This window comes from Aythya ferina (genome assembly GCF_964211825.1).
Source record: "Aythya ferina genome assembly, chromosome: 4".
In the NCBI taxonomy this organism is placed as follows: domain Eukaryota; kingdom Metazoa; phylum Chordata; class Aves; order Anseriformes; family Anatidae; genus Aythya; species Aythya ferina.
In genome coordinates, this window is record NC_140300.1 from 29926211 (window position 1) to 30048106 (window position 121896).

At 40.2% G+C, this 121896-nt stretch overlaps 2 protein-coding genes across 7 annotated transcripts; both read right to left on the reverse strand.

Moving 5' to 3' along the window:
• Positions 1-5243: 5243 nt before the first annotated feature.
• Positions 5244-11329, reverse strand: COX18 (cytochrome c oxidase assembly factor COX18). The gene is made up of 6 exons (XM_084518028.1): positions 11063-11329; positions 9673-9773; positions 8749-8912; positions 7702-7814; positions 6544-6651; positions 5244-5730 (listed from the first exon to the last, which is right to left on the reverse strand). Exons 1-6 carry the CDS (start codon positions 11315-11317, stop codon positions 5557-5559), a joined length of 915 nt encoding a protein of 304 aa, XP_084374154.1. The 5' UTR covers positions 11318-11329; the 3' UTR covers positions 5244-5556.
• Positions 11330-13359: 2030 nt separating this feature from the next.
• Positions 13360-98922, reverse strand: ANKRD17 (ankyrin repeat domain 17). 6 transcript variants are annotated; one of them, XM_084517870.1, is made up of 34 exons: positions 98354-98922; positions 62116-62269; positions 61352-61508; positions 58973-59120; positions 58535-58682; positions 57448-57681; positions 55477-55571; positions 49633-49870; positions 48911-49102; positions 48420-48529; positions 47528-47615; positions 46364-46491; positions 45799-45942; positions 45133-45235; positions 42858-43613; positions 35703-35848; positions 34488-34599; positions 34160-34305; positions 32877-33019; positions 31976-32189; positions 30714-30889; positions 29724-29886; positions 29046-29141; positions 27787-27903; positions 26816-26987; positions 25548-25995; positions 24405-24560; positions 24044-24193; positions 21894-23542; positions 19841-20038; positions 18600-18848; positions 16779-16954; positions 16281-16445; positions 13360-13946 (listed from the first exon to the last, which is right to left on the reverse strand). In XM_084517870.1, exons 1-34 carry the CDS (start codon positions 98669-98671, stop codon positions 13887-13889), a joined length of 7749 nt encoding a protein of 2582 aa, XP_084373996.1. In that variant the 5' UTR covers positions 98672-98922; the 3' UTR covers positions 13360-13886. The 6 variants fall into 6 exon arrangements, with proteins under 6 accessions (XP_084373996.1, XP_084373995.1, XP_084373998.1 ...); XM_084517869.1 differs by having other exon boundaries at positions 35703-35851; XM_084517872.1 differs by lacking the exon at positions 98354-98922 and adding an exon at positions 83106-83466 and having other exon boundaries at positions 35703-35851.
• Between the last annotated feature and the right edge of the window lie 22974 nt (positions 98923-121896).

A 121896-nucleotide genomic window follows, 5' to 3' on the forward strand; every position in this document is an offset into this window, starting at 1 on the left:
GAGTTGTAACAAAACACCACATGCACATGCTCCATATTAATCTATGCAATTATCAATTATTAGAGTGAGCTTTTCTTAAGAAACAAATTAAGAAAAATGCATTTATTAGTTAAAGGAAGAAAAGGAGGATCAAAGACACATGACAACCTGTTGTTAACTGATACCTACGTAAACGCTGAGGATAGCAGACTAGGAGAAAGATTCCAATAGAATGGAGCAATCTCCTGTGCGTTCTTGCTAAATGGAGAAGTCTAGAGTAATATATGTAAAATGTAGTTACTGATTTTTGATTTCATCTTGCTTACTAGTTAAAGATTAATAGCATCCTGACAGGTGTAAAAGAGCAGTTTACCACAGCTTTCAGATATGCTTCAAAACACTTTCTGGAAGAATCCTTTATTCATAGAGTTTCGAGAGAAAGGGACAAAACTAAGATCGTGGCATTGGGGAGAAAAGCTACAAGAAGAAAGGAGGGTACATAAATTTATGTACTGAAGTATACATATTCTAAACAAAAAATATTTTATTCCCCTTTCCAGCCGTCTCTTGCTTACTAAGGGCTTGTAGTATCTATAGTATAGCTCTCAGATAAGACTGAAGTATTTCTGAGGCATGTGGATTTTTTCAGCCTAGAGTGGAACGTTTACTTTCTTGACTTATAGTTTATTTTACAATTTCTCCTGCCTTTAACAGCTTTCAGACAGTTTTGTGGCTGAAGTCCATGAATCTTCTTTCATGCCTAAGGTGTTATTTAATAATCCCCTTTTCTAGATTTTTCATCCATTATGTTGGAATAGAAACAGTCAATTTAACTTATTTATGCTACTGTTTAAAGGTCAGCTTTATGTTGTTAAGAGATCCCAGGGATGAACAGAACTTGCTTCTGCTTTTCAGAGGGCTGTTTTTTTTGGCAATGCTAGGGAAAACAATTTAGAAATTCCAGTGCTTTTGATTGTGTTAAAAGAATTTAAAGAATTTGTGCAGCAAGATCTACTAACTGAATTTCAGAAACTATACATAAATTAAGAAGCTTTATTTTTATTTTACTGAAAGCTTATTACTAGGGAGTAGTTTGGCAGATACTTGCTGCAATGCAGAAATTTGAGATCTAACTCTAAACCTACCTTCTCTTAGTTTAAAGCCATTACTCATTGTACTATCTATCACTGCATACTCCCTAACAGCGTCCCTCCCCAGCTTTCCTGTAGGCCCCCTTTAGGTACAGGAATGCCACTACAAGGTCTCCCCGGAGCCTTCTCTTCTCCAGGCTGAACAACCCGAACTCTCAGCCTGTCTTCATAGAAGTGCTCTGAGCATCCTCACAGCCCTCCTGTGGCCCTCCACCACACCAACCTACATTATACCTGAACCACTGCTACATAATTTAGAAACAAAAATACCAGTAAAAGTTAACAGTGCTTTTTTATACTGGAAGAATTAGAATTCCCAGTCTGTGATTATCATCACTGTTTCTGCTTCACAAACAAAAACATCCTTAGTTCCCCTAATCTGCTGCCCCGTGCCAGGCAGTGAAAGGACTACTCTGCAGGATACCCTTGCACAGTTCTCTTGTGCAATGCTCACTCTGTTTGTGATGAATCACCTATGTACCTGTATATTCTGAGAGTGAAAATACTTATAGTGAAACAACTGTTCCTTTTATCCACTTTGTTCCTTCCTGTCTCTTTGAGGGACAGCTATGAAACTTGTTGTATACAAAACGGCTAACATTTCTGACAAAGATAAAACAGTGGTATCGCACAAATGCATGCATTTCCAAATAAACAGAAGATACTGAAAATGCTGGATTCTCCAGTGTCAGCCTATGCAAACTGGAATGGGCAAAGACAAAGTTCCTCTGTGAGTGTTTGATGATAAAACCAGTTTTCCTTATTTATATAGCTATTTCTTGAAATATTCTGCCTGTAGGAGTTGTCAACTTGTAACCACACAGGATTTTTTGTTGTTTTGTTCTCTTTTTTACATTTAACCAACAGTGTCCTGAGAAACACCTAATTTTTTGCTCTCTCTTCCAATACAGAGATTCTCCCTTATTTTACATACACTGAATACTAAATTGCCAGAACAGCTACAAACTTGACTCAACAGAGCTGGAAGACTAAGTTTTGTCACCTCAGTACCTGGAACAGTTGAAACAAGCTGCATGGTACAGTTTATTTGCTGCCAGGAAACTTGCAGATCTGCAGAAAACCAATGCTCAGTGCACTATGGAATTTATCTCCAGGTTCTACTTGACTTAAATGAGTGCCTTCCCTGAGATGCATCTTAAAATAAATTCCTGTCACATTACCTCTTAAATTTGAAGAATGATGCTTTCCTCAATTGCTGAAGAAACCCAACTTGTTATCTTCATAACAATCATGTTAATACTAAGAAATCCTACCTGATCTTTCAAAGAAACACATTCCTCTTTATAAAATTCTTCCTGTCTGGTCAGCTGTACAAACCACGAGCTGTGCTATGCTCTCCACAGTGATATATCATAGTTTCTTGACTACGGTCTGCTTCTGAGGAACCACTGTTTCAGTTGTCATATTTACCCTGTGAAAAGGACAATCAAACATTGTATGCCTTGCACATAGCTCTCCACGTGTTAACAGACTTGAAGCTCCTTGGCCAAAGAGTTACAAAATTCCTAAAAGCGAAGTGGTGAATGGTTGAATACTTCTGCCTCATATTCGTTTGCTTCAAATAATATGCAGAAATATTTATTTTTTTCCCCAGTTTTAGGCTGAACAGTTTAAATTTTGTTCACCTTAAAACCATATATAATAATTTTTCAACATAGAAACAATAGTCAAAGCCAGTACAATGTCTCAACTCCTTTTCAGAGAGGAAGAATAATGACATTACCAGCACAACATAGCTTCAGCCTTACTGGACTTCTACCCAGTAAGGTTAGATCAGGGGACTGAGAATGCACACATGAGAAATGAATTCATATTACAGACTGACTTCTAATCAAAGTAAGGAGCAAGGACAAAAAAACAGTTCACTGCTATTTTCCAAACCCAAAATTACAAGCCAAAAACTATAAATATCTCATAGATATGAGAAAGCGTACTTTGCAATTTAGTTGGAGGAGTAAATGAGACAAAAACAATGAATATGTCACAGAGAGCACTGGAGCTGATCGGAATCAGCAAGCAAGCAGAATTCTAATTTGCAAAGCTGTGAGCATGGCTCAAGTTGCCAGGTGTCCATTTTGAAAATGTTGAGAACTGCTCCAGCTCTACTCAAATTGTGCTGGTCACAGTCCCCAGGTATTTTACAGCAAAGTGTAGGAAGCAAGTAAACCACGAATGTGGAGTAATTCACTTCCTGAGCACTTTCCTGTAAGTGTTCATAGCTTCGAGTTTGGGTATAGTTTTGCAATGTGAGATTTGAAAACACTCAAGACCTCTTATATTTACTTTCAATATGCTCATCTATGGCCAATTCCCATTTAATCAAACATCTTGTCATCCTTCTGCTTACTCTTCAAGTCTTTATTCATTTCTATTTTTTTCGTGTTTATTTAACAAATGCTAAACTTACCACTTGATCTCACCATCACTCAGAAAAATCACACTCTATACTACCTTAGTAGAGATCTACTACAAAACAATTATAAACCCATAATGAGGGAAGAAGGGCCTGCTCCTGCCATCTTTAGTTGCATGAGACTTATATCACTAAGCAGAAGAAAATTATCAGCCAGGCCCTTTAGGGCTTATACCGTTGCCATTTTAGTTGACGAAAAGCTTCCCTTTAGCTTTAGCAGTAGCATTAGTAAACTCACTAAATCCTGCTATGCTATTTGAGTTCACAAAGTATACCAAACTCACCCATTCTCAAAATCTGTGAGCAAAAATCAACTGCAATATCTCACCAAGCTTCATTACCTTTTTTTCCATTCAGCCAGGCCAGCTAGCATTGTGAAGTGAGTCACTCTCCAACATTTAAAATGACAAAACCCCATATGTTCATCAACCAACATACAAAACCTTGTAAATGCACCTTCTTACTGTAATAACAAACCTACTTGCCTGTACCTGAAGAACTGCATGCATGTTTGCACACAACAGTACAACCTCTGATTGAAACCTCAAAAAGGAAGGAAACACCTTTTTGGGAAAGGAACATTATTATAGAAGACTAAATTCACCATTATTCTTAAGGAAACAGTAATAGTGTTAAACAGTACATTTACAAGAACAAGGACACTAGAAAAAAATGGAAGAAATAAAAGAGAAGACTCCAGAGTCTTTCTGCCATGACAAAGGCATGTGATCACTGACTTCGTACTGTTGTCTGCTGTCAGCACTGTGCTCCATTTGCTTCTCTTTTCCCAGAGACAAAAGGTTTTGTCTGACAAAAACAAACCAACGAAACAAAAAACCGCCACGGGTATTTTTAAAATTACTTGCTCTTATCAAAGATTAATGAGCAGTGACTTGAGCAGTTACAACATGAATTATCTTGTTTCTGTTGTATGACAACCATATGACAGCAAAGAAATAAGCAAAGAAATATTTTGCTTTCTATCCTGATTGCTGCTTCTGTAAGAAAACATTACCGGACTTGCACAAACTTCTGTGCAAAGGAACATCAGTGTGCAAAGGCTTCATCTACTAATTTAAATGTGTGCAGAGCAAAGTTAGACGTAAACATAAATTAGCCCTACAGGAAGCGCTTACATATAATTACACAGATGCTTACATTAAAAAAATAAAAAAAAAGCACACTGAAACACAGGCCCTTTGAGGCATAAAGCATTTACAATTTACCTTTAGAACTTATATTAGAATAATTGATGTACAGTTGCATGAAATATTTGGTTTCTTCTTTATCAAGATGCTACTTGCATCATTTTAGTAGGTAGGGCTGCTGTTACTCAATTTTATTCATGAAAAAAAAATCAAAACCATAATGTCATCACGCAACAGGTGTATACCAGAAACAAGACACTTACCCTCCTAACTCCAAATCTGATGCACAGACTGCTAATGACCTAGCTTACTTTGGTTTGCAAGAATCATCTGTCAGAACTGTTGCAAAATGTCACATTAACCACATAATTTGACTCTATTTTCCAATTGACTCTGATTACCAGTCAACGTGCATCCACGTCTAAATCAACAAACCAGTAACTACACCATGTCAGCCCATCTACTCTTTCTCTTCACCCTAGAATTCATAGTTCAATAGTCCACAGGTCAGATCAGCTTCACTACAAGAAGGCAGCCTAAATAAGTCACGATTTTATTCAATATTCATCTTCACAATTCCTTACAACAATTTAGGTGATGGACTTCCATCACCAGTCCATACTAATTGCAAAATCAGCATCCTCAAAACCAAACTTCCTAATAAACATAAATTTGTGCTGATGAATCATTCCTTATAGCCAGAAGGTCAGCATTTCCTTTGTAAAATAAATATATTTCAGCTGCAGCACTTTACAGTAAGTAAAATAAGTACATCTCAACAAAATACCACTTCTCAATTACACATGCTAGCTTTGTGGGACAGCTCTTCCAACAGCTCAAAACATCATTTCTTAAAACTGTATCTGGTAGTCAAGGCAGACACAATATCCCTGTAAGGAGTATCCGAGTCAGATTTGGTCCTTGGTATGCAACACAGTCGGCGAAAGGTCGGAGAACGGAGCAACAGGTTGTGTGAGAGTCCCATGAAGCTGGAGGACAACCAGTACAACGCCATGGACTGCAACAAGACAAATACTGAGTTCAGCCACCCTAGATGCAATGAAGACACTACAAATTCAGGCAGCTCTTCACAAACCACAACCACAAGTTATTCCTAGTTATCAAAAAAAATCTCACCTAAATACACTCCTCTCGATAACAAAATCACTTCCATTTCAAAAGTATTTTTCACTCTCTCTCAACTCTTCTGGGAAAAAAGTCATCTACACTGAAGCTTGATAACAGTTTATAAATTAATTCATGGCCAACTTGCGTAAACACCTGTGTTTCAGACTAAATAAACCTGATCGGCCAACTGTACACATTGTTTTGCTAACCACTGCAAAAACATTCAGAAGTAGAACACTTGATAAAAATAAGAAGTGTTCTAACAAGGATATGGAAAATTTCCAAATCTAAAAACTAAGCTGTTTTCCTCTTACAGTAAGCAAATACATATCAGAGCTTCATTTGCATCTCCTTAAAAAAGCACTTCCTCTCATTTCTGGAATCACAGAAAGCATGCTAGCAGTACTGAATTTTATATCAAGCCTAATTTGTGAAACTGATGTTTAGAAACTGTGATTTTGTATATTCTTCCCTTTTGGACAATGATATCCCAGTGTGTAAATAATTCAAATGCATACTTAGGCAGAAAGTCTTAGCTGTTTTAGGGCACACTATAACAAAGACCATTAAATAGAGAATATTTTATATATATATAAATGGTAATAGAGATCTATCACACAGACCAGTGATTTGGCCTATTTCATACGTTCATAGGGCCAAAAGTCACAGGTAAACGCAGACACCACCAAGTCTCTGTACTTACTGAGGGGACCGTTGCAGCAACAGGGATCATTACTACTGACAACACTCGAAAGAAATTTGTAGCAAGCTTCTGGAACCTGGAAACTTCCATTTTTTGTGAGGCAAAAATCTGAAGGAGAGAGAGAAGAAGCTCACAGTAATAAATAAAGTATTTGTCTCATGTTAGTTGTTAAAAAAAAAAAAAAGAAAAAAAAGAAAAAAGAAAATAACAGTAACAGCGAGGTTTCCTGTAACCTAGTACCCCTGTTCACATATTTTCATTTTCTCATTATCCATTTCAATTAACAACCTAGTACAATCTTTCCTTTGTTTCATGTTTTATGTGATTATTTATTTTTGTAAAATAATTGTATTGGCCTATCAAAGTACCCATCTAAATCATTTCAAGGGAACATCATTTTACACAGCCATTGTGGCACATTCAGAATTTCCAGCACCTCGTCCTCAAGAACAGTCCTCTGATAAAGGGCTACCGAGAGGAAACAGATCAAAACTGGTTGATGGGTAATCAAATGAAAACAAAATCAAGTCTACAGTCTTGTATTCTCATAACACAATCTTAGTCCATGTGACACAGAAGACAATGGAGGAAGAATAAAATCCAGTTGGTTAGTCTGATGAGGACAACTAACAGAAAGAGTTAAAAACAAAACAAAAAACACATTTCCATTGAAGAAGAAAAAAAAAGAAGACTACTTTCTTCATTTTGTTTCTATTCACTCCTCTTCCCAGCTATCTTCCACCGTTCTAGATTTTTCAATATATTAATTAGAACAAATAATATTGTTAATTTTGACTACAAGGTTGAAACAGTTTTTTTCAGAGGTTAAAAAAGTGTTTTTTGAAGCTAAAAACCAGGCAGCTCATTAGAGAAGTCTTTTAAGAGCAACTTCAGAGCTGACACAAAATTTTACTGAGGCTCAAGTCAAGTAAATGAGGTAAATCAGAAATGTCTCAGCAGAATTTTTCACCTCTAAACGAGACACATGCACATTCAAATACATGGAACAATTAAGCTATTTTTCAGTTCTGCATTTAAAGCAGTCATAATCTGAAGCTACCACGATGTTACTGTGTTTTAAAAACAAGTAATATTGTCTTAAAAATCTGAAATGAAAATTATCCTCTTGAAATCATTCTGTTTATTCCACCAACATACCTCCACTATCAGCAAATTCAAAAGCCCAAGTGAAACTGGCAAAATCCACGTAGAATCTGGTGCTGTGAGGTCTGTAAACCACAATGTTCCACCTGTCGAAAACTGTTCTTGAACTAGAACAAAAATGAAAAGAAGGAATGGAATTAAGTATGATTTTCTACCTCAATTTTAGTCAGAGCCGTGCCAAATATGGCAGACAAATCACCCAAATTTCTAGGTGCACCTTATTTATGTAACAAATGACATTAAAAAAAAAAAAGCCTTTTGTGTAAAAGATCACATATCAAGGCAGTCTGCTACCAATACAAAGGAAAAATGGTGGGAGATGCAAGAGAGATGCAGGTTAACTCATGATAGCCACTGATTCAGGACAGCCAGTGGCTGATTAATCATCAAATCAGGTTGATCTGAACAGCCATTTTATAAGCCAAAAAGGAGAATACATGTTGTAAAAACCTACACTGACACAATCTCAACTTTTTGTACTTTTGAAGTAATTGTATTTTTCTTAATAACAGTATCACTTGTCACTTTTATTTTCAGAAGAACAAAATGTAACTCTGTCTTCAGTAAACTACAAAACAATACAAGCGTATTGAAATGAAACGTTCCATGCTGTTTTCAGAGCTCAGATCCCAATACTGCTTTTAAACAGGCATCCCCCAGATCGCAACCTCATTATACATACTGAAAGCATACGAACTGATATCAGTTAAGTGTCTGGGTCCTGTTAACACCAACTGAAACAGTTCAGATCAAAGAAAAGTGTAGGTGTGGTCCAGAAGCAAGCTCCGTGATTAAATGAACTGTAGTCTACTCTAACACAACACGTACAACGTACCTAATCGAAACATTTTCAATCCATTTTATTAGATATCTATCTATGCCTAAACTATTTTAAGTTTAAAAACTTAATACTAGAGTAGTTTTTAGATAAGCTTGTATGTCAGACTCAGGACATTATGCTCTTTAACCAACTAAGTGCCTATAAAAACAGTAGCTGAATGAAAAACGACTGTTTTGAGTGCATCTCTTCAGGCAGATCACCTTCTGAGTTCAAGGCACCAACGCTGCAGTTGCGCAAAGCGAGGGACACGAAGACCCACATCGGAATCTGCACCCACACCAGTAAGGTGGCTTTGAAGGGATGGCAGTTGTCTCGAATGTACAGTTCCGTGATAATCCTCCGTAGGTTCTTCTTAAAATGAAACCTTTTAGAAAGAAAATAATAATGAAAAAAACAACAAACAAAAACAAACAAACAAACAAACCCTCTTCCAATATGATATAGCAGAAATTCTCAAATTCTAAAATAGTAATTCAACAGGCTGGGCATGTCAACTTGACTTATTTACATGTTATGTTTGGAACACCTGAAGGTCTTTCATCTTAAAACATGCTTCTCTCTCTCCCCCTATTTTTTGCCAGACCCCATTCCTCTCAACTTTTAGCTCTGCTCCCGTAAGCAACTTCTCATGAGTTTTCACGTCATCATGCTAGAAGTGACTACAGTATTTTATTTTACAATGCTTTTTGTCTGAACTGGGATATCACTTTTCCAACACAGAGGCCATGGATCAGTTATGCAGTCTTCAATGTCCTAGCTAAGTTCTCCTGCTAGTAAATGAGGTGCAGTTCTCCACTAAGAAATGAACAAAACCACAGCCATCCAAGCCTTCATTTTCACAAACACCATAATAGCTAAGGAAAGTTTAGTTGTGAGTAAAGATGAAAGTGCCTAGATTTGGACATCTAATCAGTAGCTTCTCAGAAAATCAGAGCTAAAAGCACTGCCTTCTAGGGTATATCCAACACACACACACACACACACACACAAAGTTTAAAAAGCAGTAAAAAACACCTAAGTCTAGGGCAAGCACAGACTCTTTTTCTATAATGTTGCTTTTTGCAGGGTTTTTCACACCTCCCCTCTGGAACATTTTTGTAGGGTACATGCAACTGTCATCTTACCTGGCAACCTTATCAGACCAACCCAGTTGCTTCCCACGAACAGAAACTTCATAGCGAAGACGCTCAGAAAGTTTTTTAATTTCAGGTTGTAAATTTTCCAACTAGCTAAAGAAAAGGAAACATGTTTATGAACAGACAAACAGTTACGTGTAAGAACCACTTCCTCTCCTCACCTCATATGGATACTCATATGGATACATTAAAAACTACTGTGAAGGACAAGGCACAAATCTATGAATACCTTTTATATGTAAACAAAATAAGCATTTGAGAATACTAATGAAAAATATTTACAATACCAATCAAATATACCAGTAAAACTAATTGGGTTTTGAATTTTATTCTTAATTTTTATCTGTCTTCACACAAGGGATCGTAACAAGACACTTTATGGAACAAAAAGCCTCAAATGTATTTTAAACTCCCACAGGATACAACTGCACCGTCTCTGAAGAATAAGAACAGATTCCATTATGGAACGCTGCAATACAACTTTCGATTTTGCAATCAAAAGAGAAGAAAACGAATGGAATACTATAGAAGAAACAAAATACATAACTCTACATGAAAAACAAACAAAAAAGAAATTAAATTGCACTTATTTTGCCTTATCACTTTTTGAATTATAATCACTGAAAATTCATGTCTGACAAACACAGGTGTTTTTAAAGACCTGTCCAACCTTTCCCATTGTTATCTCACACAACATATACAGATGATGAGCAAAGACCTCATTAATTCCAAATTAACCTTGAGCTCTGACCATTTAGGTGCATCAACCTAAAATCCTCAGAAGTTGCCAAAGAAAAAGAACAGAAAAGGAAAAATTTCCTATCATAGATCTGATCGTTCCTATCATTTATTGCTGCAGGGACAGTATATAGTCTCTTTAGTAACTTCATTTTCCTCGCTTTTGAGGAAAAAAAATAGACGTTTAGGAGGTACTGAAGGCTAAAGTACATCAGACTTTTAAAGGAGCGCCGTGATCCGCAGTTGTGTTTAAGGTAACTCGAGGCACAGAGAGCACCTTTTAAATGCAAGTTGAAGCAGTTAAGCTTTCATGTGGCTACCGTGACAAAACATATTCACGTTTTTCAGTTATATTTAGGCTTTAAGCATTCAAGGAATGACAAATAAACGATGAGAGGCAAGTTTACAACTACAAAAAAAAAAAAAAAAAAAAAACACATCCGCGGGTTGCAGCGCCCCTCTCCACACGAGTCCAGTCAGCAAAGGAGACCCTGGGCAAAGGCAGGAACAGCCGCCACGGCCCCAGACCCGCATTTTTGTGGTAAAATAACAGCACCGCGCACACGACGCTGCCCCCGTTTATTATTTTTCCCACAAACAGCATCTCCTGCGTGTCCACCCCCCCTCCGCCTGGACCCACCTTGGCCAGGAGGCGGCTCTGGTGGGCGGCGAGCGGCAAGGTGACAGCGGTGCGGAGGGCGGCGCCGCCGCAAACGATGGCGGCCCACCAGGGCAGCCCGGCGGCCGCCTGCAGGGCCACCAGCCCGCCCTCCGCCCAGTGCACGGGCGCCGTCTGCGCCAGCCACCCGTACCAGCCGCCGGGGCTCCCGCTCGCCGCCGCCGCCACCACAGCGGCGACCGTTACCGGCCGGCCGCCGCGCGCCAGCCGCCACATTCTCAACGTCCGCCGCGCGCGCAGCCCGCCCAGCGCGCATGCACCGGGCGCGGAGGGAGGGTGAGGTGCCGAGCGTGCGCCGCCATTTTGGATGAGGGCAAAAGGAAGGGAAGAGGGCTGAGAGGAAAATGGCCATTGAGAAGGGCAATTAACGTCTCCCAGCACAACTGCTGCAGTGAATGCTTTTATTTGCCCCAACGTACCTCCTTCCTAGCCCCACAGTTGTAAAGCAATTGCCCCCACATCACAAAGTTGCTGCACCAGCTGTGTTCACTCTCCCTAGGTTTCCCCTTGAGTCCTGTGTTGAAATGAGGCTTCTATCTAGAGCATGGGGCTGTTTTCTTTTAAAATAAAGAAGACCTGCCAGGTCTCAGAAGAGTACGTTCCTTTTTTTTTTTTTTATTGGTCAAATAAATGCAGTACATTTGAAATATAAAAAAATGTATCTGAAAAAAATGTTCCTAGTACAGACTTGCACAGAGCCCAGGCTTTTAGTTAACAAGCCCAATGCCACAGCTGTAGCACCAAGCCTATGCTACCCTGGCCACAGTTTGATTTTCAAGTTGACAAAATACAGTACGAAACCACATCCTAAGAAACTCTGTTCGTTTGTGCCACGGAATACATTGTAGTAATAAATATTGAGCAGTCTCTCTGTGAAGGATTATTTCAGAATAAGAACGTAAATAATCCCAATTAGCACTGAAGCAGTAAGCCTAAAATTCTAGGAGAGGGCAAGAGGTCACACAAGACCTGAATGGCACTATTCTCCACTCATAGTAAGGTATTGAAATGGAATTGCAATAATTTTTCTTAACAGTTCTTCAGTTCAATATCCATTTTGATACACCCCCCTTTATACAACATACTTCAAGTGATCAGAGAGCTGGAAAAATTAGCTTGCTTAATGAGACCATCACCTAAAGGTATGTAAAAGGACATCAGTACACACAAAACTTCCGGTCTTCTCCAAAATTGCCCAGTGTTTAAAAGGCAATAGGTTTCTTTGGACAAATATTCCTCCCTACCCTCCCCCCCATTGCTTAAGTACCACCATAATACATACAAAATAGCACTTCAAAAATTCATGCCTTAAAAGCAAACCATTTAACTAATGTGTCGTTTCTTGGACAGATTGTATGTCTCAGGAGAGTAACTTAAAACATAAGGGTTGAATTTGAGTGACACAGAAAGTAAAAATAATAAGCTTTCCCTTCAGCCTTCCTCCAGAGGATAACCAGTAACAACAGATCATGGTGGTCCTTTGCTGTCTTGTGCAGAAAGACATTCAACTTGTACATGTACTTTAAGCTGTATATACATAATGTGTACAGGGATCTTGACTCAAGCTCCGCGTCACTGCTGACTGAGCCTTTCCTCACAGGACCCCTGAGTTTCTTCCCAACACTGGTGTTTGCTCCACAACTAAGCGAGGAAGGTGACAGCTACTGAAGATGACGGTAAGGAATTTTTCATTTGGACTTCCCAAGACAAACCATCTCTGGTCAGCAAGCGAGTTGACAACGTAACATGATCCACTAAAACAAAGCCACTTATTCTGAAATAAGCCTTCGTTTGGAGCCAGCTTTCATCGGTGAAGTTCTACTGTAACTGCAAGTTAATATGCAAGTTGGTTCTTGAACCAACACATACCAAGTATGTATCTTTTGAAATTACTTTTTCAGGCAAAGGAAGGAACTGGATGAGCAGAAGCTCTGGGAGCACTTACAGAACAGAAGAGGCCTAGCTGCATCAACCCAACTGTAAGAATAAGTTTTCAATAGATGCTGCAGCATGATACATTTGCCTCCTTTGCTGGGCAAGTAAGGGAGTTGGTGTGGAGACAGCTCTTAATGTGCCAAACGTCTGTTTTCTCAAGCACTTTCGGCTGAAAAGCCTTCCATGCAAGGAAAATGGTAACTCTTAAAATCTAGTTACAACTGACATATACCTCCTGAAAAAAAAATCCAACACACATTTGGAAGAAACCCTCTGATAATGCCCAGTTTTTATACTGTACTTAAATTACACAAGTAGAAAAGTTATGCTTATTAATAGTTTAATGTATGAAGGAAACATCCAGATTTCTGAATATGAAGGTACATATCTCACATTAATTTAAGTCTACATAAAGTAGAGCCTCTATACTGACATATTGAAATTTACTTTCTGCTTAGCCATTTGTTATGTAAACAATTGTACATTTATTTGCCATTCTAAAACTTCAGGATCAAGTTTACATAATTTTGCTAAATTTCTGTGTTTGCTCAGAAGCAGTTTACAGTACTAAAACCAACCAGCCAAAGAACAGCTTCAACAGAAAGTTATGTCAAAAAAAAAAAAAAAAACAGGAAAGGAAAGAATAAAGGCTAAGTTGAAACGTATGATGGTGGGGAATGGGCGGTCACAATGTTCACAGAAAAAGGTCAGTTAGTAAGTTCTTCTGCAAAAAGCCTACACACTTCAGTCAAGCACATCAGTAGAATGATCTGGGAGCACATAAACTGTTTCTGCCATTTGTGTTTTCCTCTGTAAAAAAGGAATCTCAAGGCTAGCAAGTTGATCCCACTCAGCCAAGTTGGTTCATATGCACACTGTTCATGTGAGGTGTCCAAGTTCCAGTCCACACCTGAAAAAGAAAAAGAGCTTAACTTAATATCACGTAGGAAATATTTCAGCTCAAAGTATTTCAGAAATCAAAGCCACATTGCAGTGCTTACAATTTCCACTGCACTGGGGTGAATTCTAACGTTGGACAACATAGCAATAAATCATCAAAAAGCTACCCTGATTTACTTTCATCACTTGTTATCCTGCTGCAGTTCAGGTCAGAAAAGGCTTTTGGAGAGGGAAATAGGTTTTTCATCTGTCTGCCGGTACTCATTTCACCTTGGCCACAAGTTCCATCTTGTTCCTCATTTCTACACGGTGCAAAATATACTTTCACCCAGCCCAAATGCTTTCCTCCACAGTAAAACCAAACAAATCAATAATATTTATGTCTACTGGTTCCTCCATTACAGCAACACTGGTGCAATATATATTTTACAGTGTTAGACAGGAAAAATGTATCCCTTTAGACCGAGGGAAGTAAGGTATGCCCTCAAAGCATGCCAGGTCCACTGTCACGGAGAACTAACACAGCTCTGTGCATGTGCAAGATTATTTGTGACCACAACTCCTGAAGACTTCTGGGTTTCAGAACAACAGGCTTTATTTTCTCTTCACCTCAAAGTGTTAGGATGATTAAGAACTTGACTTTGACACCTTGAATTATTTTCTCCCAGTGCATACCAAGCAACGCAGCTCTGGGAAAACTCAAGTGTAACAAAGCACAGCCACCTTTGGGGAGCAAAGGGGTTTGTTATTGTTTTTGTTCAACTAAATCAGGAGTTACCAGATAATCGGCATAAGCAACTTTAGAGCAATACAGAAACTCTGCCCAAACAGACCGACCACCTGCAACAACAGATATCGGCACCCCTGTGGTCTGCCAGAGCTGAAAGTGGTTTTGAGTAATTCAATTGAGTAATACATTTTGAGTAGTTCCCAAGCAAATAATGTCCAGAAATATTTTTGTTTAATAACAGTACAACAGAGCTCAGTGTATAATTAAGAATAAACATGGGGTTTCAACATAAGAACTAATGATAAGTGACTGGCTGAGTACATGAAGGAGGTTTGGGTCAACACCATCCCAGTACCTAAATTACATTTAATCAACATGCTTATAACCAATGCAAGATCAAAGCAACGGCCTGATGATCTGCTTCCTCCCTTTCTGTACCAACTCCCAGCCCAGTGAAGACATCATACCTTTTAAAACCTAGCAACGACCCTTTAGACCAGTCCTGGTCTCATCTGGGACAGAGTTTTCTTCCTAGTAGCAGGTATGGTGCCATGTTTTGGATTTAGGATGCAAATAATGTTGATAGCACACATTTTAGTTGTTGCTGAGCAGTGCTTATGCTAATTCAAGGCCTTTCTGGCTTCTCATGCTGCACTGCCAGAGAGGAGGCTGGGGTGCACAAGAAACTGGGAGGGGAACACAGCCAGGGAAACTGACTCAAACAGGCCATAAGGATATCCCATACCACATGTCATGCTCAGCAATAAAACTGGAGGGAGTTAGCTGGGGGTTGGGGGGTACCTTGGCTATGGAACAGTCTGGCTGTGAGCCATCATCATTGCTTCTTTTGGGTATTTTTTCCCTCCTTGTTTTTCTTTCTTATTAATCTGACTTTACCTCAACCCATGAGTGTTTTTTTTTTTTGTTTGTTTGTTTTTTGTCTACAATCCTCTCCCCCATCCCACTGAGGGGGAGTGAGCAAAGAGCTGTGTGGTGCTTAGCTGTCTGCTGGGTTAAACCATAGCAAGACCTAATGCTGTTTTTGCTTTCTGAGATGGGAAAGCTTACGTAACAGCAAATGAAGGGCTTTTCTCATAAAAGCAACCTGATTGTGTTTTTCCAAGTGTAGAACTGCACAGACAAATCATGATCATCTGAGTAAAATACATGGTTTAGGAATATCTTTTGTGTAAGGACCTGCCTACAACATCATCAAGGAAACTCATTTGCAGTAATTAACCAGGTGTCTACTCTGATTGAATAAGCAGTTTCTCCATATTCAGCTGGAATCAAACATCCTATTTCTCAAGCACAAATACATTCACAGAATCAACTACACTCCTTTAAACTGCATTAACTTATTGATGTTGATTTTTAACTTGGGTGTCAACTTGAGCTTATTTTTGGAGAGACAACTGACATTTACAAGCTGTCTGTACATGCATACAGCACTCAGTGCTGGGAGGGAGGTTAGAAAGAAGAGCAAAGAAATTTAAAGGAATGAGCAACAAGAAAAAACACTAGGTGATTTTCATACTTTCTACTTTTCTGTTTTAATACTTTCTTTCCCTTAATCTAAAAGAAAATGGTGAATACAAGATAAAAAAATATTACCGTCTGAGGCCCATTATTTTCTGTGGAATTTGAAACCATCTTTATCAGCGAGTTCCAAGATGGGTCAGCAGCATGAGGCCCATTAAATATCGGGCCTCCAGTACCATCTGCGATGGGGGCTACTGGAGGAATCATTGCATTCCCATACACAGAGAAAGGCATACCCTTAAGGGGGAGGGAAAAAGCAAGAGTCAGTATGTATTCAGAAACACTACACCCATTAAACATGGACAGTAACAAAAGGGAATTCATGTTAAAGAAATGGTCTTAAAGCAGTAATAAAAAGCCTGAATTAAAGAAAAACCTTTCTCGGCATATATTTATCACATCATGGACATTGTTGACAGATGTCAGCTTCTGCAATACTGTCAGGCCAGTTTGTGTTTTAGCTCATGCCTGCTCAACTGCACAGCGAGCAGTACCTCACATTGTTTATTGCCAGACACACTGAGGTAGAAATCAAGCAGTACTGCACACAAAGTACAAGAGGATCATTACCCCAACTTTTGGGAAGTCCATGTATCCTGCAGGAACGGGCTGATGGAATGTACCGGAAGGCGTTACGATTCCCGTGCTGTCTCTCTCCATGGCTTGGTGCGAAAACACGCCTGGATCAGACATGGGCCTGTGGATCATGTGGCTCCCCATTCCGCTGTGACACCAGTCCACTTTATCTAACAGAATGACACAGCAACAACATTAGCCTTGACACTTGCTAATCATCAGCATCAATGTTTGCACACCACATTTCTAGAAGCGGTATTTGCTCAGTTTACAGTTCGCTTGCATCCATCTATATTAGAACTTGGTTGCATGTGGGATGAATAGCATCTGAAACGGTACCTTAGTTGCTGCTGCGGAATAACTCTGCAAAGTCATTGCAAGGCGTTTTGAACAGTTCCAAATTTGCAGAGGTATCACCTCTGCAATTTTCCTTCAATTGAGAGGGAGACCTGGCATTTGTGCTAACTCTTCCTCCTCATAAAAACTCAATTCCTTGCACCTTTTATACTGAGGAAGAGGTATGCATACTATGAAGGCTATTTGCACCACTTTGTTATCATTCTTTCATGCTTTTTATCATGAACTCAGACATAGAAGTACTTTCAACAAGCAAAAAATGTCTGGTGAACTTGTATACTTATATTCTAATTGCATGAATTCATCATAGGCAACTTAGCACTGTTACTACAAATTGCAAACAACAGGCAACAACAGGCAAACCATTTTTTCAAAATAAAATAAGGAAGTTTGATTGGGGGTGAACACAGAAACTCTTCTGAAGCCATCTTAATTCTTAGCAAGAGAAAAGTCTATTCCATTCTAAACTAAATATCAAATGTTTAAGTACCTGTACAAAGCAGAAACAAAGCAGCAGTACAAAACCAAAGCTATGATACATGAAGGCAAACTTTTATACCTAGAGAACGCATAGAATCTTCATGATGACTAGCCCGTCACTACACAGATGAAGAGAACAGAGGTTAAAAAAAAGCTTTTGGATACAACCTATTTTGCATTAGGGAAAAAAACACGAGAAGAATGTGCACTGTCAGCCTATTAAAACCCTAGGAGATGTTCGGGCTGCTCAGTGAAGCAGTCGAACAGGTTGTTCAGAGAGGCTGAGCAGTTTTCATCCTCAGAGGTTTTCAGGATCAGATTGGATAAAGGCCTGAGCAACCCAGTCTGACCTCACAGCAAATCCAGTTTTGTGCAAGAGGTTGAGATGACCTCTACAGGTTCCAATCCAACATATTCTCGTGACTCTCTCCCCCTCACCCCAAATAAAGAAAAAGATCCAACAATTTAAAAAAAAAACAACACAAAACAACAAACAGGTCTCATGTAATTTGCATCCAAGAGTTATTTGTTGAGAAAAACTGTATGTCAATAATGTAAATTATTAATCAATTGTGAAATACTGAGTTCCACGAGACTATAGTTCAGAGCCTTATTTTAGTAAAAGACAAATAGCGTGACTGGACAAAAAAAAAATGAGAAGGCCTTCATTTCCTCCTCTTCCTAAATAAATCGATCCTCCAGCAGTTCATCCCTGTACAGGATGGTTTTACTTCCCTTGTTATATCTTGTTTTGAGTAAAAAGCCTTCACAACCAAGATGTTTCAAAAGAAGTTTTTCTGTGACCTTGATAAAACAAGACAAATGGATAGCAGGTCAAAGACCTTGCTCCACCTGCCTTAGAAAAAGCACATCTGTAAGATCTTACTTCATCGTCACCTTTCAGCTCCAAAGGAGAATTAGGAAAAGACAATACTGCAGCAAGCTGCAAGCACATGGATGTCTATCAACACAACGTACCTTGATTGCCACCTATACCTTCAAAGGACCAGATTCCACTATGTCCCACTGGAGCAGCTAAGTTGCTCCCGATAACAGATGGAGTAGAAGTTCCAGTTTGTCTAATACGTGCAGACCGCTCAGTCCCAATTGGAACAGGAACTTTTCTGTCCTGAGAAACATTAGTGGGTTTTTCTGATCCCAAGGACACTGCTGAGGGGGTGGGAGATGGCGCTCTTACTCCAGAAGACACTGACTGAGCAGGAGATTCTACAGAAAAACAAGTACATTTAGGAACAGCAGCTAGACCCCCCCACACATTACTATAAGCCTGTCACTTAATGTCAAGCTGTACACCAAAAATGAAAATGACTAGTTTGTTAGTGCCCTATTCATACAGCAGACATTTCAACATAATTTTAACAGTTATACTTGCAAATCAGAGACATTCAACATTTATTTCTTACACAAAATAAGTACCATGCCCTGTCAGCTAGTGGACATGCACTGCAACAGACAGTTTAAAGTCTTAACTAAGCATTACTGTGTATCAGCAATAGAGGATTTGAGCATAGCTGAAATAAACCAAAAAGGTGGTGGTTGGGGTTTTACAGTTGTTTTTCTAATTGTGAGTTGTTCTGTGGGGTTTTTGTTTTCTTTTCATAATCGCCAGTAAAACTGATTAACTTACTCCCTGAAAAAACTGGCTTTTAAGAGTTAATATTTTTATTTCCAGAAAACTCTGCTGCATAGCCAGAACTGCAGGAGCCAGTAATGGAGGAAGGTACCAGAACTTGCCCTAAGCATCTTCCCCTGAAATACATTACACAGTTCTGCTTTAAAAAACATCAAATAACTCCTCACCTGTAGGACTGGCTTTTGTAGAAATACCATTACATGATTTACACTGCTCACACTTACAATAATACCCTCAAACCAAAATCCTTCACTCTTTTTTTGCAAGGTGACTGAAAGAGTGCCATATATAGTAGTAGTCTAGTGCTAATTGCAACAAGAATAAGGAACTCCAGAAGTATGACAAAACCATAGCTACTAAAATTTTCTGATAGAAGTTTTGATTTCTAGCTGCCTGTAAAAAACATCTCAATCTGTGGCTGCCTAAAGGTTTAGAAAATATCAAAAACCCTGAAGTTAAAAATAACCAGAGCCAGAAAAGCCTACCTAAAATAGGCAGTACCAGGCTGTTTTTTTCCTATTAATACAATAGCTTCTCAACTAGTTTCTTGCTGACTAGAACTCACCATTTGATGCTGATGAACATGGAGGCAATAAACTAAGTGGGGAAAAATGTTGTCTGTTAAAATTAGCAGCTGCAGGTGCTCCGCCAAGAGGTGTCCCAGGTGCATATATTTGACCTCCCGAAATGTTTGAGGCAAAGTTACCCAGGTGTGTAGAAGAAGGTGTTACAGGAGCATAGGGTGAATCCATACTGACAATACCTATGAGAGAAATTGGCAGAAGTGACTCCCATTATTGCCAGATCTCTATGAAAAAGGTCTCTCGTGTCAGGGAAAAAACTAGGAAAGAAGGAAAACTTGTACCCAAACAGTTAGGATTTTCTGTTATTATTTTTCAAAGTAATTGGGAGTCTTAAGCTTCATGCTCCACAGATTTCAATAGTATGCATCAATTGTGCTGTACATAAATCACCCATGACTCACGTTACCATGCAGATACCTCGAATGGAAATCAGTTAATGAACACAGTGTGTCTTCTGATGTAAATGGACATCAGAAAGATAACTGTTTCATTATCTTGTAATTTAAATTTTTGTAGGTTCAAGCAAGTGTGATTTTGTACAAGGGAAAACTGAGGTAATACTAAAAATTTGACGACTTTTTCCCATACACATTTCATTTTACTGGAAAACAATTTCTATATATACACCTTGACCAACACTGAAGTGATTGTTTTTCCAATCCAGAGATCCATTTTCATTTGCTTAATAAAAAGGCATCTTATTAAGACCCAGTGGCACCAATTCTACAAGAGCAACTCACCTTAGCTGAGGTGTCCAAACTATAAGCAATACTATCCTCTTAATATTCTCAATGAAGAAATGTAAAAACAAACAGGAATTTTATGACCCAGTGAACAAAAAAGCTTTATGTCCAACTGCTGTGACAGTTGGATCATTTTCCTACTCAAAGCAATTTTTTAAGTTTATTATTTGTAGTCATAGTTGGAAAAAATTATTTCACCACAAACAGACAGAAGAATAAAATAGCACAGCAGCTGCCTCCTCTGCACCACCCCTTATGAAAATCCAACCTTTTCCATCAAGTTCTTCAGGTTATCTCCTATAAACTGATGTGACACTCCCTGACTCTACAGACATTTCCAACCTCACCTCCTGCTCCTACAGGTTTCCAAACTGTTGAGATCGTGGTATTACCATGGTCAGAGCACTGATTTTACTCAGAAACCTGATGGGCATATTCAAGTGATATATAGCATATGCATGTGCAAAAGTCCAAACAAATAAAAAAAAAAAGATACTAAGTTGCCCAAAATTCATGGGTAGTTTCCTCAAGAGCTCCTCAACATTATTATATTTACAGAGCATGGAAAACTAGCTGTTAAATTTCTCAGTTGATAAGTGAAGCTACACTACCAACTCAAAGATCCTACTAAAACAAGCACAGATGGTATGAACTGTGTGTGTACTTTCTGGGAGCTTCAGAACAAATTCTGTGACAACTCCTTGGCTTCTATTTGTGCAGAAGGCTAAAAATCTTGCTACAGAAGTCAGCAAGTCCATGAAAATATTATTTTTTTAAATTGAATTTAGTATTTAAGAGAATACACCTTCTCTCTAAGCCCACATTAAAACAGGGATTTATTTATATTTTAATCAGCCTAACACTTTAAAGAGGGCGTAAATGTTTCTGTAATCTAAGAACAACCAGAAGGTTATCACAAACCAGAATAGTTATTAGCTGGTGGCACAGAAAGAAGGTGGAAACAACAGAAAAGTGTTTTATTATCTCAGCTATTGCAGAAGAGTAGAGTGGAACGGCAAAGAATACAGCTCGACTTTTATCAAGCTCATCAGCTCCTAAATAGTTATGGGATTTGACAGGTGGCACTTAAAAGGAAGATGAACTCAGCTATGCCTACAGAAACAAGAACAATAAACTGTATTAGAGCATGCTTTCATTGCAGGGCAGACAGTGATTTACCACAAATGACCACAAAAGCTGAGGCAGAAAGTATTAAGTCTTTAAAATGAAAACACGCAGCAGTTATTAGAAGAATACATTATGAAGATACAAACACAAAACACAGACTTACCTGAGGGACTTGGAGCTGGCCTCTGTAATGGTGGCCTAAAACCTGGGGCTTTGGAAGTATCAGACTGATGTAAAGGATCTGAATTTGGCAAAAATGAAGACTTTCCTGACAGCATAGACTCTGGCGTTGTCTGAGATGAAACAACAGAACCACCCCAGAAGGCATGAGCAGACGTCGGACTGTTTTCGAACAACGTACTGAAGGGCCCAAATGGTAAAGTAGCACTGAAATTGTTACCCATGGACTTGTTTGCTGGATGGGCTGAACTCTGAGAAGCACTTTGTGTACTTAAGGTAGAAGGAAGCTGCACTGAAGAAGGAACGCTGTGGGGCCTTTTAATGTGATTAACATTGAGGACTGCGACAGAAGAATTTTGCACAGGAGCTGGATTCTTATGGACACCACCAGTTCCATGGACAGGCGGTCTGATGGCAGGGGTTTCCATCTTAGCTGCAGGCTGAGAAGACCCCATTGATGTCTGAGACATGGGATAGGTCATCGGGGCATTTGTTGGACCTGCCACAGGAGCAGATGAGCTTGTTGCCGCTAAATTGGGAGGCACAACCATTCGAGGATCTGGTGCAGGAACCTGAGGTTGCTGAAGAGGGGGTCTTGCCTCTTGCAGAGGAGTTCCCGGAGGCTGTTGATGAACAGGGTGCACAGAAGTACTCCCAGAACCTGTACTGGGCTGCCTACTGCTGGTCGAGCTGCTCGCTTCTACTGCTGGCGGACTACCCACTTCCTGATCAGATGAAGGTGCACCTTTATTCGGAGAGGTCGCTGCACAGTCTGAAGGACTGCTTCTAGAAACGCCTGCCGGCTGTGCAGGAGGAGAAGGGGATGACGGGGAAGATGCAGGGTAGTGTTCTTTGGCAGTAGGAATTGGATATGTGGCATTCGTAGCCGCTGTGCTGGTGTTACTCGCTGTGGTTGTCACCGTGGTTGTCGTGGCATTTGACGTCTTCACAACTGTGACAAAAAGCTGCCTTCTGACTGAAGGTGAACTTGGACTGCCGTTTGCAGAAGAACCAGGCACAGTAGAAGCCACTGAACTTGTTGTAGCTGTTGGACTAGTTGTCAAAGAACTTGCCGAATTCACCTGAGAACCGCTGCTGTTCTGGCTGTTATGGCGAGGCACCATGTGAGGCTTAGGTGAGTTGGTAGCTCTTGCGGGGCTCAGTGGCCTAACGGGAAACGGCCCCCACGTGGACTGAGCTGGTGGGAAAGTACCTCCAAAGTGGGTCATGGGCAACCGAGGTGGACGGATTTGCTGGAAAGTCTGAGCAGCGAGTAAAGCATGTGCAAACTGCGGAGGAGGATATGCTAATGGAAGAGAGACTTGGAAACCAGGCCGCACGTTATTCACTGGATTCTTAATGGTTTTGTGATTGGATGCTGAAGAAATTGCAGGCACGGTGAGCGCAGAGGCAGTCTGAGATGTTGATGAAGCAGCTACGGTGGTCACTTTGATCCCCACGAGAGAACTGTTAGCAGCTGTAGTGGTGGCAGGTGTTGATGACCCTATTTTGGAGTTCGCAGCAGAACTTTTCAAGCGGTTCTTTGGAATAAGTTCATCAATTTCTTTATCTGGGTCCTTAATCAAGGCATTAATCAACTGCGTGGCCTGTCTTGTTGATTCTGTGCCACCCCTAAAGAACAAGAGGAGAGGAAAACGAAAGCGCACATAAAACATTTACACACATTAAAGTACCTCAAGCACAGTATCCAGCCTGTCTTCTGTCATGCTAACAGCAAAAAAACCCTCTCAGGAGTGAGGCTGGCATTTTCTTGCTACTGACTGTTATTTAAGAAGCTCAAGTTGAGTACTCTAATCAAAAAAAAAAAAAACAAAACTGCCTCATTAGAAAGTTTATTTGTCTAAGTATGCCTACATATTTAGACATGCCCAGAACAAGTACATATCCGCCTTCTCCACCTCATCTTCAAAGGTTTCTTTTGCACAAAGGCAAAGTTAGAAGACCCATAGTTCATCTCTGTTTCCCTTCACACCATTTGTCTCCACTAGCCTAAAGCAGCATCTGTTTTTTCCAAGGGACAATCAAGTCAAACCTTTCAATTTTTCTATACAGAAGCATGTTCTGCCAAGAGAAAATCCTCACAGGAACGAACAGATGGAGTGGCCTGCTTACCTTATTGTTATTATTCTATCTCCAGTTTTGTCCTTCTGTTTGTCAATATCTATGTGTGCTCCTGTGCACTCACGTATAGCATTGATGTTGCATCCTCCTCTGCCAATGACTCTGGATATGACAGTTGATGGAACAGAAACCTTCTTGGATCTATACAAGAAGAAACAACATTAGCTAGGAAACACTTCAATGCCATGAAGAAATGGGCAGATTTGCCGCAAGGATATTATGAAGATTAAACCTACATAGCAAAAACTTGTTCTAGGAAGAACTGCATTCACTAGCCCCAGAGAGGTCTACACTAATTAAAATGATCTGAAAAGGGACATGTGAGATAAAATTAGGGGAAGGTTTTGCTTACCTTCTTACAACTTCCTTCCACCCTTCTTCCCTTTTTTGACCACGTTTAGGGCTAGCGATGGTTAGCTTTCCATTTGGAGAAGAAAGGGGAGAAGGACCAGATTTTGTGCAAGTAGACAAGGAATTACTTGTCACTTCACTGATAACTTCAGACAACCTTTAAAAGAAAGGAAATTCTCTCAATACACAGGGTCACAAAGACAATAAGAATGACTTCCTTTTGGCTCAATCTCCAGCCCACCAAAACTTCTCTTTCAGCACAAGGAACACACAAAAATTAGAGTGCACAACCCAGGTTAATAACAACACTGGGTTAAAAGTAGGTTACCATCACCCCCCGTCCCCTAGAAAGAGCTCAAGGATTTACTTGCTTTTTGTAAAGCATTTGTGTGGTGTCAGCACCCACTACAAAGTTACAACATTGCTTATGCAGACTTAAATGATAGTTGTATCCCAGGAACTGGAATTTCCAAGGAATACATTCCTACTGCTCAACACCTTTCAACAAAACACCACAGTTCGTGAAATACCAAGTTATCTCAGTGTTGAGACCTTGGGTTCTGAAAGTACCATACAGTGGCTGAAATGATACTTTGCATTTTAGAACAAGTACTGCTCACCAGCAGTTCAACTTGAGTGTATCCAAATGGGTTTGGGTTCTAGAGCTAGCACAGAGGCCTCTGCAAAGCTCTGTTAATTACACTGATACAGTACAGTTCCTCAAAAGGCAGGAAAGTACTTCTAGACTGTCTCCAGCTCAAACCTTTACATTAAAGCCAGAGTAGCCTTAGGCAAGCCTGGAAGAGGAAGACAGCAAAAAAAAAACAAGCAGCTACCACACAGCACAAAAAGCATTGCATTAAGAGGAGGTGGCTTCAACTGAGATGCTTTCATCTCCCAGTAACCTAACAGTTCTCTAAGTTTCATATCCACAATCATGACTCCCCCTTCAGAGCCTACTACTCAGTTTATAGTCAAACTGCAAAAGTTATTATACTCCTCACGCACTACAGCAAAGACACAGGGCCTTGTTCACTTCCTAACAAATAATTTAAATATGCCACGTCCGCAGAGTTAAGCATGCAACTTGCAAATGTCAGGCAACAACCACTTTAAATAGGCATACATTGTCACAGCAACTTACTTGATAGATGATTTGCCAGTAACTGCTTTCCTCTCATCCTTTGGGCAAGTGACAAGGACCGATGGTTGCTTTTTGTTGCTTTGTGTGTTAGTAACGGCTGTGGAAGAATGATTGTCACTTTTGTGGCTGCTGTTGCTATTGCTGCTTTCATCACTACAGCTGGAAATCCTCATGTTGTCACTATCACCACTTTCGCTAGTACTGCTGCTCTTAGATTCACCATTCACTTTTTCTGGTTGGCCATAGGAAATTGGGAGCTGGTCATCAAATATGATCTGAACGTTATCAGGGGCTACTTTGTTTTTCCTGTTTTTCCTTTTGGAGCTTGTTGTGGTGATGGTATTATTCCTTTTCCCATGAGAACCCGCTAAAGTTGTCCAAGTTGCAGATATACCTATGGTGGTTGTAGTGGTAGCACTAGGAGGTTCCATTGGGACCTCTGGATCATCTGATGGAAGAATAAAAAACCATCACTAATTCAGCTGGCTTGAGAAAAGCCTGTGTGGTTTTGTGTTCCAAATCACACTTGTCATGTCTAATGACTCATTAGCAACCTTAAAAGAAACAAGCAGAACCACTAACTAAGCAAACATCTGTAGAACTAGTATACATGTCATACCATGGAGCCTCTCCCCTGTTTATGGTAACTCATCTAATATTTCTTATCTTGCAACAAATGTGAAACTAAAATCAGACATGGAAGACAGTAACAGAAGCAATTACAGTACAAACCAACATGAAACCACAGAAACAAAGTTGTCAAGTATTCCTTTTTCTTTTAGCCTACCACAGTCATAGAACTATCAGTGAAGACCATTTCTCAGCACAACGTATGAGATGAAGCTTGGGACAGAAAAGAGCTGGTATTTGAATGGATAAAGAAATGGCACACATTTGGAATTTAATGTTGCTTTTTTTTTTTTTCCACCTGACCCAAATTATCATTCAGTTTGTGAGCAAAGGAGTTATTTGGACAAGTTTCAAGTATCGGGACCTGGAAGAAGAAACACACTCAAGTCTTCCCTGTGGTAAACTTAACCAGCAACTCTCACTGAAGCTTCTATCAGCAGTCTCTAGCCACACCAAGACACTGGAGAAGTCATCACGCTCATCTATGGGTTTCACAGAAAATGTAAACACAATGTAAACAAATGCAAAGCTCAGCAGGTCATAAAGACCATATTCAAGTTTTGACAAGAAAAGCCAATGAAATACTGGAAATAGAATCAGATGCATGTTTCACAAACAAGGCAAATGGTTTACATCACCTTCAGCTTTTAGCTTCTCTTTCTCCTGAGCAGCTTGAAGTTCAAAATTCTCTTTGTTTTTTGCTTCTATTTCTTCTAGCTTTCTTCTTTGTTCTTCTTTTTTCTTCCTCCTTTTCTCCTTTCTTTTCTCTCTTTTGGCAGCCAGAGCCAATCTTCTGCTTTCTTCCCGCAGCTACAAGTCAAGCACATTGAACAGCATTACAGGATGGACCATGCATTTCAAGAAATGTAGATGCTTTTTATTTACCAAGAAGCTGAACTTGTGTTTTAAGCTAACACATTTATGAAGCCAAAGCTCAATTACATGATCTATATATATTTCTACACATTTACATCTTCCAAACAGATTGTTCACTCACGTTAACAGAAGGTTAGTGTAGAAATAGAGAACACTGCACAAAATAAGCAAGTTACCTAAAATGATTTTTCAGGATTCTTTACAAAACCTTGTGCATCTCAGCAGTACAGTGCAAACACATGTCCCTTTTAAATATTAGAACATGAAATGTCTTCAGCTAGCTTGGGTACAAAATGTGCACTCATTTGACACTACACTTCTACTTAGATTTTTCTGTAACATTTTTGCTACAGTACGATGGCTTCCAAGAACATGATTAGTCTATTTTGCTTTATTAAAGACAAAACAGGTTTTAGACCTAAAATCCATACTAATGTCACTGGAAAATGCTTACTTATAATGTGTCTGAAAAATATTCTACTTAAAAATCCTTTTTTGGTACAGTACTGCAGAGGAAATTGCGTTATCAGTCTCCTGATCCAATGTATCAGAGTCAGGAAGTAAAGTACAAAGATAACCTTAATAACTATGTTCATCTCTAGACACTCCAACTACAATGATTACAAACACTCCTATAACTCAGTACAGACTTGCACAGATCTTCGGATCTTGAAGGAAGGTGAAACTGGAATTTTAATCAAAAAATATTCACAACTCCAAACTCTTAACTTGCCTTTTCCAAATCCAGCTCTTCTAAAAGAATGCTTGCATTTTTATTGGCTTCAGCAGCCTGTCTATCTTTGGCTTGAACAATTGATTCCATACACAGGTGGCACTTCTTCAGCATCTCCTAAAATGATAAAGTCCAAGAACCTTCTATTTGAAGAAATAAAACGACATGTGTTTGAATATACACTCTCAAGCTTACACTAGTGATTTACTGACTGCTTCATTACTTGCACACGAGAATTTTAAGGGAGAAAAGTTTTGCATTATGCCACTGCAGTACTATCACAAACATCCATGTTTAATACTAAGTTAACCTCTCGTAGGTAAATAAGCTGCAAACGATTCATTCATTGATTTTTTGAATGAGTAGTGACATAGCACCATTATAGAGATGGAATTGATTTTCCTTCCATTCCAGAATAAGACCATAATGCCAACTGCAAATTGTTAAAAGGGTGAAAAAGTAGCCTTCTCCAACCCTATCCCCCATCCCTTGGGAAATATTTCTGTATTACAGTGCTACTCACTAACGTATATTAGTTGGATGGCAGTAAATAGGTTTAAATGCATAGGGTAGCCAGCATCATGCAAATGACCATTGGTCACTGCTACTGGCAATAAAACACATATCAATTTAAACATCTGCCCTTCTTCACCCTCAACATGCTCATAACGTAAATTGAGCCCCATAAAGAAATATTATGGCCACATTTCTCTACCAATTGCTCTCCTTATTTCTATTTCTTATTTACAAAATACTTCTTCGCCCTGGTCATGTAGGCTGAAGGGCCTCCTAATAAGCTGTTTAAAAAAAAAAAAAAAGCTTTACTGTCAAGTATGGTTTCAATTTTCCTTCTTGCACAAGCTTTAATGTAAGCATGAAGCTTCATACTTAAGCTCACTCTCTTGGCAGAAGTTAATTAGCTCTACCTCACTGAAAAAGTCATCATAAATTCAATAGAAACATACTCAACAGGAGGAATTCAGAGCAGTCTGAGGAAAGGACATGGAGAACACTCGAAAATAAACATGAACATTAAACAACACTGCACTTACTACTCCATTCACACCACAAAGGTTTACTAAGTTACAGTGGCTGCGTGCTCCCATTTTTTCCATGCATTTTCCCCTGAACATTTTTCAAAGGAACTTATCGTTTGGCTGAAATTTGGTGTGCCAAGCTAAAAAGTATTCAAAATATCTACTCTAAAGCTGAGTAACAGTACTGTTCCTTCTGAAATATTTTCTTTCTTACAATCTTACCTTATCAGTAATCGTTGCTATGTACCTCATACATTCCGAATCTGATGGAAACTGGTTTACTTCTTTTACTAGGTAGCGCACCACTTTTACATGACCCTAAAAAAAAGAAATGGACAAGTAATTAAAGAATCTGTTCTCAAGTTGATCTTGGTACAACTGTAATTTCATATACTTCTGTATTCTATTTTTGGTAGTTTTCAAATGCCTGGCTCTGGCAACCTACATCTCTAAATTGGAAATGACTGTAAGAATCTACTACAGCACTTGAACTACACTCATGTGGAAAGAATCATCTCAAGTCAAGTTGGACTAAATCAAAGTTAGTTTGTAAAGTGCTCATCCTCTCTTGCGTAAGAATCCAAACCAATTTTTATAAGTGATTTTTCTAGTTCTATCTCATATTCCACCTCTTCACACAAATACATTGCTGTCCATTTTCTCCTCTCTGACCCAAGAGAACCAGACTGTATGATGCCCATCAAGCAAACTTCTACTAGAATTTAACACAGACACTATACAGGTAACATACATACCTGTTTTTGAACATTCAATGCTAAATATTAAAATGACTTCACATTTTTAAAAACACAGTTTGTCAGTTATGTTCTGTTTATTCTCACCATGTACGAATGATCAAGACAATATTAACCAAGACCAAAGCTTAATTTCGCATTCTACCTTTCGAAAGGCTGCCATAAGAGGAGTTATTTTCCTGTTATCAGCAGCATCCACATCTGCTCCAGCTTGAACTAGCAGTTGGACAACATCTAGATGCCCTCCATTTGCTGCCAGCCACAGTGGAGTATTCCCTTTCTTGTTACGGACATCTATGTGAGCTCCTCTGCAAAAACAAACGTGTTCAATCAAAACCGTGAATCAAATTTTAGTTACTTACATCAACTGGACTTGCAAAAAATACATGCAACACCTAAGAACATTAGGCTAATTTGATACCCACTTGAACAGGAAACATGCATCCACAGTGCTTCAGCTTCTGAAATTATATCTTTAGTTTCTCTGATGCTGTTAAGAACCTACAGTTGGCCTAAAAATCATTTTAATTCTCTGAATCTTACTGTTTGTCAGCTGTCAAAAGGTTTGCTAATTACCTCATTAACTCCCATCCATTAGTATACTCAATTCCTCAAAAACTTAGAACAACTTCTGATGTTGCAAGTGCAAGCCAACAGCTGGTGCCACTTCTTGGAAAGTGTCATAACCAAAAGTTGTTCAAGCAACAATGACTCTGAATATGCTTTGTGATCAATCTATCTCAAAAAGAAAATAATAATGTGCACATCTTGTGCTTTTTACCAATTTTACACTGCTATCTAAAATGGAGGTGTCAGGTGTACACAGACCATAAATGTGAACTTCACAAGAAACTGTTTATTTCTGACATTTACAAGTCAGGGAAACAAAAAGAAAAAGCTTAGTCTGCTCAGGCAAACACAAGAACTCGAACACTAAACAGAACTTTCCTTGATCTCTCTCGCTAAATAAAATTATGTAGCTACTAGTGGTCAACAGACAAAACCTTTCCTATTTCTTACTACAGCGTATATTGGAACATACATGTTAGAGAAGAGTACATTCAGGATCATCTTTAAGCAGCACACTTTCAAATACAGAATCACAGAATTCCAGGGGTTGGAAGGGACACAGTACCTGCTAATAAGCAGCTCACAGAATTTGTAGTGCCCTTTGTCTGCTGCAATGGTTAAAGCTGTATCTCTTGAGGAAGGTACTGGAGGAGCATTTACATCTGCACCTTTGTCCAGCAGAACTCTGCCCACTTCTGCATATCCACCAGAAGCTGCTTCCATTAATGGTGTGAGACCAGTCTATGATAAGCAAGCAGAAAAAAACAAGCAATGAGTTTGAAGGAAGTGGGTGGTACGTTCACCTAAGAGCAAGGACTAATTTCTACTTCCAGAAGCACATCTCAAGTTCTGCTATAGAGCCTCTAATTGTTACCTGGCCAAGTGTTTTGTAGGAGCAATCCTCTTCAGCTGCACTGAGAAGAGCTTTCACTGAGCAGCACTTGGGAGGAAAGACACAGTGCACAGTGTCCTTCCACTGCTACACGTTGACAGACACTCAAAACCTGCTGCTGTCACGTTATCTCAGAACCAACACAACCAATCTGATACAGATGAGGATCAGCAAAGTACCACACATGATGTTGTACAGATGATGCAAACCCCATTTCCTACCTTCATTAAGAGATCCTACATAGCAACATCCAGAAAATGCCTGGCCAGGTCAAGGGCACATTACTTTAGCAAGGATACCTACCATAAGAAAGCACTGAACAGCTCCCTCTGAGCTTCTCCTTGGCAATAACTACAAACAGGGGAAAAGGAGAACAGGATGCCACATCTATGGCACGTCTGTGTGTTGTTTTTTTTTCTTCCTCTCATTTTAATTTAGTTTTCAGTATTCTAGTAATTTTTCTACTAAACAGTCTTCCCTGCAATTTCAAAAGCTGGGATCAACAGACAGACTCACAGAAATGCAAATTTCCATTTCAATTCTGTTACCGCCATGGATAGAAGCAACTAGACAGACTAGACCATGAGCACAACAACCTGGATCAAGAATCTTGGCTTTTTGAATTGAATTCTTTTTTATCAGGTTAATGGATTACTTGTCTTCTGCTTGTAAGCACCTGAAGATGAAGTAAGACTTCAGAACTGCTTCTCTTTCACTGAGCTGCATGGAAATAGTAGGTCTTCAAATACAGCCATTATTGTTACATTGTCTTTTTGTCAGTGTCAGAAATACTGAATTGAGCTATAGCTGATGTGGACTTGGCCAGTTCTGTTCACTTCCAAGGGGCGTGCATAAAAGGCAAGGAAGTCATCAGATGACCACAGTGAAGTCAAGACTTTCAAGCATATCTTTCTGGAGATGTATTTGGTTCTTACCTTAGCTCTGTGTTCCACATTAGCTTTTCTATCAAGTAGCAGGCTAACCACTTCAGTTCTCCCTTGGAAACAAGCTAGAGTCAGTGCTGTATTTCTATTGGTCTCTATCTGGGCATTTATATCAGAGCCCATGTCCAGTAATAACTTCACAGCAGCAGTGTGCCCATTCATGGCTGCCAACATTAAGGGAGAAATGCCCAATTTGCTACCAGTTCTGAAAGAGGAGAGAAAAAAACCTTGAATCAATCACATATCTGAAATGACTTGAACAAAAAGAGTGAAAACAGAGTACTTAACCAAGACTGAAAGTCTACAAAGCAACTACTACTGAAATAACAAAAGGTTCTTGATAGCAGCTTTGGACAAATACTTCCATTTATATGATAACAGGTATGTTGCATTTTAATTGCTGTAAATTCCAAGGTCTCTCTTATCACAAGCTTAACTTTTGCTTTAATGTTTTGACTTGTACAGTGCATGGCTGAGCTATTTTCTCCCATTCAATGGATGCAAGAAGCATTACATAAATGCAAACACACATAGACAATCTTTCCTTAAAGTAGGCATCAGGAACAAAAACCTGCTCTTATTTAACCCAGAGGTAATTTCAAACCGGAAGGCAAACCAGAGCAAGAAGAAATATTTCTATCTTGAATAAAGGACAATTGATAAAATATGATATAGGACAGAAGTTATCAAAATACAGAAGAGGGAGATGGAAGTTAAGCAAGCATTAGAAAAATCACAATCAAAACCGTTCCTTCCTACCTGAAGCCTAATACAGGTAAGATAATACATTGCTTGCTTTCATGTAATAAACAGTAATTTGTTCTACTTAGTTATCAAGAAAGCCTTTGGGGAAGGGTAAAGACCATGAAGGAGCAGTGAAAAGGAAACTTGCCTGGAATTGATTTCTGCCCCAGCATTTAGCAGAATCTTGATAATGTTCACATAGCCACCAGAAGCAGCGAGGCTTAAAGGTGTGTAATCGGAGACATTCCTGTGTTCTTTGTTTGCCCCTCGAGCTAGCAGCAACTCCACCACCTGCAGTGTTTTGAAAAATAACATCTTGTTTTCTCACAAACTTGCAAATCTGACACAAATCTATCCACGGCTTTTCAAAACCTAAATATACTGTTGACATCTCCCAGAGAGAAAGCATTTTTCACAGAATCACAAAATCATCTAGGTTGGAAGAGACCTCCAAGATCACCTAGTCCAATCTCTGACCTAACACCAACAAGTCCTCCACTAGACCACATCACTAAGCTCTACATCTAAACGTCTTTTAAAGACATCCAGGGATGGTGACTCAACCACTTCCCTAGGCAGCCCATTCCAATGCCTCACTTGGGATACATTCCAATGTATCACTTGTTCCACTTTCATCCTGCAAGCATAAAACGTGTTTTGATTGGTCCTACAGAGCTGAAGCCAAAAGCTTTTTCATTACAAAACTTTGACTTGAAATCAGGTAATTGACATCTTCTGAATGGCAATAAAGAGCCTAAAGAGCTAGCAACTTTTAGTAACATTTTGTCTAAGGAAGTAATTATCTAGCAAAACCACAGTATTCTGCATCAGGTTCTATAGCTTTCTTTGGGGCCTTTGCAACCCAAACAGAAGCATTAACAGAAACACACACTTGAAATATGTAAACAAAACAAAACAAAAAAGTTATTTGTTTCTGATCACGTGTTCTAATTTTCTTCTGATGTCACAGAACACAGTATTTCTGATAACATTAAAAAGACTTCCCTTACATTTACTTCCGATCAATCCTTTGAAAAATGATTTGGTATTATCATCATTTTTAACTGTAGAGATCTACAATACACTGATAGCCTATGTCCTGTGCAGAATCAACTAGCATGTTCCTTTGGCTCCTATACGAAGCCCAATCATGCCTAGCTCTAGCTTCTCAACAGGAACATTCATCCCATTTACTTTCCTATTCATATCTAATTAAGCTAGTAAAAGCCCTATAACTAGCCCCTAGTTATAAGGTCTGTTCAGAGCTCTGGTCCAACTTATTAAAATAGAAAAATAAATTTATCACACATATTGCAATACACAACTTGAAAAATGTTAAGCTCTTCACATCTTTTTTTTTTTTTTTTCAGAAAAAAAACATTACAAAACATTATCCACAACCTGCTTTTGAAGACTTAAGTTTTACATCACCTCTTGTCTCCCTCCCGAACAAGCCAAAGACAAGGGAGTGTCCTTGGTTCTCTCCGACTGGGCTTCAATATCAGCTCCATTATCAAGTAAAATTTCAACAACACCCACATGGCCTGCTGTGGCAGCCAAAATAAGTGGAGTAAATCCTAGAATGAAAAAGGATGTTTGAAGAATATGCATTCATAACTTCAGGTTAAGTGACATATGTTAAACTATTAAAAAAGCAAGCCTAAAAGCTTTGCACAAAGACTACATGTATTGTGTATTTATTTACTGGGGTACACTGGAAGACTAGAATTGGTCTGTACTGCCATAGCAAAATACTTACCTTTCTTGTCCCTGTGTTCAATATTGGCTCCTCTCTCTAGCAGTGTTTGCACTAGTTCTTCATGGCCACCGGCACAAGCAAGTGTTAATGCGGTGTCATGATTACTCTCAGTCTAAAAGAAACAGACATCATATACAAGATAAATAATTCCTTTTAGGGTACAAACTCTGTTATAAGGCCTAATAGTCAAAATATGACTGTATCTACAACAAAAACTTTTTGTAACCTTAAGGCCCATCTACTGATCAAGTACCTCAGTTTACTTTTGTGTTCAATTTCGTAACGGGATTCCACTACTCAAGTCAACTCTGTTGGGAGATTTATGAACACCTGACAAGAACTGAGATTGCTTAAAAACAAATTTCATCAGTGAGAGCATAGTTTTAGTTTTGACTTACACTATTATGACCCAAGATAACCAAGCCCAGTACTGATAAGCATTGTTGTCTACCAAGGAGGCACATCAGGTTACGGCAGGAGCAGCAGTCTCCTGCAGAAACCAGGCCCATTGCCATGAGTGGCTAAACTAGCTAGAACTGGTTTCCCAGAGACTTCTCTCGCTAAACCACAATAATCTCTCGTTGCAATCCACAACAATCCACCCTCCATCTTATTCACCCTGCCTGTATCTCAGCCGTAACATCTTAACCATGTTACGTACAGTCTAAAACCACGCAAATATATATGCAAGGTACTATGCGCATTTTTTTTTTGATGGCCAGCTAGCTGCAATTCAATATAAAGTAGTAGCTTTTAAAGTTATCTTCTATAAATATACCTTCTCTATAATTAGAAAGGAGAATGCTCATATCCTCTTGCTAAAACAAGTACAAAAATGATTGTTTCTTTCAATACTTTTATGCTTCTGACAAGCTTAGTGATCACTGGCCACCAAGTTAAAGCACAACTGGGAAAAGCAGTGTACAAGTTGTAAATCTTGTTTTTGTCTTCAGAAATCACGCCCCAAAAGTATTTAGAAGAAAAAGAAATACGAAGTGTTTGATCATTCAATGACTTTGCCTTTTGTTCAGCTACAGCACTGAGGAAAGTGGGTTGCAACTCTCCAGAGAGTTATGCTGGCTTTCCAAAAGCAGCTAATCAAGTCTCTAGAACCCAATTCATTATACAACAGCGCTGTTTACTATATATGAATTATTCAGGATACAGAGGCAAAACAGCTACACATCTATGCTGCAGTGCCAATGGCAGGCTTACCTGGGCATCAATATCTATAGCAGGGTAGATTGGTAGCATGGCTGAAGGAGAAATGATAGGACTTGGAGTTGGCGTCTGAGGCTGGGAGACAGAAGTTGCAATGCTGTGGGTAGGAGTGTTTGACATTGCAGATGCTCTTCCACTCACTGCTGTTGAACAGAATAATTACACTTAGTAAAGGCAAAAATTTTACCTTGCATTTTTAATATGACCGTAAGCAGCCAGTGGGACCAAACTCCCACCAACGTAACTCCCCAAATACTTTACTATTCACAAATGCATATTTTCTACATGTTTATCCCAATCTTTGAGCCCTCAAATCTTTGAATTTATCAATTAGAAAAAAGGTTAACTATATCAGATCACCAAAGAAATACATAAGTATCAGATTGTCATGTTTTCTAGATGCCCACTACAGAATAGATGTACTTTTTTTTTTTTTAAATATATATATCAAAAATCTTTCCTACAAGTCATTCATTATTTGGACCAGGAGTTACATACCTTTAAAAGCTGAACTGTGAAACAAGTCAAATCAATGGTTATCTATGCTTTTTTTTTTCCCCCTTAAAACAGCTTAAGGATTCCCACGTAGAAGTGCAACTACCTCCCCCACACCCACCACCTTCCCCAAACATCACAAAAAAAGCAGCAGAGCTAGCACCAGGATGCTCACATGGCAGAACTTGTTGAAACTAGTGAAGTAGAAGCTTCTTAACAGCCATTTTGCAGAGACTTTGGTCAAAGAGGTTAGGACAAGCAAAAGGTAATACCATTTTACAGTTGATGACAGTATATCGACATGACACAAAATAGCACCAACCGCCACACTTCCCTGAAATTCATTTCATACATATAACGATTGCAAGTACCGAGGTAACTTGATACTAAAACAGCCTTTGGGGGAAAAAAATCCAGTTTTCCTTAAAGGAATTCAGTGCTTTCTCTTCATGATTTTTCTCCCATATTTTTACAAGTCTTTATCAGGTATGATCAGCAAAAGGAGAAAGTGAAGAAGTGCTATACTATTCTCCTCTCAAGCTCACAAAAGGACCTTTAACTGCAAAAATGAAAGAAATATGGTTTACACATTGTCCACACTGATTGAACACACAACACTGAGTAACCTTATTTCAGTATTCCGTAATGCCCCTTTGCTTTATCCCCAACTTTTGGGATCACATTTATTTTTCAAATAGGTTTAGTAATCAGCTGCATCCCAGATTACCACCCATGGCTACTTGCTCTAAAAATTAGTTAGAAGGGATAAACATTTTCAACAGATGTCACAAAAATTTTACCATAACATGCCTATCATGCCAACTCCCTTCTCTGCAAGGCAGCTGTGTTTTGAATCCATTACTAATTTGATTTCTGGACTTCCTATAACAAATCCCAGCAAAAAAGCTAACAAATGCCATTGAAAGGAAACAAAAAACAAAAACAAAAAACTTACTTATGGCATAAGAAACATGCCTAACCTTATATTTAAGACTATAACAAGACCCAACCTCCGTTGATGTTCCTATCAGATCACCTTTTGTTCTCATCTTATGAGAAAAAAAATCAAACTAGGTATGGATTAAAAGAAAAATGCAGATGCCGAGCCAAAGTTGACTTATGTAAAGTCAAAAACTGTGGCATACAGGAACTTCGTATTGTACAGAGCTAACTCAAGTCTCATCTAATATTATTCAGCAGAGAGCCTACTTTAAACTCATCTGTTTTCTTATGCTTGTTGTAAAGAGATATAACCTCATTAATAACACAGTAGCCCATTTGTTTCATAGAAAATAACAATGTTTGAACTCTTGTTCTCATATTTACACACATGGCCATAATGAGCAATTGTGGAGGAAAAAAAAGAATAAATTTGCCTTTCTCCAAGATCTAAGAGAAAGCTCTATCAGCTTAAAACAGTAATGGAATGAAAAAAAACACAGTTCTTTACTCTCAGATCTGGTCCCAAGGGACCAGAAAAAGATGGTAAAATGAACCCATGAAAAATGTGAACCCCGCTACAGTAGCACAAGGGATTTCTACAGCTGTTAAGGATTACCACTAGAACCCCAATATAGGGGCTGGGGAGTACGCGCTGTGTTACGCACTGCATTACAGGAGCCACTGCTAAAACTATTAGCATTTTTTAAAAAAAATAAGAAAAAAATCAAGCTAGTTGGGCAAATCAATTCAGGTAAAGCCTCTTATACCAACTGTGTTGCACTGGAAGGAGAGGGCAGGGGGAAAGAGGTGTTTAAAAGCCAAAACCTCGTTCCCCAGAGAAGAAAACCTTTATTGTACAATCCATATGCAAATGTTTTTATGAATGCTAGCAGAAAAGACCATCAATATGCATGGTGGCTTACAGTTCTCACATTAAATATATCTCAAGTGTGCTTCAGAAATAACTCACAGATATATAAACAGTTCATATCCCTGAAGTACATTTCACTGAAGTATTGTTTTTTATGGCTAACAACTTGGATTATTTTTCTTTAAATATCACCTATGCAGAGTTCTTACTTTTAACCTACATGCCAAGTGCAGTAACTAGAACCTTGACTGTGTCCAAACAGAAATATTAGATGTTCTCAATAAACCAAAAGGTTTTTACACCAGTCTTGAGCAGTGAAATAAGAGTAACCAACTAACTTTATCTTGAAATAAGTCTAAACACATCGACAGCTAAAGCTTCGTACTTCCCTTCTGCCCCTCCATCTGCTTTAGTAGACCAGTTGCAATACTTAACAAATCCTGCACTTCCAACATTAGACCCTCATAACTGTATGGCTGGGATAGCGATGTCTTCAAAGCTAGTTCACAATTCAAGCATTTTAGTATACACTTGCTTTGGTACAGGACCAACTACCAATCTTAATAACACGATGATACAAGGTAAAACTCCAAGAAGTTTAATTGTCAGCTTATACCACCCCAAGCACCGCTTGACTACCCAAACTGAAGTCTTGGCATTTGTTAAGATACTGGGCAGTCAGGTTTTTTTGTTTTTTTTTTTTTGTTTTTTTTTTTTTTACTTATTGCCATTAGTAGCATTGTTGCTCTTCATCCTGGTTTCTCCCTGGACATCTCAACTTTTCCTTAGCTCAAATAAAAAAAGGACATCGCAGCTGCTGCCTTCTCCCATAAGCCCAGCAGCCCCACCATTCAGAAATATTTCCTTACACGCTGTGTGAGTAAGCCAAGTGGAGGAAAGACAACAGTCAAGTTAACAAAAAATTTCAAAAAACTTCAAAACAAACATAAGATATGTAGCAGCTGAGACAATGTTTTTTTTTTTTTTTTCCTCTCCTCACTGATCTACATGCCCTAAAATAAAAGACATGCCTTTAAAAATAAGCCCGACATTTCACAAAGGAGTATATTTTTTTTTTTATGGTCATCAAGTTTGTTCCTTCCTTGAATACTTCCAATTTTCACTAAGTGCAATATCTTACAGAAACTAAACTCCTTATTATCTTTGTCAACCATCAAGATTGATACTAGTGTTGTCTGATTGTGGGCACAGCATTCTTTTCATGTGCTTATTCTTTATCTCCTTTACAACTTCAACAGTAAGCATATTAAAGTGCTGTTTCACACCACCATTGCAACGAGGCAAGATGAGGGACTGATAAAATAAAGTTACAAAAAATACTAGATATGGTAGCTTCTTCCAACTTGCTTTAAGGCAACTCAACAGCCTCAGTTTCTTCTCATCTACCCCCACTATCTTATACTGCCATTGCTTTTTTAGTACCTTAAGTTATTAAAAGCTATGTTCCTGCCAGCATGCTTACAAATCAATACCAAACACTTCAGATGCATAACATGCCTTGAATTACAAGGACCCAAGTAATGTTCTGAATTCTAATACAAACACATAGCATTGCTTCTATACACAAACATCTCTGCAGATGAAGCCCTAAAACCACAATGCAGTTGTGTTCTTTAATTCAGTGATTTTTTGTTAGAGTCTAGCCCATCCTGAGTATTCTTCCATGTCAAGATCCAGTCTTAAAAGGCAGGCTACCACAGGCTCAACCCTGTACAAAACCAGCTGCCTAGCAATAGACACAAGTCTCTTAACACTCCTAGAACAATGGTCTAAATGCATCTACCATCCATTTGTAAGAACAGCATAACCATTGCCAACAACTGATCATAATCACACCAGAGCATAAAAGCTTCCATCCTTATAGTTTTCCAGATCTCCTGCATGCACTGCAGATAGGATTCAATTTCGTTACTTTGCTGTGATGCTGGCTTTCTCTTGTAGTTTTTTCCAGTGTTGAGTTCCCAGTAAGATCTAACAGTCAATGTGTATTCTCTTCTCATGTATTAATTAAGCTAGTTAAAACTATCACTGACTCAGCTCACAAGGTAGCTTCCAGGAACTAAACTATCAAGCACTTCAAGATTCCAGAAATACTTTGTGAGGCTGTTCCCAGACATACTCCTTTGGAAACAGTGATCTACTTCAACATAGGGTTAGTGTTAAAAACAGAAGATGGTTTAAATCACACATCATTTCACATATGCAGTATTTTGAGTTAAGAGTTTTATAATCTCTTTTCCACTGCCAAAAACATGCTTCTAATTCACCCAGCCTCTCAGCAAGCAAACACCTTATCCAGCATCTGAAGCTGAAGAGCAAGCCCTCTGCTTGTCATTGATTCCAGCAGGATCAGAAAGGAACCCTACATTGCAACTGCAAGATTATTTACTACTTTTTCAATTTCCCTATTACTTTAAAAAGAACAACAAAACAAACCAAAAAAGCCACAATCACCTCAAAACCCTCAAGTCAGTACATTTTCCCATTGTGTCTCCAGACAACTTCTGCAGAGCTCTGGTAACACCAATTAGCTACTATAGTAACAAGGAAATATACTTTATCATCCCAGAGTTGATCTAGCAACAGCACTTGACCAGGAACATTGCTATCTTACCCTAGCCTCTCACTAATAAGAGCATTTGCACACGTGACCGTGTTCTAAAAAGTACTTAACATGGGACAATTCAGCTTGCAATAAAAACACAGATGAATACTATATAAAGTTTACTCAGCCAAGGTGTAGCATTGTTTTTGTAACTGGTGAAACTCACCTAGTGCTGCAAGCCACACATCTGTGCTGGAACTACCCTCACGTGTCTGTCACTGCCTCAGGAACAGGAGGTTTGTATCCATGCGGGATAATCTAGAGGGTTCCTATTAAAGCAGTACCGAAAACTACTGCCGAAGTATTTCGCTGCTGTGCTTAAACATTTTGTGTTACGCTGAACCCATTTCCATTCCACACTAAGTTCTGAAGCGTGCAATAAACTTGGCATCAGAGCTGTATAGTCAGGTCTGTCTGCTCTCTTGAAAATTACCACTTGGCAGAAAAATAGAGATGGAATTTCATTTGTACAGCCTATAACAGACTTCCCACAAAGGCCTTCCAAAGCACAATTTAGATCTCATTTCCAATTGCATGTGTGTGCTCATGTACTAAGAACTGAGACTAAAGAGTACAAATACATTCACTCATTGGAAGTATCTGACTTTCACAAAAAGGATGCACAAGCACTTGGATTTGGGCCAGCCGACCTAAAATCCCAGATCCTCAGTATGTTACATGCAGTTAAATACATCGCAAGTGTCTTCTAACTGAAGGTTTAAGTCATATTTAAAGTGCATTGTGTGCGTACTTCATAGCTACCCACAAACCACGTTTTCTCTCTTGAATTGAGTATCTGATTTTGGCACATATCCCAGCAGATCCACATGAGAGACCTTCAGCATCAGTGCACACTATCACGATGTAAGTAGCTTTATCTACCGTCTCATGTCTCCTGTTGGATGCGTACTCACTGACAGCTTCCAACTCTTGTGTCTAGGCTTAAACTAACACCAGATTTTCTGAATAGAATCTGTGTCTCCCGTAAGTTTCAGTGATTTTTAAGGGGGCTTTGCCCAAACATCAGAGTACTCAGTAGGAGCCTAATTTTCATCCCACAGTTTTAGAAGCCTTGTTCCAATTTCAAACAATCACCACCTGGAATTTCCTAGTTACCAAATCCTCTATTCACTGTGCACCATTACTGTACTCCCCTAATTCCTGCAGTACATGCAAGAGATGCTCCACACCTCTGCACCTTTGGGCTAGAATATTTTTGGAGACCTGCCTTTTCGCCAGCTCACATCTGAACATGCTGCATTAGTCTTACACTGTCTCCTTATAAAGGAGATTTGTTAAGACAGAGAGCATTTTTAAAAATAAACATTCATCAGTTTCACAAAGAGCACCCTAACAAATTTCAATCAAGTAACATGATTTTTTCCCAACATTCCTGAATAGTTAACTTATACTCAAACAAGTACTCAGAATGAGTAGTTCAGCCATTACACTAACAGGGGACTACATGCAACTAAAGCACATGTAAAGGAAAGCAATGCTAGCAGCTCACACTTCCCAAGTACTTAAGGCCTGTTTCATTATTTTTAGTTGCTACCTTTTAAGGCCTTAAAGCTCTGATATAACATGGACAAAAATCTCCAGAGCAACTCGAAAAACTTGGTTAGGCTAGATTTTTTCATTGACAAACCAACAATTTCCATGAATATACTGAAAAAAAGTTAATGGAATTACAGCCTTTTCTTCTGAACAGAAGTAAAAGTTTCCTAATGGTTCACTATTCAAGGCCATCTACAGCAGCTCTCATTCAAAAGACAAGCCTAAAGGTTTGCTACAAGTTGTAGGCATAATGTAGGCTCAAAGCCTATTCTGAGCACTTCAAGTCAGCTCTCTGTCAACTAGCCAAAAGTATTAACAAACAGCACCATCGTGATGTTATTCCTGAGCTACAGACAGGCTGAAAAACTTTTTATCTCTAGTATATCCACCCCCCAAACCAGAAAAGAAGTACAAATGCTACTTCTGACATACCAACCTGACAAACAGGCACCTGTTAGCACAACAAAAGGAAAAGCAACCCTGCAAATCGAAAAGTTAAAACTAATTCTCTGAAAACCTCAACACAGGGTTATCAGTAGGCTAGAGGTACTGCTGCAGAGCTAGCGGGAATACACAAACACACACACACACAAAGAAGTTGACATACCCTCAACTGGTTAAGCAAATATTATACCTGCTCGTAACAATATAAACCCACCTGCCATGATGTCATCCAGCGTGTCATTGAGCGTCTGAGCAGGGCTGGCTACCATTAACCCTTGCTGTGTTTCTGTCAGTATTCCTTGCCCCAGCCCTGCTAGTTGTGCTTGGCCCAACACTGGCTGTCCAACTATTACACCTTGCAGTTCTGTAAGATTTGCGATGGACCCTGGAGGTAAGGAACCTGCTGCCAGAGGCAAAGCTTGTGGCATCGCCAGAGGCTGAATTGGTGCAAAACCCGTCTGCGCAGCAGCTTGCTGAGGATCATCTTTAAGCAAGATGGGGTCCACTTGTTGTAATCGTGCATAGTCTCCCTCTGAGAGTTGTTCTCCTACCCCAACAGGAGTCAGTAGTCCCAGGTGCTGGCAAGACTGTTGCTGCTGCTGCTGCTGGAGCTGAATTCTTTGCGCTTTTACCTCTAGATATTGCTTTTTTAGCTGCTGCTGAGTTTTCAGCTGTAACTCTCGTTCCACTTTCTGCAGTTCCTCCAAAATCTTTTGTTTCTTCTGGATCTGTTCCTCTCTCGTTTTGTTCAGCTCCTCAATCTTCTCTTTGGTGAGCTGGTCAGCGTGTGCCAATTCCAAGGACTGCAGCTGAGCATTCTTCTCTATGGCTTCTTTTATCCTCTGCTCCAGCTCTGTCAACTTGCCCTGAGCCTCTTCTACAATGCTCTCTGGAGACTGATTGGTGATGTAACCCTGTACATCCTGGTTGTTTGCTGGCAAATGACTGCTGGACTTTTGTTTAGAAGCAGCTGTGTGAAAAAGAAACCCCCTCAGAACCAATGGAAGTGCATATGAATGGCATCCTCATTATAGAGCTACTGTTGGGATGCTAAATGCACCAAGACACAGCACCCACAGAAGGTCAGTGTACTGTAAGGCCCTCAAAGGAAACGGTATCTTTCACTATCAATTTTAAACACAGCAGTCAGATTGCAAATTAACAGTATAGATTATTGCGCATACATTCCAATAACCCCTAGGCTACGTTGAAATATTTACTCCAACAATTGTTATACTTTCGCCAAATGAAGCGATTGTCTCAAGAGCCGCTGTTATCAAGTGGTGCTACAAGATAAATGGAAACAAAAGGGTAGGATATGCTGTCTCTTCACTTGATCTTTTGCGACTGGCATCGTGTTAAGGCATAAGTGTATCGTTACAGCCCTGAAGCACAGCAAAAGCGATGCAAAAACATCTCAAGGGACACGTGACTTTGCTCAGGCCACCAGTTTTGCGAGTAGTTTAGTACGTTTTAGGAAGTACTACACTTTCTAGGAACACTGAATCCTTTCACTACAGGTATCCAGCTTTGCTCAGTTGACAAACAGTGCTAGAACCCAGGATAGTCATTTATATTTAACATGATCTAACAGGGTATGTTTAGCCACTACATTTTATCCATAGCAGACATGACTTTGGATGTGTCAAAACTCAGCTCTGCCCAGGCAAGGCAAATAATTCAGCCTTCCTGTAAGAATGAGCGATGGACTAATCCAATACATCTTTTATGAAGAAGTCCACAGTAAAACAGCTGACATGGTCTGCCATACCAGTTGGAGAAGGAACAATCTGTTAATTTTGAAGGGTGAAAGACAAATCAAAACCCAGGATTTGAGCCAGTGGCGGTGCCCAGTTTCTTCCAGTAATCCTTGCTGTATTTCCAGAACAATACAAGTGTACACACAGTATTAATTTTATGACATGCACGCCTGTATTTGCACTATTGCTGATCCTTGATAAAAAAAAAAATGTTTTGGAAGAGACTTCTAAAGTACAGAAAGAGTAAAGTTATCAAAATAGTGATATCAAAATAGATGCAAATTTAGTCCTAGGAGGAGCTAAGCCACATCAGACTAAATGTTTTGTAGCACAAGAAATTCCGCCTTCAGTCAAATTAGTCAAATCCACTCCAAGACTACTATCCTAAGAAAACACGGGTTACCCAATCAACTACCATATGGAACGTAACAGTTGCTACAAATTGCACTAGCAAATTTATGTAGGTTTCTGGGTGACATTCTGCATTAGTCCAGTATGTCAAACTAATATATATGTATGTTTTTACTTAGGCAGATTTCTTGACGCTTTGTGATTACAGGGTTAGATGACTGATACTTCATATTTGATAGATAACCAATCCTTTAAAAAAAATTGACAGTTTCCTTGACTGAATTCATTAACACTCTTCATAGGCACTACTCTGCTGTAAGCGCAACCCTAAATCTTCTAATGGATATTTAGAAAATAAGCTCCAGAACTAAGACTGACCTTTATTTCTGATGGGAAGGGTTGTGGCGACATTAGCAGGGGGTTTGTCAGGCTCCTGGGGTGGGACGACCATGGGCAGCGCCTGCACTGGTACACGAGGAGCCTAAAATGTTGGATACTAATAGATTATTTTCCTCATACACTAATCTAGTGATAGTTCAATAGAAGGTAAACAAAACCTGTTAGAAAAGCAGACTTTCATGGTAACTAATAACATTTCATACGTTTTAAATATGCTGAGTTCAATAGTTAACCATTTGAGATCGCCTGACTTCCATATGCTTGGCATTCTTCACCTAGGAAATAACTTGCCGAAGACGACTCATCTCTGTACTGTACAGTGCTAGTGCTATACTCTGGAAAAGGAAATAAGCCACAGCAGGCTACAAATATAACTCTGAAGAATAGCCTCATTAAAGCAGACTTCAGTTACTGGCTTTTTACTTGACATTTTTTCAATAATCTTTATAGAATAGGAAAAATAAAGGACTACACGGCGATGCTCAGAGGATCTTCATTTTCACAACAGCTCAGATTTTCAAAATTGACCTACAGTTCAGCACTAGATGAAATGACATGATTGACTTCTCTTCTTTCAACTTTGAACAAACTGCAACACACACAAACAAAGCCCCACAAAACAGACCATCAGCCCTTAAATCTTACCCTATTTAAATCATGGGATGGTGGGGTCAGCTGAGTAGCATCAGGTGGAGGAGCAGAAAGCAAGTTGTTGGGGTAGTCTAGAAGGTAACAAACCACACTGGTATGACCACCCTTTGCTGCCTCTATTAACATCGTTGATCCATCCTAAAAAGGCAAAGATCACACTATTAGAAAAGATCATAATGAAAACACGATAATGTTTTGAGAGATACAACAGTATATATTCAGACTTCCTTAATATTCCACCTGCAGCAAGTCCACAACTGAACTTAAAAAACAGTTGTGTTTTTTTTTCCTTTTTCCTCAACTATAACTGGAGCTCAGCCTTCAGATTCATGCTAATTAACAGGTCTGTGCTCCTCCATACACCAACTCCTACAAACACATTACTAAACATAATGCCTGCTTGTGGTTTTCACTGAAATACCTGCTCTTTGATCTTACTGATATCATGACATGTTGGGTCAGTTGCAGAGAATACAGAAGTAAATTCTCTTGCATATCTTCAGCTATAAGATGAATGGAAGACTACTTCAGAGGATAAGAAGGTAGTTGAGTTACAAACCTTCAATCTGTGTGTAGGATCAGCACCATGAGCTAGCAGTAACTCCACAACTGCCAAATGACCTCCAGCACAGGCCAATGACAATACTGTATGATCGTTGTTAGCAGTGGTCCTATTCACATTTGCTCCTTCAAAAACAGAGAGAAAAGATTATTTAAAAAAAAAAAAAAAAAAAAAAAAAAAAAAAAAAAAGAGAGACTTCAATTGGTTCTCCTCTACCAAAAGAGAAGGGATACCAAGTTTGCCGCCTTCTTAAGCACAAAAATACTGTCTTTGGCTGCAGTTTTGCAACTGCTATATAAAATTCAAGTCAAACTCTATTTACAAACTCTATTTTAGAAGCCCATTTAACCTGTCACAGTCACCAAATTCAACATCTCAGTCTTGTCAGGTAGAATTTGACCCTCAGCATATGTGCCTCCAAGAATAACAGAAACACTACCTGCACTAACATTCCAAGCCCATTGTCCTAACTGGTATGTTAGCTCATACCCACCTTCACACAGTAGGCAAACCTATTCCTTTTAAGTTTGCTACCAGTTTTTTAGAGAGTGGTATCTTTCTCTACAAATGATTCAACACACGGATCTTAGCTGGCTGCCAGCAAGCAGATTACCAGTTGCAGCTCTGCTTTTTTCCTTTACAGAGAAAAAACTACATCACACTGGTAACTTCAGCCTAGTCCTGCTCCACACCAGGAAGCTAAGAGAAATATCATTCAGCTTGTAAGAAAGGAAAAAAAAAAAACAGTTCTGAGCTCTGTATGCACACTACAGGCCCAGTGTCATAAGGCTGCGGCTGATAGTTCCGACAACATGGAACAAGTTATAATCAAGATGCTGAAACAAACAGGTGCTTGAAATTGAACTTCTGAACAAGACAGTGCTCAAGAGTTGTACCATGAACATGGCAACACCCAGTAAATGCTACAGTTGTTACTGCTTTTACTAGCAATTAGTGAGTGGAATATAACTGTTCTGAAAAGTTGTTGAAGTTTCCACTAATCTCACCTGAAACCAGAGGTGATTGTTAAGAGCCTAGTTTAAGGATCACTGAACTACTTTAAAATATTTCAACCAAACCTAAATTAAACTACTACTGATGTATGTCCCTAACTCACAGCATCTCTAAGAGCCAAAATCAAAAGCCTTTACACAAACTTACCTTTGCTAATCAAAAACTGAACAGTGCAAACGTGACCTGCCCTTGCAGCTTTCATGAGAGGAGTTCTTCCACCTTCTGATTCATGCTCCTAGAACAGATAAATAAAGACTTAGAATTCAGGAATCACAAGTAGCACATCTAAAAGGACATAATCCAACTGTTTGCTTTTTTAATTGGAAAACATCAGATGTGGAAGATTCCTTTTCAGTGCTTGACAGTCTACAAACACCAAATTTCGAACAGCACAGCATTTAAGTATATCTTGCCAACAAATGCGAACATCTACCTACCTTTATACAGGTCTAAGATGCCTGGATAAGAAGTATTCAAAGCACATGCTGGTGATTATAGATTAAAAAAGAATTTTGTCAGGCTTAACTGCACTTTTCAGTAACGTACTTGTGCACAAGCCTGGTGTAAAAATCAACTGACCTTCATTATCTTAATTCCACTATGGTACACCAAATAGATCACATCAGAACTGTCAACTGCTGCTTAAGTAACAGAACAAGTTTGTAAATGCAAGTCTTAAACCATAATCAGCTCACCAATTCCTAGCTTAGTACATTTCAGCACTGCAGAAGACAGAAAAATAGAATCCTCAATTTTGCTGTACAAGCAACCTTGAAGGGTTTAGAAATGCTTTACGAATTAACTGCCGAAGTTTTTGATATGACCTACACACTTCTAGGCAACAAAACAGTCTCATATCTGTTAGAAAGCCATCATCAGTTCTTGCTTAGTTGAAAGTAAAAAGGTCAAAAACCAGTATAAATCCAATTAAAACAATTAACACTCAACAGCAAGTTTTCAGCAGTGAACGTGAAACAAAACACACATCATTAATTAAGGTATTTCCTACTTATAATTTATAAATAAAATAATTACTTACCAGATCTGCACCTGCCTGAAGTAAGACATCTGCTACATCAGTATGGCCATTTTCACACGCATATGTCAGTGCTGTGTCACCTGTTGCTGTTGTTGCATGCACATTAGCCCCTGAAGCAGTATTAATGAGCATGTAAGCTTTATGGAGTTCATAACAGAAAATATGCAAGTATCTTAACAATCTTTTATAAGATCAGGTAGCAAAAAATTTTCTCCTTTCAGTACAACATCTACAATGTTATTAAATAACTTAACAATACTCTAGGGAAAAAAAAACACCACCCAAAACCCAGAAATTAAGTTCCCAGAAAACTTAGATAAACTCAAGTCTACGAAAGCTAAATTAGGGTCCTACTAGTACATTATTTACAATTCCACAAACCTTTGCAACCAACTTCAGTAAGCTGCTAATCAAAGTGTAACCAATTTGGGGACACGTTTTTTAAGGTTACATTAAGTTTCTACAAAAGGACTAACAAAATTACTCCATACCTGCAGCTAATAAATATTTAACCAGCTCCAAATGACCCTCCTGAGCAGCCTCCATCAAAGGTGTTGAACAACCAAGTTCTATATCAGCTCCTGCTTTAATAAGAAAATCGGCAACCTCCAAAAAACCTCCACAGCAAGCCAGAGTTAGAGCGGTTTCTTGTGTCTCCTCTGTTTGAGCATTGATGTTTGCTCCTTCAAGAAAATAAACACATATCAGAAAATACTGATTTTTAAAAGCAATATCAGCATATTAAGCTATTTATTGTTGCACAAGTTATCAGTTTATATCTCATTTCTACAGCTTCAGAAGTATCCTTCTAAAACCATAACACATCAAATCTCAGTTTCCTTTAACTACTCGGGGAACCCCTCTGAGAACTCAAAAGCGCTTCTCCACAGCTTTTCAGTAATAAAACATTATTGAGATATGCCAAGGATATCGTGCAGAGTGCAAGTTACCCACATTAGCCCTTCAGTATAAAATACCTGTCTGAAAAATGCAAAGCTGCTCTGCAGAACAATTCAGGATGACCACTTACCAAACAAAAGTATAACAAAGAGTATTTTGCTAAAGAACTGCTCAAAAAGAGGGTGATGGGTTGTTCAGAAGTTGTTCAGAAAGGAACCAATATAATTGTACTATATTAAAAAAAAAAAAACAAAAAAACAAGGAGACACATGCCTACTGAATTGTAGTTAACGGAAGGCACTTCAATAGTTACCTTGACCAAGTAGTAGTGCCACCATCTCTTCATGGCCTTCTCTAGCTGCTTCCATCAGCGGTGTGTATCCTTCATCGTTCACCTCTTCCAAGTTAGCTCCACGTTCAATCAGCAAAGCTGCCAGTTCAACATGCCCACCACAGGCTGCTAAAGTTAACGGAGACTCGAAAGAGTCAGCAGGCATGTTCACCTGAGCTCCACTATCAAGAAGTAATCTTGCCACTTCCACATGGCCGTCCTACGAAGAGGAAAAAAAAAAAAAAAACAGTTTAAGAACTCGTAACAAAAAGAAACTTGCTGTTCTTTTTCAAAGCCTAAAGAACTCACCATCTAAACTCCATCAAATGACACGTAAGAGCAACAAGTAAGGAAGTCCAAAAATATAACAAAACTTCCTTACAGTTTTTCTTAAATATTTGGATAAAGACTAAAGGTCCACTGTTACACCGGTAACTGGAAGAACTTCAGGAACGCTTTTATTGAATGTGCGTTGTTCAAAAACAGCATCAGTATACACATACTAAGCTTTCCAACTTGCAGACTGGTTGACTTCACAGAAGACACACGAGTTCAAGTGTTTGCTATCACTTTAGTCAGAGGGAAAAAAACAGCCCAGCAAGCTTGACAGTATTTTAAAAGCATACCTCCTCCACAAGAACAATACCACGATGCTGTAACACCTAGTATTTGTCTTCACTGAACAATGCAGACAGAACTGAAGACTGTCAAATGTATGCAAGGAGCAAAAATTTTAGGAAATAAGCTACCACCAAAGTGCATTTATGTTCTTTCAACAAATTTACTACTAATGAGGCAAAGCAGTGTATTAAATGAGAGTATTAAGAGAATCCACTCAATCTATTTACTTGGACAGGGGAACAGGTTGCAATGTTCTTCTTAAAGACTACAAAGCACTGTCAACAGGTCACAACGTCTAGGCTCCACGCTTCGGCAAGAAGAGGGAACTTAGATTCAACATGCAGTTGCATTATTTGTTATGCAGTATATTTTCATTTCAACACATCAGAAACACAGTTGGTCCTCATCTCTATGAGGACTTCTAGCACCTCAGAATATTTACTGATTCCCAGCTTTTGGGGAGGGAGATGAAAGAAAGGGCATGGCCTAAGTTAAACAATTTTGCTTCCTTACTATCGTAAAAAGCCATGCGCAACTACACTGCTTGTCTCCTGGCACTTGCAGAACTATTGCACTTCCCGTTTGATTTTAGAGCAGTCCGGACTTGTTTAGTCTTTTCCCTTAGAGGGAGAAAGCAAGACCATTTGTCAGGAGTTCCTCCTAGATCACAAGAGCCACCTCAAACTATGGCTTTCCCTTGGCAGCAGTCTTGAGGTACTGTTAAGTTGTAAAACTGGTTACCCAAACGGAGCTCCTGCATTTGCTTGCTTGCTTCCTTCGGATAACAAAGAAAAAAAGATTTGAGCATATGATCTTTGTCATATTTCTAGCACACCTAGATTCAGGAACTTGATGAAGTGACTTTCCAGCTGTATGCTTACATTTAAATCCTGACAATGACGTATCAAAATGCCATTAAAATCTGATTTTATTTATAACAGAGATTAATCAGCTTGGTCACTGTAGTCCAACAGCAGAAAATCTCCACATTGGTTTTCTCCAGAAGGAAGTTATGATCATTTAAGCCTGGAGTAACCAGGCAGGGAAAAGCCTCATAGACAGAACATAGGAGGGTAGCATAAAAAAAGCAGCTGCTTACCACAAACACAAGGCTCTCTTGAGGTTGTCATTGACAAGGTAAGTACATTCTGAACTCAGATTAACTATTAAGAAGCAGCCAATTGAAGCCATTGACATCCTCACCAAGAAACAGCAAACCAAAGCCATCATTACCGTCAAGAAGCTAGAAACCATAACCTTAAAAGCTGTTCCCCAGACAAAATACAAAATTGCATCTGACACATTCCAACCTCTTTATCTGAAGCACTGTATACCTTATCATTTCCAGGGAGCACAGCAGAATTTTGTCTCAGAGAAAGATCTAGGCCATTAACTAGGACATATTCACTTCTTTTTCTGCATTAAGTGACAACATTATTTCAGGGAAAACCTCCAAAACTCCACAAAGATTCTTTCCTTGAGGAAATACAGGGATGGTGCAGAATAACTCACTAATCATTATAGACTGATTTAGCTCAAGCATGGCAAACAGCAATATAAGAGTATGCTTCAAACTTTTGTACATGGACTGGGCAGTCTTGAAAATAACTCCTGGTGATTAACCACACAAGGGACTTTTATCTCTGTTTTAACAAACTTTGCAACAGGATGGTGCTGTTCAGCTCTTCTAAAATATGTTTAAAACACCTAGTAAGTGTTATTTGATCACAAAACATTGTCTGATGAATCTGCACAAGTGTACCAGGCACATTTTGAAGATCAACCGATGTGGGCAATCAGTACTCGTCCCTTACTGGAGAAAATTACATTACTTCAGTAAGAGGAAGCCCAAACTAGACAAACCTGCTTTTTGCTCCCACGAGGCAAGTCACATTGCTTAACAACTCATTTGCATTAAACCACTACTGCTGTGTATAAAAAAGCTGTTGGACAGAAGTCTTCCTGAATGCTTTGTAGGACAAGGTTCATGCAGTCTCTTAGGCCTGTATGTAAATGCTGTGCCACAGACAAATTCGCTAACATATACTCGATTCAGTGCTATCCTGAAGGGCAGTTTTCTTGCATTACTGCAGGAAAAGCATGACGAGATGAGAAGCCTCTGCTGTATTTCAGACTGCAAACTTTTTAAGTATTGCCACAGAAAGCTGCTCCTTCTGAAGCAAAACCGAAGATCCTGGTAACGTCAACCATCTCTCAGTCAATTAATTCTGAGAATGTGTGGAAATGCCCACTTAGGAAATATTTCCGGAGGAAAGATGGGACACCAAGAAGTTTTCCTATTGCTTAGGAAGAAACGGGTCCCAACATTTCTTTGAGTCCAATGGATGTGTTAGTCTGTTGGTGGAGGATCATGGGGAAAGGAGGAAAACAAAGCAAGGAAAGCTCGCTCCGCAGCTCCACAAAGTAGCAGCATTCCCTGCAGTCTGCCAAGCTGTCTCGATGAAAGACTACTGCAAACAAGATTATTTTATTGCCATGTTCTAGGGAACTAACTGCAAGCACAGAATCCATAACTATATGGCACACTTATTAATATTTCAGATTAAGAAAGAATAGCTGAAGTCCTGTTTATCTGCATGCCTTGCTTTCTAATGACTTCTTGAGAACTGCCACTGTTAATGATCCCCCTATTTGCAGTCATTAACTTCTTTCAACAGACAACTGTGGCTGAATTTAGAATCATTACTGTTGTTATTTCAGGAAAGGGAAGACGACTAAGTTAAGTTTCTAAGAAGCATTCGTGGCAGTCCTCTATGGCCACAGTCACAAGATACTACACAAGGCTTGTGACAAAAAAAAAAAAACAAAAAAAAAAAACACAACCCACGACAAATCTAGCTAGAGATGAAATAAGAAAGTAATTAAAGAGGCAAGTTTTAAGTTTTATGTTGAAATGGTACATACTGATGAAGAATTACTAAAACATATGCATAAAGCATTAACAAAATTTCTGAACAAAGCATGCTGCAGCTACAAACCCTAAATAGAAAAGGAAACCTCTACAACAAAGGTTTCTTCAAAGCCTCAAAGGCATTCACAGATCCTTATTTTAACTAAATACAATAAAAATTAAGGGGTGAGCCTAGTTCTGCTCCTTTTTGTTTTATTTTCCTTCTCTCCACCAAAAGAGGTTCCAATTCACATGTAGTTCTAGAAATGAAAACTGGTATCTAGATGAATTTCTCATTGCGCTAATCCTGCCAACCCTTGGTATTAAACAGTATAGGGCTAACTCATACCAATGTACCCACTTCTCTGAAAGGGGGCACAACAAAGCCTGAACTGTTGGTGCAGAAAAAAGGAATCAAGGAGCACATTTACGCAAAAGTAAACTCCAAAGAAAAAAGCAAAAGGAATTGAAACCTCAACCTGAGGCTATATGTAGCAGTAAATGGATTTCCAGTAAGATATGCACTTTAAAGGTGATGCAGATAAACCAGAGTTACATACGTGGTTCAAGCTTATGAGTACCTCAAACAAAAACACCACATAAAAACTGCAATTTAACAAGTTCTCTTCACCACAAAAGCTTGGAATAATGTTAAATTAAGCATCAATTTTGCTATTTCAGCATTGAAATGTACCCATACATAACCTTTTCAAGTGAAAGTTAAACCAATATTTGTTACACCACAAGAAACCAAAAATCAGATTTCTTCTCAGTCTTATTAAATTTTATAAAAAGGTAATCTCTTCTATGCTGTCATTTTACAATTACCTCAGATTAACAGACCAGCAACATGGAAGTATTTTTCTTAATTAAGTTTCTTAACAATTTCCCCTTCTGTTTTCTAGTTGCTCCCCACACAGCCTCTGGTGCTGTGTTTTCAAGGAGCAAGGTCAGCCCTAGGGTCCCCAGCATAAGGACATGAACTTCCTGGATGGCCACAAAAACAATCAGTAGGCTGAAGCACCTCTCCTATGCACACAGGCTGAAGGAGTTGGGGTTTTTCAGCTTGGAGGAGAGAAGAATTGAAGGATACCTTATAATGGTCTTCCAGTATCCAAAGAGGGCCTACAGGAGAGCTGAGAAGGGACTCTGTCAGGGATTGTAGTGATAGGACAAGGAGTTTTAAATCAAAATATGATAGATTTATATTGCTGAGAAGAAATTCTTCACCACAAGGGTGGTGAGGAACTGGCACAGGTTGCCTAGAGAAGCTGCGGATGCCCATGCCTGGAAGTGTTCACGGTCAGGCTTTAGGCAGCCTGGGCTGGTGGGAGGTGTCCCTGCCCCATAGCAGGTGCTGGGACCTAGGTGGTCTTCAAGATCCTTTCCAATTCAAACTATGCTGGGTTTCTATGATAAGTGACTGGGTGAATCATACTGAAACAAGTCCCACACACACCCCTAAATATAACCACCAACATGGGAAGATGAACACTTGGCTTACAAACTCCTTAAACATGCCTAGGTATGTTAAATGCTTCCAATAGCCAGGTTACAGCCACATTCATCACCCACGTTTAGTGCATACTGTAATAGTCAAAAGCATTTCAACAGCCACTCTCAATCTGCTTTAAGTTACTTCATTTGGAGATGGCTGTAAAAAGCATTTCTACATTGTATGCTCAGAGTTGCTGTCCCAGAAACTGACAGAATTAGCATTTAAAAACTATGTTTTCTTTAAATACTTAACTGGTGTTTACGTCTGGCTATCTCTCAACTCATGAATTCCTCTGAACTGAGGTCACAAAAGTATCTCTTATCAAACCAGCCCTACATGATTATTACTGGACAAAAAGCCAAAAGTAACTGACATAACACAAAGGCAGACACAGCCTACAGAAGCTGCTTCAGGACAAGCAGAGCCTTACTTGCTGACTCCTACCACTTCAGGAAAAAAAAAACAAAACATAAGTGCAGCTAGACATAACATAAACCTTGTTATTGAAAGAATGGGTTAATATCTCTCTCTCTCACTGTCTCGAGAAATTAACTATTTTGTCAGCCCTGGGAGCAAAAATTTTCATTTTACTGTTTTAGGAAGTACCATTTTTCCACTGTGATTTTTTTTCCCATTTTTGCTTCATTGTGTAACAAAAATTCGTGGCATACAGAGAATCAAAATATCACACAGTTGGATTTGATACCAAAAGAGGCCAAAAAGAATCACTTTGTTCATCTCCTGCAAGTGAAAAGACAATACATATGCCTCACAGATTAAGTCATGCATCTCTTACCATGCAAGCCTCCATCAGAGCAGTGTGCATTTCATCTGTCTTGTGTTCCTGGTCTGCACCAGCTTCCAGCAGGAACCTCACCATTTCTAGATGGCCTGTACAGAGAAAGTACTTAACAGTTACAAACTACTTTCAGCAGGTACATTTCACAACTGTCATAGAGAAGGTCTAGCATAATATAATTAAGGTAGAAAAAGGCTATGTTACAAGAAAAAAATGTCAGTAAAACTGTCTCAGTAGGCAAGTTCATATCTACACGTTTAACAACTGCAGAAGCCCAATAGCATACTTACTAAAAATACCATCCGATTCACTTAGTGGCTTAAATCATGTCTGTATTGTATGCATTCCTTGAGGTGACATTAGAGCCGAGCAGTGCAAACATCAGGTTTACCAGGGTGATTTATTATGTCTGAAGACCTTACACTCATTTTTTTTTTCAACTACAGAATGACAGCCTTTTGTTTGGTTGACAGATTTTTCTGCTTCTTCCTGCTCAACTCTAGGGATTTAGGGTTACTGTGGTTATAAATGCTATTGTAAACAGCCCCTGAGCTCCTATCAATCCTTAGGCCACAAAACAAAGCAGATGGACCTTCACGCTGAAATTTGTAGAATTTGACCACCTATAGAAAACCTCCAACTACAAAGGCACTTAAAAGTTTTTGGAAACTATTTACTCTCTACCACTCCATTAATTCATGGCTATAGCTTCTCAAGTTCTGGAGGTACGTCAAGTCCAGTCAACTCCACTATACAGTCATGATTCACTCAAGAAGCAAACATAAAACCAAGCCAGAAAAAAGCTGCTTTGTAACTCAACATGAATAAAGCTAAATCTTAACACTAGGAATACACCTAGCAACAACACAAAGCGCACAGATACTGCCCAAAACGAGGCTACAGTCGTTTTCCACCCTTCCCCCTTTATTTGGGAGAAGCTAGTAACTTTCTTGATCTCAAGTACCCGAAATCATTCTACTACAGGAAGCAAGCAACACATAAAAAAAGAGTACCATATTTCAACTTCCTAAACATGAGATTTGAAGTAACACAAATTCAAGAGATACTGACAGAACATATATGGATAGGGGGAAATTTTTAGTTTTTTATTTATTTATTTTAAACTCAGCTTTCCAAGCTCACCTCAGGATTCAGGGCCCAGACTTACTTCTTGAGGGAATGGACAGTTTGGGTTCCCAATGCTCTTTCAAATAGAGCCTTTGCCCTGATAATCACCACAAAGACAACTACCAGAGCTTGTGAAGGTGTTTGGTAACACTGCACCAGGAGTGTTCAAGGCAGAAAAACCTACTGCGATGCCAGAGCAAGTATCTCTGTTACAAATACCAATTATTCTATGATTCCAAGAGCCATTCCAATAGCTCTAATAAAACATATACTAAATGAGTATTACAACAACTGCTCTGTTTGGACAGATCTGGCCTTTTAATAAAACATTTTTGTTTCTTGCTCAGACGATGCAAGATAGCTGCCTAATACTCCAAAGGAGGCAGGAAAGTCCTGGTATCTAAGCATTGACACCTAAAAGGCAAAGCCCCAGATTCTGCATGTTTTGTAAGTGCTAAGTCCTTCAAATTATTTGGCATTTCTGTACCTAAGCAGATGTATCTTGTAAAACAGATCAAGTTTATCATACTCATTACATAAAGTTTATCATACTCATTTTATGAAGAATTAATTTCTTGCTTCAGAATTAATTTGACTAAAAGAAAAATATTTCAAAGCATTATAGGACTCGAACAGAAGTTTTGTATCTTCGTACTTACAGTCTCCATGCTGAGGATCATTTTACATATGGTACCCATGTGCTATGCAGTATTTAAGCCAGGATAAAAGTCTAAGTGTCTGTTCATAGCCTTTAAATTAATTTCATAACAGACAACAAGGCTGAATAAATACATATTTGTCAAGACTTTCCACACCTAAGCAAAGGCCTTGGTACTATACCTTTGTAACAAGCCAGTGTAAGTGCGCTCTCCTTAAATTCATTGGAATGCGTATTTATGCCTGCGCCGTTTTCTAACAGCACTCTGGCCACTTCCACATGGCCGGCACTTCCTGCTTCCATCAGGGGAGTGTGACCATTTTCATTATGGTCCTCAATACTAGCGCCTGATTCCAGCAGTACTTTCACAACATCTACGTAGCCTCCAGCACAGGCATATGTAAGGGCTGTATTGCCTAGAGGCAGAAGAGAAAAAAAAGTTTTAAAAAACACAACATCAAATTTGACAATTTCTACGGGGAACCTGGTGCTCCACTTTACTGTTTTTACTGAGTTAACTACCGTAAAAAATAAAGGGGGAAAAAGCAATAACTACAAAACACAACTCAGTGCTGACAAGATGAAGATCTAAACGTGCCTGGTAACAGTACTGATACAATTCTCCTCCTATTTTTCTCCTGGTTAGTCCCAACTTGCACCACAAAATCCCACCATCTTTCCTGCTAATCAGCAAGGACATACCACACTGTTAGAGCAGGAAAACAACAAAGCAGTATTACTACTTAAAACTACTTCACTAAAAAACCTCCACATGCACATCTTCTCACATCCTAACCTGACTCATCATTTACAGTCGATAATCAATTTGCCCATGATAACAGACTACACAGAATCTCTCCAATTAACAGCTGCATTAACTACGAAAATTTCTTAAAGCAATTTGGTCACAAACAGAAATGCCTCCCAAACTGCCAAGAAACGTGCAAAAAACGTCATCTTCTCATGCTTACTGTTTTCCCCAGGTTAACTAGACCTGCCACCAAATTATGTTCTTAGTACACCAGCCCTGCAAATGTAAATATCTTTCAGCGACTAGTCAACTTAATCCACTTTTGTCCACAACCAATTACTGTCTTATAGCTACACAGAAAAATACATGAGCCAAACTGTAAAACCCAGAGGAAGAGATCTGCTTGGAAGAGCTATGCTCAGCTGAGAGCCATTCTTACCTAACTTGCACATCAAGTTCCCACAAGCCACAAGTCTCAGCCTTCCAATTGTTTTCAGCAAGCTCTATCACTTAGTTACCTGTTGATGACTGTGCATTCACATCAGCACCATGAGCTAGCAGCAACTTGACGATTTTGACATGCCCGCCATTAGCAGCGGCCATTAGAGGTGTTATGTCTCCCTTAATACCTCGGTCTTCTACATTAGCATGCATCGCCAGAAGAACCTGTGAACAGAAGGATGATCAACAGCCTTGTTAGGTGACAAACCAGAACGTCGAGATGGTTAAAATATTACACAAAGACACCTTCATGAACAGCTTTGTGTCAGACACCTGAAAAATATGCACAAGGAATCCATTGGCAACACACAGTTTGTGGGCAACTCCTCATTTGTCATTTAGCTGACATATTCTAGTACTTTAACACCGCCTTCGGGTGCACAAGTTAAAAAAACATCAGTTCAATAACTACCTATTATGATATGAGATATACAGAAAACAGCCAGAAAACCTACCTGTGCAAGCTCATAATATCCTGCTGAACAGGCTAAACAAAGGAGGCTTTCCCCTTCTTCTGTGTGCTCATTCACACTTCGTCCTTCGATTAGCAACTTCCGCACAGCGTTTACATCGCCTTCTGAACAAGCCTCTGCCAAGCTGCGGCTAACAAAATAAAAAGCATTAAGAAGTGAAAATGGACCACGCACGAAACACTTGGTCTACATACAGAACAAAAAGCCCCACGTGCCATGAGGACACAGAATGACCTAAAAACCATTGTCAACTGTTAAAGAGTAGGCATTTTTACACTTGAAGTTTTCCAAGTAACTTATCTGAAAACTCAACATGTACTCAACCACTCCTGTTACTCATTTCTAGCACAAGATTACAACAAGAAACATACGAAGAATGACCACTTTAATTATACTTTGCAAGATGTGCAAGAGCAACAGAAGACATGTTCAGAAAGGACACTGTGCACTCAACACAATGTTATGTCAGTATGAAGCCTTTTTTGCAATCAAATACATGTCTTCAATAGCTAACAACTTGCCCTTTTGAAAGGCTACTACTACAGTACTGGAAACAAAACCCTATATTGTTAATTACTACCTAGCATACAGTCTCCATCTATGCCGGTTCTGTATTACCTTTGAGAACAGGTTTTGTCCCATACATTTTCTCAAGTAAGGCTCAAAGAAAAGGAGACATGATTGGAACACAAATACAGTGTCTTTAATTGGGTATTATTTTATGAGTATTCCATTTCGTATCTGCAACCACTAATCAGAGCTGTATTCACATTTTCCTCTGTCCCAGGAACTAGAGGACAGGGAAATGATTAGTCTTATCGTACTTTTTTTTCAGCACTGTTGATGAAACTAAAGCAGATCACCTCCAATGTTCTTCACCTACAACATAATAAAATGCTTTGACTTTCAAACAACAACCAAGCATTTCACTTGTGGCCCTAACTCAGACCTGCAGGAAGACGTAATTTTCTCCTGGTTTAGTAAGCCAAAAGTCAGAGAACTTTTGGTTCCCAGATCCCTTACATTTCTTCACTTCTGTTTCAGTTAAAAAAAAAAAAAAAAAAAAAAAAAAGAATTTACTGAATACTTATTTTCCATCATTCTAATACTGTGCTCCATATACGGTATGTTTATTCTAGAAGTTACTGCTTTGTAAGAACTAAAATTCTATTCTGGTCCAAATAATTCCATCATTAATAATAAATCCAGATCTATTTGATTTGGTTGGCCTCATCCCACCTACCAACTTTTAATCTCTTGTCCACTTTGCAAGCCGCATCAAAAAAGAACTGACAAAAGGCAATACAAAAATAAGGTAGTTTACAGGAAACTTTTGCAAGCCTCGCTACTCAACATCAATATGAGCAATTCTTAAAACACGAACTTTAAAAGTGGAGTGGATTTAAAAAAAAAAAAAAACAACAAACAACAACAAGGACCAACCTGTGCATCTTACCCAGGACTCATATTTCATTTGTGCCACCAAAATACACATACACTAACATAGAGAAATATTTCTGAAACACGTACTGTTCACCACATTTTACACATTTATTTTTTATTTCCCACATCCCCCATCCTAGCAATAGCTTTGGCAACCTTGCTGTTAGCAGCCTTTTGGGGTAGCTGGGGACAGGAACAAACACACAGAATAGAAGCAGACACAAAAAAGAAAATATTCTACTCATCTTCATGTGTCCAGGTCAGCACATCACAAAATGTTTTTTCTGGGTTACTCAGTATATAAAGAATAATTTTCCAACTAGCAAAGCAGATGTGTACTAGCAGTCTGTTTCTGTTGCATTGAACCTTAACAACTGCCTAGAAGGGAACCAGCTTTTACTTTTCCCTCATTCACTAAAACTAAAAAACACTGACAGCCAGGAAGCTGCCTCAAAAAGCTGAGCCTTTCTGGCTGGGGCTCTGTCCAAGGTCCTATGCAACAGCAGAAAGCTGAAGGCTCAAGTCTCTCAAGACTGCTTTCCTTCCACCACAGCTGAAAAGGAGAGCTCAGAAGTTGTGATTTTTTTTTTTTTTTTTTGGGGGGGGGGGATATTTGGGGATTCCGTATTTTTCAAAGCCACAGGTTACTTACAAGCTTCGGGATTTAGTTTCTACTATTGGTCAAGTAAAAGACGTTTACTTGAAGAATGATTGTTGAATTGTAACCTATACTAATTGCTTCACTACCCAGTACAGGAACTGACACTGCAGGTATACTTAACAGGAGAGAATCACAGATGACAACTTGGCACTGGTTCCATTTGAGTCTCATCATCTCATAGTCCAAAAGTACACAGGAAAAAACACCTCTAAGTAGCAAACAACTAAAAACTGGATGGTATAGAAAACACAGCTTACTTGTCCGTCTGCCCTGCATTTGCTGTGCTTTCTGCTCTCATCCGGGTAAGTGCAGCAGCAGCTTCATCCAACGCGCAGCTCACTGAAGAAGTCAGTCTGCGAAGCACCTCAGGATCTGCAAACGCTTTACCATCAGCAGTCGACAGTTTACCTATTCCTTCCATTCCAATTTACAACAGGTTGGTACACATGCCAGAAAAGAAGTAAATGGACAAGTTGAGGTTGAACCTTTTAGATCTCTTGAGTAAAGCATTCCAAGTATAATGAACTACAGCTTCCAAAAAAGGATCAACTGTTTACAACATTAATTTGAAAGCTGTGCTCAGATGAGATGCACGAGTGAAGCCCTCAAAGCCACAGAACACGTTATTTAACTATTCACAACTACTCAGTATATGCAACCAGCAATGCTTTTTGTGCAGTAATTATTACAAAACAAAGCCTCATTGAGCAATTCAGTTTTTGACAGAAGGCTGCAAGCCAAGGGCGGGTGTCAGTTTTTTGGCTTTCAGAAATCCAAATTTGGAGGAATCCTATCAGAGGCACAGCCTTGACATGAAATTAATTTTCTACTTTTCAAAGATTCAGAGGATTTTAATGAATTCCTTTCTTTTCCCTGATGTGCACAACCTTGCCACGTTCATGCTGTGTTGCATCCTGAATATATATCATGCTCGTATGGATTAGACTTATGCAAGCAGTTCCAGTATGGTCTCATGTATCAGGGCTTTGGGATTAAACCTGTATGGGACACGAGTACTTACCTGCAGCTTCAAGTAAAGCTTCTAATCTTGCCTGGGTTTCTGGATCTACTGTTCTTAGGTCAGCACCATCGGCAGTACTTGACAAAAGCAATTTGGAAGCAGTTTCCAACATAGGGTTTTCAAGATCATCCTGATCCAAGATGAAGGATTCAACCTGAAAAAACAACAGATGTAGTTTAAGAGTAACTACTGACCAAATTCTAATAAATACAACAAAAATACAGGTGCAGTCATCATCACTTCTGTGTTTGCTTTTTAAATACTACGTTAGCCAAACCTGAGTTGACTTAGAGTATTTTTCCTCAGAGAAAGCAATGAGGTTTTCCAAAATCCCATAGAAAGAACTTATCTTTTGTTTTCTTGCCCATTCGCTCTGTGACTAAAAGCCACGATACACTAGGAAACTGGCTTCACACCTCTACATTGCACTCAACAAGCTTTAAGTACAACTTTATACAACAAGGGAAATGTCAAAGACTAGATATGACTCCAGAAGGCCCACAGGTGTAACTGTCACGAGTTTCTTCTCTAGCCAGTATGTTTTTCACCTCCCCAAAGCACAAGGAATATACTGAATGAAGACAGAATTATTTCACAAAACCCGGTTACCTTCCAAAGATGTGACCTACACCCACACAGCATTCAATTCTATCAGCAGAACCAATAGAAATGATACCAGAAAAATTAACTATCATTGCTATTTTCAAGTTATCTGTTTTCTTCTGACCAGCAGAAAAATTCTCTCTGGTATCTCAGTCTCCTAAACCACCGTTAAAAAAAAGGGGCCAGCAATTGCAGCCTTCACTGCCTGTTGAAGAAAGACCACAGTCAAATAGTTCAGCAAAGACATTCCTCCAGAAGTTCCATCAACACACCCTGAAGTCTATTAACTAGTGATCAAACAATTTATTAGACTATCAAGACCATGTTAACACACACGCCAGAGCTCAAAAGCCTCTGCTTCTTCCACAACCAAAGAATCCAAGTAGATGCAAGTCTGCCAGGCACATAAACCACCTGTCACCACCCATATATCACTGAAGACTCCAAATGTCTCAGGGTAAAAGCAGTAATACACTTCCACGTGGAATACCATTTATCAAGATGGAAATACAATTTATTTGATTCTTATGTTTATGTCTGTCCCCAAAGCTTACCAGCAGTCAGTCTCATGAGTGTCATGAGTTCAGATTCCTGCAGATAAACACCCTAAGAATCTAAGGGCAGACAAACCAGCAGAGTAACCAATTCATCTCAGGGCTCCTGAGGGGAAGTCCTCCGTCCTCCCATCCGTTCTTGGGTACAAGCAAGGAGCTTACACTGTAACTGGTTCTTCTGCAGCCTAACTCCAGTTCCCTGCTTCTTTTACAAATAGGAGGAAACTAACTTTCTCCAGCTCAATTCAGTAGAAGTTAAACACTGCATTCAAAACTTAATAGTATATGGCACTAGCACTTTGCTCAAACCTCAAGACCTTGCTTGCCTAGGAAGCTAGGCTGAGAACTACTTCCAAAATGGCTTTGTTTAATTTACCACTCAAAAGTTATCGTTGATAAAAAAAAAATCTCCTGTCGGACAGCTTCTGGTAACATATGAGTATCCATCTTCAAAGCTGGGAACATGGCAAGCTCAAAGGGATGACTTCCAACTTGTGCTTAAAGCAGCACTGATGTGTCAGCAGCTGCTAACAAGAGGACAGCCCTGCAATACTGGACACTGCTTCTCCGCACTCGATTTTCCATGCTCTCAGTGCAACTGGATACTCACACATGCTGGTAAAGGCAACTCCCAGTTTCCTCCCCACTACTACAGAGTAGCCCACTCCTGCCTTGCCAGGTTCCCAAGCTGCTCACTGCCAACTCTGCTCCACGCATCTCCTTGACCATTTTCCAGGCTGGTTTTGGTTCATCTGAGGACTTGCCATTTGTCTTCTTCCGAAGGACAAAGCTTGCTGCAGCAGCAGGCAGCAAGAGAAAGGAACTATTCCGCTGTTCAGAAGCCAAGAGACAGATTTCACCACTGGAAATGCAAATTACCCAGCAGTTGCACGGATTTTTGGCTCACCCAGCTCTTAAAAAAAAAAAAAAACACAACCTACTTTTTAGGCTAACTGAAAAATCTCATCTGAGCAAGATATTTAACAGCTGGTCATGAATCTTGATACCATTATAAACTATTTGCTAAGACGAGTCAAAACCCCAAAACCTCTCCTGTACTCACATCCTCTCCCTTGACAGCAGGTCTTTCATACAGCTTAGGTTTCAAATGGAAAAAACTTGCCATTTTTCCCTTCCCACTAAGAAAGCAAAAACGGTGTGGTAAAAACAAATAAATCACCTGAACTATAACACAAGGAAAGTGGTGCAAAAAAGTAATCCACCTACAAACTACTGAGCACCAACAAAAGCCCAAGGCACCAGAAGACTTGTCTTGTGGGCTATTTTGGAAAAGGTTTGTATTACACACTCTCATTCAAGCACAATTTCAGAGCTGTGTCTCAAGAAATGCAACTTATTAAATACCTATTTTAGACTATTTCTGACATCAAATACGCCTGGATTTCCTTTTCTAGGAGATCCATCTTGGACCTGTGAATTGCAGAACTTTTCACGAAGCCCACAGCTACACCTCTCTTTCTCTAATTGCCTTTTATCTTAAGAGTTTTGTTAAATCCACAGTCTTGTTCTCCAGTTCGTTCAACGTGACGCTGCATCCAATACACCATGATAGCGGTCAAAGACTTCTTAACAGGGAAAAACATAACTGCCTTTTGGTAGGAGTGAAAATTCTCTTTCATTTCTGAGAAAATACTGCCTTCCCTACAGACACTACAAACCTAAGACAAAGCATTTCCATTTACCAGCCCAAGTAAACAGACATTTCCTTTTAACAGTCTCCAGATGTATTTTATTTCCCTTAACTAAAAACGTGTAGAAGAGTACACAAATGCTCCACCTCACATATCAGAACAATCAGTCTGGGTTCTCGGTCGGTACTTCTCTGATCAAACAATGCTCTGACATAATCCAATTGTTCAGTCGGTCCCAACAGAAAGGCTTTTACGAGATTTCTCCTTCTCTCAGCCCGCAATAAAACATTATGTTCTGCACTCATCCATGTTTGTTGTGCCCATAATCATTTATATGGAAGTTGATGTTACAGGGAAGAAAAGTACCATGTTTTGACTGCTTTCCAACAAAACAGACGAGTTTTGATGCATGAAATACAGCCATGACGAGAAATTTAAGAGTGCCTAGAAAAGTACAGTGTTAACAGAGGGACTAATCCAAACCTCAATGAAGTTTCATGAAACAAGTGCCCCAGCACATGTTCCAAGTATTTTTTTTCCAGGCAAAAAACCACAGCCCCAAGTACTCCAAGTATTGAGATATTAGGCTTAACTGCAACATTCAGCGTTATGTGCTTTTATCACCTCTAATTAGGAACAGAATTCTTCGCTGCTTTACCAAGCCCAGCAGCAATACTGAGGTCAGGGGCTGCACACTTGGCCTCTCCCCTGAGCACGCTCCCAAGGTTCCTGCGAAGCCCCATCTTTGTGGGCAGGCACTCACCCAGACATGCACTGCTTGTTTTCTGTTTTCTGAAGTGCAGACTCAAAACCCCTCCTGTGCTTTCATCCTCTAAATTTGGAACAATCTGTTTTGCTCCTTTTGTTTTCCCCATCAAGTGGGAGCTACTGTATAAACAGCTTTCCTCTTCACCAATCAAGAACTAGGAGGTATAAATTGCTACAGAAAGCATATTTTGTAAGCAGGGCAACAACTTTACTTACATAAAACCCAGTACTTTTGCACTTTTAATACTGCTTTAACACCTGAGACGTGGACCTACAGGCATATCATATCAGCTGGACAAAAGCTGATCCACCAGGACTCCTGTGCATGTGCCCTGAAAAAAAACCTGCGCAACATTTCAGTAATTTTATGTTTTGACTGTAAGATGCCAAATACTGAACACAGAGTTTAATAAATGCAAGGCTAGAGCCAAAGAAAACGCTGAACTGGGTTACTGTGGTATAACTACTTACTGTGGTAACATCTCCATCTCCACTGTGCAATGTAGAACATCTAGAGACACTCGGTGCTCGATGCTGACTCACACTTCTCAATCTCTCACCAGCAAGCCACGTGCGTGCAGAACTGCCGTCAGCACGCCGACCGCCACACACAGTGCTGTGAACTCCCCCCCAGCTGCTTTCTCCACGCAAGTGCCTTCCAAATCTACATCCATACCTCCATGTGGCCTCAGAGATAGAACTCAACATCCAACAAGCTTCTTCCTGGAGTTTCCCTCAAAATATGGAATAAATAAAGCTACTATTTAAAATTTCATTCATGAGCAATGGTAGAAAACAGTTCTTCAACACCCACCACCTACTAAAGCCCTTACTGCCAAACGACAGAAGACTTATTTATTCATTTAATCAGTACATAGCTGCCATGAATAGCTCTGATCATTAGTCTACAGAGCATCTCTGGCATTTAATTATCATTGCTTTAGGTATTTTCCCCTCGATCACAGCTGTCCCATAAGGACAACCCAGAAGCACTGAAGAAAAAAATGCTCTAAGCAGTCACATTCTCATCCTTCTATCAAGTTTCCCACCTATAAGATTTTTCACACCCAAGAAGCACACTTTACAGGTTTCATCTCATAGCCTTTCTCCAAGGGCATCCTGCAAGTAAGCACACAGTATTTACACAGCACACTGCTTTCCAGCATCTTGTCAGAAACAAACACTGAATAATCATTCAGGACCCTACCCCCCATTTAAGTTGTAAAAATAAACACCACATTCCTGTAACAAGCAGTATCCCGAAGCTGATGCAGAGATCGAGGGCAGCAAGGAGCTGCTTGAGCCTGCAGCACATTTAGGCGCACGCTGTCATCAGCCCAGTCAAAGCACTTGCTCAAAAAAAAAAAACATAAAAAACATGAATACATGTTTGGGCCAACCATCCAGCAATATCTTCCTGGAAGCAACACAAGTTCCTAGATGTTTTTTTAGAAGGTGTTTACAATATGTAAGTACACAAGACAATATTCCTCTGTCTTGAAGCCATACATGTAGCCATGCTCTAAATAGTAGTAAATGTATCTTGAAAAAAATACAAAGTAGAAAAGTGAAATCCAGTTTCAACGTCTAGCAGTTAGGGTGCTAACAACAGCCCTCGAAAGCTGTGAACTGGCAAGTTGTAGTTATTAACATAATAGGATGAAACATTCTAAGCTTCAGTATCCAAGCTTCATAAACAACATCTGAAACCTGTTTTGGATGAACCTAATGAGCCCAGGCAAGCATTTCAAAAGGCCCCAAAACACCTTTTCTGAAAAAAGAAAAAATTCTCTGCAGGTTTTCCCTTTTTCTTGGGGGTGGAGGCTAACCCCTATCTTCTACAGCCTTACAATTGAAAAACCAATTTATTTCTCAGCTGTTGACAGATCACTCCCACACACTTTGCCTCCTAGTAGGCACCGATTGCTAATTTGGAATTTGCTAAATTTCTACCTTGGCACTTGAGCCTTTGGTGCTTGATATCCAGAGGCTGCCAAATTGATCCGCTGAGAGCAAAGCCTTAGCACAAAGCCTTGCCCAAGAACTTCACACTGGAGAACAGCCGTTCACTGCTGTCCTGTAGCAAACCTTACCACCTAAAGCAGACTTCATCTGAGAGGCTAATTTTGTTACTTCTTAGTTAGGTACCAAAGGACTAACTGCCAATTTTGAAGAGCTGTAACAATCGATTTGGCACAGCTGCAAAATTTTTGGAGAACAGTACACAGCTTTTAAAGATGACAAGATATTTAACATGGATTTTCATGTCCGTCAGGTATTGCAAAGCCACCTTCAATCTGAAGCTGCAATCTACCAGCTCGGTGAGATTTAGTCCCCCTACTTTGAGAAGTTACCAGCATGGAGGAGGTCAAGGCAGCTTCAAATTCTTGACTTTCTCTGCTGCAATGATAGGCATTCAGTGACCAGATTTAGTCCTGAGTCACATCAGGAACACCCAGCAAGACAGCAGAGCCTGACCACAGTAATGCTACTTTCCCCTTGCTCTCCAGCCACTCATACCCAAGATAATCTCAGCTTTCACTACAGAACAGTTTTAGCCCTCGCACCTCCAATAGCAGAGAGCTCATTATTTCTATCCCTGTCCTTGTCCTTCATCTTGCTAAGACAACAGATTTTATCTTTTTTAAACCACCCATGTCACTTACTCATTCCGAGCTGGACACTAACACTCCGATCCCACAACCACTCAGGGCAGGGAGCAGGCACCCAGTCAGCACACAGACCAACCCCTTACCCCTTATTCAAGGTGATGGGCTTACAAATTCCTCCAGAGCCTGGGATCAGGACCCCATCAGGATTTTCACATACCCATGCTTTTATCGAAACCAGCTCTTAAATATTTTTGGCTGTTGAACAGTTCTGCTGAGCATCTGTTGATCACCTCCTACACCCTTGGGGATTGCTGTGTAATTGTTCCAAGTTACTGCAAGACACAGCACAAAAATATATACATACACACGCACACGCATCTTTCATCCAACTTCCACAAGCATTCCTTGAAAATTCAAAATATTTTCTACCATTCACTTCATTTACTGACCCAGAAACCTGTTTTACACATAATAGCAGTCTCTATACTATCACCTTGCAATTGGTACCTACCAGAGGAAATAAAACATGTTTCAAATGCAACAAAGATTTCTTTGCACATCACTGCTTGGTATTTTTGAACTGTTTCATACATTGAACCGTCAATGGTCACAGGATTTATGAGGGAAGAGTGAATTGATACAAAGCAATGATATATAACTGAAACCTGGCAAACCAAGCCACCTATTTTGGGCGCTCATTTTTGACTTAAGCATCCAAAACCTAACACACAAACACATAACCCCAGAACTCTGCTGGTTATGATGCTGAACTCCATCCTGTTTTCAATTTTCATGGGCTACATATTCATACCCAGCTTTCAATTACAAGTGCAAAGAACTAACTTGGAGCCTTATAAATAGAAAGGCTCATTATTCCAACTGAACTTTGTGATGTCCATACACCGTCCATACGCTGCATTTTTTGCACATGCTAGTCACAGGCCAGCTCGGTGAAAGCTTCAGATTCTTTCTCTGTAACACCAAGACAAAGCTATCTAGTTATATGCACCCCAAAACGGAACAGCAGCAGTACGACTTGATCCAACTAAACAGTAAGGCAAAAAAAATTGCACGGTTCTACTTCTTCAGCTAAGATTACACGTCTTCAGGTGTAACTACCCCTAAGGTCTGAAGCCACTTGAAAATGCAGACCTTTCCACTGTTAAGACTATCATTAAAAATTCTCCAATCAAATCTTCCTTGAGAACAAGCATCTGAGTGCTTGTCATTTTTGTGTGAACAAAACACATCACCACCTAATTTACACAACATAGCTCTAAAGAGGAAGTGACGATTTACTGGATATTTACCAGAGACACCATTTTCTTTAAATAACTATATTGAATTCTTGGTTACTGGAAGGGAAAGCATATGCTGAAGCCAAATGAACCAGAGGATCTTGCCCACTCAATTTCATCCTCACTGTTTTTGTGGTTTTCTTCCTATCTATTTTGAACCAGAAACACGTTGTACGATCCTTCCTTAGCCTACCCCACTACTACAGGAGCGTTGCAAGCACAGACACAAAGCCTTAGAGCAATGTTTCCTTTCTGCACAGCGCGGATTGCTTCCAGTTATCTGGGACAGATAATCAGATGTGCTGCCTTTCTGACGTGCCATGACCCTCCCGAAGCCGAAATGCCTTATTCAGCAGAAATCCCCAGTCTGGCAGCTGGAATGTCTCAACAGTGTCTTCTTTCATCTTATTCCATCAACTGTACACTCCAGTTCTCTTGCCACTGCTGCTCTAAAAGGAGGGGGAGGGAATGAGAAGATTAACAGTCTGTGCTGCTGAGATGGCATAACACCGTCCTCATGACTGGCACCAACGGAGTTTCTGCTGCAGGGACACCTGCATTATTACTGCAGTGTTTCTGATGACGAGACAGGTGCTGATGTACTCGCATCAGAAACCCCTCCCCTCCTCTATGGTTCATCCTTCGTATTACCAACAACAATAAAAAGAGACAAGCAGACTGAAACAGAGCTACAGAAAGGTTGTTAGTGTGGAGCCACAAGGAAAAAAGACCTTTCGTTTAATATTTTCTTTTCCATTTCAGATCTTAGCAAGCACTTGGCATACTTCCACATCAAGCAAATTTACACATTTACTGCTACTCAGCTACAATTGTCCATGCACAAAAAAATACCATGCCAACAGAAAAACACCACCACCTCCACTCAGTTTATTCAATTCCCTGCCCCAGTTTCACACTACCGGGGGACAAATTACAAGTTACGTCACTGGCATGAAATAACAGTATATTAAAAAAATAGAATCACAAAATCTGCACATAACTTACTGTAAAACTGCCTGCCATCGTGCTCCTGGACAGTACTCATTCACAACACGATAGCTGATAGGTACCACTCCAACCATTTGAACACAGGTATGCACATTCACTCCTGCTCCCACCTGCACCCCCAAAACGCTGAACAAACTCTTAATATCAACTGTCTTGTGAACTGGGTTTGAAAAGAACTCATCATAGCAGAATGCAAAGTTTCCCTGATGGCGTACTCACTTAACAGACTGCTCACGTCTCTGGATAAACCAGAGATGTTGGTGTCTACAACGAATCCACTAATATACATCTCGATCTAAGGCTGTTCCCATACCATTGGGCAGCCACCATGGAAAGTTTTCTGTCAAAATAACCCTGTCAGAGGAATGCTACAACAGAAAACTTGACCTGCCACAGGCAGTTTCTGCTACCCACAGCAAGTAACCTGTCACGTCTTCGCTGACAAGAAATTCTGTCAAACACAGAAAAATGGGCACGCAACAACCATGAAGTGAAGAGATGAAGCAGCCAGGTCTCCTGGAGTCACCCTCTCCTCTTGCTGCTCCACTGCCCCCATGTCATGGTTCGATGACAACTGCAGCCCCCTAAGACTCTCTCCCCACTACCTCACGTAAGCATCACTTCAGCTACTCACCAAGTTCCTTACAGGGCCACACAACATCCACAAGCCTGCTCATTACAGCTGCAGAGAGCTCCACGAACACGTTACGCTGCCATCTAGCCACTTCTCCACCCAGGCTGTATCACGAGCTCTTTAAAGACAAGCCTTCTGCACTGGGTAAATGGCCTGTTAGAGCTTCCTCACCTCTCCTCCTGCTCAAGGACTTCTCTGGATCAGCCCGTGCTTCTTCGAGCTCATCCTCACCACCATGGACTAACCCACAAGTGTGGCATGTCCAGCTCTCAGCTATTAATAAGACTGCAACAAACACAGGGAACATAAGCAGTACAGAACATCTTAGCTGTACTCAAGTCCTTTCAGTTTTGTCATTCGTTACACAAAAATTGGAAAGTACATTAAGCGTGACTCCGCTCTTAAAAGATTTTGGACGTGTACCTGAGGAGCACCTAGATTCGCAGCAACACCAGCAGCTCTGAACAGCGTGTACGTTACAAAGGCCTAAGCAGTGCTGCTGTGCGCGGTTACGGCCTATTCCTCGCTGCCCTACTTTCAAGGGACTAATTATTCTCTTAAGCCTTGTTTAAGGAAGGTGAGCTGAGAAGAAAAAGGAAATCCTTTTTAACGGTTGGTCATGTTTCTTTTCAACTGGACTCACCTTTTGCCTTAACCGTATACCCCAAGGAGAGATTTAAAGGATGCCTTCTCAACGCGAGCATCTCTAACCCCACAACAAAGCACCCTGCTACAGATCCCACAACCACTGATGTATGACCTTCAAGTATCCTCTTTGAAAATGACACCTAAGGAAAAGGTGAAAAAAAAATCCCAAGTTATTAAAAGGACAAACGCATTGTTTATATTATATCTGAAAAAGTCAGGCTTGAAATCCCAACCAGAAATTAGTATTGTTATCCGTGGCTAACTTCAGGGAGCTCGTCTGCATCTTTGTGGCCTGCAGAGTCTTCAAGGAGAAGTATCTAGAGCCTTCTTTTCACAGCTCGATAAGCAGCCATTTCTCTGTCACTCTCTCAGGCTTTGTTGCAACAGATCAAGACCCTTAACTAATCCTTTGAGAAGGGAGTTTAGAGCAGCTTAGCACAACTAAAGGTGGCCCAGCTTCCCACAAGTGCTTTTACTGGCCCGACGCACTCGGTCTCAGTTCCAGTTCAGAGCTGTGCACACCCACCCATTTCCATTGCCAGATGAAGAAGTTGTTTTTCTAAGGATTTGAGATTAGCGCTGCGGAACAATGGAAGCACAACATCATAACTTTTATATAGACAAAGCCAGAAGCGAAGCTCAGTGCAGAAACAGTGCTGTGGTGCCTTGCCTTCACCCACATCTCCTAACGGCATAGTTTAGGACTGCTAAAACAAGAGCAGTTCCCTCCGATTTGAGCACACGTTTATTTCTTGTGACGAGGACAAGCCTCAAATGACCCAAGGCAGCTTCTCTGTAGGCTATGCCAAGGAAGCTGCTGAACTTTGCAAATTGTATGTTCATTTATTCACATCAGTCAGAGGCGAGACCACTCCCCCATCTCCCAGAAGATGTAATTTCCAGCAATACAGTCCTATATCCATTCAAAATACATTGCCAAAAAGAGAACCGCCACTAACACATCTACCTGGTGAGCTTTCACTGACAGCACGCTGCACTTAGGAGGTTAAAAAGAGGGAAAACACCAACCTCCCCAGTCTCCACGACAAAATGCTTGAGATTGCTGTGCTAAACCTGCCAGAAAGCGTTCCTCAGCCAGCATGACTCTTGACAATTAGCCTAGTCAGCTTGGCTTCTTTCCTCCCTGTATCTGCGAGCAACTACAGCAGTGGTGTATCAGCTCCAATTCCCTCCAGGAGCTTACTCCTTCTGTTCCCTCGCTGCTGTCAGATGACTTTTTCTGCATATTTCTGATCTCCGATCTCGCAGCCTAACTCGAGTGTAGAACAGAGCGGAGCTCAGATACTGATGTTTGCCACAGTGCCTCCAAACAGGAGGCAGATGACTGCACAGTGTGGGCTGTAATCCACACACAGTACAACCTCCGTGCCCTGCAACTCATGATGCGCACAAGAGCCATTAGGACAACAGCACTTGGCTTCAACACCCCCCAGAAAGCAAGTGATCTGTGCTTGTCCACACATTTTCATCTGCAAATACAGATACTGAGACAGAGATTGATCACATCACACACAAGAGATACTACAGGAGTGGAGATAAAGGATTAAGCAGCTCATATTATGTCACATGCTACCTCAAGACTAAACATCCTGATGCCTAAGGCACTGTTTCACTAAAACACCACACCCCCATCTCTACAAAATGACTCCCTGCCCCAAACACCCCAAGTAGCAGCTGCACTGAGGTCCTTCTGACAGTGCCCATTGATACCCATCACCCTGCAGTTGCTCCCGACTCTGCAGTGATGAGTATCATCCCATTTTCTTCCCCTGGGAAGAGGAACCCGCCATGCTACAGCTTCCTGAAAGCATGGATCGATTGTCTTTGGTGAATTCAACAGGTGCTGAAAGGGTTCCGTGCTTCACATCAATTTCCTGCAAAACTGTACTACTGAATTAGGGCAGGGAGAGCATGCAAACATGACTGTTAAAATTCCCCTTCGCTGCCGTGCCGTTCCCCTGCTGCACGATAAACTCCAGTTCCACTTCCGTATTGGCACCTTGAGCTCCTTCACATGTCCAAAAACCACCAGGCTGGCAGTCCAACCTCCCTCAACAGATCAGTCACCCAGCCACTGTATTTCAAAGCTGCCACAGCCCTACAACAACAACCAACCCCAATTCAAGTAGGAAAGGAAGAAATCCTCTGCCTTCTTCTTTATGCTCAGGATCACATGTATCTGTCAGGCAGCTAGGTGAACTCCTTCCTGGAAAAAACACAGCAAAAATCCAGTGCTTTGACAGCACCCTGCCTGAAGCCAACTTCCCTTGATGAACCACCCAAGCAGTCCAGAAAGACTGCCCAAGTGGCACCAAGAAGCTCTATTTCCACAGGACCACTTGGCTTTTTCACAGATAGCTTCTCAGCACCCTGCACTAGTAGCACTGCACTGCCAAAACTTAGTTACTTACTGACACACTGGGTAAGGTGCTTAGGGCTTACCTGAAGGCACAAAGCGAGCTGCACACCTGTATTACATCAGTGCTTAAAAGGCCTCACAGAGGGGTTTCCCCCAAAGCATCCCACTCTCTTGTTTTAATAAAAGCCTACGTGGAAATCGGCATAAGGCTTCAGTAACATCAGCCAGCTTGCCGCTAAGAATGATGCGCCAAACTCGGGGCAGCAAACCTGGATTTTGTGACAGTAGCACAGGGGACCAAAGAAATGCAGGAAAGTGCAGTAGAGACATTCTCAGCCCCAGGTGAGGTAAGCATCCCACTGGGGCCACCAGCTCACTCCCTGCCTTCTCTGACATCAAGTAGGAGAGGGCACAAATGAAAACGAAGCGCCCTGAAAGATCAAAGATGAAAGAAACACAGTTGAAAGTTACAAAAGCTGTCACACCCAGTGGAAAACGGTCTCTTTGCTTGTGCTCAGAAAAATTAAGACCTACTTTATAGAAAAAGACGTTGACAGTGGCAGTTACCCACCTCTTCCAGAACAGCAAGGAAGAAAAGCTCTCTGCCTCCCACTGCAGTCTGCCTGGTTTGCCCTTCAGGCACAACCCTCCCAGAGCTGTTTTTTCTCATTTAAGAAAGTACCAGAGAATAAAGGCTTTGGGGAAAAAGAGCTAACATGCAATTTTTGATGAACATTTTCATTGCTCTCCACAAAGGGATGATGATGAACAGCACTAGCACTCCTGTTCACCCAAGCTGCATATTTCTTCCTTATTTTTCTTGTTTAAATCAAACATTTTCCAATTCTCAGTTCTGATCGCTCCTGCACATAAGCCAACAAGCTTATTTGAGGCACTAGACCCATACTCACTGCAAGGACTTTCAAGTTGATTTTATCTCTCACTGTGGCTACTGAGCATAAAACAGTCAGCAAGTGACCCGAACCGCATAACACCACTTGTTTTTGAAACAGAAATAGTTTTAAACTGCCCACATGTTTTCTTAAACAAATTTGGCAGGAAATCATTCCCTTCTGCAAGTCCTTTTTGTCAGTTAGTCTTCACAACAGCCTGGAAGCACTCTGCAGCGAAAGATGAAGCTGCAGAAGGTAACAAGGACATGTGGAGGAGGGACAGGACAAATGCTCCAACAGCCATTCTGTCTCAGTCAAACCCAGAATTCCCTTTGGCATGAATGAAACTCGTGTTTGCATGTGCCTGTCTGCAGGAATGCAGCAGGGATCTGAAACAAAATTCAGGAACGCTAAAACAATTTTCTTTTTCTTCTTTGTGTAATGTGTAGCTTAGCCATAGCTTTTCTTTCACATGATCCAAGTGATTAAAGCACCACTCCACCATACAGTGCACTGCACAGGGCAACTGGAAACCCTCTTGCCGTGGTCTTCACTCAATAAGCTATCCCTGGAGTAAAAGAACAAACCAACTGCGCTGGACACTTGCCCCACAGCTCATGTTTCTCAATGCTGGGTAGCAGCCCCTTAAATCAAGCCACATCATTCTAAATCCCTAATACACATTACACAGTAATGCATGCATACTTGTAGAAATAAGAAAAAAGTGAACAAGACAAGGAAAAAAATATTTACTAGGAGAAGGACTTTCTTTTTCCAAACACTCCTGTACCGAGAGAAAAAAGATTGCGACATACCAGACAGTTGCCTTTTTGTCCTCAGCATCCCTGGTGTTTTGATAAAATTGCTGCTCTGTTCAGAACCTGCAGGTTCAGCTACTGTTCCCTTCTACCCTAATTTCCAAGCCAGAGAACAGCCAAGAGATCAGCCAGGCTGCTACTGCTTAAACCACACCACCACAGCAGTGCTCCAAAAGTCTGCAGAATGCTTCCAGCAGAAAAGTGCTTTATTTGAGTTGAGGTCACTGAGAAGGGACCGTCCCAAGCTGTTTAAATCGTATGCCATTCAACTGAAGAACAAACTCCACAAATCTCATTTTTTCCTGTACAGATGACCACTAAGAACTTGCTGGTGTACTGCTTCCAAAAGCTGCGTGCTCTGCCTTCTACTTAACCCATCAGGATCAGGGACAGTAAAGTAGAAACCCAAGTTCCTTAAATGACATCTACTTTTCCCAGATGTAATTAGCTTGCTCAAGTCTCTGCTCAATAACCTGCATCATGAAGCACAGCCAAGTCAAACTATTATGTAGATAGTTTTAGAAAAATAACCAAAAATAGTTTGGGAAGACAGGATTCAGTACGTCAAGAGCTTGGAAATTAATTCAAGTCGCTCCAGTTTTGTTAATTGGTATTCATTCTTGTCTTATAAATGGAGAAATAGCAATGCAACTGTCCTGAAACAACTGACTAAACTCACAGACAAGAACCGAGGCCAATAAAAAAAACAACAAAATGTGACCAAGCATAATGCTGATTTCCTTGACTTCCCACTGCTAAAAGTGTCTTTTTTAGCAGTTACAATTGAAGCCTTTTATTCAATAAAGGATCTGGTATGGCCTAGTTTTCCAGTCTTCTCTTCTGGTGAGAAGCGAGGGTATAAAGTTACGGTAGGAGACAGTTGGGTTCAGTGTCCGATCAGGATTCCTATTGTTACCACCCAGGCAACTGAGCACAGAGGGAATTATTTCTAATAACTTCCACCCATTTGGTTAAAATCCTCACAAGCTTGGTAGCCGTCCATTTCTTCCCTCGATACTGAGCAGTGCCAAGCATACCTAACAAATGAACAACAATGCATTTTGCTGTGTTTAGCAGACCCCACTGAGCGCTTCTCCACACTGAACATAGCTGCATGGTTTTTTTTTACATATGGTAAATTAACAGACTTGCAAAGGCAGCATAAGAAATGCCCGAGTGTTTGACCAAATCAAAATACATTTTTCTTCCTCCTGCTCATCAAATAGGTCTTGAAAAACTGAGGTTTAAGGGCAAAACAAAGGGAGCAGCTTAAAGTAGTCCCTTCTTTTCACCATTTGCTCCAGCCTGCTAGACAGAAATGTCATATGCCATGCTCCCTCAAATACCTATTGCCACTTTGATATCTGCTCTCCTCTTTATGCTTCTGATCACATTTGTTCAATGAAGGTGTTTTAGCACATTTATTCTATGTTAATACGAACCCAGCTCCAACATCAGCTTCTCAGTAGGACACACCGCATCATTAATCAAATTTTGTTTCCTTCCCTCCAGCACAAATCACGCTCAGCTATATTCAGATCTCAAAACTGCTAGAGTACAAAGCTGCTTTTCAGATTACAACAATTCTGTCCACAGCGAGGGATGGGCACAACCCCTTTCTTCTTCAAATACCATCTCAGATGTTCAACTCATCACCTACCAACATGAATGTTACTGGTTTAAGTGCAACAACATTGAGGAAATTTTGCAAGAGCAGCAACATAAGAGGTGGTAGCCATAAACTGATGAAGACCCAATATTTATACTAACAGATATTTCACACTTCATTCTCACTCAATGTAAAGTGTAGCAGGTTGTTTTGAGCCTGAGTTACAGCTGTAGTGTACGTGACTTCCAATCAGCCTACAGAACCAGGTAATTCCAGCAACATAAAGACATGAAGAGATTTCATGCGTATTTGGGGAAAAAGGGGAAAAGTACCTCATCCAGGAGAAGAACCTTGTTGTATGTTTCTACAAATTTTGAAGAGAAGATGTACAACAAGAAATTGGAAATAAGCTCACCTGCCTAAAACACTTGACTCCTTTTTCCTTCTGATCAAGTATCCGATTTGAACTAACCACTTAGAAAAGCTGAAGAGTTGGGGTTCCAGGAGACCTTTGCAAATTATCCGACCCCACCTGCTTGTCAAATCAAAGCCTCCAGTTAGATGATCTCAATTAGCAACTTGCTCACTGGCAACCACTTAATGATGACCTTTTCAATGGCAGTTTCTGAAGTATGGAGCTCTTAACTGCCTTAAAGTTTCTCACACAATACCTGTATTTTCATATTAATGTACAAACAACAAACTGTCACTGAAAAAAGATAAAACCAACAAAACAAAAAACAATGATGGTATTTAGTTGTACCATCAGGCTTGTAATATCTTCTTGCAAATGGAAGTAGAAACAGATGAAAACTCAAAGGAAACATCGACCAGCTTTTATTTCTTGCTAGCCAGTTAAGGTAACCCGGCTTCAGCAGCTGAAAAATAGTACCCTGTACTGCTGGTTTCCACTCACCTCCACAAAGCTGCAAACACACACAAGCTGGCCATCGCCTAGGCCCTGCTATCACTGCTCTTCTGTCAGAGCGACACCATTCTGTCAGTTCCATGGAGTCACGAGAATACGGCAACCACAGAAGTTTCTCACTACATAATCAGTTGCACAGCAGATCAGTAAGCCGTGCATAAATAAATAGCTCAGCCAGAAACTTGAGGTAAACTACAAAAATGGACCAGTCTTCTCCAGCTGACTCAAGAAGGGGGCAACAGAAGCATTTTTTCCATCAGTGTTTCCTAGAAGCAGGGCACGTGCAAATTTTAACATCCTGCTCTTCCTTGCTGCATTAGCCTCACCATGACTGTTGTTACACACCTTGGCTGCAGGTCAGTAGGCATGTTAATGCTCTGCTCTAACCAAATGCTCTGCTCTTCTTGAACTTGGGGCAACTTATGCCACCATCAGCTAGCGATTGACAGACAACCACATGAACACTGACTGGATACAAGCAACTGACAGAACGTAAGGTCATACCCAGCAGAACACATCCCAAAACAAAGTTCAGCCCTACTCCAGAGCACAGCACAACCTCGCTGCATTACAGCAGGCAGAAATGTCTCTTCCCTTACTTATTGCCTTGCCATGATATCCCACTAAACCTTTAAATCTATGTACATGCATGTGTGAGGAGAGACATGGGCACATCACAGCATTTAAGTGTAAGCATTCTTGTTAACATTATTTCAATGACCTTTTTTTTTTTTTAAAAAAAAAAAGAAAGACTGAGCTCTATATATCCCACCACCTTGGACGCAGACAGTAACATAACTGATATTCATCACATAGGCTCAGGACTATATGACCCAAACTTTTTAATGCTGCCTTATAAAAAAAAAAAAGACAAGAGTACAGTAGTGTTCCAATTTACTTGAAAATAACACGAGGTAATTGCTAACAGAAGGTTTATGAAAACTGCAACTTATCTCAAGGAAATGCTGGAGCACATTAGTAGCCATTGTCTTCTTCACAAACAAAAACATTTCAAGACGATGGGAAAACAGGTATAAAGTTAAACAGGTAAGACGACCCACAGAAACTATAAGCAACAGAGAAGGAAAAATATTAGGCTAAGAGTTAGCACGTAGCAAAGATACAAACTAATGCCCCAAATGAAAATACTGCAACATCATCCCAGTCTTCATCTTCACACCAAAAAAACACAAGGTTTATAAATATGAAGTGCTTTGGTGTGTTAAAAATAGCATTGCAGAGGCCTCCTTGATCTCTGGATGTGCATTAGACATGACCTTTCTATGTCACATTCAGTGATCTCCTTGCTCTTCCTTCTCTTAGCATTTCATCAATAACCCATGTACTCAAGCAGGAAAGTCTCCACTCCACGTAAAGCTTTTGGTCACTATCTAAGCTATGCTCCACTATCTGCACTGTGGCTCTAGACTAATCAAGATGTGATGGAGGTGATCCTTTTTTATCATCCTGCTTCTTACCAATATCAATCCTGTATCAGCCACGCATGAAGCAACTAAGGCAGGATCTTCATAGGTTGTAAAAACAACTCCATGGCTCCAGTAAACAATTCAGAAGTCTTCAGCAGTTAGGAAATACTCTATGTGTTAAAATAAGAAAGGTGTGTGCTCACAATGACTTCGAGTCTCTGCCCAAAGGTGGTGAAGAATATTTACCTTATGCTGAAAAGCTGAAGTTTTTTTTTTAAATGCACTTACTAAGGACATTAATAATCAACTGCTGCATGTGGGCTGGCATTATATTCCAGCTCGTTTCTGCCAAGTCAAGCACAGACAAACTTTCAAACCACCTGAAGGTCAGAACACATGGCTGTTTCTCTTGACAAGTTTCAAAACAACACAGGGAATATCAGGCCACTCCTCTACTTCCATAAGCTTTGTTAAGTGCTTTTCTGCACACCAGAATACAGACCGCACCCTCATCTGTCAGGAAGCAACATACCTCCTTTTCTTCCAACAACAAAAAGTGTTTGTTGATTAACTCAAGCGACCAAAGAGCAACTGCTGGTTTATGCCTCTATTTGAATGCCACATTTCAGTCTCCTGTAGCACAGTAATTTCTCCAGTAGCACATGAGCCAAAAACCTAAATGTTATACTAACAACAAAATTTCTGTCATCAGTTAAGTCACACGTATAAAAAAAGGCATTGCCAAGATACGCATATCAGAAGAACCAAAGGAACAAAAACTAACTGCAGCTGAACCCCGTGGTATTTAAATTTGATTCAGCTGCATTCCTTCGCAGTACTTTCAATACCAAATGCGAGTAGCACAGCCAGGACCCTGTTCACCTTGAGCTGAGAGCAGGAGAGCAGCACAAGGTCTGCAGTAAATACAACCTTCTTTGAAGGCGGTGTAAGCGTGCAGCAGCCAGAACGCTAAATGACATCCTTCATGCTGTTGACCTAATGACCATTTCTGACTGCAGTTGCATTAAGCTTGCTGGAGAAATATTTTAGTTTTATCCTCACAAAGGAAAGCAGAAGTCTTAGGGAAAAACATTTCCAAGAGTCCTGCAACTTCAGCAACGGAATAAGCCAACATATAACATGCTTTCACCTCATCTTGTTTCACCCTTTCCACACAGAAGTAGCCCTCACAAGAGGGCAAGCTTGAACATGTGAACTAAGAATTACTTGATTACTATCCACATTTTTCAACCCCAAAGTGATTTTTGCCCCAGAAGCACCCACTCTCTCCCTGCGGTTAGGACCTCTAACACCATTAGAGCCTCAGTCTCCAGGCAAACTCAATGACGAAACTACCAGGCCACAGAAGTGCCTTTTTTCTTCTGTTTTAAGCTCTAAGCAATGTCTAGGTGAAAAAAACTACTGAAGATTTTGTGAAAATGCAAGTACTGCTTCATCTGAATTTAATTCAATACTAAGCAGTACAAACCGTCCAGTGAGTGAGATCCAGCTTAGACTCTGCTACCTAACCAACAGCAGCTCTCCCAACCTTCATGCCACTCTTTGGCTGCTCCACAGGAGAAAAAAGGCCCTAAAATGAAGAATAAAACACAGACACGAGCACACTTTTAAAAGCTTCAATAGAAACAGGCTTTGGGATGACCAAGTTTGACTTCTGAATCCCCAATGGGAACTCCAGACAGCTGTGTTTCATGTAATGATGCACTAAGATATCAGAAACTGCCCTTACTGCTTCCAGAGTTTCATGAACAGAGATGCAGTCACATCACGTTCAGCTGGCATCATGTAAGCTATACAGCAGCTTGATTTTTAAGGATGTTTTGCCTGGATACAGTTAGTCTCATTACCATGAAAATAACATGCTACAAAACTACTGAGAGGTACCAAATCCAAACTAATCTGAGAAGCAAGAATTGCTTAGCTCACACACACAAACCCACAATACTGCTATACTAAGACAAGTAATATACTCACTTTTCCAAAAATTAGAAAAAAACATGAAGCAATGACAAGTATTTTATTAACTCGGCATACCATGGAGCTGCACATGACAATTATAGCTCACAAGAAAAGAAAGAAAAAGCTTTCCACATTCACAAAGACAAATGAAGTACCGAAATGTTTTTCTGATGGCAAAGAGCCCAGTTCACTTTTGGTCTTCCTAGCTCACCAAAGAAACCCAGCCACACAGAAATACTGGTAGCAGTGCCTTGTCCAGACATCTCTAACAATTTAAGCACGCACTGCGCAGTTGTGTTAGCATTCTGAATGTAAATGTGCTGAAATCACAGCGCTCACAAGGAAGTTAACACCAACACTACGTGTTTTTATGGATATAAAATTTTAGGCCAAAGAGCAGCATGGCCATTCTGGAAAAAAAAATACTGAACAAACATCACTGTAAGCAGCGTTTTGTGGAAGTTTCAGCAGCTGCTAAAACAAGGTAGCAGCTTCTCCTTATAATTAAGACTACATGCAAATACTTGGAAAAGTCAGCTGGCAAGGCGATTGTGCTCTTGCTTGCAAAACCAGAACCACCACCACTACCACAACAACAAAAAAGCCTTCCTTGAACTGCAACAGTTACTTGTTAGTACAATGTGGACTACAGAGCTGTGTCACTTGGAGATTCCTAAACCAGGCTCTCCTCCTTAAGCTCAAAGAGCATTTTGAAGTTTCACTCCAAGACAGGGAAACGTTTCTTTCTGTAACACAGGATCCTACTTCTGCAGGGGACATATGAACAGCCTGTACCTACTCAAGGAGACAAGACACACAGGAATCCCGCAGGCCTATCACATACAGTGCAGGATCAGCCCCAGCTATGAGATGCATGGTGACAGCTGGTCATCCTGCGCCAGGTCCCCAGCCACCAACCTGCGGGGTCCCCTGGGACCAGACGGCTCCCCCTGGTACCGGAGGGCTCCCCGCCCCTTGCAGGCCGCTGTCCGGCCGCTGGCAGAAGGCGGAGGCAGGGCAGCAGCGTGTGGAAAAAGCCCCAAGACCGAGGGCTGCCCAAGGCTTGTGCAGCGCAGAGCAGAGGCTGGGAGGGGAACGTGGCCGCCCGCAGCCCCCGGGGGGCTCGGCCGCCACCCCAAGCCCGCGCCCCTTTGTTCTGCGGCCCTCTCCCGCCCTACCTCCAGGATGTCCTCCAGCACGTAGGCCTCCATCGCGGCGGCTGCCTCCTTTGCCCAGCCTCAGTGCCCGGCCATGCCCCGCTCCCCGCCGCCTGCCGCCCCCGGGACGGACGGAAGGACGGACGGGCTGCCCGGCACCAGCACGCTCGCTTCCCCCCCCCTGCTGTCAGCACGGGAAGAGGAAATGGACGCTTCCACCCAGCGCGGGGCGGGCGCCTACCACCCGAGCGCGGGGGGGGCGGCCGCTGTCAGGGGCTGCGGCCCCTCGGGGGTAGCCGGGCGTTGACCGCCAAGGCCCAAAGGCGCCATCCCCAACCAGCCCCGGCTCCTTGGCACGGCTTCGGGCACGCGTCGCTGCGCCTCGCCCCGGGCGGGCGGCTCGCCTTCCTCCCGTGGCCTCCGCAACCCCGCGGGAGCGAGTACAAAGGGCTCGTCGAAGGCTCTGCTGGAAAAAAAATAAAAAGTTAGCTCGGCGTCCAAAGGCTCCGGACGAGGCCTCGACCTCCTCGCCCAGCTCAGCGAGATGCCCTGAGTGCTCCTGCCCATGGGCCAGCTGCTTTCCGGCCCCAAAAGCAGACGTGGGTCTGTTTGCGGCCTCCCTCTCCTATCCACTTGTGGTAGCACTGCATACCCCTCATAACCCTTAAAAACAAAAATACCCAACACCTCAGATCAAGCAGTACCACATAGCTGGCTCACTTACTTCTTTTTTTGGCCTGGGATTTGTCTTCCCTTCGCAACAAAGCCTCCTCCAAACAGCACACAACTGTGGTATCCATTCTGCACACAGCAGGTCACAAAAATCACCTATCCTATTGGCAGCTTTCAGTACATTTCATTTTCCAGTTTTCAAAAAAATAAACATCATTGACCCCATAAAAATCAGCCCCAACTCATTTTAGCAGAGCACAGTAGGGCTTTTGGCCAAACTAACTTTACATTCAGACTTGAAACGCTAACAAATAACTTGGTAAAAACTGAATATTTTCTTGAAAATGAGAACTGCATTGCTAACAAATACCCTCTCTCAGCAAAAATATTTTTAACAAGTTTTTGACAGCTGCCCAGGCTGCCTCACTTGTAGCAAGTTACTGTGGACCAGTCCAAGTTTTAGGCACAGCCCTGTTCTCTTGTTACAGTTTCCACACTTGCAGCAATAAATGAATGGGGAATACACCCTATTCACCTAGCAGAAAACCCTCACTTTACCAGAGCTCTACACCTGCTCACGTGCTCCATCCTATTTTACCACTCTAGGGAACACCTCAGATCTGATATCTTTTTACTATAACTTACTCAAGGAGCACCTCCTCGATGGGCTGTTTGTCTTCAGCACTGCCTTGAGTCCTTTTTCAGAATTTGTTCTTACATAATTATAAAGGGCATAAGAATTTTTCTGTGACATCAGATACCTTACTGAACCTGTGCTTGCCTTTTGCCTGTTCTGAGAGGAAATTTGACCAGCTGAGGTACCACACCAGAAGACCAAAGTGACAAATGCAGTTTATTACTATTTAGGCTGCTATTCAACCAGTTCTCCAGAACAACAACAAAAAATTAACAAAAACCTTTTAGGAGGTTAACTCTGCAGACAATACATTTAGCAACAATTTCTGTGAGCTTCAATACATGGAAATTTACCAACAGCACAGGGATTCTGGAGGCAGCACTGCCTTCATGCCATCCTATTAAATTTTGCTGGGCATGCGTACTTGTAACAGCAGCTAGATAGCCAAGAAGATTAATACAACTCTAAGTTGCCTTGAGGGATGTGAATCATACAGACATCTACCTATCCCAGCCTACTTTCTGTAGGAAAGTGTTGTCCACGTGAAAAATCACCAGACAAAATTCCACAGTTCCCTTCAAGCACTACTTTCCAGTCATTTCTGAGTGCCTTGGCAATCCCCTGCAACTGGTCCTGCACTGCATTTATTATACAGAAATGTTAGGCAAGTACAAAGCTAGCCCTTCCAGCCTGAAGCATTCCTTGAAAAAGCAGAGCTAAAAAACCCACAAACCTCCCACATAACAGCTATGTCTCAGAAGACCAGTTCCTCAATCTTCCAAGCATAAGAAAATAAAGTACAAATACCTTATATCACCCCAAAAAACATAATTTTAGCACTCGGTTTTGTGCTAAGATACATTACATATGACAACACCAAGAACATTTTAAAATGGAAAGACAGCAGAGCAGAACAAAAGTTGCTTGATCTACAAACAGGAATAGCAGCACCTTCTCCATTTTCTACTGAACAAGTGCAAGATTTTGAGGAGCTCATCTCAAGAGCTGAACCATTTCCAGTCCCAACTGGAAGACAGGGTTGTGTCTGCAACATAACTTCATTTACAAAACCATAACCAAAAGACCAACCCATAGCTCGACAAGTTTTTACATCATCACAAACACCACTAGTGCTATGCAAGAGCAATGAAGAAGGCAGCTAACAAGCTAACCAGCTGCATGTTCCACTGAAATCAAGTTGTGTTCAACACTGGTTTGCTTTCAATTGGGATCCAAATACTCAAACCTCCCCCTGCTCCCTCACCTTCTCCTCTCTCTTTCTTGCCCAGCAGCGTATCCATCACCTGCAGCCCTGTGCAAGGCCTTCAAAAGAAATATTCTTTTGTCAAATGACATCCCCTACTTCACTTAGTACTTCCAACTCATTTGCAGTAAGGAATTACAAATTCTAGAAAGCTGACTCCCAACATTTTAAACTTTGCAGTGCTGTGATATCCTCAGTAAAACAACTGCTTTGATGCAGACTGCCATTCTGATCCTGCAGGAAAAGCAGGTATACGTGGGCTGGGGAGAATAGGAGCTGCTTAAACATATCAGTTATTTCTTACATCTCTGTTTAAAACCTGAAATCACAGAGTTCACAGGTCAGGAAACATATCTTCAAGTTCTGCACAGGTGAACACAAAACCATTTCTTTCTTTTTTTCAAGTCCAGCTCTATCAATTACTTCAGCTTGCTGTTTTTAGAAAAAGCATCTTTATCTTTTTAAAGCATCTCAGCTTCTGTTGAAAACTTATTATCTTCATTTTTCCTTACTCGGAAGGGTATGAGCTAGTCAGCATCCTCATCTATTACAATCTGCTGCTAAAAAAGCTTCTTTCTTCCAAAAAAGTGGTACCTTCAAAGAAAGCAAGCTGTCCAAGTCACACGCATCCATCATGCTGTCTCATGACAGCTCCTTACATTCTCTAAGTTTAAAGCAAAGAGAAGTCCTTATGTTTCCCACACAGAAGGTGGAAGAGTAAACGTTTCAAGTGCAGCTTGAGCAGACAAATTTATCATAGCACTGCTTAAAAAACAGAACAAGTCCTATTTCAAGCTGCGCTCAAGCGCGTAAGACCAAAAAGCATCTTGAGATAGCAGCATTCAGTGAAAGCCAAAGCCAGGGACATTTATAAAACGAGGCTGGTTTACTCTGTGGTATGTTCCCCATACAGCAATGGTAACTAAAACCAAGTGAAAAGCATATGATTTGATCAAAGGGAGAGTAAAAACATTTCAAGGAACAGTTGTTCATGCAGGATGAAGTACATTGTGAAGTTATGAACACTGAGGAGTTGGCGGACAACTTTTAAAAGGAAAAAATATTTCTATCTGCCTCCTATCACACGTGCCACCACCAATTTTGAGCTCACATCGCTCAGATTATGTCACCCTGAAACAAGCATTCTCTCAATTGATCCGGGAGAGATTCTGGCACACAGAAATGTAAGCGTTTCAACAATTGATCAGACAATTCCCACTCTTATATCACAAAAGCACATTGTTATCTACTTACAGCTGATCAAGCAGTACTGGTCACCAACCGCCCCGAAGCATATAAACACAATTTGTGTGTGTTTCCAGAGCCGAGAGCTCAGTGTCAAGGTTGGGTTGTTTCAATCGCATCCTGCTTAGATGCTAACACCTTATTCAGCAAAAACACAAGGTGCATTCGTTATTTAAACAACATCTTGAGCACAGGAAGGGGGAGAAAAAAGGCAAGCCTACCTTAATTGGGAGACCTACTAACAAGCAAATACCTCAGACACTACAGTTATCCACTACCTAATGTACACCTCCTCTTGCAAATACTAACTTCCAGCTTTGCGGTTTATCCACTTCATCCTTTTTTAAGGCAGTGATGATACTCCTACCCACATCCACTTCACTGGACTGTGCCAGGTTCTTTCAATCTGCTCTTAGAGTAAAAACAGTTTTTCAAATCCCTCTAGAATTAAGTCAGAACTCCATCTCTCCCAAACTGATACCTGTAAGTGTAAACACTACTGCAGATAAGGTCAATACCTGCCAAGTTGCACTAATAGTTCTCTGCCTTCATTACCACCTAAATCCCCACCTGTGCATTTATTCTTCATTACCCCATCACATCAGTAACTAGGTTGAGTAGCCATAAAGACACTAAACATGTTCTTTACCCTCTGCTGCTTCTGATACCATTCATAATTTAATTAAAAAATATATATATATGGCACAAAAACATGACTTCTACTTTATAGTAGTTTGTATCAGTCACCTCTTGGCGCATTCGTTAAGGTCACTTATTCCTACATCAATACAAAAAAATAAACCCATTGTTTAGATTTCTCTCTCCAGACACGTTCACCAAATTCAGACTATTGATCTTCTGTGATGAGATAAAATTAGGTCAGTCCAAAACCAAACCTCAAGAATCCTCTCAAGTCAAGATCCTCATCTGCGTTGACTGTTTTCCCATAGTATTCTGTTATTTCCCCCCTCCCTTCACCTCTTAGAAGAATCACATCTCCACAGTTGTCATTTGGTGCATAATAATCCAGTTAAATGAACACTGATACAAACTATTTCCTTATCAAATTCTAATCCAGGATTTTCCTATCTCCATTTTCCCAGCTGTAAGCCAAAGAAATAATTCAGCAATTCTACATTTAGGTAGGAAGTTGGTAAAAAAATCACTTTGAACCTGGTTTATATCACATTTCTAGGCCTATCCTCACAATCACAAAAATGAGCAGAACCCATAATACTGTACACAGTTTTTCTTTTAGAAAGCTCTTAATCTCTGCTGGCATCTTCAAGATCACAGATTAAACAAACCATCTACAAGAGCTACTGCATTCATCAATAGCAATACCAAAAGCCTGGAACTGAACAGAGAAAAGGCTGTTTAAAAAAAAAATGCTGAAGGAGGAGGAGCCCAAAAACTGAATTAAAACAATGAGAGACTTCTGTGTTGACTATAATGCACTTGTTGACTTCTTGTTTCATCTGAAGCTGCTTGGAAGATGAAGAAACACTGGGAACCTCACAGCAGAGCTCCGAGTATTTAGTATGGGCACGGTCAAACTGGCCACCAGGTTAAAATATTTGTAGCTGAACACTGCTTGTTCACTGGAGTTCAGTACCTTCCGTTGCCCATTTCTTCCTTACTGAGTCTTCCACGTGAAAACCACAGGTTCAGTTTTATCTCACATCACCAAAAGAAATGCACAACAATTAAGTCTCAAACATCTGCCATTTCCAATTCAAGATGCATGGACATTAAGAGCCTCATTTTAAGTGAAAACTAATTCTAAAGGTTTATATGAGTACAGAAAAATGAAAAATCTTCAGAGGTCTTAAATAGCTTTGCTATACAACACTCACTGCACTGACACTGAAGTCCGCTCTCAGCCCAACCTATGTGCATCCTCTCCATTAGAGGGACCTCGCCCCCTCCACTTGCATTCAAATTTAATCATTCACCTCAAGGAATTATTTTACTAAGACAAATTTTAATAAACGCTTAAGAAATTACTCCGAGGTTAAAGAAAACACCCACTTCCTGTTATCACAGAAAGTTAGGCAAAACCATTTAAATATGTCCCAGACAGCATACAGAACACTTGTTTCAACACACATTGCTCAAGTTCTCTCTATTAACAGCGTATGCCAATGGTTTGCAAAGACTGAGTACTCTGCAAAACCCATCTTCGGATTACAGCGACAGCCACCGCTGAAGACACCTGCCCTTCCTAAAGGTGACCATTTCATACTTAAAAACAGATTTTAAATATAATTATTTGTGAGTACTACAGGTATTCTTATTTCAATCATTCACTGAAGGAAGTGCTTACTAGGTAGTACTACTTGACCCGCTTCTTCAGAAGTGGTAGCATCGACTGAGTTAGCGAAGGCAAGACATCCGCTAGCTGAGGTTTCAGCCGTGCTCTAACCTAACGAAGCAACACTGGGATGGGACAGGACAGCACGCAACATTACAAAGTATGGGGGGAACCTGCATCTGTATTAACTTCCATACCACACATGGCACTTGGCAGAGCTGTTGGATCAATGTGCAGCTGAGGAAAAAAAATCTGCTCTGTCCCATATCCACGAACAAGGCACATGGCAAGCTGATATAACAGTTCAATTCTAGACTCCAAAGGAAAAAACAAAAAACAACCACCAAATAAATTCTTGCAGCTATTTCTCCTTCTCTCTTTGTACCCACACTAGTACCTTTCAGGCAGACCACAGGCCACTGACCTACTAAAATGGGCTTACAAACCCATTTTTACCATTACCAACTAACTGTACGTGCACAGTTGGTAATAGCTCAGAGAAAGATTCCCCACTCGTGGCAGAAGTAAGTTGTTAGATCAACTCATGCTGTTCCTCCACGCTGTTTCAGAAAGATTACTGAAGAACCCAACTTGGGTAGACATACTAACACACTTTTAGAAACCCATCTGAAAGACCTAAGTAAATTTAGAGCGGTTTTTACACACAAGTTGTTGACAAGCACAACCATTTCCCACACACACAGAGTTCAGAAAAGCCCTTTTGGAAGTTTACGTGCTAAACTTTGCTACTATATTTATGAGTGAGGAGATCCTTGATCAAGCTGATGCTTCACAAAAATACCAGCATGCTGTTATGCCAACTTTCACTTCTGTTAGTGACTGAGATGGACAGAAGGCATATGCTCATCTATCTAGCAGCCTGTTAAGTTGAAAGCAAGTGCTCTTTTCCCTAAAACTAGCTTGGTGATTTGTACTACAATTGCCATGCTCCTCACAGTCACACTTTGTGACCGTATTATACTGGTCCAAGTACAAAATGACTCCTTTGCTGGATTCCACCAGCTGACACAAGAGCAGCAAGGGTTGTACTTCACAAGTGCAGCAACTTTTTAGCGTGACACCGCTTCCATTCTCTTTCGCCCTATCCCTAACACACTGCTTTAAGAAACCTTAAGAAATGCCAGAGACGAAAAAAGTCAGCACTGATTTTATCTCAAAAAGCTTTCAAGTTTTAATACTGAAAGGAAAAAAAACCCTCTGCACTATTTATCTTTCCAGGACTCTGCCAGCCACTTACAAATGCAAGATCCAAAGGAACTGTGAAGAGGATTACTTTGCCCTTTAATACCACAGCTCACAGATCTGTAGCATTCTCAACAGCTCGAACCCTCAAAGACAATGCAAGCGTTTCTTTGACAGACATTTCAATGATGAGTTGCACCAAAAGAGGCAGTCCTCACCCCTCACACTGTCCAAGCTCCCAGCTCTCCACTGTGTCAGCACAAGTCCTTGTGCGGCTGCCTGACAAACCGGATCAAAACCCCATCGGCTGTACGCACGCTTTTTCTGCTGCTGAGTTTTTTTTTTTCATAAAGGAGGTGACTTCCCAAGCAGCTGGGAGGAGCAAGGACTGCCTTTCCCCCTGTTCCCCAAGCCCTGAGGTCACTGCAACCTTCCGACAAGCCTGATTCCCCTGCCTGCACTGTGGTGGGCTCAGTACCCACGCTGACACAGAGGCTGAGCACTCCAGGAAGAAGCTAAGTCACATTGTGAGTTGAAATTTTCAACTTGATTAAAGCATTGTTCACCGTTCTGTGGAGGAGAACAATTCCCAGCTGCACAACAGCTAAGGAGGAAAATTCCGCTGGCACAACACTTCAGGACAAGACTGAACAAAAGGGAAAAAAATACCTCAAGTTTTTACATGGTAAAGCTCAGGTACAGGAAAACATCTGAGTCACCGAGTACCTTACAGACACAGATGTACGAGGGACCTCCAGCTTCTCATTAACGTTTAGTTCTATTCTCGTGTGTGGGAAAAACTGGGAGGAGAGAAGTGACCTTCTTCCTCTTATCTCTGAATCACTCCCTGCCCTAGAGAAAGGTTTCAGATGTTCCCCTTCTGCTGAAGCTGTATTTATTCCATAAACCAACCCTGGCTAAGGCTTAGGAACCATCACTCCGTTCGGATTAGGGAAAACCTGAGCCCATATACAAGGTAGCTTCCTTGGCAACAGAAAAAAAAAAAAAAAGTCTTGTTACTGTGAGAAAGATGCCTTCAATTTTAACTGGAGGGACAGGAGATAAAAATAATCAGGATACGGAGTTAGCATATGGACACTTAACTTCTTGAACCTGAGGAGAACTGAGGCCAAAACCGCTAACTGATACTCTAATACCCTAAACAGTGACACTTCATCACACTACATAATACTCCAACTGTCTTTCTAGCTCTGCTTTTTAGCATCTTAACAGCTGTGTATCTGGACACGCTATCCACTGTTGATGGATAATGTATAACACCATAAAATCCTAATTCAAACTAAGATATTGGGGTGGAGCAGGCAAAAAACCCTCCGGGTTAATTTCAGCTTATTTCCTCGAACATACCACCACGCTTCTAAGACTTGAACTTCCTGCTAAAACACAGCAGAGGAAAAGCAGCTGCACATAAAACAGTAATTTCTGTTTGTCACAAACAGCTTTGGGTAAGCATGCTTACAACACTCAACCTTAAAGAAAACAGTGCAAGTATGAAGATATATTTAGAGCATGTTCAGTCTCATGCCTGACTTTTAGTCTGGTATAGAGCTATTACCTAATATGAAAATAAGGTGACAGAAGAGTTAACGAACACCTCTCCGTGGCTTTAGCTCTTCAGACAGTGAGTGTAGGATTGCATACAGGGTGGAAAAAACGTGGCTGAAGTACATTTAGAATACTGAGAAACTCTGCTCAATTAGCACAAAGTACTGACTGCTTAGTGAAAAATGAATGGAAATGCTGCCTTTATTGCTCAATTATATACTTTTTTTCCTTCAGGTATCCCAGTTATCATTGCACAATGACTGTACAGAGGTCACCACACATCACACACCAACACCAAGACGTTTACATTCATTGCTAAGGCCATTCACATGTTCCTTTTTTTTTTTTCTCTTCCCATATATATATAACTCAAGTGACCTTAAATGAGCCTTTTACAAGCTGTAAGCCTTTCCCTACTCAAACATTCCTTTCAAAGCATCAGAAGTTATTTTGAGAATGACAATATTGACAAAAAAATAGCTGCAGAAGCTCTATGGATACAACACACCTTCAAGATGCTGTGTCAGTTGAGTCACCTAAAATACCAACCATAGCATCCAGAAACCAGAGGCACATCATCACTTCAGAAAAAGGAAAGCTGCCTACCTACCAAGGCAGCCACAGATCTCGCCTCAAATGGCTTAAAATGCAAATAGGTAAATTGTCTATTTTTTTTCTACTTTACTCAGAGTTCACCAAATCACAGAATGGTTTGGGCTGGAGGGGACCTTAGATATCTAATTGATACCTGCCATAAGCAGACATCCCCCAAACCAAACCAGGCTGCCCAAAGCCTCATCCAGCCTGGCCTTGGACACTACCAGGGATCGGGCATCCAAAGCTTCTAAGCTGTGAGGGCTAGTTTCTTTTACCTTGGGGAAAACCAACCAAACAAATAAACAAACAACACCTACATACTTATCCTGGATCTGCAGCATTAGTTGTTTAATACCTAAATAAAACTTCCAAAAAATACATCCTAAATAAGATCAAATAGGTTTCCAAAACAGAGAGGAAGAAAATAGACCTAACTAATCCAGTTTGACTTCAGAGTTGACAAACAAGATGTGCTCGTATCTCAGCTGCATCTCTTCCAGAGAAAATATTCTATGAAGAACTAAATTGCTATCTTAAAATAAAGGCATTTGGTTTCAGCCTGCAGATTGGAGTTGTTTAGAAGTACATTTCCTGCAGAAATACCTAAGGAAGTAAACAAATTCATGTGGTCCAACCAATACCTGACTCCACTTTCTACAGTAATTTTATGCAGGGTGCTTTTTTTTTTTTTTTTTTAGACCCAGATATTCACTAACAACTTCAATTCGGTACAGTACACATGCTCACACCTTGAAGAATTATTTTTTAATATGCACCAGACCTAGCCAGACATCATTAATTAGCTCAGGATACCTAGAATCTTTCCATGCACATAAATACACCTCTCTAGCCGCTAAAAGCACACTCATTTCCCTGATTGGTGTATGCAATCTAGTAACTTAGCTCCTTTGATAAGGGAGCACGTGCCAGACATCACCTACAGAGTGAGGCCAGTAACAACTGAACAGTGGTTAGTGGGAATGGCAAAGCCAGACAAAACATGATTCCCATTTTCCAAATGTTAACTATTTCTCCCTGGTCAGTTACAGCAGATTTCACCACTGTGAAAACCACCCACAGCTCTACCAGCCCTGATATTTTAGTATTTTCGAGAAAAACCCTTTACATACTTCCAGGCTGTCTCAAATTCTACTTATCTTCAGAGTAACGGCAGTCAAGCAAGACATACTGGCTCTTCAGCAGCCCTGCAGAAGCCAAAGGCCTCTTATTCCAGGAGTCTAATTAAGACAATCAGGATAAAAAAAAAAAAAGAAAATAAATTTTATGTTTGAAATCAACAGCTTACTTTGACACTTAAATATATTACACCTGTGTGCTTCTGACGCTCAAAGTCACATCAGTAAATTCAAATTTTCAGATTAACACCTCCTATCTGAAGCTAAAATAAGCTGTTAAGACAAACTTCCTCTGGATGAAGAAATTTTAGAGGACTGGGGGTATTCTGTTGTTTTTACTTCATCTTACTAGCTCAGTTCAACTACTAATTCTATCGCAGCTAAAAAAAATGAACTTTTATTTACAGAAGCTGCAAGGCCAAAGTAAAACCAAGGATGTTTAATAAACAGCTAACAACTCTCCAAAATATCCTTTGCATATGGCAGTGCTTTCAGGTATATGGAACGTTACTGAGGATTGTGTTTAATGAAGCAGATTTGCAGAAGCCATCCAAGAACCCAGTATCAGACTAGGCCCTTTTTGGGGTGGGGAGATTAGGAGAGAACCACACACAAACCTAAAACCGATATACAGCTGCTTATCAAGAAGCACTAGGTCAAGGAAAAAACTGAACTCATACACTTGTGTAATGGATATGATACTAAGAACAGGAATTATAAACTTCAGTGCCAGCTGCAAACGTCCTGCAAGTTCAAAGACTTCAAAAAAAAAAACAAACAGCTTGTAAGCAAGCTTCATATTATAGAGTTAAACCTTTCTGTGTTTAATAAGGAAAGTCCTAATGCATTCTGGACATCAGACTCTCAAATAGATATGACAACTTGCTTATTTCTTGCAGAATTTCACTATTTATTGAAGACAAATGTTTAGCTAAACTGGTGTGTATAAAAACCCTTGCAAGACTTCTGCACACTTACATACTTCATCTGAACCTGTCCAGATGAACTGCTAAACCATTTTTTCACCAAAAAAGATAACAAATAAGGAAGTTCTTAACTAATTCTGATGTTCCAAAGCTTCACAATGTCAATTTTCACTTTTTTTGAATTGTGTCCTTAAAATCATTCTTTTAAGACCCTGAGAAGAGAAACCTTGGACTTGCCCCAGAGCACGTGGAATGTAATGAGCAGTTTTCTTTGTGTTTCACAGATGTACTTATCAGCAACACACCATGCTAAGCAAGGGTGGAGGGAATACTGCACAGAGACCCAGTAAAAAGCAGAAGCATCTTCCCACTCAGGATGCAATGCCTGGCCTAAGAATTCCTCTTCAGTGACACTCCTCACACAGCTCTGAATACAGAGAAGCACCCTGACCTTACCCTTAAATGTTTAATGTGTCAACCTATTAAGTTTTCCACACGTCACTACACCTATGTGATTTTCGCCTGAATGCACAGAACCTCTGTGAGGTTTCATGTGATCAAGCAGTCCTATTTAACCATACAGCTCCTTAAACAGCTTGAGATTACCTCTTTGATAACAAAACCACTTTGCTTGGTGCATGTGGTCATCACGAAGCAAGGCCAGAACTCTGCCAAGAAACATGCGAGCAGACATCCCCTGGTGTTACTTCTACTGTCATTTTCCTCTCACCTTAAGATTATTCTTCCTGCACACTGAAAACGGTCCACTTTCTTATTAACTTTTGGATAATGAAAAGCCAATTTGCCACTTATAGACAATATCAGACTGCGCCACCTGGTATCTTGGCTTTTTTTTTTTTTTTCACAAACAGCAGTTTGCTGCAATTTCAGAAAGCAAGCTTGAAGTTCGCCACAAACATAGTAATAGGAGTTTATTAAGTTGCTGGTATGACATCTCGATTTAACTTCTCCCAGAGCTCCGTCCGGCGCCTATGCTTCCGCACTGGGATCTAACTGAGTTTAGAAACAGAATGAGATGAAAACATCTGATTACAACTTTTTATTCCATTCCATCAGCTCAGCAACAACTGAGCCAAAACAATGTCTTTTCACTCTTGGGGTTTTTGTGATTTAGCGTCTGCCAGGTTTCCAATTATAACTCCTTTGACTTGTTGCTACTGCACTCCCAATTTTTAGAACCTGTTTCATTAACAGTCAAATCCAGAAGTACTTCAGTTTGGAGATTAGAGCCTTAATGTATTAAGCATGGGAAAGGCAAAAAATAGCCTAACAAACTGCCCTAAGTTCACCCAGATAATGAACAGAATGGCTGGGAGGGAACACCATCTAATGCAGTGTTTCCACAATAGTTTCCATTTCCAGCAAAACCATACACTTCGATTTGTTTTTCATTTCATGTGCCTTCAGACTGCCAGTGGTCAGAAGACCACGGTCCAACTGCTGAAAGCCACACAGGCTGCACGCATCAAGTTAAGTCTGAACTGAAACAAGTCTCTAAAACAAAAAATTGCTACCAAGAAATCCCACAGTAGAGCTCTAACTATTTTTTTAAGCCTTTAAATGCCAAAATTAAACTTCAGGTTGCTTTCAGATGAGGAAAACTCTCATTCGCTGACAACACTCAAAAGACATTTCCTCCCCAGGAGCTGTTGGGAACTACTTTGAAGTTGGACCCCCTACTCCCTTATCCAGGCCATCCTCATGTTCTCACTCCTAAAAACTGTGATTTCAGCTGTGCATATGCTACTGTACCGCATCACTCCATCCTGAAGTCTGGAGAAAGAAGACAGAAGAGCTTTTTTAAGCAACCTGAATGACAAGAAAGAATTAAGATAAATTAAGCAGATACATTTCCTCACATATCCTGGACTTAATAGACTCCACAGTGTTAACTTGTCTGTTATTTACGAGCTCTTGCTTCATATTTAAACCCAGACCACCCAGACTGGGCAAGCCTTCCCTTACCATGACTAAGATAAAAGCGTCAGGGAAGCTTCCAGATGCCAAAACTGCTTCCACAGCTACCTATACCTACAAGACATAGAATTTCTGTTAAAGAAAAAAAAAAAAAAGAAGTGTTATTTAGCCTTCCCGTGATATTTTAATGACCACTTGCTTTCTCACCTCTGTACATCTTCAAGCATACAAAATAGGTACCTATGGCTACATAAGGTACAGCATACAAGCTAAGAAAGCTCACATTGTCCAAGACTACCCATACCTTTGTTATCTTCACCTTTCTCATCACACCATCCTCAATACCACTGGTAAATCAGCAGCATAAACAGCCCCTTCAATAAGAGGCTCCAGACCACAAAATTAACCTACCCATGATTTTACCACTAAGTCCCACTTGACATAAATTCCATTGAATTCTGCTGCACCATACAACTCATCTTGATACCGAATCACCAACCGATGAATTGCCTGTGGCATTAGATAGCCTTCGCCCATTTGCCAGGTAAAACTCAAAGGACTCTGCTCAAGAGTATTTCAAATATCTGTAGGACTGCTAGATGGCACAGCAAAGCACATCAAGTACATGATCATAGCTGCCTAACTCTTAAGTTTTAGGATTTGAAAACCTGTACCTACAGGATGCTCACATCGCTAAAAATAGACACTGAAAAACAAGAAGCCAGACATAATTACTTGTTAACTGAGACAGGCGCTCTCTGTGCGCAATTTATCTCACAACAACTAGATATGAAGTTCCTTGTATCTACTTCTGTAGGGAAAAAAAATGCAGAGTGCTTCTTTACCCTGGAAAAACCAACCACAGTAACAGCCAAGCCCTTCCTGAACTGTATGAGATTCTTCCTCCTTGCTCATTTTTCATTTCTAACCCAAAAGTAGAACATGCCACTTAACATCAAAAGTACTTGGAAATAAAGTTCAAGGAAAAGCTTAAAAACTTGGAGCGGACTGCTCTGCGGATGCTGTTCAGTAAAAGCAGAAGTGACTGTTCCGTGGAACATTACGGAATTAAAGCTACCCAGCAAACCAACTCGGCATGGCTATTTATGCAAATAGGAAAGGTGCTTCAAATCTTGATTTGCCTTTTCCAGTGATACCAACCTGAAAGAAAACAACATGAAGTGACACCAAGTTGACCATGCTTTCTCATGCTTCTTTCAGCATTGTATTTGTCCCTTCTGACCCAAACCATTCTTTGATTCTGTGGCATATAAATGATGGCTGCTGACAGCTTCAGAGAGTTGTTTGGACATGAGCAGAACACCCCGAGACCTCGGGAAGCCTTTGCTCTAGCTGCAAATCCACCTGCTCTTACTGAAAACGACCTGTTTACCTGATGCGGAGCGGGGACTGCTTCCTAGCCACACACCCTAATTCAGGCTCATCCCCCGCTCCGGGCTGTGATCCGGATTGCCCCTTAGCACGTGTAGACACAAGCCACCCCTTCACACGTGCCCAGAGAGCCACACGAGGGCGGGGGCCGCCTCCTGGGCCCCGGGACCACCTCCTGAGCCCCGGGTCACTCGGGGGAGAAGCGTCGGGAAGCCAGGGGCGGCCCCAGCTCCCCGCCGTGCCCCGGTGCCGGCCGCCCCGCCCCGCCACGAGGCGGCCCGGTGCTGCCCCCTTCCTCCCCGAGGAGAGGGAGGAATTATGAAATTATGAAACCCAGGCAGCGAGGCCAACCCCCACACCTAGCCCGCTGGGGCCCTACCTCGGAGACCTCCTCTTCTTCCTCCTCGTCCTCGTCCTCCTCCTCGTCCTCCTCCTCCTCGCTGCCGTTGTTGCTGCTCTCGCTGCCGCCGCCGCCGCTCTCGCTGCTGCTGGCCGCCCGGCCGGGCCTCCCGCTGCGCTTCGCCTTCCCCTTCTTCTTCAGCAGCAGGTCGCACACCCGCACCAGACCCCGCGGCCCCGCCGCCCCGCCGGGGCACGACGAGCCGGCTCCGCTTCCTCCGCTCCCCCCCTCCGGTGGCCCCGGCCCCGCCGTGGCGCTCCCGGCCTCGCCGTCGCCTCCCTCCGCCGCCTTCTCCATGGCCGCTCCGCCCCGCTGAGGGACGAGGAAGAGGAGGAGGAGGAGGAAGAAGCGGGGGGGGGGTGGGGAGGAGGCAGCACCCGGAGCCGCCGCCGCCGCTCCTCGGTCACCTCTAGCGCCGGCGCCGCGGCAGCTCTCGCGATACTTCTGCCCCGCCGCGGGAGCGCCGCCGGAGCGGCAACGGCCGCCGCGCGCGCTAGCAACGGCCGCCGGCGCGCGCCCGCTGCTCCTCGCTCCCGTTCCGCGCTCCCGCTCCTCCCTCTCCCTCTCTCCCCCCGCCCGCCCCTCAGCGCCTTCCTCTTCCTCCTCCTCAGCGCCCTCCCGGCGGGGCCCCCCCTCCCCTGCGTGCCTCGGTCACCGCCCCGGCGCCGGAAGAGCGCGGGACGTCATCACCCGCCGCGGCGGCGCCGTTGCGGCCGTTCCTCCTCACAGCGCCCCCCCCACCACCCAGCTCCGCCCCTCCCGGAGTCTGTCAGAGCGGGCGCGAGCCCCAACCGCCACCCCTGGGCTCGTCCCCGTCCCCCCAACACGCAGCACTGGGCCAAAACACACGTCTTTGGTGACTCTAAGTCAGAACTACGTCAAACTCTGTGGAATGGTGTCTGTTAGCTGATTTTTCTGAGGCAATCCCCTCAGTTCTGTGGTGAAAAACGTTGGTCGGGCGTCGTTGCCAACAAATAGCAGCGCATACTGCAGTTCCGTCCTTTAATTCTGTCACCACACGCTGCAGCCCTGTCCTTTAACTCTGTCACCACATCCCGTTTCCTTCCTAAGGCCCCCCACCCCGGAATTGGACTTGGGACATCCATACTCAAATGCTTTGGTTTGGTTTTCTGTGGAAAAATATCATCACTTCCACTTGAGCACAGTGCAGGTTCATTCTTTTCTTAGCAAAAGTCTTCTGGCACTGAAATACAGGCCATTGATGCAAGCTCACTAAAAGAACGGGAACTTTTTTCTTCAAGATGATGGAAATCACCAAGGAAAATGTTTTTTTTTTTCACCTCAGAAACACCTGAGTGTACAGGTTGATAACGGCCGTGATGCACAGGTATGCTAGTGATGTTTTGGATTTAATGTTTCAAGCTAATAGGGACTATTCCATTCACATTTTACAGGAATGCAAAGAACTTACACTTGACTTCATAATTGTCATCTTATTTGGATAAGATTAAAAAGAACTGTCTGCGTCTGCAGCACCTCTAAAATGAGCATTTGCTTTTAAAAAAAACTTCTCAAACTAATTTTTATCATGAAAGGAAGTCCACAGAGTTTCCCTCTAAGTCACAGCCCACCAAAACCTATTAAGAAAAGGACTGCTGCAGTGGTAACAGCACCACTATTAAGTTATAGCATAATTTGCGAGTCACCTGGCTCTGGCTGTAGCTCTTCACCTCATCCTCAGGTAGAAGACCTAAAGTGAAAGTACCTTTATACATACCTCTGCAGATGACAGTTTGATGCGATCTAGGAGGAATAAACTGGATGTTCTAGCCACCTCACTACTACTTCCTGGTCACTTGCGAAAAACGGACTCTACAATCAGTAAGATTCCCTCTCAAACTGGTGTGATTACACAAAAATCACAAAAGCAAAACAGCGCAAGATACAGATCTATCAGAATTATGGTTTTGTCTTCTTGTGTCAAACACATGGATTTTTACTGCTGCATAGTGAAATACAAGCACAAGTCAAGCGTTAAGTTTTGTTGTTATCACAACAAACAAAAAAAATAATGAAGAGAATAAGGTAAATTCAGCCCTTCCACCTGAGGTTAATGGTTTACATGTGAAAAAGTCACCACCTTTACTTCTTTAACAGAAAATTTAAGACAAAACACATCTTAAATCTCTTTGACAGCCTCAGCAGCTTGGCAGAGGAGAGACTGTCCAAATGCACCAAATTCACCTGTTTGGATTCAGGAAGGGCAGTTGCAGGGCTGGATTTTACCCTTTGAGCTGTTAGCAAGGAGTTGCCTCCCTGTGTCTCTTCAGGGCAGCATGAGGTCAGAAAATGGCAACGGGCGATTGGTGTTGCAGTAATGCTCTGTTCAACTTTGTTCCAAACCTGCTTTTTCATAATGAGCTTCAACATTTACATATTAATTCACGGATCCATTAAGGTGGTAGGCTTGGAAAGGGTCTTTTCAGCCATCAAATCTGGGTTTCTTGCTAATAAAAGCAACCATATAATTTTATCAGTCTCTGTTGCATTATCCAGTCCTGGATCAGGTTGAGTAATTACAAAGCACCACCATTCCAGGCAGAAGCAGTATGGACTATCTGAGGCTATTTGTTCGGTTTAGTTTATGGTGGTGACCTCTGTTCTGATCAAACAGTCGCTCCTTCTAATCGTGCAGTGTACAACAAGTCGTTTTCCAATGGTTTTATAACACACTTTATACCTGCTCTCCCCACCGCCTCTACTAGTTTGAACTTTTTGTGCGTGCAGCAGCAGTAAAAGCGCTTGTGGCCTTTGGAGAAGGTTGGTGTTAGATTCGTCATGCTTATAACATGTTTTTTTTTTTGTCATGGGCAAGAGCTGCTTGTGGAAGTCAGGTACGAATTGTGATGGTTTAAAAAAGAGCACATTTGGGGAAGGCATGAAACTTCCTCCAGTTGCATAATAGCGCTTTATATTCTAAAACCCCTGAGAAAAACATGCTTATGATGAAAGAGTAAATAATTAAGATAATTTTTTTTGTATCCCACTATCAATGTGAGCGCATAACCCAAAGCTGTATTTGCCATTCACAGAGCTTTGAGGTGGTGGATTGCATAACGATAGAAAGTCAGTAATGGGATCTAATCAGGAAAGTAACACCTAACAAAAACATTTCCTTTTGTGAGCCTGAGATTGATTAGCTTTAGATATTTCTTTTTGTTGCTAGCATAAGGATGCAGAAAATCTTGAGAAAAACACCAATCCTTTGTTACTTTTTTTATCTGTGACTTCTACTTGAGTATTTATTCAATTCCCTTCTAGCTGTTGGTCACTGCACCGATTGCTAAATATGAATAGTAGATAAATGTGAGGTTTGAATTCAGTGAATGCTTTCAGGGACTGTCTTGTGGAGGGAAAGATTCTTTAAAAAGTTCTGTGAGACAACTCACGTGTTTAAACCTACGCTGTGGTGTAAGTATCGGCATGGATTCTGCTTTCAGTTTCATTTACAAGTACAGGAAAAAGTATTACCATTGCAATCAGGAAGCGGGGATACTGACTTGCAATTACGCTGATACAGGAACTGGAAAAAAAAAGATATTATTGGTTTGTGTCTTGGTAACCCTGACAACACACACACTAGCACAGAATATGCATACTTTCAGACCCATCAGCCCAACTTTTGCCTCTGCCCTTCTGCTCTGATTTTAAATATGCACCCTCTCCTTCCTGATTCATACACGTGGCATCTAATTCAACCTACATGTGCTCTGTGCCATGCCATCCCGCAACCCAAAACATACCCTTTCCACACCCAGCTCTTACTTCTTACATATTTTTTCAGCCTGGAATTTCCCAAACAGCAATCAGAATGTGTGAAATGATCTGTTGAGGGCTGGAGGGAAAAATGGGTGAAGGGAAGTGTCTCATTCTTGAAGTGAACAGATTAAATGATGAATATTACTTTCATCTTTGAAAACTTCTGTTAGTAATGCACTGAAATGATACTTTTGAGATGCTAAAATGCTTTCCTTTTTGGCAGGGGGTAAATTTATTTTTTCCTCCATTTTTGTGAAATTTTTTGAATTTTTTTCCCATTGTCTCCCTATAGCCAGTTTCAATAGCAATTTCTCTCTTTCTCTCTTTTTTTTTTTTTTTTTTTTTTTTTTTTGTGAATACAACTGCTTTGCTTGATTTTCTGTAAGTGCTAAAGAGCAACAAGCTCTTAAAAAATCTGAATGCTCTCAGCTAAAACCACACCCCCATTTTTATCTCTTCATCTCAAGAATGAATGCATCTAGTTTTAATATTTGTGAGAGTAGGAGGAACGTAGGAGAAGCACAGAAGTTACACATCTCCAGATTAGATGGTTATCCAAATGAGGTAAGAAAGTAAAGCAAAACCCAAATCATGCCATTCTCACTGGTTATAGAATCAGATATTTCACTGGATGTCTTTGATGCTCACAGTTTTGACAGGATGCAGCTGTTGCAGCTTCTGTACATGCTGCAGTATTTTTATTCATGTTGTTCTGGGAATTGTGAACCTACAATTGTTGTGTTCCTTCAACACGTGTTCCACAAGGATTGGCTCACTGAACCTCCTTGGTTCAGTGAAGCATTGTTTCAAAATAAAAAAGACATATCTGAAATTGGAGACAAGATTAACTAAAATTAGACTGTAGTTAATTCTTTAAAAAAATAATAAAATTCAGGTTGTTCAGCAATTATGCAATTACTGATGATAAGGTTAAAGGGAGAAAGAAGGAAAAGAAATGTCTCTACATTCATGAAATACTTTTTTTGTGCTATGTTTTCAGATTGTCTAAAACTCATTTTTAATAACAGTAAATTATGCAAAAGAAAGTTTAAAAATTGTTTTTATGTAGCCAAGGCAATTACTTTAAATTACATTTTCTTAATCTCTGCATTTCTCCGTTACAGGTTTCCTGTCAGCATCTCGATTGGAGTGGCTTTGTGAGTGAAGAAAGTAAAGGAAGTCCACACAGATTCAGAACTGAACAAGATCGATGTCAGTCTGGAAGAACTGCTTATAGTTACAGCAGCACTGTTCAAGGGACAGCACCTCTACATATGCAGAAGGTAAAGCACTTACATTAATACTAATACTCAAATGCATCCAGTATTGAAGGCCCTTTCAAAAGTGACTTCTGCCTCCACTTGGCATGGTAAACCAGGTGATTTTTTGCCATTTGCAGTGGCTACCACACCAGTTTCAATTTGAAATACACTTGTATCCTCCTTCATTGTCTTGAAAATTATTTGTGTTCCATCTCAGATGCTCATGTTACACATTCTGATTACTGCCCTTAAAACCTGAAAAAACATTGTGCTTGACCACTTCCTCCTGGGGAAGATTGAGAAAGTAAAATCACACCCAAAAAGCAAAACCTTCAGTGAGTCTTTTATGTAATGTTTGAACTTTATAGATTTTAACACTCAGCTTGACAAACCCATCAGCATTTCATACCTTACTGAATCCTCCCAGTACTACCCAGCATATAACATTTAAATTTAAACATAATTTAAAACATAATTTTAAACTTGAAATTCTGAAGGGTTGATGAGATAGAAATTGGTCTGAAGCATTAAGGGAGAAGAACATTAATTTTGTAATATATTTAGTACTTTGCAAGTCTGTGTCTTATTTAAGAAAGAAAATTTATTAATAGTTTCTGAAACTTACTTCTTTTTTACAAGGATAAATCATTTTTGAAAGTAGTTTTCAGGTTCCTAATTTGCTTCATGTTTTCAAAATGTGAGTATACACTTTGTGAGTATAAGATGAAAAAATACCGTGGCGAATTGAGGCAAATAGTATTTGATGAGCTTCTGGATCTCTTTGGGTTCCTTTCAAGTGCTTTAAAAGATAGAAATAAAAGGTGAGGTTATTGACACCTAACCTAGTCTCTATATGATCAGTGGGGAGAAACACTGGGATTTTTTAGGGGAGGTGTTTAGGAAGGTTAACCTCTAATGTAGTTTTCTGTATTAAATGTATGATATAGAGTGGTACAAAATTCCCCAGATATTTGACTTGGAGAAAGTCTTGGACTGAATCTACAGAGAGTGAGGTCTACCAACCATGCAAGTATAACACTAATGCCCGTGCTACTCTTTGTTACTCACCAAAACACCTTTTCTGTATCATGAGACATCTACAGCTTCATTCCTTTGGTTTTAATTCTGAATTAGTCCTTGTTTTTTTCTAGTGATTGAACTCTACCAGGAACCCAGCTTGTGTTAGTGTGTAGATTAGTTGTTGGGGAAAGGGAGAGAAGCTTTTTCATACAGGGTCACCAAAACCTGCCAAATAATGCCCTGTAGTCTTCAGCAGAAGAAATAACTGAACAGATAGAAGAACACTTAGTAGAAGTGCAGAAGTAGATCATTGCCATTCAGTGCTACACATATATTCACCACGGGTCCTCTGAAGTTTTGTGTTTATCCCAAGCTTAGTGCGAGAACTCTCATGCCAAAACTACCTGTATTAAACATCAAAATTTTTACCTAAGTCATGTGTTTTGTTTCATTTTGCTTTTATTATTAGAAACATTGAAGCTAGCATGCATATAGACTACAAAAGAATTGACTAGGAGGTATAACATTTCTTACATTTTATGTTTTACTTTGAGGCTTGCCAGTCTTTAATGATAATTTCTATAGTAACCATTTTTTAAGTAAACAATTGATCAGTTCTGAAATTTGTCCTTGAAATTGCTGCTCTTGGTGCAGCTCAGGAGATCTTAATGGAAACAGCCTTCTGCTGGGATGCAGAATAACAAGGTTCAGGCTGTTGCTCTTCTATCTTCATAGAAAATATTTAGAAAATACCAGGCTACTTTATCTCTGGACAAGAAAGGGAGTGACAGTCTCTGTCTCTGTCTTTCTGTGAAAACCTTAGTAAGACCTTGGTTTCAGCGAAGGCAGTGTAAGTCTCTGTGATATCTCAAAATGGTGCATAAAATGAAAGAAAATTTTGTTTCCCAGAGTTATAATGACATTTAGAAAAACTGTCTAATAGCCCCCAGTTATCCAGAATTGTCCAGCTACCCAGGATCCTGCAGAGCCTCTTTTTTTTTTTTTTCAAAACAAAACTTTCCTTACCTTGTTTATTTTGCACTATTCTACTTATTGGCTTATATATCTGCCATTTTGCCTTTACGTTAGTTCATTTGCTTTCAAAAGCCATAGATTGCTGTCTTTTAAAAAAGAGGAAAGATCAAGCTTTCTGTCATTTTAGTTTGCCACAGTAGATGGAGCTAGAAGCTGGCAATCCACGTTCATCTAAAACTAGTCAGAATTGAAAGACAAATTAAGGGAATCATTATGCTTGGAAAAGACCTCCAAGATCATCTGGTCCAATCATTCCTCAACCACCAGTATTACCCAGTAAACCAAGGTTGGAAAGGAAAAATACTTAGAGCATTTCATTCTTAAACACACATATTCTTTTTTTTATTGTTATTATTATTCAGCATGTAATACAGAGTGCTCTGGTGTTTGTTTGTTTTCTATTTATTTCCAGAAGATTAAGCACGGAATTTTTTTTCTTGTATATATGAAACACATTTAAAATACTATTGCTTTTAATGCAAACTAGTTACAAGGTTAGGTGCTGTCTTGAATAGCTTGGTGTTCCCGAATCAGTGTTCTTTTCAATGCAGATTTCACGTACACAGGAGGAAAATTGCTGATGAGGTAAATTTTCATCTGTCACCTGTAGTTCTCTTATTTTCTCATTCATGTATATGAATTTAGGTATATTACTAACCAAGAATGTATCACTAAGAAGACTCTAAAGTACTTGAAAAGAGGGCTGCAACAAGTCATAATACACGTTTAGCTATAGGTGTCATGAGAAAGCTTATAAGTGTGTTGAAAGTGCATCTGGATTGTTTATTTTCATTTGTTAGCTTAGATACGCAAGCTGAGACTAAAATTTATTTCTCAGGTGTGTGATTTTCAACTGTGCATGAGATACTACTTTTTAATACTTAACTTTGTATTCCAGAAGTCTTTCTGAACACAAATTCAAATGTTGCTACAGTCTCCCCAGGTTCTGCAAAGCTCTTACATTCTATTGAACATCAGTCAAATTTTAAATGTCTTCTTCACTCCATTTGCATTCAGCAAATAATTTCGGTATAAGCTCTGTGTACTCTAATTCCACATCTTGCACGCTGCTTTGTTGGCTAGTGACTGTTACAAACTATAAAAAGCTCTTTGTAATTTTTCAAACATTGTACTTTATCAGCATTATCTAGTGTCTTAAAGAATTTTTCACATTCTTTATTTAAAATACCTTTCATTTAAAACAACTCGTGTAAAAGCAATGAAAACATTTTCCGATAAAAGTACTTCCAAAAGAATTACACAAACACTTTCCCACAAGAACAGCGAATAAATTGCACATCCTGATTAATCAACAAGTCTAGTTTTCTCTTTGTTAATACTTGAAGCTATAGTGAAAGCTGGTCTTTTTGCTATACACCTCATTATGGCAATTTTCAAAGATTGTTAGGTTAGACATTAGATGTGATATCAATGCATTTAGAGAATTCTGATCATAAGAAAAAAGTCTGAGTCTAAAGTGGAGCTTTTAAAGAAAGAAAGAAAAAAAAAAAAGACAATCTCACCTTCTGGCTGGAAGAAAAACACTTTAACAAATCAAATTCAGATGTAGACTGTAACTTCATAGCTGAAGCCCTGACATTTCTCCCCTGCTGTACAGGAGTATACACCATAGATCTTGTACCCCAAATTAGCATCTGACTGTTATGGTTTAGTCTTCTCAAGCATGAATCTTAATACCTTAGTACAGGTAGGGTTATCTCAATTTTGCATAAGAAGGGAATTTCCGTGCTTACAACTATAAGCATAACTATCAGCATACAGAGTAATCTTCCTAAAACAAAAGCTTCTGGTTTCTTTCTAGAAGCTTGCCATACTAGTACAGTCTTTCACTGAAATCTCTTACATTGTGATTGGAGAGTGGTACCTCTTATTTTTGTGCTACACCTCAGGAAGGATCTTTCTCCCAGCTGCATGTAAATGGGTTTCTAAAAGCTTGTTTTGAATGTTTGGATCAGGGAAAATGAAAGGCTTTGGGCTGTCAAGAAAATTAAAAGTTTTCATTCACAAACGTGAGAATGTAAGTAAGTCTGGATGAGTATTTCACATACACTAAACATAAATATCTCAAAATAGCAACCTCCAAAGAGAGGGAAGATAAATGAGAACTAGGAAAGCTTTTATGAACTTTACGCGAATATATGCCAATTCATAGAAGGACAGGTGGAGATCTCTCTCTGCATTAGAATATGTAACTCTTGGCCACAAAACTGGATATTCAGCATCTCTGAAAAGTGTATTTAATGTACATATGCTTCAGATACATAGGAAAAAGGCATACTACATTGTATTAAGATGAAGTTTACAATCAGCAGTCTGGAAAGGCTAAAATAAATGACCTCTGCAGTCATAGTCTTTTGCTTTTCTACTCATTGCTGTTTCACCTGGTGTGAGGAATAGTCTGCATTCTCAACAAATATCTGTTCAGTATTTTGATTTTTCCTCTATCTCCAGTATATGATTCCTGGGATTATTTACTACATGTTACTAGTTTTTCTGTTTTGTTTGTTGCTTGTTTGGTTAGTTTTGTTGTTGTGGTTTATAATTACAATATAATCTTATCATTTTATTAGCCAAGTGTTTCAATGAGTAATTTGCACTCAGCCCTCAGTCTTGTCTTAAGTTGGATGTTTTATTCCAGACCCATCTCTTACAGATGAAGGGATGATTATCTCTACATTTTACACTTAAAATCCAAGACATGTCAGGATTCAGATAAAACTCTTCAACTCATTTTTTTCAAAATGACCTGATTTTATCATAGTGTTGCATTTTTTAACATTGTGTCTTTGCAAAACCCACCTCCTGTTAACCTCAGTTGCAGCTCTGAGGACTCAATTTGTCTCTAGATCAGAATTTTGAGTTTCAATCTAGACATCCATAAAACCATTTGGTCACAATTAGTGATTCAAAGCAAGAAGCCAACATTTTTCAAATAGCAAATTGCATGCAAATTAGACTGGAAAATTGTGCGCAGATTTGTGTCAAATTCAGTGTCAGCTGAAAGGAGAAGAAATTGAAAAATTTTGGAAAAAAGTAACTTTTTGTTAGTACTGAAAATGAGATAATGTGTTTTCACTTTGAAAAAAAAAAAGATTTTCAAATTTAAATTGGATTATTCATTACTCACATATTTTTATTCAAAACACTTTCAGAAGAAATTTGATTAGCGTCTTACAAGTGTTTTGTGAGAAACCATGAAATTCATTTGCTTCAGAGGCTTCTCTGATGCTTGAACCAGCAGTGCAGCTGGTGTCTACAGTGGGCAGGTACATCCTAAGGCAGCATGCTAGTTGCTAGCAATACAGTGAGGAGGGACAGATGGTATCAAAGGTACCTACCAAGTGGTATTCCAGGTCACCAAAGTAGATGTGTCCTTGGAAGCACAGATTCCCTTCCCAATTTTCAGCCACACATTTGCCCTGTCTCCTTTCATTTCTTCCTGTCTAGGTTCCTTTCCCCCCATCTTTATCTCATTGTCCAAGTCCCATTCTTCTGAGCCTGTCAGATGGTCTTCTCTTGACTCAGAACCTTACTCCAGGCACAGCACATCCTTTCCTGTTCAGTCTGCTTTGGACATTCAGTTCCATCTTTCCTATTTGTCCTCAGACTGATTCTTCAAATGCTCATTCAGCAGCCCCCAGACTACCATCCCCATCTTCAAATTTCTCACGCAGTGTCCTTTCCTGTTTCTCTGTTCCAGTTTACCTGACTGGATGATAACAAGCAGCTCAACTGTTTTCTTTCTTTCGTAGTGTTTTCTTTCTTTTTTTTTCTTTCTTTTTCCTCTATGAACACTCACTACCATAAATGAGATTTTAATAAGAGTTTACTCTCTGGAGGCAGGATCAGCATCTACACAGAAGGTGGCAGTGTATATATATATATTAGCTCTGGACATCCTGAAAAGTAATGGAGGCTGCTCAGTTTGTGCTTTTCTTTTAGAATGAAATAACACCTGTCTGAATTGGAACAGACAGTGAATCTCAGCATCGATGAAAAAGAAGAGGATTTTTTTAGGACAATGAGGTGCAATTACACCTCAATTGCACACAATGTGTGCAATTACAATCACCCTATGTGATTGGAAACAATCTAGGAACCTAACTTTCCAAAAATCATTTCTGAAAGGATACATTTAAAGGAATATGCAATTAATTTGACTGTCTCATCAGATCTATGGATTGATTTTTTTTTTCTTAAGTATAAATGTGGATGCATATACCTCTGAACTGTGTATGAGTTCAGAGGTATATGTATATATTGTATATATTTGTATATATAGAGGTATATGTATATATGTATATATTTGTAATAATAATTACAAATATTTCTTTCACATAGCTTTCATTTAAGTTTTAGCCTAAGTTGGAATCAAGTGTCAAATTCCTATCTGGATCTTGACCACAAATATATTTTGTCTGGAACTTTCTAGGGTTCAAAATATACAAGAAGTCCTTCTTTCGGTGGGACATACTGCAGTTTGTACAGCGCTTGTACATGCACAAATGGCAGACAGTGCTTGGCTAACTGTCCAAAACTGAGGGTGCGTGCTCATCTGGGAAAGTAAACTTTCCTGTGAGACCTTATTTAAGTAGTTCAAATTGAAGTTATTCTTCCTTTTCTAACCAACATGTGATCATTCCCTACAGTGTTTTAATAAAATTCAACTTCAGACAACTTAGCTGTAAAAGAAACTGGAACCACTTAGAGCTAAAGAAAAAAATCAGACGCTTCCCTACACTGTGGTTTCTGCTCATTGTTTGACAAATATCTGGTGCTGTCTGTATTCCCCAACGCCAGTTCCAAACAAGGGGAAGTTAAAGATTTTTTCCTCCAGCGTGAATGCAAGAGATTTATGGATATGAATCATAGTTTCTCTACACATTATTCACTTCTTTCGTTTAACATATCCCTTAATTCCTTGGTAGCCACATTTTTAACAGGTTCTCTGAGGACAGAACCATTGGATAGAACATTGGATGGAACCATTGAATCACGAGGATAGAACCTGTGTATTTCTGTGTGTTGTGTGGGTCATGCATATTCACAGAAATAGATAGCTAAAAGCCATGCAATTTATGAATGATTTAAATTCATAATAATGCTATTTAAAATAGCAAACATTTCTGCAACATTCTTACATGAAGAAATACAGAGACTTTGCCTCCTGAGAAGAACCCTGTCCTTATTAGTTGTATAAGGAACTGATTTCGCTATTAGTACTATACAGATCCTTCCTAATAGGTAGTCCCAACATCAAATGCTTGCGCTACAGGCCGATAAATGTTACAAAAGGTAAGAGAGGAAGCAGGTGCAAAGAGATTTAGTGAAGAAGAAAAGGACACACAGCAGGTTAATGACAGAGCCAAGAAGGGGACCCAGCTTCTAGCTCTGTGACTTATCCATTGACAATGTTTTTTTCTCTCTGGTTTTGCTCCTATGCTTCTCTACACGTGGCCATTTGCTATAATAGGTAACTTGCAGTGGGCAGTGTGATTCTAATCATTTCTAGCCCCCTGTAATGTGCAATTATAGATTCAGTGTTTTTTACTCTAAGCAGCCTGAATAAAGGAGGGGAAAGAAGTACAATTAATGCAGGCAAAGTTGTATCCAGATGTAATTGTATGGCCTGAATGCTGCAGTACCTGTGCAACAAGCACAAATAATTGATATCCTGTTGTTTTCAAATGTTGCTGAGGCACTAATCTTTTAGCATCCTTCACCAGTGCAACAAAGGATGGAGAAACACCTCCCAAGCTTTTTATCCTGTGATAGTTAGTCACTAAATGGAAATAGCTGTAGCAACACTGTCTTTGATTACTTAAAAGGTTACTTTCTTGGCCCACAGGAACATTACATTTTTCTGTGTGCACAGCTTCTCAGTGCAGAGTTTTGTTAACAGCAGGTGGCATACTTCTCCCGACTGACTGACGACTTTGTAGAGGCTGAATGTTAGTCAAAACTAGCTCCTAGCAAATGCTGATAGCTATGTAGCTCAGCACACATAGTAGCTTTCTCTGCCAAAGCTCTCTTTTATGAAAGAATTAGGCATGAACATCAGATTTAGAATAAATTCGATATAATCTGAGGCAAACCTGCTTTTCACTCTTTATATTTGTACCTTTCCATATTTCCTGGTGTCTCTCCCTGCCTGTACTTTTCCCACAGCTCATTGCAACAGTCTTTTCAACCACTACTGCAGTTCCATCTGCACTAGTCTTCTGCTGCAGTTTCAAATGGGTTGCTTGGCCTCACATGGAGGTGGTAATTAAACCCATAGTAAGTCTTTGCTGTATGACACAAACATTTCCTGCTCCTCCGGTAACCAGACTGAAAATATTTGTGTAATTTGGTGTGGAATAACTGCCTCAAAATCTTACAGAGAATATCTAACGTTCATGCAGAAAAATCCAAGGTATTACAGCTCTTGTCACTTTTGTAAATTAAACCCCCTAGCTTCCAAAACCAAGGCATAATAAAAAGCTTTTGGCTTGAAGAACAGCTTCCCACCTGCAATAAAATAAACAGTTTCTAAAATACTCTGTGCTAACCAGTGTCTCTGCTGCAGTTTGACGTTGCATACATTGTTAACTTCAGTGTGGCTATACACAGAGCACACAATTAAGCATGTTTGTAATTCCTATCTTAGAAGACCTGCCAATACAAAGTCTTGACTACACAGACCTCTTGGCAGATTCTGATTTTGATTCTAATTTTGATTCTAATAAGATTCTAATTTTGACTTGACATGAATGAATCTCTGACTTTGGCTATTAGTTTTCTCAAAAATAAATAAATAAATAAATAAAATAAGACAAATTATTGTTAGATTATTCTCCAGGTTTTCATCTTTTTATCAGTGATCCATTTCTCTCGTCTGGGCCAAATAAGCAGAGCACTTTTCAAAAGCATGCTGTTTTATCTAACTTGGTTTCCAGTGAAGCCAGATAAGTTTTAGAACTGACTTTGGCATAACCAGAATTAGGCTAATACTGAGCATATTTCAAAATCCTACAGTGAGGACCTGATAACCTTACTGAGTTCTCAGATAGCTGCTTAGGCAATATAGGTGCCCAATAGACAGTATCTTCCGATTTGTCTCATTTAAATCTGTCCTTGCCTAACTTAAAATGCAGTTATGTACTAAAAGGTGCAAGTACTTGTTTTTCCTTTCAGAAGTGCAAGCAGATAGATTGCCTATTTGATAATTAGGAATCAAATAAAATTAGTTTATTTTTCTTTGAAAAAAAAATGACAATAATGAATGACATAGAAATTCCTTTGGAAGCCTGTTCTAAATTTCAGCTTCTCCAATAAACAATTTTTAGTTCCACTGTCATGTTGTTCTGTGTTGAATTTCTGACCACCTTGATTATGAAGTTTTCTTTTCGTGGGTGGCAAGATAAAATGACCTAAGTCCATGTCAGTGGAATTTTTGTTTGTTACCACACAGTACAATAACTTCGTGTTTTTTCCAAAGAGCAGAAAATTCAGTTCAAAGTCTCATGAATAAATGCCATGAAGACTGATAAAAATACATCTTATCAGTAAAACAGTGAACGTTACTAGCCATTGGCTTCCACATTTGTTGTGCTAAAACCATGGCAACTACAAATCTTTTTTAGGGTCTAAGTTCATAGATCTTAAAGAAGGAAAGGTCATTCTTGAATTTCCATAGAGACAATACCTTAACTTTAGAGGCAGACCTCTTCATAAGCTGGTATCTTTCTGTTCTCTTTGTTCTCTTGATTTTATTCTGGGTTCAAATAGTCACATTTTTAATGGAGGCTCTGTTTACAAGATACGTTCTAATTCATATCTTACTGCTGCATGAAATCACATGCCCACCAGAACAGATTTGCAGGTCCGATTCAGGTTACATTAGTTTAGATTCACTCTGTTTCATGGGATTGCTGTGTAAGACAAAATGGGGCCTGCAGGATCAGAAATTTTACTTTTGTTTGGGTTAGCAGGAATAGAGTTGAAGGTTTGAAATTCACTGTCTAGAAGCAAAAGCACCAGTGATAATGATGGATCCCGTGCTTTCCATATGCGGGATTTTAACTGAAGCCCCACTTCTTCCTGCACATCCACTTTCTGCTCACACTGTGTTCCTTTTTACACAGATTTTCTGACAGAAAGAAACAACACAAGGAACATGAGGCTTGGTCTTTTTGACACACATTGAACTTTGTACATTTTCCAGTAGGGTCTCCAGGAATTATATTAATCATCTTTTGGGTTACATTTTCAGTCCTTTCACATTTTTAGATTGAAGATTGCTTCTTATGTTTGGCAGGTTGAATTCAATACTCAGATTTGCATTTACAACCTGGAAGACAGGGAGCAGGTGTGGGTGTAAATGCGTGAAGGTGTCACTGTGACTAACACAATCTAATCTGCACATTTCTAGAAGTTGGATGGAAATAATAACCACTGTAAAAAGGCTAATTCTTTCAGAAATGGGCACTCTTGGTCTCTGAGAAGACGTCAGGTATACCAGCTGGTGTCAGAAATGGGCATTTGTCCGTGTAGGTCATAGTTGAATGCTAGTTCTAGGATTGCAGTGTTGTAATTCGTTAAATTGTTTTGAATTCTTATTGGACATTGGTCAGGGATATCAGATTAAAAGATATATATTGTTTGTAAGGTTTGAATATTCTAAGCATTCACTGTCTTGACCAGTGGCCCCAGGGCCACTGAATGCAGTCGGAAGTGAGATTTCCCAAGGCTTCAGTACAGCCCTATCTCAGACTCCTGTTATGAATTTTACTGTTACCTTCAGTAGGAGCTCAGATGTGCTGGTGATATTTTTCCTCAAGCAGCCATTATTGCATAAAGTAGACCCAGTCAACTTACTGGACGGTTTTCACATAAAATGCCAATTTGTTGAATCCAAAATGTTTCACTGGGAGCATCACATTTCTGATAAGCTTTCACCAAATCTGAGGTTAAGTTTTCCATAGACACATACTGGCTTTAACAACATGCAGGAAGACAAGCCCTGTGCTTGCAGGATTTCTAGTTATGGAGCACCCAGTCAAGTGAAGCATGAGTATCAGTGTTCTGGGCTGAATGGCCATGCCAAAGCATCCAGGCTCCTTGACAGGAAGTTGTGAACCCCAAAACTCATACAGTGGTGACAGCAATGAGGCTACAGTGCCTGACCCTGAAGCAGGACACTGGAAGCTATAAGACTTGTGTTTGTGTCAGGCTCTCAACATTTTCAGGGTTCCTGTTTTTACACAATGAGCTGAGTCCTTGGTCCTGTCTCAGCACTAGGCTCTCCACTCGGCCAATAGCAACTGTGAGAAATTTAGTTCAGCACAGAACTTGCACGGCTTCCAAATTCCCTGCCCAGGGAGCCAGGAATCTGGCAGTCTGAGGCAACCCTGGCATGGAAAACACTTACTAAGACTTGGGAGGTAGATATAACATATAAATCTAACTAGAGACTATTTCAGAGCAGGGTAAAGGGAATCACCCCATTACCACAAGGAACACGGGGCAGGATCCTTTGGGTTAGTTGACATGTATTCTTAACTTTGTGGCTATATGAATGGGATCCACACTGACTTTAAAGGAAGTCACGAGTCTCTTTGTAGTCGGATTAGCTAAGGTGCCTCCAGACACCTGAAGCTTGGTAAAAGGAAACCCACTGTGTGTTTGCAGCTCTCTTAGTTGTGGAGTTCACTTAAAAGATCAAGTCAGTTAAGGGCAATTCTAAATTAGTTCTTTTAATTTAATTGCATGAAATATTTTGGAGACCTATAGATAGATCATGAATATGCTTGATTAGCAAAACTGAGACACTGTCGGTATTAGAATAAAAGCCATCTGAACAGAAAGCAAATGTCAAGGACTCGGGCTGGAGGGCAGTGTAGAGGAATGGCCTAGCGAGTATAGCCACTGTCTAATTGATCCAAAAGACAACACTAAAAGCTTCATGTGCAAAGAGTTTGCTAGTATTTCTTTTCATGACTTGAGATGAATTCTCTGGTTAGCACTGAAATTTGGGAAAAAATATATATATGTTTTTCAGGCTTTGCAAAGCCACAGCTGTATCTGCTGCCTCTTTCTAATTCCTTCATATCACTGAGTATCTGGACCAATCCTTTTGTTACTTATTTAGAGAACCACATGAACCGTATAGAGCTTTGGTAGGCTTGATCACATTTTTTGGTCCCAGATGAAATTCTTTGACTCTTGGAAAGTACTGAGGAACTTTTCTTTTAAAATCAGGCATTCGTGAATGCTCTCAAATTTGGTAACCCAAATCACTTGTCCAATTTGAAAATTGTAGCTAGAGTTTGAAAGCAGTACTCTAAAGAAAACAAGCAATCGAAAAAAGCAACCTTTCCTCAGATTTATATTATTTTTGAGTCAATTCCTTGGCATTAGCAATCCCAGGTTCCAGTGTTATGTACTACATCATAACAAATACAGGTAAAGGAAAACATACGAAGGAAAATGGCAATCAGCAGAAATAAGAGTTTTTGTTGCTGCTGCATATCAAATTCTCTTCTAAGAGATCATGACATGCTGGTAATATCATTGGGGTTTGATTCACGTTTAAGGGAGTAGTGGACCTGGAACTGCAAGTCAGAGATCACCTAATAAATGTGGTCTGTTTGAATGCTGCTTGAAAAGCTTTTAGCTGTTAAAAACAATTGATTTTTTCAGACACAAAAGTACACATGCTCAGGTTTGACTAACTGAACTTTGCTTCTGAGGCTTAGACAAAAATGTTGAAATATTTCACTGTGTTTTTAGATTAACATGCAGGGACTTAAAACTTCATGTTGGGCTCATGACAGTGGAGCCTCAGAATTCATTACAATATAGTAATATGCAGGAATTGATTCTCTTTATGTCAGTGAGTAGATGAAAGTGTCAGCTTTCAAAATCTCTTAACCACACTGCTTCAAAAAAATAGAACAGCCTCAGTCCTAGCTGTGGCAGGCCTGCTTGGTAGGCTGCAGAGCTGTGGACCCTGTGTCTTCTGGTTCATCCTTACCCTCCTGCTCTCAGAGCTTTGGTGTTCCCTGCTGGGATATCAGGGGGTGAGTCCTACCTCTATGCTGATATCGGCTTTGAGGAAATTGAAAACTTGGATTCTGATAGGAGTGCTGGAAGCAATATTTTCAACTACGACTATGAAAGGGCTTTGTTCAGTACATGGGATGGAAAGGATTACACCTTCCCTGCACATTTGTCTATCTCCCTTGGGCAATAACCAGCAAAGCTCCAGGAAAGAGGACCTACAAATAGTTCTATAAACTTACATTCCCTTGTTAAAGTACCAGCTCAGGCTGGTACTCAGCTGAAGAAATCACAAAGGCCAAAGGGGGCATTTGAGGAGGAAAATGCCACTCCTACTCCAAGGCTTTTGTTAAAAGAAATATCTTTCCAGTTTCCAGTGTTGTGAAAGCTTTACATTTAGGAATTGATTACTGAGAAATGGAGGGCAGAATGAGAACATTTACAAGTTGTCTCAAATAGATAAAATAATAACTTTGTGAGAATCAAACCAATGCTAAAATTCCAGAGATCCTAACAGGAAAAAAAAAAAAAAAAAAAGCACAAGTTCAGAGAACAATTATAGCAGCAACACAAAATCTGTTTCTATGGAGATAGACATGAAAGAGAAAATATTTGTCAACTCCACAGTTTTTAGGCAAAAATAGGAAAATTGTGAGTTTACAATGAAATTAAATAAAAAGGAAGGCAAAGTAAGAGTGTACTGCTGAGGGACAAAGGCTGTCAGTGGTGCTGTAGCATTTGGGTGTGTCAGCTGCAAATCTGGGGAGTCCATGTAAAATCACAGAAATTTTGTAGAAGTCCCACAGTCCCACTAGACATGAAGTAATTTCTTCAAGTCTTCAAGAGTTTGAAGTTGGGAGCAAAAACAGTGGTTTCCTAGTTCTAATCACTAGTTAATTTTCAGCATGCTTTTCTTCAGATTTTACCACACACGTGCTTAAACTTAGAAAAAAGTTTATAGTCATGGCTTTTATAAGTTGGAGTTCACAGATATACATCTTAAATGAATTCAGAATAAAAACAGCCCAAACACTTCCTGCCATTTGTCAGAAGTTTTCAGTATCACTTTCATTGCTAAACTGAACCGCATCAAACTTAGAGAAGAAATATTAACAATCTCTTACCAAACAAAAGCTTTCAGCTTTGGCTCTCTGCACTGAATGGTACTATACTGCCAAAGACAATTGAGCTACAGTTGACTGCAGTTGGACTTTTCCAGGCACAGTGCCATCAACAACTCCTTGAGGTTGAATGGCTTTTATTAGCTATTGACAATAAAGTAGCCACAACAGAGATGGATTGGTGAAAAGAATGAACCACAGAAACTCTTGAGTGAAAGTTTTCAGAGAACTTGGAGCAAATCTGTTAAGGTCATTAGAAATATATGAAGTGACTCACAGCTAAACCTATGCATAAGTAGAATAGATCCAAAAAGAGTTTATCAAAGAAGAAAACACACGAAAAGTATATTAAAATTGAAATGAAGCACAGAAATAGAGTTGCAACAAAATCATTGCTGTGTGTACTACTGAAAAAAACATACTAATCTAATATATACAGTTCTGTGTGTATCAGTTATGCCAACCACTTTTTAATGATATTGTAAAGAAGAATGCAAGCAGACACTGAGAATATGAGATTCTGCAGATTTATAACATCGGCGGGATATAAAAGAGCAAAAATAGGTAGATCATAAAACTCAGAATGACAGAGGCTGAAAAGCTCAGGCAGCAGCATGGAAATTGGAAACTGAGTGCCAAATAGTTTTGAGGGCACAAGTGAATGTGCTGGATTCCAAAGGCCTCCTGAGAATTATGTAAGAGGAAGAAAAAAAGATCACCACAGACAGTTATATCACGGAACAAACAACAATCACACCACTGCAACAATTCAAATTACAAATAGTGAATCAAAGAAAAGTCGAAAAAATATTGAAGAAAAAAGCTCTTTTAACTGAAGGCATCATGAATCCAGTAACACTGTACCTAGGATAATTCGTTTTTTTGTATCTACTTTGTAGACAGATATGCACTATACTCATACAAAAACATCGCTATGATATTTTGGAGGGACCCTGTAGCTAGAAATTGATAAAATGATCACGTCAGTATTTCACCTAGTCTGCAGATTACCTACTTATATAGACAAAAAAAAAAAAAAAGAGTCAGGAAAACAGGGAAAAAAAGACCTAACAGATAAAATTCACATAACTTTCCAGCTGATAGACCTCACAAAACATTGAAGGCTACACATTTAGAAATCAGATTACTTCCATTGGAAGGGCCCTACAAAGGTCCAGTCCAGCTGCCTGACCACTTCAGGGCTAACCAAAATTTAAAGCATATTATTGAGGGCATTATCCAAACACCTGAACACTGACAGGCATGGAGCATAAACCACCTCCCTAGGAAACCTGTTCCAGTGTTTAATGACCCTCATGGTAAAGAGTTTTTTCCTAACGTCCAGTCAGAGCCTCCTCTGATGCAGCTTTGTGCCATTCTCATGTATCCTATCATCAGTTACCAGGAAGAAGAGGTCAGCACCTCCCTCCCCACTTGCTCTCCTCAGGAAGTTGTAGAGTGCAATGAGATCACCTCTTGGCCATCTCTCCTCCAGACCAGACAAACCAATTTTCCTCAGCCTCATCTCACAAGGCATGCTCTCCAACCCTTTTGTCAGCTTTGCTGCCATCCTCTAGATGCATTCAGGTATCATAACATCCTTTTTATATTATGGAAGCCAGACTTGCAGACAATATTTGAGATGAAGCTGCACTGACATAAAATATACTGGGAGAATCACCTCATCTGACCGGCTGGCTATGCTGTATTTAATGCACCCCAAAATGCAGTTTGCCTTCGTGGCACAGTGCTGACTCATTTGGGTAGGCTGAAGCAATTTAATGCATTACAAAGGAGTCAATATGAAACGCCTACAAACACCTTACATCATTTTGTCTTACATCATATTGTCTTACATCGTAAGACAAAGCAAAACCATTCTCATGGTTTTAATGCCAAAGGCTGGTACTGGCATCTGTTGCTTGATAAGGAAAATGGCTACATCACTGTGCTCTGGATTTCATGAGACAAATTGATAGGGATGGTAGAATGCCCTAGGGATCGAACATCCAGTGGCTTAAAAACAGGACAGGCAACAGGACTCACTAACAGGATTCAAATACCTTAGAGATTAATGTCAAAACAGAATACATCAGATGAAAAAGGGGCATAGCAATAAATCCTGTGATGTCTGAAGACAATCTTTTCTGATCAGTGGAAATAAGCAAGACTGAAGAGAAAGGAGATTGCTGGCTGACTGCTATGCCATATGCGATACACTTACTAATTTACCTGCAATTTCCTCTCACTGGGCAAAAACAATAAAGAAGATATCCATTCCAAAAGGCATTACTAAATCATCATAAAGTCTGTGTTAAAAAATATTTCACATTGTTCTTTTATGTCAGCCTACTGTGTATAAGCCCTCTGGGTGAGTCAAAGATGGGAGTGCAGAAAAGACACAGGTCATCCGAAAGATGAAGCAAAGAGTAGGAACTAACTTCCCCATTCTGAAATTACATGGTAAGTGGAATGTGAATGAATAAAAGCACATTGTTGCAGAGATAGGGACTAGGACAATGTTTCTAGATACATGGCAACCAGGAGCTTTCATATTAATCTTACTAACACCCACAGAGCAATAAATGCACAACTGAAGCATCTTTCACTCTCATATATGTGCAATAATGAGCTCCACTAGAACAGTCCAGAAGGAAACTCCAGAAACTACTATAGATGATCAGAAGGTATTTTTATGAAGCATCTCACACACACAGAGAATACTGTTGCATGATGTTCTTGGAACAGCAGGGCTAAACCTGAGATACTATGAGATACAGAGAAGATTTCTTCTGCAGCAGTCCTAGATCATAAAGAGAAAACTATGAAAAATGCATTTTTCCTTCTAAAGGAAAGCACCATTTAAAGCAACTATATACCAGATTGAAGGCAGGAACTTGAAAGAACAAGAATCAGCTCTGATGACAGGCTAATAATTACTACTAACATCATATATAAAAGCAATACATGTATACTATTAAACATATTTTTGGGAAGAGATATTTTTGAAAACATATGCTGGGGCCAATTGAGCCCACTGAGACCTGATCAACAAGACCAAAACCAGATTTGCACTGGCTTCTCCTACATCTGCTTGCAAGGCCTTCTCAAGGCCTTTAGGGCTAGTATGGCATGAAAGAGCCTTCTTCCAACTCCTGCCATGGTAAATGCCATATTAACAGGTGATTAGGGACCTACCTAAGCAAAAAGAAAGGAGTAACTTAAAAAGAAGGGGCATGAATGTGTGTGTGCCTGTCTTGAGATGGACTTTGGAAGGTATAATGTTACATTATGCAATCAGGTTGTTCAATTCATGCTTAGCTTTGCAGTCCGGAAAACATACATCCACCATCTGCAACAATATATATAGAAAATATTTCAAAACACATCTAAAACAATTTGTTTGAAGTATGTTTTTCAGCATATTTAAGAAATCTCTGCTTTCTAGGTGGGCTTGATGTTAGAGAGAGACCATAGAGAGGACAGCAAGCTCTGCATGTTATTCAGTCTGAAGTCTTTCTCCCTCTCTTTAAAGTAAGCACTAAATACTGCATATTCTGGACACAGTCTGTGTCCTGGATTTTGGCATGAAGTTCAGGTTTGCAAAACTGTTTTGGTGGTGAGGATGCAGATCTGTGCTCTTGAATCTGTTCCAGCAGAGGAGTACAAAATTAAGCCACTAAATTGCAATTTGAGCTTATTGGAATTAGGTATTTGAATTATTAAGGTGCAGTGAAACTGTGGATTTACTTGATTAAACTCTACTTGATTTAAACACTCATATTTTGATGGAAAAAAAAAAAAAAAAAGAAAACCTCTGGAAAACTGAAGGTGAGTGGCCAGTCTCTCAGGATGACTGGCCTAACATGGGAACTAAGGATGTTCCCAAAAGGCATGCCCTGTCGTGGAATACTGTTAGCAGGTCTCTGCCTATTCTGCTACAGTAATCAAATCCTTCCAATGTTTATGTTTGCTCATTGGATGGGCATTCTTGCTCACTTTATATCTCTGAGTCCATCTCTGTTCAAATAAAAGCCATATATCTGTTTCAGTTGTTTGACTTGTTTTACATTGGAGCCAAACATCAGCGATAAGAATAGCAAACATAATGCACCGCAGCAGGAAAAGACTGGTACCTGAGCGTGTGTCTCAGATTACAGACACTTATTGAGAAATGTACTGCTAATTAAAGTTATTTTAAAAATGAACTACTGCCCAATGGCAAAGAAATACTGGTAAA

Bases quoted from the DNA above. Each gene is read 5' to 3' on its own strand.
- COX18 (XM_084518028.1), bottom strand. From the start codon at position 11,317: ATGTGGCGGCTGGCGCGCGGCGGCCGGCCGGTAACGGTCGCCGCTGTG. The intron at 7,815-8,748 runs GTGATCTGCCTG...TTTTTGTTCTAG, and splicing joins TGGTGCCTTGAACTCAGAAG to TTCAAGAACAGTTTTCGACA. The intron at 5,731-6,543 runs GTAAGTACAGAG...GTCTTGTTGCAG, and splicing joins TTGCTGCAACGGTCCCCTCA to TCCATGGCGTTGTACTGGTT.
- ANKRD17 (XM_084517869.1), bottom strand. From the start codon at position 98,671: ATGGAGAAGGCGGCGGAGGGAGGCGACGGCGAGGCCGGGAGCGCCACG. The intron at 48,530-48,910 runs GTATGGAGTAAT...ATACTGCTTCAG, and splicing joins TAAATATTTATTAGCTGCAG to GGGCTAATGTGCATGCAACA. The intron at 26,988-27,786 runs GCAAGTTAAGAG...CTTGACTTGTAG, and splicing joins AAGAGCTGGATTTGGAAAAG to CTGCGGGAAGAAAGCAGAAG.